Genomic DNA, 144,179 nt, shown 5'->3' with positions numbered 1-144,179 from the left:
GAGAATGTGGTGTACTTTATGTTGTATTACATTAAGTGGCATATAAAATAAGACTGTATTATTGTTGGTGATGCCAAGTTTGAGCACTTAATTAATATGGTAAGAGTCAGATCTTTCCATTGTAATAGTTTTGTTTTATCCTTACAATTAGAAAGTTAACTGGCTATGCGTGACTGTGTCATTCTTAATTAACATTTCATGTAATGGTTTTAGTAGATTTGATAGCCATTAATGCAATCAATAATTTCATTATAGAGTTGTAAAACAATGAATATTCTTTCCAATTATATAATTTTCTCTGTTTATTAGTTGGTATTTTTCTATAAGAGTTTTCTTTCATCAACTAGAACACTACAATTACTCTTTAAAAAATGGATACTTATCACTTTCATTTATTTACCAATTTTTACAATAAAATTTTTATATAATTGTCACCTCCAATGGTGATTTGGCCTGTGGAAGCTCCACCTGACGTATCCCTATTAGTCTTGGAACTCTTGCTTTCTAACATAAAAAAGTCCCAGGATAACCTGGTTATTTCACAAGCCAAGACCTAGAATCAACCATTTCACCAAACCATTCTGATTCTTTAACTAGGAAATTATATTAGAAACAAAAATCTGGGCATTAAGTTACTTGTTGTTACTGGGAAGATACTCTTTTAGGCACCTTAAGTAAACAGAGCTAGGAAATATAAACATATATTTAAAAAATTATGAGTTCTAGACTTTTCTTTTTGGCCAAGGTAGATTAATAAGGAGCAGATTAACCCTCCTGTTTGAACCAACCAAAAACCATGTTGAACAATCTGTATGAAATAATTTTCAAGACACTGGATATGAGGCAACAAAGGACAGGTTTCTCCAAGAAATGGGAAACAAGCAAGATGAGTCCTGTGGTTATCAAAGTTCTGTTCTTAAGAGAGTTTCCAGGCCCCTGTCCAAGAAGTGGGAGCCAAATCAGAGTCCTGGGGACTCTCCAAGTTGGGGAGAAGCTGATGATCCAGAAAGAATAAGGCAACTAGAGTTTTTCGATCAGATTCTGGGAGAGAAAAGGACTTCACAGAAGGGAAACTTTGGAAACAGAGGCTTTTTCTCAAGTATACAGCTGAAGGCAGGTATGTAAGTTAACGACCGGAGACTAAGGAAGTTCCACCCAAAGGATTAAAGATAACAGTGCCTAGCACATGGACAGGGCTGGAGGTAGTGTCTATTCCACCAGCCAGACTGGATAACCTCATACTGCATGGGTAATGGAATAGGGCACCCAGAAGGAACTCATCTCAGTGCTAGAGAGGAATTAGCCCTTGAATGAGCAATTCTCCAATCCCATCTGAAGGAAAACCCAAAAATCTCAAATTCTTTCCATGTAACTTAAGTACATCCCAGAATAAACTTCAAGGCTATTTATCAGAATACAAAAATTTCTAGCACCCAACAGGTTAAAATTCAGGATGTTTGAAATCTAAACAACAGCAATAGATGCCAGACATGCAAACCAAGAAAATATGACTTCTAATGAGGAAAAACTTCAATCAACCAAAAATAACCCAAAATAGACATAGATATTAAAATTACCAAGTAAGAACATTAAAACAGTTATTATAACTACATTCCATATATCCAAAAAGTTAAGTAGAGATGTGGAAGGCATAATATAAACAAAAAACAAACTTTTGAAAATGCAAACTATAATGTCTGAGATAAAAAATTCACTAGATGGGATTAAGAGCAGATTAGACATCACAAAAGAAAAATTAGCAAAATTGAAGACAAAACAATAGAAAGCCTCCAAAATAAAATACAAAGGAAAAATAATTTTAAAAATTAAATGGCCATCAGTGCACTGTGAGACAACTAATATCTGTAATTGGAGTCTTTAAAGGAGAAGTGGGTCACAGAAAGAATATTTGAAAAAATAATGGACAATTTTTTTTTCAAATTCAATGAATAGTATAGATCTACAGATCTTATAATATTAAAAAAAAAAAAACCTTAGAACAAGAGTCATGGTGAAAATGATACCAACACACATCATAATCCAATTGCTCAAAAACAGCAATGAAGAGAAAAATATAAAAGTATCCAAAGAACAATGACACATTACAAATATAGGAACAAAGGTAAGGATGGTTACAGATTTCTTATCAGAAAAAATGCAAGTGAGAAGGCAGTGGAGAAACATCTTTAAAGTACTGAAAGAAAAAACTGTCAACCTAGAATTCTACATGAAGTGAAATTGTTCTTCAGAAATGAAGGAAATTGCTTCAAAAAAGAAAGAGATCCTTAGACAAACAAAAGCTGAAACAATGCATCACTAGAAGACCTACACTACAAGAAATGTTAAAGGAGTTCCTTCAGGTAAAAAGAAAATGACACCAGATGAAAATATGTACCTACTTGAAGGAATGAAGAGCACTGGAAGTGGTAGCTATGTGGATAAATGTATAAGAATCTTTTTCTTATTTATTTAAACATCCTTAAAATATCACTTTAATTTCAAATAAAAATAATGACAATGTAGTGTAGAATTTATAAAATCTATAAAAAACAAAATGTATTACAACAATGTCAGCAGAGGAGAAAGAGTACACTATCGTAATGTTGTTACAATATATATGAAGTAATATAACGTCACTTAAAGGTTGATTTTGGTAAGTTAAACATGCACACTATAAACCCCAAAGCAACTATTAAAATTAAAGAAAATTATAGTTAATAAGCCAAGAGAGAAGATAAAATAAAATCAATAAAAATATTAAATTAATCCAAAAGAAGTCAGAAAGAGAGGAAAAAGAACAAATAATGGACAAGATGGAAAACAAATAGCAGTGACTCAGTAAAAACCCTTAGCTTTATACAGTTTCTGCTTTGCCCTCACCACTCAGTCTCCAAATAAATCTCTAGCTTCTAAAATGTCTGTCTTCCAAAGCCTATTCCTGCACACTTTCCAAGTCCTTTCCTTTTGACTCCCAAGTATCCAAGGTTTTGACTCACTGGATCTTCTGATTTGTTTTTAGTATTTCCCACTCACAATGAGTCCATCTTCTTTTGGGGTGGATCTTAATTGACGTTAACTGTGTTCCACCACTGTAAGGAATCCACTACATTATCTTATCTTCTGCTCAGTCCCTGACTGGCTCTCAGCTCCATTGTGAGCTCTGTAACCTAGTCTACTAATCTTGGGCGTTTATTTTTCTATTTACATGTTAATTGGATTTTGCATCTTCTCTATTTTCTTATTATGTGGTAGGCATGGTTGATATTATTTTCTTTCTTTTTTTGAATTCCATTTTTTTGAATGTATATATAGGTTCAATTTTAGCCATCCACCATTATCTACAGGAATCCTTCCTGTCTTCCTTCTCACTTTCCATTTATTCTTTCATAATATGTAAGGTGGCTTCTGACTCTACTACCATTTTCTTACCAAGATAAGCAGTGCCCTTGTTGCAGACTTTAATGGGCAATGTCTCAATCCTCACCCTACTTGATGTGTCTGTGCTTTTAGTTATTTTTTGCTATTCCTCACTTCTTGAAACACTTTCTTTCTTTAGATTCTTTGATATCTAAAGAGTTCCTGGTTTTTCTTCTATTTGGCTGCTTCTTGATCTTTGTGAACTATTTTTCTTTTATCTGCCTCTATCTAATTCAGGGTCCTGTCCAAACTCCTAACCTCTTCCACTCTAAATATGCTTCTTTCCTTTCATAACTTAACTTTTCATCTCTATGCTAAGGATTCTCAAAATATGTTTCTAAACCAAGATCTCAAGCTCCAACCTCAAACTATATTTAACCGCCTATTGAACACTTCTATTTCATGTTCCAAGGACACCCCAAACTTGTCATATTGCAAACTAAATTCATTACTATATAAGCCTTCACTCTTTCAATCCTACTCCTTTCAAACAGTGATATCAGTGATTTACCGCCAACCACACAATTATCCAAACCTAAAACCTGGTGATCATTCCTGCTTCTTCCCCTACTCCCTTCCTCAATGTCCTCATGATTCTCTCTCCTGGGTATCTGATGACTCTGTCCATTTATTATTATACAATTACTATTATCACTACCTTATCTCAAGTCTTTATCATCTCTCATCTGGATTATTTCACAGCCTTCTATCTTCTTGCGAACAATCATCTTCCCCTTCCTATCAATTACTCATAGTGCAATCAGTAAATTTTCTAAACTCTAACTCAATCATGCTCTCAACCCTTTACAATTTTAAAGACTCAATATGCCTTCAGGATAAAGTCCAAATCTTTAACATGCCTTACAAAGTCAATAATATAGCTCCTCTCTACTAATTCAGTCTTCTATCTCACTGCTCTTCCACATTACACTCTATGTTTCAGTCATGATGAATTTTGTGCAACATTTACAAACAACTTTAGAACTTTGCTCATACTGCTTCTCCCTTTTCACATAGCTAACGCCTGATGACCTTTCATGTCTCATCTGAAATCTTCCTTCCTCTTTGAAACTCTCTCTGATCCCCTTAGTGTTATTTCCTTTTGATCTCATCCTCTTGTAGACCTTTTCATACTGTAGTTGTAACTTGGTTACAGGTCTGTATTCTCTATTAGACAATGAACTATTTGAAAGGAGAGACATCTTCATCAACTTATGAAGTCTACTTATGAATCTCATCTTACAGCACAGCCTGGCATGTAACAAGTACTCAATGAATAGCTGTTAAATGAATAAATAAATACAAATGAATGACTCATACTTAAATGTTTTTTCCCAAGTGCTAAGTTTATCTATTCATAACTGTCTTCATAAAATTTTAAAGTGTACACATTATTCTCATGTGGGCATGATTCTAAGACTTGTAAAACTCACAATGTCAATAAATTTGAAGTTATATTTATTATTTTAAATTGAAAGCTTTTCAAAACCCTTGAAGTAGCAAATGCATATTATTTCCAAATGAAAGTGGAACTTTTCTAGCTTTTACTTTGTAGATGATAATAATAGGTTAAACTTATTGAGCACTAACTGTGTCAATCAGTGAGAGGGCTTTATCTGTATTAAGTTATGGAATCCCTAAAATTACCCAATGAAATTGCTATCTCCTATAAAATTCCATTTTATAGGAGATAAACTGAGGCAAAATTAGGCTTAGTAACTTTCCCAAAGTTGCACAGCCAGTAAGCAGAGCTGGGATTTGAACCCAGGTTGTCTAAGCTGCAGAATGCTACTAATCACTATGCTTCATTGTCCCTCGGTCATCTTTGAGAGCCTTTGAAAGTGAATGCTCTTGCTACTCTTTGGTTTATCTCTCAATCTTTACTATGCTTACATATGTAAACGTGAAATGTGCTCCATTTAGACTCTACAAAACCAACTCAAAATTAACTTTATCCTTTGAAACGAAAAGCATAAATGTTAATATACCTATTTTTATTATAAAGTTGAGCATCCTCCCTGTATGTGCACTTTTCTTCATAACTTGAGAAAGCATGTATATAGCACTAAATTTCCCTCCTAAGTCTCAGGATGAACTACATAATTTGCAGGGCCCAGTGCAAAATTAAAATGCAAGGCCTTTGTTCAAAAATTATTAAGAATTTCAAGGCATCAACAGCAGAGCATTAAACCAAGCGTGGGTCCCTTCTAAACACAAGGCGCTTTGCAGCTGCCCAGGAAGCACACCCAGGAAACCAGCCCTGCTGAGTCTCCTTCCTAAGAGGCACCGGACAACCACTGCAGTTGACACTCACTTGAGAACAATGCTGCACAGCTTTTCTGTATGTAAAACTAAGAGTTTCATCCTCAACTTCAAATGACACCTTTAAATTGTTTAAGATAGCAGTATCACAGCACAGAACTTTTGTAATCAAAAAAGAAATCTAGCATATATAAAGTATCTATGTATTTTACCAACCATAAGACCAACTTCTTTACAACTCTGTGCAATAGAAATGTGTCCTTATTTTACAGATGAATAAACAGACTGAAAGATATTAAGTAACTTCCATAAAGCCACTCAGCTAGCAAGTTGAGGAGCTACTAGTTAAGACCAGCGCCACCTGCCTCCAAAGACCAGGGTTTTTCCATTATGCCATGCTGCTGCTTCTGTAGCAATGGGAAAGAGTGCAATCAGTCATGCACTAATACATTGAATTATGAGACATTTAGTTTTTGCCCTAAGCAAATAATAGTTTATTCTTGTCTTCTCTATATGTCTCTCCTGTTAATCCCAGATTCCTCAAAAACAGGCATGTATGCACAAGACCATATATAATTTTCAAAAAGAACAAGACTATCTTCTGAGGGTTGGTGAGATCCCTACTGGGAGTGCTGTCATGGTCACTCTCAAATATCAGGAGCATATGCAGTCTATTAGGAATTACAAGGCCAGCTGTTGTTTTATATCATTAGACTTTTGCAACCAACTGGGAAAAATCTACTTCTGCCAAGAGGCAAGCCTCCAGGCTCTGCAACAAATATCAATTCCAATTTGGTTGAAGTTGTGCAGGGTTATTTTTTTCTGTCTCTCTCATAATTCCAGAAGTGATTCTCTGCACATTGGTTGGAGCTCAACCTGAAGTATGTCACATTTTCCATCTAGATTGAAGAAGATTCACATTTATTCATGCCCTCTAAAACAGAGCTGGGAAATATATTTTCCATCTAGATTGAAGATGTGCATTAACTTATGCTCTTTAAACCAGAGCAAGGGCATAAAACTTGCGTAGGACTTTGAGCTAAGAACAGCGCATGATTTGCAGAACCAATCATCTTGCCTTGGACAAGAAAAAAAAAAGAATTATAATTTGATATTCTCTCTTGTAAACAGTTATATTTTCCAGTCAAGATTATTAGCCATCTAGCAATTCACAAGTGGTTCTCCTTGGCAAAATTTGATTTTGAGTTTGACAGCAACTCTGATGATTTCATAGCATTTTAGAATCATGAGGTGTTAGCATGGGAAGGGACCTTAGAGATCACATAATCAAATGCCTCATTTTATAGATGAGGACACTGATGTTCAGAGATGTTTCAAGGTGGCTGGAGTCATAAAGCCAGTATACAGGCTGGCCCTGGAAATCCAAGCTCCTGATCCCAGGCTCGTTCTCTTTCCTCATTTTCCATTCCCCCAAGGCTGCCTTGTTTTACTTAGTTGACATGTCAAAGTCCATTTGTTCTTACTCTGCAGGCAGTTTCCAGTTCAGCAGGGAAATTCTTTGCTTTAGGAACACTTAAATGAATCAAATTTTATTGAGCACATACTTACTGAGTTTAAAAAAATATTCAACACAGAACTCAGCATGGTGGCTTGTGCATAGGGAACATTCAATCATTCTTCCATTCATTTATTCAGTCCACAAATGTAGGCTGAGCATGAAAAAAGAAAACATAATTGGTCCTTATGAGTGTGGAATTCATGGTCCATTTCTACTAAGATAAATAAGACATGATCTCTGCCCTAAAGGAGCTTACAACCCAGTAAGACAGATAGATAAGCACTTTAAATTATTTAACAATTTATATATGCATATAAATATATGCACACACACATATATAAGTTTATATTTGAACTTTGGCAAAAGGTTATATTGAATATATGGCATGTGAAATCAAATAATGTTACCAATGGAATCATTATTTGATCAATTCCATTGTGAGGAACAATACCACAGTCTGAAGGAAGAACATAAACAAAGGCACAGAAGCATGAAGAATCATGCTATATTCTGGGATCTTGGAGGAGGATAGGATGCACAGCAGGTGAGCAGGGTGTGGAGGTGGAAAAGCAAATTACTTCAGACCCTGGAGGCTACTAAACATTAGGCAAAGGAATATAGACTTCACCATGTAAACAATCAGAATATTAAGGTAAGGGAAATGAGATGATCCAACTCGTGCATTTGGGGATAGTGTAAAAGTTGTACTGGAAAAGCAAGAGAACAGAAACAATCAGTAAATAATTACAAATTTATCTCTATCCAGTGTAAATTAAATAATCCTATTTAATCATGTTTGATCATGTCACTTTCTCCTTTAGGATCTTAAAATAGCTCCCTATTGTTAATCTATGAAATCTAAACTATTCAGCCCTTCACCAAATACTTGCCCCACACTCTGTAGGCATGCACAGAAACAAATGTAATAGAATGTTCATGTTTTTACACTGGAGTATTGTTTCCAAGACACTTCCTGATACATTGTTCCATTTGATCCTCACAATTGTCCTCTAAAGTAGACAGAGAAAGGAAAATATCTTCATTTTATAGATGATAAATTAGAGGATCAGAAAGATTAAGATCAATTTACTGCGGGACTTTTCAACATGTTATTCTAGTCCTCAACTTCTCTAAGATTCTACATATAGTAAATAGCAATGACCTCTCAGGTCCTTGATCTCTCTTCTAATGATCTTGTTCTACCTGACCTTAGCCACATCCTCCCATGGACTGTCCCTAGATTTTGTCACTACTAATTACTTCGATATCTCCAATTTTATTCATTCTAGTTCTATTTTTTCTACTCACTCCCTTTGACAAACTCAATAATCTTTCACCCTCACCGTAATTATTAGCCCTACCACTTTCTCACTGGACCTCATTCCTTTTGAGATTTGTATTCCTTTCCCTTGCACAGTTTAAATCCTATAGCTAATCATTATAATCACTCTGTTGTATATACTCTCAACAACTTTTTCCTTTCTCCCTTTGTCAGAGCCATAGCCCGTAACTCCAACTCCCCATGTATTCCATGCCTACACTCATGCAGCTTAACTTGGCTGGAAAAAAACCCCACATAGCCATGTTGTCTGGTAACTTCATGAATACAAACCTCACGTGGACCTTAATGCTGCCAGGAAATCAAGCAACTAACCTAGTCCATTTACTCTCTGTTTTAGATGACTACTTAGCACCTTCTCTGTGCTCAAATATCCAACAGCTCCTTCCATATCCCCACTTTCAGCTGATGACCTTGCTTCCTATTTTACTGAGGAAATTGAAGAGATCAGAAGAGAATTTTTAGACTACTGTCATCACATCAAGCTTCCTTTCAGCATATGCAGGCACAATCTGCCTTCCTGTCTGTTTTTAAACATAAACTCTCTCCAGGATCCTACCTAAAGGCAATTTATTCATTTGCATAGAGCAGATCCCATACCCTCTCACATGTTTAAGGACATTACTCTAGGACTTCTCCCCTCTCCTACAATATCAAATTTTCCCTTTGCACTGGAAAATTTTTTTTCTACTTTTTTTTTGTTTTAATAGATTTAGGTGATACATGTATTTTCTTGTTACAACGATGAATTGTATAAGGCTGAAGTCAGGGCTTTTAGTGTACCTGTTATCAGAATAGTGTACATTGTACTCAATAGGTAGATTTTTATCCCTCATTCCCTCCAAGCCTCCACATTTCTTAGTTTTCAATGTCCATTACATCATTTTATGGCCTTATAAACTCCTCATTTAGCTCCCACTTGTAGCAAAAACATGTGGTATTTGTTTTTCCATTCCTGAGATACTTCATTTAGGATAATGGTCTCCAGTTCCATCCAAATTGCTATAAAAGGCATTATTTCATTATTTTTATGGCTGAGTAGTATTTCATGGTATATATGTGTGTGTGCACACATATGTATGTATGTGTGTGTGTATATATATACATACACATACACACACATACCCCATGGTGATGTATACACATTTTCTTTATTCTATTCTTCAGTTGATTGGGGCTTAGATTGATTCCATATCTTTGCAATTGTGAATTGTGCTGCAATAAACATTTTGGTGCAGGTATCTTTTTGGGGTAGATACACAGTAATGGGATTGCTGGATTGAATGATCGGTCTACTTTTAGTTTTTTGAGGAATCTCCATACTGTTTTTCATAGAGATTGTACTGGTTTAAATTTCCACCAACAGTGTATATGTGTACACTTTTCACCCCAGCCATGCCAACAACTGCTGTTTTTTGCCTTTCTAGTAATGGCCATTCTGACAGGGTAAGATGGTATCTCATTATGGTTTTAATTTGCATTTTCCTGATAATTAGTAGCACTTAGCATATTTTCATATGTTTGTTGGCCATCTGTCTTCTTTTGAAAAAACATTCTGTTCATGTTTCACCCACCTTTTGATGAGGTTATTTGTTTTGTTGGTTTTTTAACTGATTTGTTTGACTTCTTTGTAGATTCTGGACATTAGTCCTGTGTTGGCTGTATAGTTTGCAAATATTATCTCCCATTCTGTGGGTTGTCTATTCACTCTTGATTATTTCCTTTGCTAGGCAGAAACATTTTGGTTTAATTAAGTCCTATTTATTTATTTTTCTTATTGCCATATATGCTTTTGGGGTCTTAGTCATAAATTATTTCCCTAGGCCAATGTCCAGAAGAGTTTTTCCGATGTTTTCTTCTAGAATTTTTATGGTTTCAGGTCTTATATTTAAGTCTTTAATCCATCTTGAGTTACTTTTTGTATATAGTTAAAGATAAGGATCCAGTTTCATTCTTCTGCATGTGGCTACCCAATGTTCCAAGCACTGTTTATTGAATAGGCTTCCCTTCCCCAGTGTACATTTCTGTCTGATTTGTAGAAAATAAGTTTATTGTAGCTATATGGTCTAATTTCTGGGTTCTCTATTCTGTTCCATTTGTCTATGTCCCTACCTTTACACCAGTACTATGTTGTCTTGGTTACTATAGCCTTGTAGTATAATTTGAAGTCAGGTAATGTGATGCCTCCAGATTTGTTCTTTTTGTTTAGAATAGCTTTAGCCATTTGGGCTCTTTTGTGGTTCCATATAAGTTTAGGATTGTTTTTCCTAGGTCTGTGCAAAATGACATTGATATTTTTATGGGAATTGCATAGAATCTATAAGTCACTTTGGGCAGTATGAACATTTTAAAAATGTTAATTTTTCTAATCCATGATCATGGGATATTTTTTCATTTGTTTATGTGATCTATGATTTTTTCCTCAGTATTTTGTAGTTCTTCTTGTTTAGATCTTTCACCTCCTCAGTTAAGGATATTACTAGGTATTTTTTTGTAGCTATTGTAAATGATAAATTGAGTTCTGGATTTGATTCTCAGCTTGACTGTTATTAGCATACAGAAATGTTACTAGTTTGTGTACATTAATTTTGTAACCTGAGACTTTACAGAATTTATTTATCAATTCTAGGAGTTTTTTTTGTGGAGTTTTCAGGGTTTTCTAGATATAAGATCATACCATTAGCAAACCGGGATAGTTAGACCTTCTATTGTCTGATTTGGATAGCATTTATTTCTTTCTCTTTCCTGATTCCTCTGGCTAGGACTTATAGTACTATGTTGAACAGAAATGGTGACAATGGGCACCTTGTCTTGCTCCAATTCTTAAGGTGAATGCTTTCAACTTTTCTCCATTCACTACAATGTTGCTGTGAGTTTGTCTTATGTGGCTTTTATAATTTTCAGGTATGTTCCTTCTATGCCTAGTTTTTTGAGGGCTTTTATCATGAAGGGTGTTAGATTTTATCATATGCTTCTTCCACATCTATTGAGAGGATCATATGGTTTTTGTTTTTAATTCTGTTTATGTGGTAGTCCACATTTATTGATTTGCATATCTTAAACCACCCTTTCATCCCTGGAATTTAACCCACTTGATCATGATGAATTATCTTTTTGCTGTGCTATTGGACTCAGTTTGCTGGTATTTTCTTGAGGACTTTTGCATCTATGTTCATGAGGGATATTGGTCCATAGTTTTCTTTCATTGTTGTTTCTTTTCCTGGCTTTGATATCAGAGTTATATTGGCTTCATAGAATGAGTTAGGGAGGATTCCTTCCTTCTTGATATTATAGAAGAGTTTCAATATCATCATGCAGTTCTTCTTTGTATATCTGGTAGAATTTGACTAGGCCTGGTGTGGTTTTTTTTTTTGTTTGTTTTGTTTTTTGGTGTGGGGAGAATTTTTATTACTGTTTCAATCTCATTACTCATTATTGGTCTGTTCAGGATTTCTATTTCTTCCTGGTTAAAGTTTGGGAGGTTATGTGTTTCCAAAAATTTATCCTCTTCCTCTAGATTTTCTAGTTTGTGTGTGTAGAGGTTTTCATAGTAATCTCAGATGATATTTTGTATTTCTGCAGTATCATTTGTAATGTCTCCTTTTTCATTTCTCATTGAGCTTATTTGAATCCTTTCTCTTCTCTTTCTGGTTAGCCTGGCTTGTAATCTATCAATTTTGGTTATCTTTTCAAAGAATCATCTTTTTGCTTCTCTGTTCCCTTGTATTTTTTTTTTTTTTTTTTTTTTTTTGGTTTTCATTTCATTTAGTTCTGCTCTCATCTTTGTTATTTATATTCTTCTGCTAGCTTTGGGTTTAGTTTTTTCTTCTTTTTTTAGTTCTTGAGGTGTGACATTAGGTTGTTAATTTGTGATCTTTCTGTCTTTTTGATGTACGCATTTAAGGCTATGAACTTCCCTCTTAGCACTGCTTTTGTTACATCCCAGAAATTTTGAAAGCTTGTGTCACATTTGTTATTTAATTTGAAAAACTTTTTGATTTCCATCTTGATTTCTTCATAGACCCATGGATTGTTAAGCAATCAGTTGTTTAATTTCCATTTATTTGTGTAGTTTTGAGAGTCCCTCTTGGAAATGATTTTTAGTTTTAATTCACTGTGTTCTGAGATACACGATATGATTTCAATTTTTCTAAATTTGCTGAGACTTGTTCTGTGGTCTATCATATGATCTATCTTGGAAAATGACCCAAGTGATGATGATGAGAAGAATGTATATTCTGTAGTTTCGGGGTAGAATATTCTGTAAATGTCTGTTTGGTCCATTTGTTGTAGAGTCTCATTTAAGTCCAGTGTTTCTTTATTGTTTTTCTGCCTCAGTGATCTATCTAGTTCTGTCAGTGGAGTGCTAAAGTCCGTGGCTATTATGATGTTGCTGTTTATTTCTTTACCTAGATCTAGTAGAATTTGTTTTATGAACCTGGTGACTCCTGTGTTAGGTGTATATATATTTAGGATTGTTATATCTTCTTGTGCAGTTGATCCCTTTATCATTATAATGACCATCTTTGTCTTCTTCTTCTTTTTCTTTTTTACCATTGTTGTTTTAAAGTCTATTTTATCTGATATGAGAATAGCTACTCCTGTTTGCTTTTGGTTTCCATTTACATGGACATTTTGTTTCTACTCCTTTACCTTGAGTCTTTGAGAATCTTTGAAAGTTAACTGGGTTTCTTGGAGATAGCATATATTTAGATTGTGTTTTTTAATCTATTCTTATCTTTTATTTATTTATTTATTTTATTTCAGCTTATTATGGGGGTACAAAAGTTCGGGTTATGTACATTGCCCATGCCCCCCCATCACCCCGAGTCAGAGCTTTATTCATATCATTTAAGTGGAGCATTAAGACCATTTACATTTAATGTTGGTATTGATATGTGAGATACTGTTCTGTTCATCATATTGATTGTTGCCTGGTTGCTTTGTTTTCTTCATTTTGTTACTGTTTTATAAGAGCTATGAGCTTTAATTTTGGGATGTTTTTACACTGGTGGATATCAACTGTTTGGGTATCAACTGTTCTGTTCTACGTCTAGAGCACTTTTAAGCATTTCTCATAGGGCAGGTCTATTGTTGACAAATTCCCTTAGTGTTTGCTTCTCTCAGAAAGACTCTATTTCTCCTTCATTTATGAAAGTTAGTTTTGTAGGATACAAAATTTTTGGCTTGGAGTTATTCTGTTTAAGAAAACTAAAAATGAGTCCCCAATCCCTTCTGGCTTATAAAGTTTCTGCTGAGAAGTCTGCCATTACTCTGATAGGTTTTTCTTTGTTAAGATACTTGACACTTTCATCTCACAGCTTGTAGTATTTTATCCTTTACTCTGGCTTGGGCAAGACCAATGACTGTGTGCCTTGGTGATGTCCTATGTGCCTTGAATTTTCCAGGTGTTCAATGACCTTTTTGTATCTGGATGTCTAAATATCTACAAATACCAGGTAAGTTTTGTCCAACATTCTCTCAAATAGATTTCCATGCTTTTTGCTTTTTCTTCTTCTACCTTGGGTATACCTGTGATTCTTATATTTGTTCATTTTACATAGTCCCATATATCTCAGAGAGATTGTTCATTCTTCTTGATTCTTTTTTCTTCATTTTTGACTGACTGGTATAATTTGAAAGCCTTGTCTTCCAGCTCTGAAATTCTTTCTTCTGTTTGGTCTAGCCTATTGTCAAAACTTTCCACTGTATTTTGACATTCCCTAAATGACTCTCTCATTTCTAGAAGTTCTGTTATTTTTTTTCTTATATTATATTATCTATTCCTTTAGTAAATTTTTCATTCATGTCCTGATTTTTTTTTTTTTTGCTTCTTTGTGTTGGTTTTCAACTTTATCATCAATTCCTTTGATCTTACTTGTGATCTATTCTCTGAATTCCATATCTAACATTTCAACAATTTCCTTTTCGCTGAAGTCTATTGCTGGAGAGCTAGCATGATCCTTTAGGGGTATTAAAACAGCTTGTTTTTTCATGTTGCCTGAATTTTTATGGTGGTTCCTTCTCATCTGGAACTTCTTCTCTCAGCTCAAAACAGATAGCTTTGTGGCACATCTGGTCTCCTCTGCTGGGAACTTTGTTGTTCAGTAAAGAGAGGAAGAGGCTGCTGGCTGATGTGCTTGAGTTCTCCAGAAGATTGGCCAGGCAGGAGAGGGGCCTTTAACTGTCAGCCTTTAACACCATGCTCTCCCGCATCTCCCTGTTCTCCTGCAGTTGCCACAGGTGGGTGGGGCACAGTGAACGTGCAGAGGGCAGGTAGCATGCAGAGGCCTGGGTGTTCACTCTGCCTAGGTCTAGCAGCAGCTGTGGCAATGGCAGTGATGGTGTGAGGATTCACCCTGCCTAGGTTTGTTGGTGGAAGTGCTACCCAGGCAGTGGCATTGGGAGCTGGGGCCAGGTCCTGTAGCAGCTGTGGCTGGGCAGGGTCACCCACATGGTAGCAGCAAATGCCAGGTCCATGCCTTCTCTGCCTGTCCTTCAGTGGTGGTGGGGGACACAGCACATGCCCATGTTGTGGCACAAGAGCACATGGCCTTCCTGCTCCTTCCCTGGCCTGGCAGGTGCAATGAGGAGGCAGCAACAGATTTGACCATCTGGTAGATGTAGTGCTCTGGGTCTGGGACCTAAAAATGGTGCCAGCTGCAGTGCCCAGGTTTTGGGAAGCAGTAGGACCTTACTGTGCCTTCTCTCTGGAGTAATTCTGCTGCACAGTCTCCAGTTAGCTTCCTGTATCAGACTTGAATGCTGCTGTGGTGGAGGGCCTCTCCTACAGGTCCTACTTCAATGTCTGAGGGTAAATGCAGAGCCCCAGGGTTCTCTCCTGTGCCCCTTCCTCACATGCAGACACCTTCTCCAGGTACTTACAATCTTGTCAAGCGGGTCACCCCACTTCCCTCTCCTTCACTTTGGGTGCCTCCTGTTGCCTCTCTGCTGATTCCGATGCTCTCTCCTAGATGATCTACCTGAAGGTCAATCTACTTGCCACTTTTGATCCTCTCTGTGAGGATGACATGTACAGCCTGCTTCAGTCTGCTGTCTTGGCCCCTCCCTCTGTACTGGAAAATTCTAATCAACATAGAAATATCTTGCTATTTTTTCTATCTTAAGATGAAAAACAAAAACATTTTTTCACCCACCAGTTCTAAGCCCATTTCTTTCCTTCCCTCTGCAGCAAAGAGCTTTCTATAGTTGTAGTTTCCTATTACTCTCATTTCTTAAACTCATTTTAATTAAGCTATTACCTCTGCTCTAATAAAACTACTCTTGATAAACTCACCAACATCCTCCCTATTGCTAAGGTCAATTCTCAGGTCTCACCTTACTTGAACTATCAGCAACAATTTATACTGTTGATCACTTCTTGACATATTTTCTTCATTTAGCTTCCAGAACTTCAACTTTCTTGTTTTTCTCCTATTAGTACTGCTTCTCAACTTCCTTTTGTTGATTTCTTCTGGTCTCCTTTCCTCTCACTGTTGCAGTATTCCAGAGCTGAGTCTTTGCTCCTTTTTTCTTTCTCTGTCTGTACTTGCTTCCTTGGTGATCCCACCAGTTGCATGCCTTTAAATACAATTTGTTTGCCAATGACTTCCACTTTTAGTATTTTTAGCCAAGAACTCTTTCCCAGACTGAAGATTTGTGTGTCTATTCACCTACCTGACATCCCTATTTGATTGTCTACTTAACCATCCCAAACTCAATTTGTCCCACACTAAACTCCTGATCTTCTTTGTTGCTCTCTCCAAACCTGCTCCTTTGATAGTATTACATAGTTCTGTTAATGGAAATTCCATCCTTCCATTTGCTCAGGCCAAAACTTTTGAATTATTCTTGAATCTTCTCACATTCTACATCCAATCTATCAGGAATTCTATTTATCCCTACCTTCAAAATCTCTCCAGAATCCAACCACTATTCATCACATCTACTACCACCCTAGTCTGAGCCACCATGATCTCTAGCCTGGCTTACTAAATCTCTTAAAAGATTTCCCTGTTCCTATTCTTGCCATTCAACGATCTATTCAAGTAGTTTTCATCTGGAGAAATTTCATGCCCCCCAAAGGACATTTGGTAATATCTGTAGACATTTTTGATTGTCACAACTGGGGGAGGTGGTGCTATTGGCATCTGGTAGGTAGAGGTCAGGGATGCTATAAACAATCTACAATGCACAGGACATCCCCCAAAGCAAAGATTTATCTGATATAAAATGTCAATAGTGCTGAGGTTGAGAAACCTTGATCTCTCATCATCACAGCTGCTAGAGTGATCTTTTTAAAAAACCAAGTTAATTCTGGGCACTACACTGTTAAAAACTCTTCAAAGGTTCTCTTCCACTCAGAGTAAAACAACACTCCTACAATGGGGTCCTATATGACCTGGCTGCACATTAGCATTCTGACATCATGTTCTACCAGATAAACCATGATGGCCAAAGTATCCCTCACAAGAATGGAGTTAAGGTAATGCAAGAGATTCTTCTAGACTAGAAAAGATTTTTCAGCCTCAACAGGATTGGCATTTGGGGCCAGATAATTCTCTGTGCATTGTGAGATGTTTGGCAGCATCTCTGGCCTCTAGAGGCTGGTAGCAGTTCCCCCAATTGTGACAATAAAAACGTCTCCAGACTTTGCCAAAAATTTTCTGGGGGGCAAAATAGCTCTCAACTAAGACCATCCTGGAGGAAGTTGGAAGAAAGGTGAATTATTAAAATGTAGTTTGGGAAAGGCTAAGGAAATACATACAGGCAGTTGTCTTTGTTGCCATTCTAGAACTTTATTTTTAAGAAATGAGCACAATGTAATAATGGTATACATTCCCTTAGCAACATAGTTCTTGGGTACTTTTTCAGAATGTTCTATTTCCACTGTACCATTCACATCCTATGGGGCTATTTGCCTGGAATCATCTTCCTACCATTGATCTTATCTACCTTTTAGACTCTACTCAAATATCTACTCTTTGTATCAATATCATTCCTTCATCAATTCCACAGACAGCAATCGAATGCCTTATCCTTGTCCACCCCATTCTAGTCACTCCATCCTAGGTTTTTCAAAGAAGTTTCATCCTGGCTCTTTTGGTACTTACCTGTCTGTTTTTAAATTATGCTGTATAGACCTTCCTTTAGAGCAAGATTTGTTTCTAATTAATCTTATGTCCTGATAATAGTAACAAGAGTAATAATTCCTAATATGAGTATGACACTTCATAATTTTCAAAGAAGTCCCATATGGTCTGTCTTACTTTATTCTTACAACTTTGTGAAATATATATATATATATATATTTAGAATTTGAGGTCTAAAGAATTTTAGAGACTCACTTGATAACATAAAACTAATCAACTGTGGTTCTGGATCTAGAACATAGAACATTTGACTCTTTCCAATGTTAAAAAATAAAATAACAATAGTTTTAAAGGTCATGAAATTTGGTGATTACAAAGTCTTCAAGAGTATATTTAGTTCATGGAGCAAGATGAGTAATAAACCAGCTTTGGAAGTTTGTAGTATATCTTCATAGTAATGAAATGAGAGGAGAAAGATAACATGAGAATTATGTTAGTAAAATGGAGGAAGAAAAGATTAGGTTGGGGGGGGCTGTGATGGCGGAATGGTGGTGACCTCCTGGATTCATGCTCCTGGAGAGGAAGGCATGGATCTCGACCTACCACAACGCTAGGGGACCACTCCCCTACAAGAACAGCCATGTGAATCCATGGAGAATCAACGTGGGACACACAGAGCAAGAAAAGTCTGAGGTGAACGGGAAATAGGATAGCGAAATTCTGGAGAGTGCGGGATGGACAATAGACAGCGAAGTGCGGGACGGCTGCACCCGCCTCACCATGGAGTGGGGCTGGGACAGCCTCTTAAGAAAGCAGCTTGTTCTCCCCCCTGACCTCCACACCCACTTAATTAGAGACCTGCCTGAAGCCGGTGCAGAATCACCGCGGGAGACGTGGGGCTCTGCGGACAGGAGACATTCTCGGGAAACAGCTTAGACCCTGGGGGATCTCAGCCAAGACCACGATTGGCGAGGAGGGCCGGAGCTGCGCTAAGGCGAAAAGCAGCAAAGGGTCACCGAACCACAGATTTTTTTGTATTTCTTTGCTTTTTTTTGGCGGTTCCCTAGCCAGGGAGCCCCGGTGGGCATCTATGCTCGCCACGCCCCTGCCTTTGGTGCTTGCGGACCCGGAACGTTAACCCCCAGTGCTGGTGATCTGCGGGCGCACAGTCACCATCTTGAAGTCCACAGCGTAGATGTTGCGGAGCCATAGGGCGCTGAGCAGCTCCCTGGGCGGCTCGCTCCACTAGTCCGTGAACCCAGCCAAGAGTGCGGGCTTTGCATAAACTCTGTAGACAGGAGACATTATCGGGAGACAGCTTGGACCCTGGGGGATCTCAGCTGAGTCCTCGCTTAGCGAGGAGGGACGGAGCTGCACTAAGGCAAAAAGCAGCATAGGAGCGTCGAACCACGGATTTATTTATTTATTTATTTATTTTCTCCTTTGCTTTGCTTTGCGCTTTTTTGTGTGTGTGTGTGTGTGTGGCCTTCTAGCTGGGGAGCCACGGTGGGCTTCAGAGCTCACCAGGCCCCTGGCTCTGGTGCCTGCCGGACCCTGAACAGTCAACCCCAGCATTGGCGATCTGCGGGCATGCGGTCACCATCTTGGGGCCCACAGCCTAGCTGCTGCGGAGCCATATGGTGCCGGATGGCTCCCTTAGCAGCTCCCTCCCCTGGTCCATGGACCCTCTACAGGGGCGCCGCCCTTGTGTAAACACTGAGTACTTCTCCAGACACGAAAGTGTGGACCCTGGTCCATGGGGACATTGGGCCAGGGCAGACTTTTGCCCGTGGGAGCTGCAGCAGCTGGGGTGCTGAGCGAGCAAGGGCACTGCCCACTCCCCGTAGCCAGTGTCTTTCCTGTGGAAAGAGACAGAAACCACCCCTATAGAGGAAGAACCAAAGGAAAAAAAAAAAAAAAAAAACCCAAACAAAAACAGAGAGAATTTCTGCCTGCAACTAGTGTGGATCCTGCCTGCTTACTGAAAGACCACAACACAGTGACTTAACTCACCAAAGCAATCTTAGGTCACTCCAATCCTCTAGGGCTGGACTCATGAGAAGCAGCCCCCCAATTGAGGTAGAAAAAACTCTAAACAATACACAACAGTCCCCCCCTCTTGACAAAGGAAACAACATACCTAGATTGCTTCACAGCCTAAGAAGAGAGTACAAAGTGTGCTGTTAACCAGACTAAAACTGTAAGAAAAGATCTAACGATAGATCTAGATGGGAAGTGCCCAGTGAAAAAACACGGGGAGTGCAAAGAATCAAATGGAAATCTCACCCCCAAAGAGAAATACTAGCTCTCAACCAATTGACACAAACCAGACTCAAAATACCAACATGTTACAGGAAGAATTTCAATTATGGATTATAAACAAGCTGAATAATATACAAGAAACAATGGATAACCAACACAAAGAAACCACACACAAAAAAAAAATACAGGATTTGGAGGAAAAAATCACTGAAGAAATTGAAATGTTGAAGAAAAACCAAACTGAACTCCTAGAAATGAAGAATTTATTCAGAGAGCTACAAAACACTGTGGAAAATCTCAAGAGCAGGGTAGATCAAACAGAGGAAAGAATCTCAGAGATTGAAGATAACTCTTTCCAGTTAAATAAGTCAGTCACAGAGATAGAACAAAGAAATAAGAGAAATGATCAGAGTCTTCAAGAAATGTGAGATTATGTCAAAAAACCTAACATGAGAGTTATCGGCATTCCTGAGGGTGAAGAAGATAATAAGCAGGGTTGGATAAGCTATTTGAAGACATAATTGAGGAAAATTTTCCAGGCCTTGCTAAAGCTCTAGATATACAGGTTCAAGAAGCTCAAGGGACCCCTGGGAGATTCATAACAAATAGGAAAACACCACACCACGTAGTCATAAGGCTGACCAAAATATCCACTAAAGAGTCCCTTCTTTGAGCTGTAAGGAGAAAGAAACAAGTAACATACAAAGGAAAGCCCATTAGAATTATGCCAGATTTCTCAACTGAAACCTTACAAGCAAGAAGAGGTTGAGGCCCCATTCGCACTCTTCTGAAACAGAATAATGCCCAGCCTAGAATCTTGTACCCAGCTAAGCTAAGTTTTCTATATGAAGCAGAAATTAAGACATTCTCAGATAAACAATGACTGAGGGAATTCGCCAAGACAAGACCAGCCCTCCAAGAAGTACTAAAAAGAGAGTTGCACAAGGACTAGCACAAGAAAGACCCATGAATGTAAAACTACTCAAGAGCTAAAGATCAAATTCCAGCTACCACAATGGCTCAAGAGAGAAAACATAGCAGTGAAGTTCTACCCAACAAGCTGAACAGAAATCTGTCCCACTTATCAGTTCTCTCAATAAATGTGAATGGCTTGAAATCCCCACTCAAGAGACATACACTGACCCAATGGATAAAAAAACACAAACCAAGTATCTGCTGTCTTCAGGAAACTCACCTAACCTGCAAAGATGCACTTAGACTGAAAATAAAAGGATGGAAATTGATATTTCAAGCAAATGGGAGCCAAAAGAAAGCCGGTGTTGCAGTCTTAATTTCCAATAACTTAGTTTTTAAACGAACAAAAGTAATAAAAGACAAAGATGGTTACTATATACTGGTGAAAGGCACAATTCAACAAGAAGACATGACTATACTTAATATATATGCACCCAACTTAGGTGAACCCAGATTCATAAAGCAAACCCTACTTGATCTGAACCAAATGATAGATAACAATACTGTCATAGCTGGAGACTTTAACACCCCACTGACAGTACAGGAGAGATCCTCCAAACAGAAAATAAACAAAGACATAATGGACTTAAATAGAATGCTAGAACAAATGGGCCTGACTGACATCTACAGGACATTGTACCCAAAGTCGACAGAATATACATTCTTCTCATCAGCTCACGGGACATTCTCTAAGATTGACCATATCCTAGGCCATAAAGCATGTCTTAAAAAATTTAAAAAAATAGAAATTATACCATGCATCTTCTCAGATCACAGTGGAATAAAAGTAATAATGAACCCAAACAGAAACCCTCATTCCTACTCAAAGTCATGGAAGCTAAACAACTTTCTCCTGAATAATTATTCTATAAAGGAAGAAATCAAGATGGAAATCAAAAGTTTCTTTGAATTAAATGACAATGGAGATACAACTTATCAAAATCTATGGGACACAGCTAAAGCAGTCCTTAGAGGAAAAGTCATATCCATAAATGCCTATATCAAAAAGACAGAAAACTTGCAAATAGACAACCTAATGAATAGACTCAAAGAGCTGGAGAAAGAAGAACAGACCAACCCCAAACCCAGAAGAAGGCGAGAAATTACTAAGATCAAATGGGAATTAAATGAAAAGGACAATAAAGAAACCATAAGGGAAATTAATAAAACAAAAAGTTGGTTCTTTGAAAAGATAAACAAAATAGACACACCTCTGGCTAGACTAACCAAGAGCAGAAAAGAAAAATCTCTAATAAACTCCTTAGGAACATGAAAGGAAAAATCACAACCAATGCCACAGAGATCATCTATGAATTCTACAAGAATCTTTATACACACAAACTGGAAAATGTGGAGGAAATGGACAAATTTTTAGAAACACATAGCCTTCCCAGGCTCAACCAGGAAGAAATAGAGTTCCTGAATAGACCAATATCAAGAACTGAAATCAAAACAGCAATAAAAAACCTTCCCAAAAACAAAAGCCCTGGTCCAGATGGGTTCACACACGAATTTTACCATACCTACAAACAAGAACTGGTGCCCATCCTACATAAACTATTCTCCAATATTGAGAAGGATGGAATTCTCCCCAACACGTTTTACCAAGCCAATATAACATTGATACCAAAACCTGGAAAGGATGCAACAAAAATAGAGAACTACAGACCAATTTCTCTCATGAATACAGATGCAAAAATTCTCAATAAAATACTAGCAAATCGAATCCAAGTACTTATCAAAAAAATAATCCATCACGACCAAGTGGTCTTCATCCCAGAGATGCAGGGGTGGTTCAACATACGTAAATCTATAAATGTAATTCACCACATAAATAGAAGCAAAAATAAAAACCATATGATCCTCTCAATAGATGCAGAAAAAGCATTTGACAAAATTCAACACCCTTTTATGATAAAAACGCTTAACAAAATAGGCATAGATGGAACCTACCTAAAAATGATACAAGCCATATATGACAAACCCACAGCCAACATCATACTGAATGGGGAAAAACTGAAAGCATTCCCACTTAGAACTGGAACCAGACAGGGCTGCCCACTGTCCCCATTACTTTTCAACATAGTATTGGAAGTCCTTGCAAGAGCTATCAGGCAAGAGAGCAGAATCAAGGGAGTCCAAATAGGGAAAGAAGAGATCAAACTCTCACTCTTTGCTGATGATATGATGTTATATCTGGAAAACCCAAAGGATTCAACCAATAGACTCCTGGAATTGATTAACGAATACAGCAAAGTCTCAGGTTACAAAATCAATATACACAAATCATAGGCATTCATATATGCCAATAACAGTCAATCAGAGAGCCAAATTAAAGACTCAATACCCTTGAAAATAGCAACAAAGAAAATAAAATATCTAGGAATATATCTAACTAAAGAGGTAAAGGACCTCTATAGGGAAAACTATGAAACACTGAGGAAGGAAATAGCAGAACTTGTAAATAGGTGGAAAACCATACCATGCTCGTGGATCAGAAGAATCAACATTGTTAAAATGTCTATATTACCCAAAGTGATCTACAGATTCAATGCAATCCCTATTAAATTACCAACATCATTTTTCACAGATGTAGAGAAAATAATTATACACTTTGTATGGAATCAGAGAAGACCCCATATAACAAAAGCAATTTTAAGCAATAAAAACAAAATGGGAGGTATTAATTTGCCAGACTTCAAACTATACTACAAGGCTGTGGTTCTTAAAACTGCCTGGTATTGGCACAAGTGCAGGGACACGGACCAGTGGAACACAACAGAAAATCCAAATATAAAACCATCCTTATATAGGCACCTAATCTTTGACAAAGCAGACAAAAAATACTCTGGGGACAATAATCCCTATTCAATAAATGGTGCTGGGAAAATTGGATAGCCACATGTAGAAGACTAAAACAGGGTACACAGCTTTCACCTCTCACAAAAATCAAATCACGGTGGATAACAGACTTAAACCTTAGGTGTGAAACGATTAGAATTCTAGAAGAAAATGTAGGAAAGACTCTTACAGACATTGGCCTAGGCAAAGAATTTATGAAGAAGACCCCTAAGGCAATCACAGCAACAACAAAAATCAATGAATGGGGCATGATTAAATTAAAAAGCTTCTGCACAGCCAAAGAAACAGTCACGAGAATAAACAGACCACCTACAGAATGGGAAAAAATTTTCGCATACTACACTTCAGATAAAGGACTGATAACAAGAATCTATTTAGAACTCAGGAAAATCAGCAAGAAAAAATCAAACAACCCTATCAAAAAGTGGGCAAATGACATGAATAGAAATTTCTCAAAAGAAGATATAAGAATGGCTAACAAACATATGAAAAAATGCTCAACATCCCTAATCATCAGAGAAATGCAAATCAAAACCACAATGAGATATCACTTAACTCCAGTGAGAATGGCCTTTATCAAAAAGTCCCAAAACAACACATGTTGGCGTGGATGCGGAGAAACAGGGACACTCAAACACTGCTGGTGGGACTGCAAACTAGTGCAACCCCTGTGGAATGGATTATGGAAATATCTTAAACAGATTCAAGTAGACCTACCATTTGATCTAGCAATCCCATTATTGGGCATCTACCCAAAGGAACAAAGGTCATTCCATAACAAAGACACATGTACCCTAATGTTTACAGCAGCACAATTCACAATTGCAAAGATGTGGAAACAACCCAAAAGCCCATCAATTCATGTATGGATTAGTAAACTGTGGTATATGTATACCATGAAGTATTACTCAGCTATAAGAAATAACGGAGATACGACATCTCTATGGTTCTCCTGGAGAGAGTTGGAACCCATTCTATTAAGTGAAGTATCCCAAGAATGGAAAAACAAGCATCACATGTACTCACCAGGAAATTGGTTTCCCTGATCATCACCTAAATTCACATCTGGGAATGATACCAATCGGATATCAGACTGAGGTGCGGGGTGGGGGGAGGGGAGGGGTGTATGTTTACATGATGAGTGCGTTGCGCACCATCTGGGGAGTGGTCATGCTTGAAGGTGCTGACTCCAGGAGGGGGGTGATACAAGGAGGGGATGGGTATATACCTACATGATGAGTGCAATGCGCACTGTCTGGAGAATGGACACGCCTGGAGCTTTGACTTGGGGGGACAGGCGGTACATGGGCAATGCATGTAATCTGAACTTTTGTATCCCCCATAATAAGCTGAAATTTAAAAAAAAAAAACTAAAATAAACTAAAATAAAATAAATTGCTTCTGGGCAACATAAAACATTAAAAAAAACAAAAACAAAACAAAACAAACAAGTAAACAAACAAAAAAACAAAACACTGTATGTCTACAAAGCACTAAGCACAGTGACTGGCATATAATAAATTTTCAATAAATGTTGACTTTAGCTATGAAAAAAAAGATAAGATTAGGTTGGAGAAGTTGCAGGTCAAGAGAATATTTTGTAAGTCATAAAGCTATGAGAATGTTGATATATGTAGTAGTAGAGATTAAGGAGACAGGCTAGAAAAATGGTGTAAACACAATATAAGGAGTATTTTCCTGAAGAGGTGACAGAAGAGAAGTTTAGAAGAAAGGACCAAGAGGTATAAAAAGAGATAATTTTATTGTAATAGTTCTTTTTAATTGCATTTTTTGAAAAGATACTACATTCACAGATTTCAAAATGAAAAATGCAAGCAGGTGTTTTGCAGGTACAACTTATATTCAAATATTCAACAACACATGTTGATTAAGTATCTGCTATATATTAGGCACTATTCACCCATGAACTTATCTTCCTTGCAATGACGCTTTGAGGTAGTTATTTTGATCCCCATTTTGCAGATTAGTAAACTGAATACCATAAGTAATTTTCCTAAAGTTATACAGTTAACCCTGGAAGAGCGAGAGTGTGGAAACTCGGATCTGTGTCTTACCTGCTCTTTCCACCATCCTAGCCTGCCCTGCAGACATGAAAGACATAGCTCTGTCTTCCAGGAATTTAGCACCTTTTGGGCAAGAAAGACAAATAGTCTGGACAATTACACAGAGTGTTGTGAGTTTCCTATCTGCCTTAAGAAACATTAGAGAAAGCTTCACAAAATACAATCATTTAAAATACTTCTTTGAAACATTTAAGAAACTATTCCTAATATTCAGCACATTTTCTATTTTTAACTGTTCCTATTTTTATGAAATTCCCACAATGCCTTGGAGAAAGGCACTACAGGGGAGAAAATTGGTTTTAGACATTTTATAATCTTAGTGCAGTTCTTTGCAGAGCCACAATGTGGTATTGTTGTGCAATGAAAATAACTGCTGCTTTCTCATTAGTCTGGACTTTTCCTCTACTGGTTCTGATCTGAGGACTATCTTTTCTGAATCTTTCCCTGCCAATTCCATAATAAGTGCTTATATTTCCCCCTGATGTGGGGCTTTTTAAGGGTCCACATTCTCAAATTTCTCCAGAAGCTAGGGAAATGGACAGACAAATATGTTTGTTCAGAAAAAGCCATTAGGGCACATTTGCCCATGGCATTGCTACAAGGAAGAGGGACAATTTTATATTTGTTGGCTGGCCACCTTTTACCTCAGCCCCACATGGGATAGCAAAGCCTGAGCCCCCAGGGTCCCTTAGGGAGAGACGCCATGGCCTGTGCAGGGGACAGCACCGCTTGCACACACCAGCCCGAGCTCTTAGATGCTCTCTAGCTCTTCCATTGTGAGAGCAGCATGAAAGCACGTGAGAACTTAGGTCTCACCTTACAGCTCCTTAACAGAGAAGGAGCTCTGGGAGAGGGCAGTCCAGGAGAAGGAGCACGCTGCGCTTTGGAATGTGCATCAGAAGTCCTGGAATATCCTTGGAAACCTTTGGAAAATTTCAGGCCTCAAATTTCCTGTGTCCTTAAAAGATGATGTTGGCTTTCTCTACATCCCAATCATCATCATTAATGTTTATTAAACTTTTATTGATTTTTTTTTACTATTTTGCTGTTACATCTGGACACCCTAAAGGACAGTTCCTCAGACTCCATCTATGATTGTATTCAAAGAGAGGAAACAACTCAAATGTAAACGTGCAATAAGGCAAATAATAATAATACTTAACATATTTGCAATGCTTAGGAGTTTTCAGAGTACTATCCCGTACATTCTCTCACTTATCTTCACAGCAACTCTGTAAGGCAAGTACTGGTCATTATAAACCAGGAATCCGAGAGGCTAAATGACTTTCCTCAAATCACCAAATGACTGAGGCCAAGTGGAACTCGGGCCTCTGATTCTCAGCATATTGCGTTTCCACTGTACCTCAGCTACCCAAGCTAAGTGGCAGACTTTTACAACAAAATGCACACCCAATAAATGGAGTTTGGGATAAAGGCAAGGACAAGAGCATAACAAAGGGTGGGAAATTGGGAAAACAGAACTTTTATGAGGTGAGTGATGGTTTAATAATCAAAATGTAGACCATGCTTTGAACTCTCTTTAGGCAGAATTCTTATAAAATAACTTGGTAGGGCAGCCAGAAAGTTGATTCCACAGCTGGAAAAAAAAAAAAAAAAAAAAAAAAAAAAACCCTCTCATCAGCTAATGTTTGTCATGATGTCTTTCATTTGGAAATGTGCTTTGCACATGTGAATGCCTAATAAATGCTAGTTGATAATGACAATGAGGACTGATGAACTGAAATCACCTTTGGCACCAAACTTGTCAGCTTTCACATGAGCAGCATATGAGGGAGAACGCTGCGTCCCATTAACAGCTTGCTCAGCATTTGGGTCTGCAATAGCAACTTTTTGAACCAACTGGGTGGAGGTACAAGGGCTGATAACACGAGGCTATATACACACAATGCCAATCATTCCAATGAAAACTGAAAAATTCAGTCAATCATCTGGGGATTTATCCACATGACACAAAACATCTGGATGACTGAGTGTTTCCACTTTTCACTAGGATGGTGCCATGTAAATTCTTACAACTACTCTTAGAGACCGGTAATGCTCCAAGGTAAATAAACTTTTACATAGCATGGCACATTTGGGACCACAAGAGTATATTTCATTCAGTGACTCCCTTAGTAAATATGTTTGCAAGAGGGAGTACTATGTGTCACCACTCTTTCAGTACAACAGCCCAAACATGCACGAAGCATTCACAGTCTAGTGGAGGAAGACAGTTATTACAATGCAAGGTAACAAAGGCTATCATAGAGGCATAAATGAAGTGCCAAGAAAATGCAAAACAGAAATAAACTATTTCTGCCTAAGAGAGTTTGCAAAGCTTTGAGGATAAAGTGGCATTTGAACGTCTCACTTGAACAGAGTAGGCATGGGTGTTCTAAGTGAAAATGAAAGTCAGAGGGAGTGACATATGCAAAGACAAAGAGACACTCATAAACACTTTTTAGAGAAAAGGAGGAATTGGGGGAATGGTAGAACATAGAGAATATTGGCAGTATATATCCAAGGTCCTATGTGCTGGAGGGTAAAGCTTTAGCCTTCCTCCGCTGCAGGACTGGCTCATGTAGAGCCAACCCTCTCACCCTTTGCAGACTACAATTTGGTCTCTTGGGAGCCAGAATTCCCTGCCCACGTGGTCCCTAAACCCACTTAAGGGCCTGCACAAGTTTTCCCCAGGGCCTACCCTCCTAAAGGTGGATCCTGCTGCTGATGTGAGCACCCCTACACTGAGGTAGGCAGCTATTTCACGTTGTGTGGACAAGCTTGAGTGTGTAAGCTGGAGTCCACATGATGAGTATGAGGCCCCTCACCCTGCAGGCTGGAGCTGGATGTAAGAAGAGAAGGTGAGCAGGCTGCAAGCCAGCTATCCCCCAGCCCACCATGCTCCAGAGTGGAACTCTCAGGAATCCAAGAATTCTAAATTCAATCCTAGCCTGCCTGATGGCCGTAAAGGTAGGATAATCAACATAGGATAGTGCAATGTATTTTATTTAACAGTTCGTTATCTTGCTTTATAACTTTAAAATATATAAATATGTGGTATTTGAGCCTCCATGGATACTCGTGACCTGAGTTTGGTACGTGTTAGGGACAGTTCTATATTTGGGGAGTCTGGTCAAAGATGAAGCTGGAGAGAGGGGTTGGGACTATGTGACATGCTTAGCAGAGACATTCTAAAAATAGATGGGAAAGCTGTTAAATGACCCAAATCCTTCCCTTTCACATCTTCTCCAACCACTCCTGCCCTCAGAGATGTCTTTCTTTCCTAAACTACTATTATAATTATTACCTACAGCAGAATAAGTTAGCTCTTATTTATAGAATATCTAATTTCTTAATGAATATCAATCTTATCTCCCCAACCTGACTATAAGTCCAATATTGTCTAATAAATATCGGATATTTCCTTTGTATCTTCCATGGATGTCTTGCATAGTTTCAGAGTGGTGGTTTTTCTAATGACTACTTAATGGTTCATTGTAAAGAAGCTGGTGATGAAAAACAAATGTTAGCATCACAACCGAGCCATGTTCTTACGCAATCCTTTTATTTCCTTTACCCCTCCAGAACTGGCTATATCATTTGCAAGATCTGGCAGAAAAGGAATCTTTTATTAAAAAATAATTAAGAATTTCAGGAATTGATGGCAGGGCATTGAACCAAGCATGGGACCCTTCTGAGTGCAGGGGCCTGTGTCCTTGTCTAGGTCTGCTTCCCTTTACTCACTAAAGACAAGATGACTTTCCTTCAGGCTTTGTGAGTAAACTCATTGAAAATGGCCTTTATAGGTCTTCCCAAAGTGTGGTCCAGAAGTTGATGAGATGATTTTCGATGGTACACAGATGGACATTTGTTGAGTGTCATGGTTATGTACAAACATGTTATGATATATGTAATAGCTATGTAAATGTGCCTTAGAGAAATATAATTTGCACATCAATCAATAATTTCATGTTTATTATTGTTTTGGACATGGCTAAGTTAAAAAATAGGCCAAATTAGAGAAAAATATTAAGCAAATAAGTGTACAGGTGGTATGCAGATGTTGCAGAAAGTATAAAATGGTACTTCAATGACTCAAGTTTGGAAACAGTGAAAAAACTCATTGGTTAAGGTGTCCTAATGACGGTAAGTATTTGGTAGCCATCTTGGGCCACACCCAACCTCTGGTTTTCTGTTCCTGGTGATGCTTTTTTTGTGTTTTCCCATTAGGCTGCTAAAAGATTTTCTGGTATTTGACAAAGAAAGGACACTGAATCTGGAGCCTACTTGGAGGTAGTCAGCAACAACTTTCCAGATGTCAAAGTCCATCAGCCGTTTGCCATGCCCTTTCTGATCCTATTTTATAGACAGGGAAGAAGATTCTTCACTATGGGAAGAATATGCACCTGGAACTGGCCACAAAGCCATCTCTACCAATTTCCCAGTCAGCCGTAAGGTACTTCCAACACCATTTGGTTTTTTTTTTTTTTTTTTTTTGCACGAAAATGAGGTTTATTGAGGAGAGAAAGAGGGGATTCCACAGCAAGAGCAAGATATAAGTTTACAGAGTGAGAGCAAGATACATTCACCACATACGACAAACAGACCCCTTGTTGCAACAAAGAAAGGTCTCCAACGTTCCTTACACTCTTTATTCATTATTGTGGCTATCTAACATATGTTTGTTTAATAAATAATATTTGTTATTTATTATTAACCCCAGTTATTATCCTTCCTAAATTTATACATGGCACACAAAATTTAGCAAAGATTACTTGAGATAATTGCCTGAATTTATACTCCAGAGTACATGAAAAGGCACAAAGTAGAATTCCTAACCTTATTTGATCTTATCAACAATGCAGTAAGTATTAGTATTTTCATACTGTCGATGAGTCCAGGAGGCCAGTGGCATGCACAAGGCCTGCAGAGGTCGAGTCTCTGAAGCAGGGCTTATTTCTAGCTCTTCCAATTTCCGAGTTCAGAATGTTTCACCATTCCTTGCTTGGGCACTTAACACCTGGGGCCCAGTATTTCATTCTAGAATGATGTTTCTTCCTAAATTCACCTAGGACTAGTATTCCAAATTCTGAAATGTGTTGATCTTAGGGATTTGGGGAGCAAGGAATCATAATTTCTGAAAATTCTCAGAAATTCCAAAAGTCATAAGTTATTCTTAAAGTATTTCTAATATTCTTTTCATTCTTATGAGTTAAGATATTTGTTTAAATGATTAACATTATTTAAATAACATAACATTCGGATCATCTAACAAGGTTAACAGCAGAATACAAAATCACACATCAATATTACTGACTTAACATATTTTGCTTCCAAAACACATTATTCTAGAAATACTAAAATTCATAGAATTTGCATAAAATATTCCACATGATTAAACTTACTAATATTAATTTCACTTATAAAGAATGACTCACCATTAGCACACAGGGCCATGAGCCCACATTTATATCATGGGAGCAGCTACCATCAAGACTGATTAGACTGCAATCACTTCTCTCTTATGTGCTCCTGCCCTGGCACAAAATACCAACCTCAAACTTCCACTCCAAATGTTGCCATTTCCTGAGACTCCTTTGACTCAGTAACTTCTCTATGTTGTTTATTAAGTTTAATTCTCTCAGAAGATAGCACCTTACACATTTTCTCAATTTTTCAGCTGATTTTTCTTGGGATTCAAAATTTAGAAAAGCATATCAATGTAAAAAAAATGCTGGACAGAAATACCCACATGGGAACACCACCTAAGACAGGCAGCAACCTCGGAGCCTGAGTATTTGGGTGGAGCAGTTAGGTCGAATTATTTGTGTTCCAAGAAAGAGAAGGGCAACAACTTAGTAAGGTTTTTAACAGCATTTCCTCCGTTTTGAAATAAGGAGCCATTTAAACCTTATATTAGGTAATAAGTATTCTACATGGAGTTAAAATCCACTATCTTCCCAGGAAGAACTATTATTTAGGAGTTAATTGCTAGTTGCTTGTTTAGTCTTTCTGTGGCCGTCAGATTAATGCCGAGTGGGGGCCTCATAAACAAGAAGCTTCCTAGCATGTCCTCTCCAGACCAAACGGACATGTGTTTCCCATTTAAACATTTCATTGCCCCAACTGAAAACAAATCAGCTGTGTCTTTGGGATATTAAGGGGAGAAGGTTGGGATTTATTCCTGGACAAGCTTGAGGAAAACATTACCCTAATGGATGAAGTATGTTTGTACTAAAGACTTCTTAAAAGTGTTAAATTGGTCTTTCCCAACTTGATCTCTTCCTTGAAAAGAGAGAAAATGAAGAAAATTTCACTGGTATTGGCCTAGCATGGTCCTTAAATGAGGAGTAATGGGTAAGCCTTGCTTGGGTTTAGATAAGCATCAAAAGAGGTAGTCACTGTCTCTAGGGATGATTCATGCACCTTCAACAATGTGGTCTAGAAGTCCCATTCTCTCCTGGCCATGTTCAGCAATAGAAACCAACTTCCTGTTTTCTTGAGCCAAATTCCCCTCTTCAATTCAACTTTTCCCAGGAAGGTTCTCACTGATTTCTCAATGCTCAATGTGGTCAGCAAGAAAATTGGTCCTGAAAAAAATATTTGACTTTTTACGCATAAAATAATGGTGTCTTTAAGATTTCAAGCCCACTGTGGAGGAATTTTGGCTTATTTTATCAATATGTTTTGTACTCTGATGAAGCACAGAAAAGAAGAAAATAGATTATTATTCTTGGCAAACCTGGGATATGTTTGGTTTAGCAATTGGACAAGTTTTAGAGTTTCAGCTGGGCAGCACAACATGAAGCCACTTTCAAAACTGTATGTCAAGTTCTCAAGCAAAATTAGGAAAATTCATCATCAATAATGGTTTTATTCAGAAATCTATTTAATATGTGATAGAACTATCCAGCAAGCAGAACATATAGGTTTTTCTTTTTTTCTTAAGTTTTATTTTACCATAAGAATGTTTAGAAACTCAAAGAAACTCGAGCGTTGGCAAGATCCACAGTGAACCCAAAGAGCAGCGCTGTGTTAGCCAACTGGAAGCAGGCATCTTGCTTGTGTTGGTCCCATGCCACTCAGGCATTGAAAATATATAAGAATAGTATAAAGGAGAGTTTAAAAATTATCCTCTTATATAAATCTGATTGAAATTTAGAATGAAATGTAGAAGTCACTTTTTCATCGCTCAAACTGGTGAGCCTTCATCTGGAGAGAGTCTGATATACAATTATTCTTATTTTAGGCTTGCCTCTAGAATTCACCAGACATGTGACTCTTAGCAGGAAAAATTTAAGCAGAATCAATAGGGGTCAGTCTGTGGTTTTTAGCTAAATTATCTTCTGGTTTTCATATTCTATGGTATGATGTCTATCTTTCTTAATTTTAATTTTTGTTTAGACTCTAGGTTTTCCTTATAATTGTCATTCTGTGACATAGAGCGAGACCATATTTGATAGGACAATTCACATTCTTGTGGAACGTAAGCATATTATCTCATATTGGAAAATCATATTCAGTTTGTATTTTGGTACCAACATTATTGTCCTTCAATAAGAGACCATGACAAATTTCAGGAAATTCATTTGAATATATAGATATATTATTCACCAAGTATAAATATCATTAAATATAATAATTAACATTATAATAATGATAATCAGTGTTTGTTCGCAGACCCTAGTCAATGTTCTTTAGGCCTTGAAGACAATTCTGAATATATGATATTCTCTGAAGTCATAGTGGGAATTTTGTTTTTGGTGTGGATGACCAGTTAATTAAATTAATCAACATATAGCAAGAGTTTGCTCCTTACTTTGCAGCTCAAGCCATAACAACTTCTGTTCCTAGATCCTACTTCTTACAACCCAAACCCTTCAGTAGAGCGGTGTTCATGGAGCTTCTGTTTCTACTACTATGTATTTCATTGGTCTGTCTCCTACTTTTCTTGGATTTCTATAATCATACTATTTTTAATCAACCTTATTGAGGCACAATTTACATATAATAAAATGCACATATTTTATGAGTACAGTAATGATATTGACAAGTGGATACAGTCATTTAGCCACCAACCCAATCAATAAAGGGAACAATTCCATCAGCTCAGAAAGATCCATTATGACCCTTGCAGTCAATCTTCCCACTCCCAGTCTCAGGCAACCCACTGAACTTCTTTCTATTCTTATAGATTAGATTTGTCCTTTCTAGAGTCTCATATAATGGAATCAAACATGTACTCTTTTGTCTCTATCTTCTTACACTCAACATAATGTTTTTGAAATTTATCCATATCATTGCTGAATCAGTAGTTTGTTCCTTTTCATTGCCAAGAAGTACTTTCTACCTTTTATGAATATACCATTAATGCTTACTCATCCACCTACTGTGGGCATTTACATTGTTTCCATTTGGGGCCATATGAATAAAACTACTATAAACATTTGTGTATAAGTCTTTTTTTATTTATATAGGCAACTATTTTCATTTCTCTTTAATAAATACTTAGGAATGGGATTTCTCAGTCCTATGGTAACTGTATTTGCAGCTAGATAAGAAACTGGCAAACTGCTCTCCAACGGAGTACATAATTTTTCATTTCCACCAGCAAAGGTATAAGGTTTCTAGTTGCTTCACATCCTCACTAATAGTTGGCATGTGAATCTCTTTAATTTTAGCCATTCTAGTGGATTTGCAAGGGAAATTAGAATATGAAGGACATTGCTTCAGGAAGGTTTTCTTTCTTCTGGAATTAGGAGCCCACTAACCCATCATCTAATATATATTTAAAATGAAGACCATCTTGAAATGAATCCTGTGATTCAAGTGCATTAACTATTTTTTCAAGGCTTATGTCACTTGAAATTTTGATAAGCATAGAAATTTTTACCTTTCTACAAGTAATTGATTAAAATATTCAGTAAAATTGTACCTAAAACTGAGTTCTGAAGTATGCTAATGAATAAATGTAATCTTTGAATATAGTTATGTAGCCAAACTTTCTATCCATTTGTGCCATATCATCATCTATCTCACATTTCTCTACTTTTTTTCTGTTGAGAAATGAGAAACTAACTCAAAATTCTCTTGGACATTTTCAACTTTCTGCCTACAAGCCTGAGGATAAAACCATCCAGTAGCAGAACACAGAAGCCCTGCCATATAAGTTTCTTAATTTTTTAAAGGCCTCCAAAAATGAAGATAAAGTTTTTTAGAATCTCCTAATCTGTATTTTGCTAATTCCTTCAATTTAAAGGACAATAATTGACATATCTTATCTTCTTGTGTTCGTATCCTCTTTTTGTCCTTTTTCTCAAAAAGCATCCACTCAATAGTTTTCTAGGAAGCAAAATCAAATACAACTTAACAAAATTCAGTAGGGGGCTTGAATTGACCAAAAAAAAAAAAAAAAAAGAAAGAAAGAAAAGAAAAAACAAACAAACACAGACATTGCTTCATTAAATCAAGATGAATTCACTTTTCTAAGAGATTGTTAAGGAAGTTAGTGCTGTTAGAATACAAAGCACATTGTCTAGGACAGATGAAAGGGCAACTTTCCACACCCTAAACTTCTGCATAGTTATAGTTTATAACATCTAAGTGACTGAGGGTCACATCAGCCTTCAGGAAGCCCAGCTGCTGTACCCCTAAGACTATCATATATAAAACCAGATCAGGCCTTAACATAGGCTAATCTGAATATATTCACAAGACTATCAAATGTACTGTGAAACAATATACTATATGATTACGAGGTGTTGTTCGGTATAGTACATTCAGACAATGCCCTCAGTCTCTGTAACCAATATGAGCCCAGTCCAGGTACATTCCTGAATGCGATACAATGGGATAAGGATAAGGGTCGATTGCTCTGAGGTCTCCAGAAGCCAGGTCAACAAGACCTTAGACTGGCTGTAGGTATGTTATATAATATTTGTAATTCTGTCTATTTTTGTTTTACAAATTTCAAGGCTATGTCACTAAGTGTCGTTAGGTATTATCTAATATTGTTATAGCTTCATGTTGATTTCCCCTTATCACTAATAGTGGTCTTTGCATTAAAGTCTATATTATCTGTCATTAATATGGGTACACTAGGTTTCTTTTGCCGCTAAAGAGAAAAAAGAAATTCTTCAGAAGTCTCCACAGTTACTGTTCTGTAGACTTTCCATTGCGCTTGGGAAAGGGGCTTGTAAACTTCTTAGTGCCATATTTGTACCTACAGAACAAAACCCAAAATGCTCAATTTAAGAGTAGCTAAACAGAATCAGTTTATCATTACCTCTTGTATTAACCTGGATGGAAATGGAGACCGTTCTTCTAAGTGAAATATCGCAAGAATGGAAAAACAAACAGCACATGTACTCAAACAACACTTATGTGCACATATGGAACTAAAACTCATCAGAAATCAAGCAGGTTGGGCAGGGAGGAGAGGATGAGTAAATTCACACCTAACAGGTACAATCCGGGTGCTGGGCACACTTACAACTTTGACGCAAACTGTACAAAAACAATTTATGTAACCAAAACTTTAATACCCCCATAACACTTTGAAATAAAATTAAAAAAAAAAAAACCAATAGCTAAGCAACAGGGAAAATATCTTGAATATACTTCTTGGAAAAGCAGGGCAGTCATACATTCCATCCACTCCCTCTTTCTTTCCTGCATTTTTCTTCCTTCTGGCATGCTACACTTCCTTCATCTTTGAATGTCTTCTGCTGTAATGCCCCTAGAGAGCCTGGGCCTGACCTACAGCCCAGGACACTTGCCACTGGTAGTATGGAAGGAAAAGGGAACCTAGAGGATGATATGGGTGCTGTATTAATGCTTTACTAACATTGCCTCATTTAATCCCCCACCAATCTCTGATTCAGGTATCATTTTACAAAAGAATAAAAAAAAATCTCAGGGGATAAGTAACTTACCCAAGATTACACTGAAAATAAGTAATCAAGCAGGGACTGGAACCAAGGTCCACATTTTTCCATTACATCATGTTATGCCCTGAAATTCCCCTCTGCAGAGTTCCAGTTAGTGTTTGCTGTTCTGCAGCAGGACTCCAATACTCTACACACATAATTCTTTTTTGCCCTAATCCCATGCACCAGAACTGTGTCCTAGTCCTTTCTCACCAAACAGTCGTTGTAAGGGCTAGTCATCATCTCAAGGCATGGCATGAGCCTTCCCCTCTTTTGCAGCAGAGATGATGGGAGGTTCCTGGAAACTGTGCAGTGAAGGCAGGAATAACTCTCTGCTGGTGGAAATTTAGGCACAGTAGTCAACTGAGGGAGATATTTTTGGTAGAAATCTTTTGGAGACATTGACTGTTCTATGCCTAAAAGCTTGATTAGGGAAGTTGAGTTATACCTAAAAAATTTTTTTTAATTCTTCTTAAAAATGTATTATAATATCCCCTCTCTCTGCCTGGCTAGAGCAAAGACAAAGATTACACAAACACACCCACCCCAATCCTGCATCTCCTTCTGCCAAGGTTGTAAGATATATGTGCCCATTCTTTTTTTCTGCATTTAACAAATTTTCAAATATAACAAGCACAGAAAAGTGCAGAGATTAATATCATAAGCATGCTTTACTTACTATACAGCTTTTTTCAAGTTTTAATATTTTGTCATATTTGCTCCTCATACACTTTTAAGAGAATAAAATATTTCAATTATATTTGAACAACCCAGTATACCTGTTCCAATTCTATTTCCTGCCGCTTTGTCCAGAAGTTGCTTTTACTGAAATTTTCTAAAATAATTCAGAATTGTTCTGAAATTATTTCTCATGCCCATGTATTTTTTTTGGTATTTTTACTATATACATATGTGTTTACAAACAATATACGATTACAGTGTGCATTTTTAAGCTTTATATAAAGTGTCATACATCTTTCTGCAACATGCTCTGCAACATGTCCTTAAAAGTTGTTTATGAGTGGATAAGTATAGCTGCAGCTCATTCATTTTTTGTTTCTGAATAGTATTCCATTGTATGAACATGTCACAGTTTGTTTATTCTCCCATTGATGGACATTTCATTTGTTTCCAATATTTTGTTATTGCAAACCATGCTGCAATGAATATTTCTGTTCATGTCTTCCTGTGTAACATACGTGAGTTTCTCTAGCTGTCTAGGATTGCTAGCCTTATTTTACCTCTGCTTCACTGAGTGACACTAAGCAAATAAATATGTGACTCTAAGAAATAGTTTTCAGATGCCTTCAATTTGTCAATGACCTCGCTATCTTCCACTTAGGAATGCTGATTTTTTTACAACTAGAATAACATTCTGAGATATTTTCCAGGAGAGCTAGAATATCAGGCATTAATTTCTTGAAGGTGTTATTTAGTGTATTCATTTACTACAACATTCAATTTACTTTATTAGGTTATAATCCAAAGGGTACATAGTTATGTATTATATCTTCAAATGTTCAATGTTGGAGAAGAATTTCTCCTGGTTGTTGAGAACTATAAGTCTATGAGTTACAGCAGGGGCCTTAAAATAGTGGTGGTGTGGAAGGAAGAAGGGAAGGAAGGAAGGAAGAAAGGAAGGAAGGAAGGAAGGGAGGGGAAGGGGAGGGGAGGGAAGGGGAAGAGAAGAAAGGAAAAGAAGGAAGGAAGGGAGGGAGGGAGGGAAGGAAGGAAGGAGGGAAGGGAAGAAGGAAGGAAGAAAGTATACGAAGGAAGAGTGGGAAGGAGGGATAGAAGAGAGAGGAATGGGGAAGGAGGTGTATTAGTTGGGTTGGGCTAAACTGTAGTAACAAACAGACCTTGTCCTATAATGGTTCAACAGACTAAAACTTTATTTCTCTGTCATGTAACACTCCAGGATGGTTCCAGGTCAACAAGGGTGGCAGCTTTTCTTCATGCAGTCACTGTTCTGGGTCCCAGGCTCACTGTTGCTTTACCGTCTTTAAAATGTGGCTCCTAAAGTTGATCAGAGGTTGTCATCTCAGTCAGTCAGATGGAAAAAAGGGCACGGAAGAGTGCAAAGGAGAGATCTGAACCAGGATTGAAACTGTCAAATAACACTTCTGCTCACATTCCATTGGCTAAAATTTAGTCACAAGACCACATCTAACTAAGAAATTCTGGGAAATGAAATATACCTGTGTGTCCAGAAGGAAGAGTAAATGAACTTCACTAAAATGGAATTCTTTTTTCCACAGGGAAGAGAAAAGGAGTTGGCGTAGTTTTAATTGAAGTATTTGGAGCAAATGTTTGCCAGCATTATTGAGAAGCAAAAATTAGTAACAATTGAGCTAGAAAACAATTTACAATTCAAAAGTGCTCTCTTTTCTTCCTTTCTCTGATAGATCTGTGCTATTTTTTTACTGCCTACTTTTCATTCCCTCTTCTGTCTTTGGATAGCAACAGATCTCCACTACTCAATCCACACAGTTTTGGTGAAGATGCCTCCTGGGTGCTCCAAAAAGTAGAATTGGGCCCAGGCACAGTGGCTTAAGCCTATAATCCTACCACTCTGGGAGGCCAAGGTGGGAAGATTGCTTGAGCTCAGGAGTTCAAGACCAGCCTGAGCAAGAGCAAGGTCCGGTCTTTACTAAAAATAAAAAAAAATTAGCCAGGGGTAGTGGCATGCGCCAGTAGTCACAGCTACTGTGTGGGAGCTGTGGCAGGAGGATAGCTTGAGCCCAGGAGTGTGAGGTTGCAGTGAGCTAAGATGACTCCACTGCACTCTAGCCCAGGCAACAGAGCAAGACTTTGTCTAAAAAAAAAAAAAAAAAAAAAAAGCAGAGTTGGAGGTAATGGATAATGGCTGACATGTAGGAAGTTTACTTGGAAAATGATTCCACAAAGCAGGAATCAGGGCCTGAGGGAACGCTATAGGTAAAAAGGATGCATTATCAATGTAGTCACCACTGCTCTGGGGACTGATGCTCAATAATTGCATGCCCCTAGATGAAAGTAGGGAGCATTTATTTATTAGCTCAATTAAGTTCTGTCTCCATGGCTGGTGGAAATACCTGCAGACCAGGTCCTGCAGCAGTGACTGGGCTACAAGTGGGAACAAGAGGAGTTTCATTGGCTCCCAAGTGGTGTCTGATACGGCAGGCAACCCTGGTTGGGCTACTCGCTCACCTCCACCTTCAGGGCACAGTGATTGGGTCATGAGAGTGCTCACACCAAGCCAGGACAATAGAATCCTCACTCAGGATTTTTATAATAGCAGCTTGCTTCCAAGATTCTTCTTCCAGAGCTGAAAGGATGTAAGTCTGCATCTTTCAGGAGCCACTGTCCCTACTACATGGAGAAACTTGCCTGCAGAGTAGGAGATAGACAGATCCTGGTGCCATCAAGTCTTATTTCCAGTACCTGAGGTTCTCAGAATTTCCCTGATTCTTACAGATCTTCCTTTCATCCTGTAACCACATCCCATCCATCTAATAAATCCTCTGACTAAACCATCTTAACCTAATTTGGTTGGGTTTCCACCACTTGCAACTGAAATACCTGAACTGAAACACGGAAATTGACAGGTGAAAGTGGAGTGTTACTAATTACAGGCCTTCAAATCTAGAACTAGATGACCTGCTGTAGTTTGAAAAGCCTGGAGGATCTCAACCCAAGGCCAGTTCTCCAATGCTCCCCAGGCTCAGATTGAGGGTCAGAATTTGCTGAATTGCAAAAGCATTTCACCCTTTTCAAGCAAAGGCAAGAAATTTGAAACACAGTGGAAAGAATTGAGGCTTGAGAGGAGCTGGAGAAATGCATGGAGGTCTCCCTTCCCAGCCCCTTCCCAGCCCCTTCCCAAACCTCTCCTAAGGTCCTCGTCCCCGAGGCCTGTTATAATGTAATAGTCCCCACCCCCACCTACGTTAAGTCACAATCTTCTGGAATGCTGCCTGAGGACGGGGCAGATTAGCACTGCCCAAAACTCTTGCATTATTCCGTCCAAAGCAGATTAGAGAGAAGTCTTTAAATTGAGGTCTTAGGGATGAGCAGATCTGAGTCCTGTCAAGAAAAAAAAAAATGCGGAGCTGGGATGGGTTCAGATTTAAGAATTATAACTCAACAATATTTTTGGCATTGGTTTCTGATTATGAAATCTCCAGAAATTGAATCCAAAGCCAGCCAAGCCAGGTCTTGAAGGAGGTATAGGTCATTCATCCACTGGGGTGTTAGAGCAGCGAGGCTCTCAGCGGAGCCCTCTCCCAGGCCTGGCCAAGGCGGGGGCAAAAGTTAAAGTCAACGGACTTGGGCACAGCCAGATAGACTGGCCAAGGAAGCCACTTTATTGTCAAGGAATTGAGTCCTCAGTGTTCCTGGTGTCATATGCTACAGCAAAGTAAACACTATTTACAACTTCCCTTTTGTTTTTCCCTAAATGAAAGTTTTGTTGTTGTTAGCCTCTTCTTCACACCCATTAGGGATGGTTAAAATGCTAATGTAGCTATAGATTGCAGGATCATAAGAAACCACCTACAGACATGACTGAAACATACATGTGCTGCAAAGTACCTGGATAAGTGCTTTAGGGAGCTTTGGCTTCGTGTTGGGCAAAGGCGTTATGACTAGGAAGAAAGAAGTGCGCGTGCTGGGGAGCCGTGCATGGAATGTGCTGGATCTGTGTTGCTTTTATCAGTCCCAATATGTCTTCCCTTCTGATGATAGCACTCCCTCCTCTTGTAGGAGGCTGCCTCCGCTCACAACCATTTCCCCCGGTGCCTGTGTATCTGCGGATCCAAGTACGCCACGTGAAGCGGTCTGGCCAATCAGAGGACCCCACCTCCCTGACCCCCGTGCTGATTCAGAAAGCCACGTCACCTGAGCCAGGCCAGTCTTCCCCTGGATTGTTCTACTTAGAACCAGCTTGGAAGATTCTTTCCCTTCTCAAGAATGTGAATCTAAAGCTGCCAGTAGCTGTGTTTTCTGTCTGCTGAAAGGCTGAATAGTTGGAAAGAATAAAGATGAGAGAAAAAATAAGAGGCAAAGAACAAATGGAAAAAGAGAATCCTGGAATGAGGAGGCCTTGTCAAATCTGGTGCCCAGGACAAGAGTACAAAGGAAAGTCTGCATATTTGTGTCCATATATTAATGCTATAAATCAAGCTAATAAACTGTTAAACAAATTATGTTCTGCTCTCCTACTTTGACAGATATACCTTCATAATGACCTGAAAAGCCACATTTGCTGTTAGAATTCTTAGACTCTTGGAGTTCCTTTCCGGAATGTGGCAGTGGTGGAGGAGAAGGTTGGAGCCTAGCCGGCAACCTGTGGCCTGCCTGCTTCTCTTTTTACCCCAGCCCCCTCCTGCACCCACAATGGACACGTGCCTATGTGTGTGGCAACTGTAGCATGCACATCCCAGGTCTATCTGCATGCCCCCACCTCCCAAAACAATGGCCTCTTGGGCCATCCCTCAATAGTACGAACCAAGAGAAGCTTGTGCGGCCACTGAAAGTGGGCTTGGAATAACTTGTTTTGTCAATTCCAAATCTCAAATGCTTGGAGTATGGTCTAGAACAGGGGGTGCAGGCTCCAGGTGGGCACATGCAGGTGGCCCCATAGACTCTTTGCTCAGGGGAGGGGCATAGTCAGAGGAGTGTAGGTGGGGCTCAGGGAAGAGTATACAGGCCTTACCTGGTCCAAGAGTATGACTGCATGTTTGTGTCCCATGCGAATTCATATGGTGAAATCCTAACCCCCAATAGGATGGTATTAGGAGGCAGGGTCTTTGGGAGGTAATTAGGTTTCAATGAGGTCATAAGGATAGAGCTCCCATGATAGGATTGGTATCATGATAAGAAGAGAAAGAAGCTAGAGCTCACTTTTTTTGCCATGTGAGTCTACAAGAAAATGACCATCCCAGGAAGTGGGCCCTCACCCAACACTGAGTCTGCTGGCATCCTGATCTGGGACTTCCCAGCCATCAGAACTGTGAGAAATAAATGACTGTTGTTTAATCCACCCAGCCTGTGGTATATGGTTGTAGCAGCCCAAACTTATAAAGACAGGGTATGGGCCTTATTCCAGAGTCTAGGATACCTGGAGCTGCCCTGGCTCTGGCAGTAAGTCTCTGGGCTGGGTGAGCTATTTTTCAAATAAAGCCTCTTTATAATTTTAACTAGTTCGATAGGTTTTTGCTACATGCCACTGCAAGAATCCTTATTAAATCTTATAATGCCAAGCCAGTGGTTCCTTTTTTTTAAAAGCACTTATTCTTACCATAACTTGTTAAATCAACCTTCTTTCTCCAGCACTCTAGTAAAGTGTGCTCTTGAAAGTCACTAAACCAATGGCCTTTCCTCCATCCCCAATTAGCTGGTCTTCTCTATAGCACTTGAGCATATTAAACATTCCCTTCTTACTGAAAACCTCTTTTAATTCTGAAATAATAAACAAAGCTTCATTCTCCTCCTATTTCTCAAACAGTTTCTTTTAAATTGACTTCCGTAGCCATCTCCCCAACTGTAGATGTTCTGCAAAGTCCAATCTTCCTCTCTGGCTGAAACTACTTCCAAAAGCCGTCTAGCAGGAATCATTATTTGAGTGACAATGGCACTTTCTCATCTAGATAAACCCATTCATTCTTGTCCCCCAAAGTGTCACCTCCTTAAAGATAAACCTGAAACTTCTATCTCCATCATTGATCTTGGTACCGAGTTCTATTTTCATGTCTTCACTTACTGGTTGTTTGCATTTGGGTTTTGAGCTTTATTCAGAGATTTAAAACTGCAATTACTTTCTCCTGTAACTTATTCTCTCCCATTTTTGTTGTTTTTTGTCAGTTTTGTCAACAATTCATTCTCCTAGTCCCGAGGTTTTAAACCAGTATTATGTTTGACTCCATCCTCTTTTTCCTGCCATGAAGTCCTATTGATTCTTTCCTTACAAGATGTTTGCTGTTCATCTTTTGTGTTTTGCTCCCCTCGCAGCAATGTCTGTCTGATCTGCTTCCAGTTCTTGTTCTGCTCTAGTTTACCTTCATTCTTTTACTGGAATAATTCTGCTAAAGTCACTTTTTTTTTTTTTTTTGCATAGCATTTTTTTTCTGCTCAGAAACCTTCAATGGATCTCTTTGGCCTGAGGAAAAGTCCAAACTTCTTTGTCTGATGTGCAAAACCCTGCAAGATTAAGCCTCAACTTCAATCTCCAGTACTTTCTTCCACTCTGCTTTAAAATAAACTCTCCATCTCATCCAGGCTCACCAAGCCACAGTTTCCTGAGCATAGATTCCCCATTGCTGTATTCCCGCCTTCATGCCTTCTCTACTCCCCCATCTGAGGAGCCACCACCCCCTCTTCACCTGTACACATCCTTGCTGATGAAACTCAAATCCCAGTTCCTCTAAAAAACCCTTCTCCCACTTCAGCTCACAGTGTGAGCTGACTCACACTTCTGGCCTCCTTCTGCCTGTTCTATTTGCTTGATACTTATTAATTTATTGTCGCATAAATTTTTTCATGCTAGAGTTGTCTTTTAAACCAGATTTTAATTAGTATGAAAACAGAAACTGTGCCTGGGTTTTCTATTCTCCCCATTACCACACCCCTACTCTATGCACAATGGGTGCCTAAAAAAAATTATTTTGCTACTTCTTTATTCCAAAATAAACAGCTGTGCTTTATATAATGTCTTTTTTTCCATACAGCATCTGGTATTATGGGTGCTAAACATATTGGTGAAAAAAATGTTAAACTCTCATAAAAGTTCTATTCTGCAGTTACTCATTATACTAATAAATGTCTCCTCTTCCTCCTACTATTGTCTTTGTTTTTGAGGAACAATACATTATTTTCCTGTTTTATAGAAAGTAATATCATGCCCTGATAAAAGTTTTCTTGTTTACAAACCCTTCTTAGCTTTATTCTTCTTCATGTAATCTCAGATCCTAGCAGAGCTGTGTTTTTGAAGTTCAAAGAGAAAAAATCAGCAGGCTCAATGTATATAACAACAGACATAGTAGTATTCTTCTTTCTTTTTATTGAAAAGGAATCATTTCTATTCTAGCGCAAACAATGTATATTTTACATCATAAAGCAAGATATAATTTACATATTACATTTCTTATGAGATCTTTATATCCTAAATGACATTCCCTTTTTTGTTAAGTCACCTCTTCTGGTTTAGCTTAACCTGCCAAGTACCCTACAAATCAGCATCATGATTGGGGAGAGACTGAGGACACAGATGGTTCATACTCATTCATCTGTATCTGGGTATAATGATGGTGAGGAACAGGAGTCTTGAAGTTTGTGGCCCTGAGGCCCTCCGCTGACAACTGGCTTAAGAGCCAGAAGGCTACTCCTTCAGATCACATGTCAAACTTGTATTTTTAAAAAATCAATAATAAATGAACAAAACTGAGTGCTTGTACTACATGTATACTTCTCGATCAAGTGCTTAGATAATAGATGCTTATGGCGTTGGTTCACCAGCAATGGAGGTTTCCTTGGCTGACCAGCAGTGGTTACTCTATGGTATTGCCAGACATCACTTGGCCAAGGCATTGGACAAAATCACCCAGTTTCATCCACCCTTTTGGTTTATGAGTTCAGTCTTTTCTATTCGCCACTGGAAATGGATGTCTGGATGAACATTTCTAATAGGGTTATTTTACATGTCCCTTCATCGCTCTACTCACTCTCCTAAGGGTTCCCCCTTCTTGATAAAACCTTTTCGTGTATGATTTCTGTTCCTTGCCTATAACCCAAATCCTCTGTTAGCCTGTCTCCCCACACTCCAAACCCCTAAAGTTCACCAATTTCTTGGATTGCAACCACTTCACAAATCAAAGAATGTTTCAGTCTGTTAGGATATACTGTGCCTTCAAAACTTGATAATCCACAGCAACTGGTGTGACAAAAGAATGAATGGAGGGACTCTTTAGTAAGCAAGTAATGTGTGTTCAGCCAGCCTACAAGAACCATTCACTAAGAAATGTTTTAATAGTGGGTTAAAAGAAAAGGAAATCAGTTGGTAAAAGCAAAATGCATAAAATGGGCTTCCTTCCTATTACTGAAAGAAGTACAAAATCAACATTTGAAATACATTTTCAGACTGGTGGCTGTTAGACTGAAATAATATCACCATTAGCTCAATCTGATATGCTAAGGGAAATACAAATGTGTGCTAAAAGTGCATCTTACACCCAAAAGCTTGCCTGTCACTCACAGTACAAAGTTGGCATATTTGGCCAAAATCAATCTAAAGTTTATTAATCATTCATAACTAAAAATTATGAGAACAAAGCTGGTCAGGATGAGAATATAAGTTAAAAATATGTCTGTTCCGTGTGTCTTAAATTATTCTTTTGGTCAAATGATGTGATTTTTGAGAGATCTGAAAATATAAACCTATTTCTCATTTCCAAGTACAAGGTTATAAGTATGTACAGCAAGACAGCATTTCCTTACTGGAAAACAAGACTTCCAGGTACCATATCATTCCATTAACATTGTACACTTGTATAGTCCCTTTCCTACCATGGCTACAAAGTGCTGGACATACAGAGAATACAAGAAAGAATGAAGGAGCAAATGAATAGAGCCTCACAACACCCCTGTGAGGTAGGTAAGTATTGTTAAACCCATTTCATGAATGGGTAAACTGAGGCACAGCATGGTAACATGGTTTGGTCAAGTCCACCTGGCAAGTTACAAAAGCATGGCTGGGAACAAAGAGAAAGAAACAAAGAAGGATCAGTCCTGACTCCCAGCCTTAGGCACTAAATATATTTCAAAATATTAAAAATAAAAATAGCCCACAATTGCCTTTTAAATTTTGGAATTTAGACAAACCTTTAAGTATTCCGCTTAAACATATGTCTTTCAGATTCCTGTTGACTAAAGAGGGGGTGAATGACTGAATGGTCTTCCCTCCTCTCTAAGTGCACTTCCCGTGATAGATCAAATGTATCAGTTCAGGCTCCAAACTCAAGGACATTTTTACAGCCTCAGAAACTATTAGAAAATAGTTTCTAATTCAGTTAAAGCACTACTGTGAAAATGAGACCTGTTCTCAAACAGCTGCCCTATCGATTGCTCTGTGGCTTTAAGGAGAATTTTGTATAGAAAAAGAAAAGCAGCAAGATCCCTTATTAATAAGTCTTATCACTGTAGAGATAAGAAGAGTGGTGATGGTGTGAAATTTGCTTTCTGTAGTGTTTGAGAAATTGCAAACTCAAGCTTGCAATATTATATACATATAAAATATATAAATACATAAAGTATATATATAAGTGTACATCTGACTACCCTTAAGGCACCAGAGAGATGTAGGCATGCCTTTTACAACTCAGTCTTTGTGTTTCTAGAGAAATTTCTCTCCCCTCTCTCAAATGAAAAATATTTCTTCTACCAAATAGCTGTGACAGCAAATCACTCAAAGACAACAAATATCTTTAAGATTGTTTGGGTGAGGTGAGGGGTGGTGACGCTGGTGATAGTATAATCTATAGTTTAGAGCTTAAAGCCAGAGCTTAGATCTTGAGCTTAGAGCTTAGAATTAGCCAGACACAGCCAATTACATTGGATCACACAGGCCAGTGACCAGATGTTGTACACAATTTTTTTTTCCAGTAGCTGATGGAAAAACCTTACCATGACCAACAGAGATGGAGACAATGAGAAAGGGAATTTTGTCTGGCCGGCACGGATTCTTCAGAAAGACTTTGGCTTTTCAAAAGCTCCTAGAGCTTCTATAGAGAAAACTAGAACAAGGACAGGATAAGGCACTGTGGTTTAAACAGGTCAAGAAGGAGACTAGGGGAAATCATTCTGGAGATATATATATATATATATATATATATATATATATAAAATATAGTTTCTTTGGCTGCTGTAGTTTTATTAAAAACCTCATACAATCATGGGGGTGGGTGGGCTGAACCTAGCTGAAGAAGCTTGGAGTATATTAAGCAAAGCATGTATAGAAAGAAAAACAAAATAAACACACAGAAACAAGTGGTGGTGATATCCCAGAGGGAGGAGGAACATTTGTTAACTAATTTTCATTTTGCTCCTCTCCTGCTTTTCTCTGCCATGGTCCCAATATTTTAGTTCTGGATTTTGTTTTTGTTTGTTTTTTACTTTTTTTTCCCCCCAGCAGATGAAGAAATGACAGAGCAGGATAGGTGTCTTATGGTTTTTGATTTCTTCTTAGGCCTGTTTAATAACTTTTTTCCTCAGTTGACTGTTGGCACCTGGTTCCTCTGTAAACTATATTCCTTGGCTTTCAGTCTCAGGTTGGCAATGCTGTTGGCCATGTTGATGCCCTGTGCAGGGCTATTGTTGGCACATGTGGCAGAATAAGTAGCCATGGTGCTGTAGGGACAAAGGAGAGAGCAGGGAGAATAACAGGCATTAGTTTCACAAAGCTGTAAGAGTCCATGCCCCAGATGGATGTACTCTCGGGATGGGGGCAAGCGGGCGCAGGTGGGTTGGACCAGATGACCTCTAGGGTCCCTCGGTGCCCCAGCTTTCCATTAGTGTAAGGCACTTGGAAAGGAGCGGCCGTGTTTTGATGGGCACAGGGAAGTGGTGTGGAGTGAGCCAAGGGGAGGGACAAGTGTTGACTGTGTGGATACAGTGAGTAATGACTTATTTCTGGGTTGTGAGAAGAAAGTGGCTCAAATTGAATAGCAGGTGTTTCATCAGCTGACTAATTAAAACAGTATTTAATTTCTTTTCCTCCCTCCCTCCCCAGCCTGTGGGAGTGGTGAGGAAGAGAAGCAGGCATTTGAAAATAAACTAAGGGGGCTTTTGCTTCTTCACCCTAGGTAGCTGACCTTAATTCTAACATATTTTAGATAATCAATAAATATCATGGTAAATAATGTGCCTTGAAGAACCAAACAAACCAAGATAACTTCTCTGCCATTTTTTTTTATTTACTGGTTGATAGCACCAAGCATTGTCAAGTCAAGAGGTTCCTAATCCTATTAGCCTTGATTTTATAACCTTTCCTCAAAGGTACTTAAGTAGTACACACTGCTTTTTGGGTCAGTTATTTTGGAAATGTTTAAATCTCCTAGATAAACTATAAAAATCTCCAGTTTCAGCATTCCTGACCTCAGAGGTAACTGTTTCTCACTGTCTTTATTGCTGAGAAAAAACTGAAGTTGTTTTTCATTGTCAGAGATTGTAATTAAGACCCAGAAACACTCTGAGGCAGAAATTTGTCGTTGGTAGGTTTCTGGTAATTGCACTCATGCACCTCTTTTAAAGAAAAAAGAAACAATTTCACAGACTCAGATGCAAAATCACCCTTTACTTTATACTAAGCAGTTAAAAGGGTACTCATTTTAATTAAATGAAAATGTTTCTAGTTGTTTCTAAGATTAGCAAAATCCCTTTTAACTGAGGGCTGGAATGGATAGACTTATAAATGGAATGACATGTGCTTTCTCTGTTGGTTGTTGCCTGCATTCCAATTGAATTTTGTCAGCCACACAGGAGTTGGTGGTTCTGGGGATCAAGTGACAAGATCAGAAAGAGAGAAAACTAAAGCTGCTCTACAAATAGAGAATATATCGTTGACGCTTATTTGGGACACCACATAGCCAAGACTCATCACAACCTATTTCAGCTCCGTTACTGGCAAGCAACTCAAGAAAATTAAGTTAAAGAAATGTAATTAGTCCTAGATCACTAGGTCTTTCCAGAAATACACATCTTTAATTTAAAATCCTTATAGCTCTTGTATATGTGTATGGGTGAGTGGGAGTGTGTGTGTGTGTGTGTGTGTGTGCGTGGCACAAGGAGAAAGACTCCAGAAGGATTACAAAATAATCCTACTTTCTTCTATTTCATTTTTCCCAGCTTCACTCTTACTCATCATTTCTGGGTAAATGATCTTAACCCTCTAGACAAGGTTAGGTTCTTTTGTAGCACCCCATAATTTGCTTTTAGCACTTAATTCAATTTTAACCAATAATTTGCCTAGGATCTCTCGCTGTCCTCAACTGTAAGTGCCATAGGTCATATGTCACATCTGCCTTGTTCACAACTGTGCCCTCAGGTAGAGCTGACAGCATACCTGGTACATGTTCACTAATAGAGCATTCAAAGAATAAAATGTTCAATGAATAGACAAAAAAACTGATAAATATCTAGATATAGTATAATTAAAATGATTTATGCTCAGTGTCATTGACCTCTGACCCCAATCATCCTGCTGTTATAATTTCTTAAAAAAACTTACCCATACCCTTTTATTCTTAGGAACTAGTTCTTACTGTTAATTGTGCTATCTTAATAGAAAGAACAAAATCAAGAAGACATGAAAAAAGCAGGGGCTGATGATTGTATTCTTGTATCCATCAAAAATATCTTTTCACACTAAAAAATGGAACAAATATTCAGTTTAGACTTATATAATAGACTATGCACAGTTGAGACTTACAGACTATTACTTCTACCACTGCCTACCAAGGGACAGAGGCAGAAGAGTACCCAGTTAAGGTAGGTTTAAATTAGAAATGAGATAAATGACCAGAACAACCAATTAAAATGGGACAAGATTTTTTTTAGAATGTACCAAGAAATGTCATTTATTTTCAAAACCCATATACATATCATATTTAGTTCCTCTATGAATTACATGCTTCCATTCAGACCCCTACCCAAAATGTACGCAAACCTGTAAAACCTATACTTAATCTAGGATATACCAAGGATCCAAAGCTCTAAGTAGCTAAGAAAAGAGATTATTGGGTTTGGGAAATGTACCTAAATCATAGATTATTTTAAAATCTACCCAATCAACCTTTGTCAGTCAGGTTTCTATGAGAGAATTAAGCCCTAAAGATGATACATAGTTAGCACCATTTTAAACACACAGGAGAGAAGCTGGAATTGTAAATCATCTGTATTATTTGTTAAGTACTGAGAATAACATTGAATGGCTTCTGAAAACAGAAGGATGAAACTTCGTAAGAGCACATAAAAAAATTCTCTGATGACAAATTATAGATTGTCATGGAGTATTGTGCTCTTAAGTACTTGGCCTAATTTTCTGAGGGATATGTTTTTCATCTTTTGAGACTCTGGACAAGCAAAGTCCTATTTAATAGAAATTTGCTGCCTCTTTGATAATCAAAGATGTGTTCCATTTCCTTAGTAGACAAAGGGAATCAGAACCTTGAGGAGAATTATTTTAGTTTACTGAAGATGCTGTTACTGTTTTCCAGAAATGTCTACTGTAGTAGTGATTGCAGGTTTGTCTATTGTATAACCATTTTTGCTGTAGTCACTTGAGTCTACCAAAATTATCATCTGATATTCTAGTCTGGACACTTAGCATGATAACTAAGTCCTCTCAGAAGTACTGAGTTTCTCTCCCTAATGCAGACGAGACAGTAATATCCCAAATGAGATGAATGTTGATCCACTTAATAACAACATAAAAACAAATTAATGGGAATTAGGATCATACATTGCACAGGAGATTGGATAGTCACTGGGACATTTTTCACTTAAATGGCAGACTGTGTTTCCACAGCAGAGAGAGTGCCCTTGTCCTATTATATCATGGTGCTGTTATAAGAACATCATTGTACTAGCAAGTCTGCAACAATGTATCATAGGTATCCCTCAAGTTAGGGAGGCGTGAGTGTAAAAAAACAGTTAATTTTAATGAGTGAACTTTGCTATGCTCTAGGAGCTTGACAGGTGATAATACTTTTACTTGATAAATGTTTAGAAAAGTTATAAACTTTCAAAAATTGATCTAACTTATTCTAGCACCCCATAGCCATAAGAAGTAGGATAACAGAACAGAAGCCATCTTAATTCACAGACTCTTAACAAATGTTTAGAATATAGAATCCTACAAATAAGAATTCCAGTGATATTTTGTGCACATACTAAAGAATTACGAGTCTGTGTTCCCTTCAGTAGTTTGACATGGGTCTGGTCTCTCAACTTGAGTTAAAAGTACCGTATAGACGAAAGTGAGCAGTCCTTTGATACACCAGTGACAAGTGAGACTTGTCACAGTTCTTGGTACAGAATTAATGAGCGGGTACTTTAGGGGTAGCTTAGATGCGCTTTAAAAATGGCATTAGAAGTAAGATGGAGAGAATCTGCCTCCCAAAGTGACAACAGGAGCAAGAGAGCTTTGGGTGGCTGTCAGTCTGAAAGACTGTTCGTGACCACCTGCTGTCCATGTCATGGACACTCCTAAAGCTCTGTTTTAGGGAAAGAAAGAGAACCCTGAAGTGTTTTCTCACAAGCCCACAACCGATGAGGGTAATTAGCTGTTTTCAACCTGTTTATAGGGCAATTCAGAACATGTAAAATGACCACTCCTTCCTACACAGAATTAATCTTACTGGTATAAATAGGTGAGATTGAAATTAAATGATTTGTTGTACCTTAAGCACATGACAATAACCAACAGCCTGCTTAACAACAACCGGAGATCCTGCCTGTTCTTGCCTTCTAATGAAAACCATTTGTTCCTGTAAGCAGGGTGCAGACATGAGCTGAGTCCTGGAACTGAGTTTATAAGGTTTGACTAAAGCAGCATTTTTATTTGGTTTTGATAAAGTTCTTTGTATCTGTGACCAAAAAGCAACATTGCTGAATAAAGCGCATCGAGAAATTAGAGATTAAAAAGAAACGCTTGAATCCCATCTGTCAATTCAGCACGTCTGAGCTGGGACTTCATTTAAGTCAGCTTGAAATGTTTCCATCTCCTTATTTGGAAATTCCTAGCAGATGCAGCTCAGCCACAGACAATAGAATGCTGACCACCAGCAGGGTTAGAGTATTGTTTTCACTGGAGACAAACCATTTTGATCACTTCAACCTTCCCGGAAAGAGGTGGTTGTGAGAAAAAAAAGTATTAAAATATCTGTCAAACATTGAGGAAGTACAGGAAATAGTATTCTTTAAAGCTAGGAAACTTATGGACAATTGTCCCTCTGTTTTCTAATCATCCGCAGTGTAAGTCCCACAAATCACATAACAATTGAGGATAGCTTGGGGGAAAAACAATACTCAACTTGATTTTCAACTCTAACTTTGTTTTCTACTTGGGTCTTTTGGGCAAATAATGACAAGCTATTTAAAATTTCACCCCAAAGACCAATCTGTCAGCTCTAGAAGTCTGTGAGTCTTCCTGAGACCTTAGTGTTTCACCAGCTCAGGGTTTTTTTCTCAAAGGCTTTCAAGACTTTGTGGTGCATAGAACTAGGAGACCATGTCTTTGGTTTGTTCTTTTGTCGGTATAAGAACAGAGGTATACTTGCTCCATTCAAGAAAATTTAATACCAGGGTGTTTTTTTTTTTTAATGAAATTTACTTTTAAAGAGAGTTCCCATAAATCCTTTTGGAAGTGCTCTTTTGCATTTTAAATAACCATTTCTAACTTCTGTTTTTGAAATTCAGATGTTCATTTTTTTTTTTAACATATATTTAGCTCTTAATGCAGACACACGTAGACCACATTTCTTGGTAAGCTTTCAGTTTGCACTACGTGTTCAGGGATCCTTCTGCTATTTTTAACTTTTCTTTCTAGAAATGTTTTAATATATAAAGCCTCTTGCATCTTTCCATTGTAGCAAGATTTTCTTGTATTTCCTTTCTGAAGTGCACATTGCTTATCTATAGGTTCCAAATACCCCTGTGAGAGCAGCAATAGGGAAACTATTGCTGGCTTAATTTTAGATACGTGGCTACATAAGAAATCAATGATCCAACTGGCCTGAAGAGCAACAGGAGCCAGGACAAGAACATAGTTCTTCTGACCCCTGCCCCATACCCTGCCATCACCTAAAGCCCCGCTGCTCAAGAGTGTGTACTGAGTATCAGCAGCATCAGTGTCACCTGGGAGCAAGTTAGAGATGCAGACTCTCAGGCCCGGCCTAGACTTAGCGAATCGGGGTCTGCATGGTAACACAATCCCAGGCCATCCCTGTGCACAGCAATCCTTGAAAAGCTCTGCTCTGGACTAGTACACGCTAGCCTTCAGTTTATGCTTTCTAATAGTATTCCCCACTCGAGGACCTTACTGCTTACATTTCTAGGACTGTGCCCCCCACTGGCTTCAACACACTTAATTCCCACTTACACCCTACCCCCAGAACACCACCCTCTTCCCCCTCTGACAAGTTACCTTTTCAGTGTCTTCCGTTAGAATCCGTTATGAAGCCCCTCGTGTAAACAACATCTTGGGAGGGACGAGGATCTATTTTTGAAAGTGTGAAAGGGAGAAATGAGCCAAATGCGTTCAGCAGATGTCAGGCAGCACCATGACCACGACAAAATGAGGGGAGGAGGAGGAGAAGGAGGAGGAGAGGGTGGGGGAGGGAGACTGTGGCCTCTCTTTCACTAGCTTTCTCTCAAGCCCAGCCCTCCCTCTGGAGGTGGCACTCCAGGCCAGCACTGCAGAGCCAGGCCACTATCTACCTCCCATAGGAAAGGGTGTTTCTGCAGAAAGGTTTCTTGGCTACTTTATTTCAGATAAAAAGTCCAGGACTTGGTTGATCTCTGCTACCCAAGAGGCAAAGCACTACGAGAGTAGTGAGTCTGAATAATTCTGGTGCTTTGTGCGCTTTCATTCTCAAGATTTGCCTAAGAAAAATAGTTCTGAGTTAAGCAATGGGGGTCTGTGTGCCAAAAAACCAAGCTTCCTTCAACTGGCTGCAGGTGCATTAAGACGGTACCTGCAGGGCGGCAGTGTCCATGTCCAGGAGTGCTTCTTCCCTCTAGTGACTGGGCTGCCTGCCTGGCAGCATCACCACTAAGGCGTTCAAGAGAATGAATGAGCTTATAACGTGCTATAATTAGAGTGAACTATATGTCCCAGTTTGCCAGGGACAATCTTGGTTTATACCTGTTGTGCTGCTATAATTATTAATAGCACTCCCCTTTCACTTTCAAGAAAGTCTCAGTTTGAACAATAAATTATACAGCCACCACTCTGGGTGTAAAAGACATCCAGAAAAATAATGTGTTGGCTATTTTTCAACTCGTAATTCTGACCATATGCAAATAACTGCTTTTGCACCTTGGTTTCTTCCTATCTTCTTCCAGGGGAGAGCTGTGGAAGTCAGCAAACTAGCCTCTCTGGAAAAACCGCTCACTGTCCCTGGGTTGTATGACCAAGCCACGTCTGTTAGCCCAGTGGGATGCCCACATACCCCAGAATGTGGACCCCAGCTGCAGGCATGTGTCACTAACATGAGACAGACCTTGAATCAGAAAGGGCTGTTTAGATAGTTTTCCAATCTTATACTTCTTACTACTTTCAAGAAAATGCAAGGTTTAATTTGAATGAAAATGTAGTCATGTGGCCTAATATGTTGGATAAAAACAGAGATCACAAGCACTAGTTCTAATTGTGCTTGCTGAAGAATTAAACTTGGGCAAATGTTCAGTTTCTTCTTTGTAACCAGAGCAAGGACAGAGCTATCACACAGGAGTGTTCCAGGAATTAACCAGGAGAAATGCCTTTTAATGAATGTCGCACGTGAGATAACTAACTTGATATAATATTACCAACAGGAGCAGAGAGTAAATTTTCCATAATACAAAATGTCTGTCATTTCCTTTGCTTTTTGTCACTTGTTTTTCTTTGATATTTCCTTTACAATAGTTATATTACCTACCAAGCTTCAAAGTGTGAAATCATAATATGTTTTGGTTCTAAATATAGCAGAAAAATCTCCGAGTAACAAAATAGCTTTTTGCCACTTTTAGAAATTAACCAAAATATAAACACTCCAGTCAACATTGGGTCAAAAAACATTATTATTGATTAAATTACCGCTTTAAACCATCACTTTTCTACTTATATCTGGAGATAAATTTATTCTTCAAACAAAATATGAACAATCAGATACTATGGTATTGTTTTAATTAATTAATTTTTACAAAGTCTGTATCTAAGAGAGAAATTATATAAAAGCATACCATGAAATGAGTAAAAAGTACTAGGTTATATGATTTTAAGTGAAAAGAGCAGAATACAAAATAATATGTGCACTAAGGCTACACCTATATAAAATATTGAACTCTAAATCACAAAAATGAATCAACTAGTTATGTCAAGATGGTAGAATTATGCGTGTTTTTGAAAATGTATCTAGTATTTCTACATAATCTTTTCAATTAAAATATTTCCAAAAAAACACACATAAATTGCCATGTTCATAATTTCAGTTAGATGCCCATCTACAAAACACACATGATGAAGACACTGAGGCCTGAACTTCCGCTAAGGTTCAGGTAATATAACGCTATGTTACTTCAGGAAGGGCTTCATCCCCTTTTGTGCAGAGTGCTGTGAGCCTCTCACTGTTAACACATTGACTACCACACTAGAAAAAAAATTTTTTCCTTGGAGCCACGGTGTTTTATTAAGAAAATAGAATAAAAACTTTGAAAACAAAATAATTCTTTATAATTTAATGAAAAATTTGTTATTTTTTATTGTTTTCTGTGAGTGAGTTATATGCAACACACAATCCACATTTTTAGAATTAAATTGTCAATATTAATTGTAACAATAAGACCATCAACAAGATAAAGAGATGTATGAGTTCTATAGTCTTCACAGGGCCCCAGGCCTTGTGAGTTAAACTAGCATGAGTTAAATACAACTCACATGGCAGTTAATGTGTTAAGGACCACGTGGCAGCCATCTGGATGGTTTATAGCTGGTGTGAAAAGTTCCTACGGAGGACTCAGGCAACAAAAGGAGCAATACATTCTAATTGCGACCAAATTCAAACCAGAGGTCTTAAACATCAGGCTTTGAACCACGCCTACTTCCCAAGACATTTTGAGGGTCTATGGACTACCAATATTCATGAGAAAAACAAAGCAGCCTTCCATTTATTTAAAATATTAAAGAATATGTGATATCATACTGGTCTTCAATATGTATTCTTAGTAAACCTTATGGGAGAGGAGTCTACAGTTTAAATAGGACACACAGATATAACTAATCTTTCAAAATCAGCAAGGCATACCATGTCTGAACGCAACAGAGCCCAGAATAGGACTTTCCTAGACATGAGGTCTCTAAATACTAAGACCAAAGTAATTCAGGCTAATTTCACAACAGCGAATATAAAAGAAATTTCCAAAATGCACTTGTGGTGTTTCTCTCAAGGAACTGATTTGGAACAGAAAGAACATTTATGTGAGGCTTTTTGCTTTAATTAGAGTGATCAACCTTCGAAAAACATTTACATTTCACAAATGTGCATTTCATGTCAGGAGTTCAACTTCAGCTGGAATATAATCTCCTATAACTCATTTAAAACCTCTCCTTAAACAAATAATTAACCTTAGTGACAAAAAGGTAAACAAAAGTGTAATAAATGAATTTGTGAATACTTCTTCCTCCACGGAAATCAGCCAGAGAGAACGTCTAGCCTTGATCTGGTTTCTGAGAGTACTTAGGTTTAGGTTCAAGAAAAGGCACTTAGACTAATCCAATGTGTTAGGTACTTGTGTCTCAGCTTCCCTCTGGCATATAACCTGTATTTTCTGAACAGTATAATAAATGGAGGTTAAAAGTCTCTCTATGAGATTAAAATAGTTCTCTGTCATTTGTTTCTTCAAAAATTTTCACCTTTTTTAATATAAAAGTTTAGTGTAAATTATATATTCTTTTATTTAAAAGAAACACACACACACACACACACACACACACACACACACTAACCCCCAAAGAAACCTTCAGACAAGTAGATAAGAATTAGCAATTGAATAGGAACTCGTTTGGGATCATAAGATATCACCGCCTACTAACAAAGAACTGTGGCCATGAAAGTGATCATAATGAACTTGGGTTTTCTTTCCTTCTCTCTCAGTTGTCTTTCTCTCTATCTTTCTCCTTTCTTCCTTCCTTCCTTTTTTTTTTTTTTAATTTGAAGTCAGTTTTACTGTGAAGTTTGCCTTCAATTCTACACTTGGAGCCTTACAAATCCCTACTTGAGCATAATAAAACAAATCTACCTTAAATTTGGAAAAGGGGTAAAGTTTTGTTCCAGAGTGATTGCAAGAGAGACACTGGGCACAGCTTAATGATCTTTTCTTTTAGATTCTTCCCCAGCTTTGAAACCTTTGCAAGAGTTCCTGAGTCCAAGAGGAGATTGCTGCTGGCCTGCCCCTCTCTCTTCTGCCCCAAACCCTGCTCCTGGGGCAACTAGTAATCTCCTGTGCAAATTTGGGGATGTCAGCAAGTTGAATGTCTCTGAAGAGGTTAACCCAGTAAGAAATGTCAGCCAGCTGCACGAGCAGCTATAAACGTGACCCACCGCTGAGAAACATGTGGAAGTGGAGCAAGGGACAGTGGGCCAGTCATTCACCTGTACGGAGAGGCTGTCCCCCAGGAGAGATAATCGGTGGGTCTTGGAGCAGGACGAGGTACGATGGGCTGCTCCACAGCAGTCACGTCTCCTGAGTAGGATTTGAGGAGGGAAGCGTTTTTATTGGCCAGCATGGCTCTCTCATTCCTGCGGAACTTGGCTCTTCGGTTCTGAAACCACACCTGGAAATTGTTAGGAGGAGAGAAGGGCATAAGGAAGGAGAGGAAAAACAAAGAAGAGGTTACATGAATACAATTCTGGTTGGTTTTATTATTGATATGTAATGCCTTCCCAAGGAAGATACAGGAAGGTGTAGGATTCTTTTTAGGTCAATAGAAATATGCCATAATCCTTCCCTGCTGAGCCATGTCTTAAGGGTTAAGGGTATTATTATGACAGACTGTGAAGTACTCCAGTAATCAAGCCTCCAGAGATGGAATCTGGGACTAATCTATCGGACAGCAAAATACAGGCTATAATCCCTGTTGTAATTGTAATCAAGAGAAGGAAGAAAAATTTCATTAGACTTCTGCCACAGATTCAATGACTTTGCTAAAAGTTTTTTTAAAAATTCTTCCAAATGTGAAAATTTTATCTGCTTTTGTAATGTTCACTAGATATTTAAAGAAAATTCCCCATCCCTCCAGAAGTAAATGCTCCAACAAGGATTTAAGAAGAAAATGATTTATTTGGAAGATGCAAGGAACACCATTAGGGGAGCAAGGAAGTAACAGAGACGAAAAAGCAGCCACTAAAGAGTGTGCTACTAAACCAGCTACCTCTGTGGTAGCTCAATCCTGCAGAAATGCTAAAGACTAAGACTAGCGTAGGATGCACGCTTCAGAGTTACCCCTCCAGAGGGGCAAAGGAGCTGGGTATTTATAACTGGTTCCTGTCAGTCAGTAGTTATGGAGGTTCTTGAATGCTGAGCAAAGACAGAGAAGTTTCTTGAGGTTCTAGAAACTTCTGGCAGAGAAAGACACATCCTAAAGGTTGGAAGTTGACTGAACTGCATTTAGTTGTAGGGTTCAAGGGATATGGGCGGTGCTGATAGCATCTCCTATAGCTAATTGTAAACCTATCATTTATTAAGTGCAACTAGAGCTAGGAACTTATATAGGCACATTACATATATCATTCCTAGTCATCATGACAATTCCACGTGTTAGGTTTTATTATTTCTATTATAGAGTTGAAGAAACAGATTCAATGTGATTAAATTCAGTCATGCACTGCATAACAGTGTTTCAGTCAACAACGGACCTCATATACAATGCTGGTCCCATAAGATTATAATACTGTATGTATACTGTACCTTTTCTGCATTTAGATATGTCTAAATACACAAATATTTACCACAGTATTACTATTGCCTACAGCATTCAGTACAGTAACATGCTGTGCAGGTTTGTAGCCTAGGAGCAATAGGCCACACCATACAGCCTAGGTGTGTAGTAGGCTATACCATCTAGGTTTGTGTAAGTACACTCTGTGATGTTCACACAATGAAACTGCCTAATGACACATTTCTCAGAATGGGTCTCCATCATTAAGTGATGCATGACTTTAATCTCTTGAAGTTCATACAAATAATAAATGGCTGAGTTTCTGAACTCAAGAACATCCATCTCATGATCATACAACTCTTCTAGACTGCAGTGGAGTTTTATTCATTCATTTACTCATTAAAGAAATCTTTATAAAGTGCCTGCTGTGGACCAGGCCCTATACTAAATGCTGAGGAGAGAAAGATGAGAAAGATTTATTCTCTACTTTTAAGCAGCTCACAATCTCTTAAAGGAGGATGTCAATTTGAAAAACTGCAAAACAAGTATATTAGGTGCAATTATAGCATCGTATAACAAGGTATGGCAGAAGGGAATTCTATGGTATGGAGTGAGCAAGTGGCACAGCGCGAGGGGGCAACATTCACATAGAACACCATGAGATCTGTACCCCAGAGGGTCGTGCAGATTGAAGGGCCTGGGTGGAAATCAGCAAAGGTGGAATCTGGACATCTCTTCCCTGGCTTCCCAGACTCCAGTCTGTTCTGTATCTAAGGTGCCCTTCACATTGCTATTAAAGTTATCAACTTAAATATTAAAATATTAATAATTATGTCCATGCCCTGCTTTATATTATGCACCGAACCTCCATTACTTACAGAATAAAATCAAAACTTCTTACCATAGAACAAAGGCTGTTCAGGGATTAGCTCTTTGTCCATCAATCCAGCCACATCTCACATCACTCTGACCTCATGCGCTGGCCCCCCATCATTCCAGCCTCTCCCCTGGTCTCAAGACTACCTGAAGACTCCCAGATGTGTCAGGCTATTTTCCACCTATATAGATTCACACTGGATGCTCTCTCCACCTACGTTATTCATCCACTCTTTGTTCTGGTGTCAAAGCTCATATATTTTTTTCAAGATTAGACTTTGACATTGAACATAAAAGTTGAACAAAGGTGGATAAAAAACACTGGCTACACTAATGGACACGCTTGAAGCTCTGACTCGAGGGGATGGGGGGTACATGGGCAATATATATAACCTGAACTTTTGTATCCCCATAATAAGCTGAAATAAAAAAAAAAAGAATTGCATATTATAAACTCTATTTTGCAAGTGTTTTTCTACTTCACAATATGTCTTGAAAATTTTTGCATATTACATGTAAAGACCTTTCTCATTCTTACTCGAATAAAACTTATTTAATCCCCCCCCAAAAGATTTATACTTGGATAATTATTTAATTTCTCTGTTCCTTTGTCCACCAATCAACTGAAGATAAAAATACCTACTTATAGAATAGTTATGAGCATTGACCCAGAATGGGTGCTTAATAAATATGTATTCTCTCCCTTTTCTCCCAGATTGAATCATTCCTTCCTCTGGTCTATCACTAATTCTTTTAATTTAGAAATCATCTTACAATATCATAACTGTATGGTTTGCACATCCATCTTCTCTGCCCCAGTCGAAACATTTTTACGGAGAGAATTATTGTCTTATTCATCTCCAGCAAACCAAACACAGGTCCAAGAGTACGTGAGGTGCTTGATAAATGTTTGAAGAAAAAAAGAAGAAAAAGGAGGAGGAAAAAGTGAATTTTGGCCGGGCGCGGTGGCTCACGCCTGTAATCCTAGCACTCTGGGAGGCCGAGGTGGGCGGATCGTTTGAGCTCAGGAGTTCGAGACCAGCCTGAGCAAGAGCGAGACCCCATCTCTACTAAAAATAGAAAGAAATTATATGGACAGCTAAAAATATATATAGAAAAAATTAGCCGGGCATGGTGGTGCATGCCTGTAGTCCCAGCTACTCGGGAGGCTGAGACAGGAGGATCGCTTGAGCTCAGGAGTTTGAGGTTGCTGTGAGCTAGGCTAACGCCACGGCACTCACTCTAGCCTGGGCAACAGAGTGAGACTCTGTCTCAAAAAAAAAAAACCAAAAAAAAAAAGTGAATTTTGTGAAGACAAATCAAATATGGCCTCCATCCAAGAGGACTTCTCAGTCTGGTGGGGCCCACATGCAACTCAATACAATACATGTCATGTTATGATAAATATCATATATATAAAGAAACCCAAAGTCAGACGGATTGCTTTAGACTGGGAAAGGGAAGGGCTTCGTGGAAAAAGAAAAAAGTCATGGAGGGAGAATTCTGTCCTACTCACTTAGGAGATGTTCATAGCTCCGAAAGTCATTAGAGCATAGTAAGATGGGAAAGGAGGAAGAAAGAAGTAGTTTCAACATATAAGAAATTTCCCTGTTGTAAAAGGGGCAAGATAGTCCCCAACCCCCAAGTTGTTCTTTTGCATTTTTTTTTTAATTTCCACCATTGCCTTATCTAGATTTCCTTCTTTAAAATTCAGATCACTATAGCAAAAGTGGTATTTTAGGGGACTGTGGGTTACTGGTCTAAAATTGTTCATTATACCACTGCAGGCTGAAGTTGGGGCATAAAAGATATGGGGGGGTTTAGGAGAGAAGAAGGGATTTCAGAACATGGTTAGAGAGCTGTGGTAAGCGGCATGGGGGAAGAGGGTATGAGGAGGCATGCTTCATAGTTCTGCACTGAATGGCAAGATGGAGAGAGCAAGGCTGAGATTTGTCCCCATGGATCAGTCTCAACCCAGCCCTGAGGGATTGCCAACCAGTCGCCAGGGCACTGTCACTCACACTGCCCCATAACCCATCCTCGGGGGCCCCACAGGCCCATACCACTTCCTACTTTTGTCACTCACATTTTTCTTTTTGTCTCTTGGGTAGTATTTTTAGGTGAAGTCCGTATTTCCCAATGGAGAAAACTCTTTCCTGCTTTCTCTTCAGGCTGAAGGGACCTTTGGGACTTTCGCATCAACTCAACAAGTGCCTCTCCCAGTGTACTACTGTGCCTTGTGGAATAGACACAGTCCCCACCCTAGGCAAGGCCCTGGGGTCTAGCTCAAGTCCCCATCAGTCAGGAAGACTATCACTTGCAGAAAGAAATCCTTCACACTCAGACTGAATGCAGATATGCAAACAATAGTTTATTCGGGAAGACAAGACAGATTTGACCCACCCTCTTTATCAAAGAGCAGCTTGACACTGGCAATATGGAAGACAACACAATCTCTCAGCAAAGATAGCAAAGCACTACTCGAAAAAGCATTTAGCCAGTAGACTCTCATTTGTTCAAAGTCTTTCATAGTGATTAAAAGCATGAACTCTGGATCTACGAGTCTGCATTCAGTCCTATTTCAGCCACTTCCTAGGTGTGTGAAGACTTTAACCTCCCTGAACCTCAGTTACCTCATCGGCAAGATGAAGCATATGCTATCCACATCATTGAATTGGTGGGAGGATAAAATAGATTAGTTATGTAAAGAACATTATTTGGCATATAAGGCTCAAGTAGCAACAGTTATTACATTATCATTATTATTATTACTGTTAATCTCAGGTCTATTGTTTTCTAGAGTCTGGCTTGCAGTTGATGTGCTATGGCATTAATGTTAGGAAGAACTGCTATTCCTTCATTACCCCCTTACCCTTTTTCACTTCACAGAGACACTGTGGGGACAAATAAAATTATCCACTTAAGTGTGCTCTTAACTCGATTCCTAAGTATTCACTTCCCACTCCACCAGTGTTCATGGTTATACGTGCTTATACCAAGTTTCTTGAAGGTTTGCATGTTCTCAAAGGCTGGGGAGGAAAGCTGATCTGGGGGACAGAGTTCATCTTTTTCTCCGTCCTTGAGCTCAAATGGAAGGCTGGGGGTGCAGAGTCAGATGCTTAGAAGGACGATGCATGTAACATGCACGATGTAACATGCATGATTTTGGAAGGGTCAGAAACTATGGGGAGGAGCGGAACCTGCAGCAAGGAATATTCTGCCCTACTTACAAGCATTCAATTTGATTTTTAAAAATACTATGCTGCCCAAAGAAACGCAGCTAGAAACTGGATGGATTCTGTCCTTGTGCTGACCATTTGTAACTCTTTTAAGTACCGATTCCAGTCTGAAACCTAAAACTTGTGTTTTTAAACAGTGCCGGCCTCCCACAGCTTGTTACCTGCACTCTGGCCTCCGTGAGGTTCACCCGGCGGGCAAGGTCTTCTCGCACAAAAGCATCGGGGTAGTGTGTCCTCTCAAAGACGCGCTCCAAAGCCTGCAGCTGGCTGCTGTTAAAGGTTGTCCTGTTCCTCCGCTGCTTTCTCTTCTTCTTTTCCTCTGAGTTCAGCTGATCATCTAATATAGAAGAAATTGATGAGAAAGAGCCAAATTCACTTTAGGAATCCTAGTTAATACTTGTCTTTATGGTATATTTATAGTGAGGTGTTGCTTCATTTGCTCACATTCTTATCAAAGTACTGTAGGCAAATGCCACTTTGCATGTGCAGATGAGGGCGCTGGTGCTCGCAAGTTCGTATGCCAAGAATCCCTGGCAATTCTCATGCTTGGTTGCTGCTTCTAAATCTGGGACCAGACCTGAACCGTCAGAGAGACATTGCTTGCGTGCTCCTTGAAGCCTGTTTTATCAAAGAAGGCTAAAGGAAAATCTCAATCCTGCCCGTGTTTTCTGGACTTCTCTAGAGATGGGAGAAGAAAAGTAGATTTTTTTGTACTTTATTTGGTCTTAGACAATATTATGTTCATTCATACGGTTTCACAATCAAGTAGACCAACTAGCTCCTGGTTCCCTCCCCCCAGCATATACATATGAATCTAGAGTTACTGAAAAGAAATCATGTTTAAACCAAATTAAAGGGATTTCTGCTTTACCATGCATTCTCCTTGAAGCAGCAAGTAATTCCCAACAGTGTTCACTCAAGCCTCCATTCTGTTGCTAAGGCAGGCTTCAGGGGCCTCTGCCTAGATCAGGGCTAGTGCTGCAACACTATCAACCCAAGCTAACATAGCCACAGACTCACTCCCTGAGAACCCAAGAATGAGAACAGTACTGAAAGATCCCTGCAAGAGTTTCACTCAAACTGAGTTCTAGGGCTCTGAGATTTTAGGGACCTTTGGAGAATTACAACTCTAAGTTTTTACCTGTCAATATCCGCCTTGGTTTTCTCTGAGTTTGCCCCCTTGGCAAGCTAATCATCCAGCCCACCCAGAGGAGTCAGAGAGTCCTACACTCCTGTCCTCCATCCCCTATCCAGCCCAGCCAGGAGTGATGGATGTGTGATTCCTAGGAGAATACCAGCTGTGCTAACACCTCCATCAACCATCACCCTGCTGCCTGAGCTGCTGCAGGGCTGTGCACCTCTCAGACTTGCAGATTTCCAAGGCCCGAGTCACATGCTCAGTCTGATGAACTGGACTTACATTTCCTATAGCTTCTCCCCAGAGCGGCTCAGCCCAGAGAAAATTATGATGAGTTAGAGTGAGGATGGAGAAAGGAGAGCTTGGCCACTTGCTCCATATTTAACAGAAAGGAGCTCTCAGTTGTTTTTTTTTTTTTTTATAATGCATAAAGTCTCTTGGTCCTCTCTGATTATAAACACACAACACACTCAACTACTAGTAGGAATCATGATATTCCAAGAATAATGACACCTACCTTAGCTATATTATTCTTATTATAAATTGAAGGCATGGTCTAGATTGTGTTGGATTCAAAGAGTAGCTCAAATCTAGGAGCTCCCAGCCCAGATATCTCAGTTCCTGATAACTAGGCATCTACGTTTTTTTGCTTAGAGACTCCTTCTTCATCAATGCTGCCTCACCAGGAATATCCTGGGAGCTTAGAATAGAGACTGCTCATTTCCTCTTGATAATTAAAGCAACCAGATATAGTAAAGTTCTTTTTGAACTTGTTTCCAAGGAAAACATGAAACTTCTCTTGTGCTTAGAAGAACTGTTTCTGTAGAAAAGAAAAAAATCATTTGATCTCAACCAGATTCCTCCAGTCAAGAAGCTACTGACAACCATTCTCTCTGCTTCATAGTTGTGTTCAATGGTTTTTCACATTGGTGGTGTCTTAACTAGGACCCTAAGTTAAGTGCTTTGCTGGGCACTTCTGTGACACTCTCAGTAAGAATGTTAGATCAGCTGCATCTTGAAAATGGAACCAAATTAATCATGATTTAGGTGCTCTATCAAGGCCTAGAATATTCCAATCAATCCCACTATTTAACTAGTAGCAAAATTAGTTTACAATTATATCAACACTAGAGTTCATACACTTAGGATCAAATATCTTTTAGTAATTTTCTTGCACTTGGATTCTCCTTTCCATTTAAATATTTGGAAGAAATGTTCCGATTTTTTTCCCCCAGTTCTTTTGTCTACAGCATTGCACCTCAGGTCTCTCTAGGTCATCTAGGCCTTTGTGACAGCGTCGTGACCTGAATTCCATGCCCCCATTCCACAGAAGTCTGCAAAAAAAATCCTGAGACCAATTAGACAGACCCTAGGCTATTATATTTAGTCATATGAAGGAAATCCCTTGTTAAGCCAATCCCATGATTTGTTTGCTTCCCTCAAAGAAATTTCTTTCTCAGGTATAACCACAAATTCTTAATCTTTTATGCTGTTTTGTAAGTCTATGTCTCCTTGTGCTGCCAAACTATGATCAAGACCAAGAATATTTTATGTTTGGCTCTTAGTATTACAACCTGCTACATAATCTCAGCAGTTCTTTGAAATCTTCCACCGTTCATTCAAATCCCACTGACTGTCCACCGTAAACCACCAAGTCTCCTGACATGGGAGTAAGGGAAATGTGGAATTATAGTTTATGACAAGGAATAAATAGCTATGATGACCTGAAACAATTCCAGCAAAAGTTTCCCCATGAATGTTCTTGTTGTTTTTAACAAATGAAAACACCAGCCCAGCTCATGTTGAAGGTGAGAAAAGACACGCAAATAACAGGGGTCCAGGGAGTCTGGATCTGGCAAATGTCCTTCAAAGTGCGAGTATAATAGAAAGAGACGATGAGTGGGCAACAGAGGCAGCTCAAGCAGCAGCCTTTCGGCTCGTCTGTCTTTGCTCACTAATCACAAACTGTAGCTCCCTGTTTTCCCCCAAGAACACAGAAGAACAGGACCCAGCACAGTATCTTCAGCAGCACAAAAGGAAGCATAAACATTGTAGAGGTTTACAAATGCAGGGTATCTGAACGACCTGTGATAAACTCGTTTATCAGATTCTGAGCTCTGGTTGAATATAGGGGAGATAAAGCAGTGTCTTTTTAACATTACAAGAGGATCGTCTTTCTTGTAAAAACAACTGCAGTGAAGATTGATTTTGAAATATGCTGTCCAAGGATCCTGATATCCGATCAGGCATTAATAGGCATCTTGTTCTTTGAAATTCTGAAGTGGGTGGGATTCATCAAGCTGCAGAATGACCACAGGAGACATGGATGCATTTTTATCAAAATCATGTTTCAAATTCAAGGTGTTTTTGGATTTTATAAATGTATTGATGATTGAGTAAACTGCATATATTTGCAGGTACTGGCACTCTTTTAGCATTAATAAAAACAAGCAAAATGACCCATGAACAGGTGTAGTCTTGCTTGGAATCATGAGTCAAAATATTGGCACCTAAAAAATCCAAGAAATTGTCTAATCCAACCCTCTTATTTTACTTATGAATTAAATGAGACCTTATATAAGAACAGTGTGACTTGACCAAAATCACAATGGAAGCTTGGGACTCCTAGCCATAGCTACAAGCCAGGACTCCTAATTCCATTCTACTCTTAAGTGCAAATGACAATATATACACCATGCAAGAGAGAAACAAAGCATCAGAGACATAAGTGTTTCCCTCCACCCAGGGAAGATATTTATGGGAAAGAAATATTTTTTCATACTAGCTATTATAAAGAGGGTCTGAGAAAGAGGGTCGATGTGTATCACATGTTGTCATTCCTACCAGAGTAGGATTAAAAAATGCAACCATTCACATCTAGAATAGCTATTCTGACCCAGGTGTTCTTGCATTCTCCTTTTCAATGGCCTCCATAAGTCCTTGCTTCATCAGTTAAACATGTTCAGGGGTATTTTAACATAGTAACACACACCTATCTTCTGTCTTCTCCCACAACCGTATTGGCATTTCTCCTTCATTTCAGGGGACATTTCAAAATTTCTTTGTTTCCTAAGACATATCTCAAATCTTACCTCCTCTATAAAACTTTGCTGATGGCTCTAATCCATATTGATCCCCCATTCTCTAAATTCCTATACATATTAGTATATTATTAAATACTTTTTAAAACTTATGGTTCAATTCTTTCTATGTAATTATTTTGTCACCTTAATGCATTCAGGGATTTCCATAGAAAAAAGATAGAGTCCCTTGATAAAATAAATGACAATAAAAGTTGAAAGAGTTAGAGTGGTGGTATGGTATAAAAGCAGTCCCAGAATATTAGAACCTCACTGATTCATCCAAAGTTTTAAAGGGTCGAGTAATTGTTGAATTCCATTTATTGTTTTTAACAGTGCATAGCAAATAATTAGGCTAACACTATCTTTTGTCTCTGGGTATTTTTACCTGAGAGGAAAAAAAAAAAAACTTTTATCATACTTCTCTTTCAGATAGGTTAGTCATCATATTTAGAGAAGGGAAAAGTTTTGTGGTCTGATTCCTTTGTAAATGTAGGAATTAGTCATTCATTTTTATCCCTTGCTAGAAATGCAGCTCCAGGATAAAGGAATGATTTGAACAAACAGGAACACACATGAGCAAGAGATTCTAAAGAGAATGGTGTTTCCGATGGATCAGGATCTTAGACTACATATGAAGCATTTCTCAAGGAAAGAAGGCCATAAGCCCAAGGTAGGATACCCACTGTGCGTTCAAATTAGAGTTAAAGAGAACAGTAGCCATGCCCCTGGCTCTATGGTGCAATTCATTGTGAACTCCTCATGTGGCTGCCAAAGTTGCACTAGAGGGAGGGTAGAGAAGAAGCATGAAGTGCCATCCTCACACAAGGGGACCGGCAGCATGGGTGATCTCTAGTCACTTAGTCCCTGCCATTAACTCCAAAGTCCCTGACCCTCTTCAGCTCTGCACCCTGTGGGAGGAACCTTGGAGATCCCAAATCAATGGTCAGCCAAATGTAATTTAAAGGTACAGTAAAAACATATTTTAGGAATAAAATCTGAAGAAAAATGTGTTTCCTATGCCTCGGTCATATCCACTTGGGAAAAAATCTGATGCAAGAAGATAAAATGCCAGCTTCAGTAGCAGCAACCAACTACCACATCAAAGCCCGTCATCTGCCTTTTGGTTGAAAGCATGGCAGGCAAGCGGATCTAAAGTGCAGCCCACTGATCATTTTATGGGCATTGAAGAATGTTTTCAAAGGAACTTATATTGCACAACAGCTACTTACTTTAATGGGATTTGTGTGGTTCAGGCCCTGTAACCTTTGGAAAATTGAAAGGAAGTATAATTGCAAAAGCCACTAAAAACTGTTTAGCTTTTATTGCAAGGCCTATGAAAAGCAGCGAAATACAGCTGTGGCCTTCATTTGAGTTTCTTTGGTTACATTGAGCTGTAACTGAAATTAAGACAGCATCCTTGTAATATGTGCCCTGATGCCTGGCACACGGGTCACTTCCCTGGAAAGACTGTTGCAACACAGACCGAGCTGAGTGCATCACGATGACCAAAGCCAAGTGTAGCAGCACACCCACACCTTCTCAACAGCATAGTCCTTCAACGGTCTCCCACCATGGGAGCCCAGCAACTGTCAAGAGTGACCAGGTCTCTGCTGATACAAAGCCCAACTGTGCAGCCATTGTTCCCTTCAAGGTGCATTATCACCTTATAGCTGTCAGACCCTGAACTTTGTATGGTAGTCTTAGAGTTGTGTGTTTTTTCCTTTACTGTGGCCTTGGCACAGACTTGGTTTATTTTTGGTCAAGTATCAGTCTACACCTTAGAAAACAGCATTAACCACCTGGAATGTAATTTGGGGAATGATATATGTTCTTTGGAGGATAAAATGCTCTAAAGAGTGTGAAATACCATTATTTTGAATGATTTTGATCAAAAAGATGAGCCAGTGCCTCTGTGTAAAGTTACAGTGGTTCTGTATAGACACAGCTCGAAGTTTAACTCTCTCAGTGTAACCAAGCCTCCTGTGAAACAGAAAACACTAAAGAAGATGAGGAACTGTGATGTGATTTGCACTGCTTTTGACTTCTTCATCTTATGTATTTCCTTTCACCTCTCTAGGACAAATACATTTCTATAGAGCCAAAAATGTTAACACAATCCAGATCACTTTATCTGCGTTAACTCTCTTGAGACATTTTTCCTAAAGGATTTCTGATCAGAACTCCTGAGGACATTCAACACAAAGCAAGACTTCTCGTGAAGTCTGATACTGGGATTCTACTTTCTTCTGAAGCTATGTTGATGATTTCCCCCATTTTCATATGACTATGAGTCTGTTTTAGACTATAACTTTAGAGCACAATGTTTGTGTTTGTATTTAACTGAAGCTCTTATCAATGCTTGGTAAATACAAATTAATGATCAGACATGAAATAGTTGTACATTAGAATTCTTATTGTAGGAAGTGAATTATTGAACAGAGTACCTTCTCATTAATAAAGACATAAAATTCTGGCTTCAGATATGTAAGCTACCTCCAATTTCTCTATAGATGAGTCACTAATTTACTCATTTTACTTAATTCATTGAAGGATGCCAAAAAAAGTGGAAAATAGAATCATTTTTTATAAGACCCAACTAACTGTAATTGGGGAGGGAATGAAATTAAGTGGAGTACAAAGTAAATCAGCTTAGAAATCAGAACAACCTGTGTTCTCCCACACACCCTGCCACTGACCAGTTGTGTAGTCTTAGACAAGATGCTTCACTTCTCTGAGCCTCAGTTTTCAAAACAATAAAATTAGAATAAGACTAACTACACCCCAGGGTCACCTGAGGATTTAATAAGTGCATCAAAGGCACATTGTCTGGCATGTAGTAGGCATTTGGTAAATGGTGCTGCTACCACAGCTGCTGCAATTTCTCTTTGGAGATGGGCTAGTCAAAACCATTGCTGCTGTTACTTGTTTCTTCTGCTCACTGTATTTAGCTATTCGGTAAGATTTCTATCACAGAATAACTGGAAAGAAAGTAAGAAAGCCATTCAAATATGTTGATATGGCATAGTCAGTTTTGATGGAGAGCATACCTGAGAGCTAGGAAGCTGGAAAAATGAATAAAAGCTTTAAAAATCAGCAAGAACTAAGATATGATGGTAGAATCAAAATTGCACAAGAAAATTATGCATAGATGCTTGTCCCAAAAGTTCTATTTGGGACACTTTTCTGCTGTTAGTCAATTCCTGGCTTTATAACAAGCCGGTTTTCCTTCCTAAATTCACAGTTTGAAAAGAAACAAAGCAAGTGGATTCTAGCACTCGGACAGGTAAGCAATTGGTACCTGTAACAAGTAATCACGTTAGAAATTAGTTTAAGGAAAAAGACACAGGGGGGATAAAAGAAGGCCAAGAGCTAAAGACAGGCTATGAAAATTCAATTATTTCCCAGCATTTGCTTTGGGTTAACTTATTTGGTAGCCATATGTCTAAAAAAACAAAAGTTGGTTCATATTACTCAATATTTATTCAGCGACTTTTTATTTTTTAATGTCTGAGCACTTTGGTAAATTCCAAAAGGATAAAAAGAAACCAAGGAAGGCAAAGTTCTGGGAAAAGAGTGAGTTCTGACTGAGATTTTAAAAGCTTTCTAAACGTGCAATGTTCCAGGTGTGTGGTCCCCTTGGAAGGGCCTGGTATTTGACTAGGAATTTGACTAGGATTACAAACAGAGCTCTGGGTGAGGCATAGCTCCTGCCTCCTTCTGCTGAAGTTTTCCCCTTTGTAGTGAGACTGTTGTCACTTTGTTAAAGACACAACATCAATCTTGACATTACCAGTAGAAACTGGTATCTTCATGTGAGGCAACCACCACATGTCATTTTTTTAATGATTCCTTTGTGGGGAGGGGTTAGAATTTTTAATGTTCTAAAGAAAAATCTGGTGAAAACAGGTTTTTTAAAAAAACACTACTGGAAGCAGACAGCAATGAAGGAGATGTACGTAATGAATGAGTAAGCTCGGCTCTTGGAAGGACAGGAGTAATGGAACAGGCTTCTCTGCTTGGATACAAAGATAATTCCCAGACATTTGAACTCTTGAGAATATAAGCATGACTTGTATTTTCTTATAATTTTTTATCTTCAGTTAAAAAGACAAGATGCCTATAGCAGAGAAAGCCACAAGGAATAGAGAATTAGCTTCTCATCAAGGCAACAGTTAGAACCAGAACCGAAGGCAATTCTGTAACACTATGTAGAGTAAATGAGGAGGTCTGAAGAGAAAATTAAAGTCCCTCTCAGTTGTTACTCTGGTCCTGGATACCAAATTAACACATTGACTGCCACATACACACACACAAAAAAGTTTCTTTGGGGCCACTGTGTTTTATTATGAAAATAGAATAAAAACCTTGGAAAAAAAGATCCTTTCTAATTTGATGAAAAATTTGTTATTTCTTATTGTTTTCTGTGCTTGGGTTATATGCAATTAAATTGTCAATATTAATTGTAACAATAAGAACATCAACAGGTAGGATTTTCAGGAACCAACTGCAGCAGGGTTTTGCTGCCTGGAGGCCACCCATCTCGTAACGTGTCTGCTACAGTATGGCAGCGTGAGTTGCTTTTGTACCGCGTGGCTCCCAAGGTAAAGAGATGTGTGAGTTATACATGCTTCATGAGGCCATGGGCTCAAAACTAGTATGAGTTAAATACAACTCACATGGCAGTTGATGAGTTAATCAAAAGATGGAAACATTCTAAAATGGTCAACACAAAAGCTTGATATTTTTAAATACTGTTAAGGCAAAACCAAATTATCTTTATAGAACAGAAATTAAAATTTCTTTAAAGGACAAGAAAAGCCAAAGCACAAATAGTGGCTTAAAGCTTGACATTTTTCTTGAGGAAAATACCCCTCTGTAACATGTCAGGATTTCAGTTTTCTTATCTGTAAGATGGGTTGTTGTCTTAGTCAGCTCAGGCTGCCATAACAAAATACCATAGGCTGGGTGGCTTAAACAACAGAAATGTATTTCTCACAGCTTTGGAGGCTGGAAGTCTCAGGATCTGGGTGCTGGCCTATCAGGTACTTGGTGAGGGCCCCTTGCCTGGCCTGACACAGCTGCCTTCTTACTGTATCTTCACAAGGCAGAGGAGAGAGAGAGAGAGAGAGAGAGAGAGCGAGCGCGCGCATGCGTGCTTTCTGGTCTCATCTTTTTTTTTTTTTTTTTTTGAGACAGAGTCTTACTCTGTTGCCCGGGCTAGAGTGAGTGCCCTGGCGTCAGCCTAGCTCACAGCAACCTCAAACTCCTGGGCTCAAGCGATCCTTCTGCCTCAGCCTCCCGAGTAGCTGGGACTACAGGTATGCGCCACCATGCCTGGCTAATTTTTTCTATATATGTATATTTTTTAGCTGTCCAAATCATTTCTTTCTATTTTTAGTAGAGACGGGATCTCACTCTTGCTCAGGCTGGTCTTGAACTCTTGACCTCGAGCAATCCTCCTGCCTTGGCCTCCCAGAGTGCTAGGATTACAGGCGTGAGCCACCGTGCCCAGCCTGGTCTCTTCTTATAAGGCCACTAATTCCATCATGAGAACCCACCCTCGTGACCCCATCTAAACCTCCAAAGGCCTCATCTTTGTATAGTATCACATTGGGGATTATGAATTTTTAAATATGAATTTGGTGGGGATACAAATATTCAGTTCATGACAATACCTTTAAGATACAAATGATAAATGTATTTTTAAATGATATAATTTGTCATAGCCAGTTACATCCATTTCCTTATATTTTGCTTTAAAATGTGTTATATATTAAGTATTATGGAGAAATTGTAGAAATGGCTTTGGATTGGGAACGAGGAGGCTGGGATTCTAATTCAGGGAAGTTACTGACTGAGTCTGTGATGATAGCCTGCAGTGTCTTAACGGGAATAATTATTTAGGTTGGACTACGTTACTAAGACCACTTTCAAATCCAGCATTGTGGGGTTATAAGATTGTTTTTACATTTCCAATACCTAGCCCAAAAGAAAGCTTTCAATAATTATTTGTTTAAGGTGGTAATTGAATTATGTCCTTTTGGTGGTGGATGGGGGAAGGGGTGTTTTTTTTGTTTTTTTTTTTTTAAGAAAAACCTAGGCTGCATTGTATATATCAGGTGAGAGCTGTACCATGATTACCAGGCTTGGGGAAAGCTTAGGTGATTGACATATGCCTCCATGCCCAAAGCACTCTACAGATAGAATGCTCCAGATTGAAACCAATGTGAATCTTTAGAAGAAATTAGTTCCCTTATAGCCCCAGTCTAGAGAAAGAAGAAACCTAACAGGTTTCTAAGACACAGTTATTCTATCCTCTAAATTTGCTAAAAGGACATAAGAATAACTACATACTTCTCTTTCCTCCACCATCCTTGACCTTCTGACCACGGGTTGGTTGGGTGGCATTAGCCTTGCCACAAACACTGTCTATATCGACCACTTTAGGCTAATTCCAAAATTGGTGCCATGGACAATGGTCACACTCAAACTATCACCTTATTCATTCATTTGACTAAACATCTATTAAGTACCTACTATGTGCCAGGCAAGGAGATGCTCTGAGTACAGAGACATGTTAATATGTAGTCTGCTCTTCTAGAGACTTTATAAGAGATTTGGGGAAAGAAGTCACAAACACTTGAAAAGTAAAGCAACAGTAGAGAAAAATATTCCAGCAGACTCGGTGGCCGTCAGAGCTAGCAATGGACTAGAAAGGAGTACAGAGATACTGAAGTGTGTGCTAGGTCAGAAAACACAGCATGAGCTTCTCTCTGTCATACTTGAAGTTCAGTGTCCTTTTCTCAGATAACCTATTACTTGTCACTCCATTCACATCACGCTAGTTGCACTGCTGATGGTGATAAAATCATTTCCTTGTCTTTCATTTATATTCTTCTTTGATTTTGTCTTTCTTTGCCTAATGCACATCCTAGGCCTTACCCCTATCCACTGACCTTTTATACTGATGGTTTCTTCTCCTCTTCCAAGTCACAGCACCCCTTCCAGCTGTTTGCAGGGACCTTCTCTGATCAACAACCAGAAGTAGCCTTCTCATTACTCTCCATCCAGCATCTTAAGGACTATAACACTTACAACAATCTGTAATTATTATATATGTTGATTGTTTCACACTAGCATATAACTTTATGAGAATGCATTTTGTCTGACTTAACTGTGCTATTCTAGTGTCTGGCATTAGTGCCTGGCACATTTTAGGCACTTTTCTTATAATAACTGAATGAACAGGTTGAACTGTGTTTGATGAAAATGTCTTTGCTGTACACTCTGGTCAATTCACACAAAGCTACCAAACCTTACAGCTCTTTCAGAGATCAGTTTCTGTAACAAGGTCTTAACACACAAATTTTTCTGTGATAAAAGCTTACTGCATCTCTGTAAGGCATGTAAGTTCAAGAACCAATTGTTATCCAGGTCTTTCATGTACTTTCATGTACTGATTATCATGAGGATAATCAGCAATTATCCTCAATTAGAATGTAAACTTTTAAGGCAGGTGAACAAAGGTTGTAGAACAGAGTCCTATACTTCCTGGTAGCACTCAATAAATGTTTGGTTTTGATCATGATGACACATATGGAATTATTGACCATCTTGCTCCCGGCAAAGACAAAGGAAGTCTCAAAGACATGACCTGGTACAGTTATCTCTATGTTCTAAAATGCATATGTTTAGCTTTAGGTTGTATTTTCTTCTATGTAGTCATTTCTAGTCACTGTGTTTTCTGTTTCCTTTCACTGGCAAAGGAGCTTGGGCAAAAGCCTGGCTAATTCACTCTCCAACATACAAGAACATCACTGCCTGTCAGCCACACCTAAACCTTAATTATATGGTGATTTCCTCTCCAGGGATATGTAACTGTTTTAACAAGTAAGGAAGCTGATGCACTAAGGTCATATGAGGAAAAAAAAAAGTTAAGTTTAAGCAAAACAGGCCGGGTGCGGTGGCTCACGCCTGTAATCCTAGCACTCTGGGAGGCCGAGGCGGGTGGATCGCTCAAGGTCAGGAGTTCGAGACCAGCCTGAGCAAGAGCGAGACCCCATCTCTACTAAAAAAAAAAAAAAAATAGAAAGAAATTATCTGGCCAACTAAAATATATATAGAAAAAATTAGCCGGGCATGGTGGCACATGCCTGTAGTCCCAGCTACTCGGGAGGCTGAGGCAGTAGGATTGCTTAAGCCCAGGAGTTTGAGGTTGCTGTGAGCTAGGCTGACGCCACGGCACTCACTCTAGCCAGGGCAACAAAGCGACACTCTGTCTCAAAAAAAAAAAAAAAAAGTTTAAGCAAAACACCCAAAAATTCATGTGGAATAATCTTATTCCATTGAATCATGTCCCCTGTTGTTGAGCAGCCCTAATGAAGTCCTTGTTAAAAGGTGATTCTGTCTGCCTGGAGTGGAAACCTGTGAGTAATCTATGTGTCACTGTGACTCATGTCATGGTCACCACTTCCAAATCTTCGTCATCTGAAAGTTGGCAAGAAGAGCTCATACTGTTCAACTCATAACAGGAAGAAGCCAAGATGGAGGGAAGACCTAATAAAAAGGTTTATAGATTAAAAATAAAACGATAATTAGAAAAAGGAGGATAACCAAGGCTAAGGACGATGACTCCTTAGTCAACACGTGGGTCATTCTCTTCCTTAGCATCTGTTTCCAATGTGCCTTCAACAACAATTACAAACATTCTTTCTCCCATATCCTTGGATCTTTTTTCAAATTTCTCCAATTTTAAAATTTTCCCAACTTACAAATAAATTACTGCTAAGAAAGGACTTTGATAGTAACACACTAAACCGAGAGCAAAAACAAATGGGATAGCATAGTGTTTGATTTCACTACAAGACCATTCCCCAACCACTGATAACACTTTCATTTGCCAGCTTTCTTATTTCTTCTCTACTCTTCTGCAATTCTGATTAATGCGACACACGGTTTAATGATGCTGTTAAATTAATCAGAAGTCAGAACCTTTAAAATAAAGTATCTTAGGAATAAACTTGAAAATTTAATGAACTCAAGCAACTCTACAGAAAACATATACTGATTGAGTAGACAAGAGAAAGGATTTTGGAAAATCAGATTTCCAAACCTGGCGTTTGCCACAAATTAGTTAAAGAAAGTGTGTGCATGGTAACTGATTTGGCCAAAAGTGAGGACATCCTAATCTGCATTTAAAATTTTTTATCCAGCCAAAGAGAGAGTTATACAAAAGGAAATATTTCCCTTTCTTGCTATTTAGCTGTGTTCTGCAGACCCCTGCTGGCCTCCTTCACTTTGTTCTGTTTGGTTACTTCTATACTAGGATTTTCTAGCAGTAGTGGTCACACCTCCCTAGATAACATCGTTAAACTTCTTCCCTTACTACATCTGTTGGTTTGAGGGGGCAGATCCTTGGCTAGAAGGATTGTTAAGCTTTTCTTTCCTGGACACTTCCAGTTTTAGGACCAGTCCCAGTCATCCCAAGGCCAAGTGGCACTGAGCGTTCTTGGCCACTCAGCCTACATAGTCACCAAATGATACCAGTATAGGTAACTTCTTGGCCTGAGAGAGCCCATTTTTTAAATATCAAAGCTTATCTCTAAGTAGTCATAGCCATAGACCAGATTTACACAATAGTAATTTTATGCCCTTTTCTACGTTTTCAGCAATCCAATATTGGTAAACATTTTTGTAGAAATTTATGACAAGACAACTTTATATAATGGGGTAGAGAGGAACTCCAGTGGATTAGAAGTCAACCAGAGTTCTCACTCTCTGCCTGGCCCTAGAAAGGCATGTGATCTTAAGAATGTAACTTTGCCAATCCGGTTTCTATTTCTATTGCTGTCAAAAAATGGCATGGTATTATATTGTTTTTAATAACTCTTTCTGATTTAAATTACAAATTCCTCTTCTACTACTTGACCAATAGATAAATCTGTGCCCTCAAATAGGTACATAGTAAAGAATAATATATTGATTTACTAATCATCTCCAATTTTAGAATCTACAAATTTAATGATGGATTAACTATATATTGTGTAATTCCATAGATACACATTTCTGTGTTCACATCTGCAATATGTTTAATGCTTTAAATAACATTAGTGATGATCTTTGCAGATACCAGGGTTATTTCAACAATGCATGAATGCTTATTTTCTTTTAGATAATTTTTAGGTTTTTTTTCTTTCTTTCATTCTTTTTTTTAGAGACGGGGTGTCACTCTGTTGCCCAGTCTGGAGTGCAGTGGCACAATCCTTGAATGAACTCCTGGGCTCAGGTGCTCTCCCCTGCCTCAGACTCCCAAAGTGCTGGGATTACAGGTGTGAGCCACTGCACCCAGCCTCTTTTATATAATTTTTAAAGGACATATTCAGGTGTAGTAGGTATTCAAACATTCAACAAGAGAACAAAGATGAAAAACTATTTTATAAAGCTCTAGAGTTCTAAAATAATCTAACATTTAAGGGTGGGGGTATAATTTCTTATAAAGCGTGTGTGTGTGTGTGCGCACACATGTGCATGCCTACATGAGCGGATGTGTGTCTTAGCTCAGAGAGTCCTGAGTTAAACTGAACAAAGGTGCCATAAATGTGAGAACTAGAAACAAACACAATTGTCCAGGGTGGAAAGGCCCCACCCATTGCGCTGTAAAAGATTTGTTTGTGTGGGTGCTCTGCATAGCCCACCAGAACTGCAGGGACCTGTCGTTACCTAGGCCAGTACGAACCATATCTGGTAACTCACTTTGAATATTCATTTCTGCTAGGAGCTCCCAGACAATGGCTCACACGATATTACTGCCAGCTGGACTCAGCTGTAAACAAAAAACTATATATTTTAAATAGATACTTCAGATGTTTAAAATTTAAATAAACCAAGACAGAGTATGTAAGGTTCCAAGTGAAGTCCATTGCCAAGTTATGCTGGTTGGCACAACCAAGAACTACATAAATGGGGTCTTCAATTGCTGTATAATGCAAACATGGGGAATGGGGAGGGAAGGAAAGTGTCAAGAAGAAAGGAATGAGGTGCAGTAGAGACGAATCAGTGAGGGTGTCCTTCCATTAAAGCGTGGGAGTACACATTGAGACTGTCCCACCAGGACCCATGTAATATGTGTGCCTTTGGAACCATTTGTAGTGTATGTTTCAAAGTCCAGACCAAAGCCACTAGGTAAGTTTTATGAGTCCCTCTAGAAAAGCAGTTTCTTGTCAGGGCTGGAAAAATAATGGCACAAAGCATCCAGTAACAACAGAAGCTAGGCCTGCTAGTTAGATTCCAAGCTGATGCCTCTTCCAAAAGGAGAGGATCCAGAAACACAATTTATTCTCCAGACTGAGTGTGAAAGTCTAATATTTAAAATTAGGAAAAGTCTGGTGTATAGTCTATTATACACAGGGTGCACATCTGTTGGGGAAAATCTGTTTACCATTTTTTTTTTTTGTTCCAACAAAGACTATCATGAAGTTGAGTTTCTCCAAGATCATCATTTGTGGGGGCTAAGGACAGGAGACAGGAAGATGTATGTCACTGGCTTTCCAAAGTATATCTTGCTTCTCAAGCTTCCTTTCAGAACATAGTGCAGCTGAGAAGGCAAGTTTGCATATAGTCCCATACAATGACTGCAATGACCAATGGCCAGTAAATCAATTACATTTTGTGTACTCTACTTAACCTATGGATATGATGAATATTTGAAGCATGTTTTTTGTGGTCTCAAGCCAAAAAGTTAACCACAGCCTAGAAATTTTTGAACCTCAGAAAATAACTAAAAATCTATATTTCCACTTTATTCTCAGTGCAGTTGCAAAGAACAGAATTCTGTGAAAGAGAGACAATGTAATCGTGTTCATAACTTCTGAGAGTTGACAGGCTGCATTTATGCAGGCCTTTCTTCCAAAGATCATAAAACACCTCACATATGTTATTTCATTTGTATTCCAAATGTCTTTATGATATAACAAAAGTACACAATATAATTTTAACAAAAAATGCATTAATTAATATATTTTAGCAAAAACTAAGCAAAGTCACATTTATCTAATTTAATATACAGGGGATATCAATGTTTAGTTGTATTTCAGAATTTAAAAATGGTCAGTGTACAAGTTGATTATTTTTACCTTTAATTAAAAATTTTATTTTCATTTTGCTTTCCCCAGCTGCTCTAAGCCATATTAATTATTCTTTTTTCTTAACTCTGAGATAGTGCTTGATTCCCACAATTTAGCATATGGATGTATATGTTTATATTGTCTCATTTGTTTTCTATGTATTTTAGGCTCAACCAGTTACTCAGAGGGCAGGGCTCATGTGGATTGGAAATGACATTATCTAGAAGGCAGAGCCCTGAGAACTAGACCTGTCACTCACTGTTTTCAGCAGACTCACTCACTCTCCCTGATCTCCAGTTTTGTACCCAACAAATAAGAAAAACCCAAAAAGTCCTAAATGTCTTAAAGGGTCATTGTAAGGTTCAAATAAGATGATTTTTCTAAAAACACTACTCATATAAAACATTATTATTATAAACTCTGTGAGAGTAGAGACAATATTTTGTACTTTTCTATACTTTCTAGGATCTAATGTGATGTTGAGACAATATGATTTCCCAAGTAAGCACTTAATAAATATTTCTTAACAACAACTATTGAGTACTTGCTATTTGCAAAGAATCATTGCTAAGTGCTTTACATGGGCAAATTCATATTTCACTACCCTAGGAATAATATTATTATTATCTCTAAATTGCAGATGAAGAAACCAAGGCTTAGAGAGTTAAGCATCCCGGCCAGGGGCACACAGCTGACACCTGGTTGTTTGGCTACAGAGTCCCAGTTCTGAAATGTTTTACTCTACTTGACATTCATAGAACCAATGATCTTGAACGAATTCAGAGGTTATAAAATTTCCTTGCTAAAATTTCCTTCCTAAAAACTATTAAGTATAATAGAAGAATTTTTAAAAAGTGGATAGGATTTATGAAAGTATGTTGGGTATAGTTTTAACCCAGAAATTGAAATAAATAAATAGACCAACTTCTTGATATGACTGGGTTGCAATGATAAGATTTTTGTAAGAGGTGTTTTCTTCAGAGAAATGCTCTGAGCATTTCATTTGGCTTTGTGAATTGAAGTTCCAGCCTGCAAGATATTTCTATTCTTCTTCTAATCAACTGGTTATAAATCCTTCTCAGAATCGTGGGAGCATAAATCTGATTATGTGCAAAGCCAATGGGAACAAGATAATTGCATGGATCTCCTACCCATCCATTACACTCAACATCATAAATCACTGAACTGCCACAACCTCAGCTTTCTGGAATCCCCAAGTTGTTTGAAATACTCTGCTATTGCCATTTATGGGAGAGCCATATTATACTGTCTTTGCCTTAAGTGCTATAAAAATAAAATTTAAAAAAGTGTTTACCCTTCAGAGGGTGCTCATAGATACAACAATGGAAAAAACAACAAAACTAATCAAACTGTGATATCTTCTTGCATGAACGTGGGCAAAGGCCTCAATCTAAGGAACTGTTAGCCCCACACTTAAAAAGTTAAGTAGTTCTCTTTTTAGCCCTTTTGTGATAGAAATTACATTTGTCAACAGAAATGTGGATTTGCTTCTCCCTCACACACACCCATAGTACTGTACTGCCAACTCCATAGGGAGGAGTCTGACAATTCCACTTTTTAAAAGTTCTTCCAAGTGGAGAGTAGAATTGGAAGGGTAGGAGGTAGGGAGAGCTGGTTAATGGCTACAAAATTACAGCTAGATAGAAGAAATAAGTTCTCATGCTCTACAGAGCTGTAGGATAACTATATTTAATAATAACTTATGGTATATTTTCAGATAACTAGAAAAGAGGATCTTGAATGTTCCCAACACAAAGAAATGTTGTTTGAGGTGATAGATATGCTAATTACCCTGATTTGATCATTTCACATTTTATACATTATACCCCATGAATATGAACAATTATTATATTTCAATTAATAATAATAATAAAGAAAATCTAATTTCTGTCTGACTCTCGAACATTTGCAAAACTTGTGGTTGGAGCATTCTCCCTGTTGCAGTAATCCTTTTGAATAAAATCTCTTTTTACCTAAAAAAAAAGTTCTTCTACTTCTTAATAGTTTTTAGGAAGGAAATTTTATAACCTCTGAATTTATACTCCTTCAACAAAACAAGCAAAGCAATTGGCCTGAGTAGAGATGAAATGATCAGATGCCCACACATTAAACTGAGTTCATGTCCAAGGCTTAAATGAGCCTTTAAGCCATGGAATTCAAATTAAGTTGCAATGACAAAATGCTATTTAGAAGAGGTAAGTAAAATAATGGAGGATATATACTGTAAAGTTGTGATAAAAAGCAAGGATCAACTAACTGTACCTTAATAGATGAGATAATAGATAAGAAAAGAGTCACAAAAAAAGAGAACTTAATCGCACTAGATTTTCAAGGAAAACTTACACATTTTGACCAGTGGAAAAGGACTATTTGTAATGGACAGAGAAGGGTGATAAAAGGCAGTATTACTCATTCCTAATAGTGGATTTTTACCTCATTTATTTCTCACAACAGCCCTTTGAAGAACTGTGTCAGTGTCCTAATTTTAGAGGTTCAGAAAAGTAGACTTCTCAAGAATGCAGTGCTGGTAAGTGATACGATCATGATTTTCCTGTGTTGCCTTAGCTGAGCATTTGGGAGGTTGGAGAACAGAAGAAAGATGAAGCTGCAGTGGAGGACCTTTTACAACATGCCAAGGCTTTTGGACTTTGTCCTCTTGTGCAGGGAAGTCAGTGATGGGTTTTCAGTAGGGGAGTGGGTGACAGAAGAAGTTTTGGTTTTGGGATAGCATCCTGGTAGCTGCATGGAGCTTGCTTTTGGCTGGGCATGAGATAGACATTGATGCTTTATAGATTCAGAAAGGCAGTTCTAATAATATGGCTTGTCCTGCTACTTTTAATGGTTATGATATTCAAGGCCTCTCTGATGCCTAAACTTCCATCATAATATCTCTATCACCTCCCACTTTCTTCCCTGTATAGGTCTGTTTTTAACTCTCCTGATCATCTTTCTTTTAATCTATGAAGTATATGTATATTCAATTTACTAAAGAAGCAAAGCACAAATTCAGGACACAAGGGCATGTGATTTTTATAATATATTAAAGAGCTCTGAAGGACTTTCCAAACTGTCTAAATGTATATCCTAAATGTCCCTCCACCCCCTATATTAGAACCTGTAGTAACACAATTCTAGCTAGCTACAAGTGCCTTCACCATCCAACATTTCATCTGAGACTAGCTGAACTTCTGGATTCCCAGAAATTTTCACTAGAGGCAACTTGATTCATAAAAAATAACTTCCAAAAGCATGAAATCAGATATGAAAATTCATTTGCTTAAAAATTGGCAAGAGGATATTTTTAAGTTGCTAACTCCATCTGTATATTTAATATGAGTATATTTTCTCTGTTGATTGTTTCCTTAGCTATGTAGAAGCTTCTTAATTTAATCAAGTCCATTTATTTTTTGTTGTTGCTGTGATTGCCCTTGGGGTCTTCTTGATAAATTCTTTGCCTAGAAAAATATTGAGAAGAGTTTTTCCTACATTTTTTTCTAGAATTCTTATGATTTCATGTCTTAGATTTAACTCTGTTATCCATTTTGAATTAATTTTTGTGAATGGTAAGAGATATGGATCCTGTTTCAATCTTCTACATGTGGCTATCCAATTTTCCCAGCACCATTTATTGAATAGGGACTCTTTTCCCAAGTGACTATTGCTGTCTACTTTGTCAAAGATCAGATGGCAATATGTGGATGGTTTTATATTTGAGTTCTCTGTTCTGTTCCATTGGTCTATGTCTCTATTTTTGAGCCAGTACTATGCTATTTGGGTTACTATAGCCTTGTAGTATAGCTTAAAGTATGGTAAAGTGATGCCTCCAGATTTGTTCCTTTTGCTTAAGGTTGCTTTGGCTATTCAGGCTCTTTTCTGGTTCCAAATGAAGCATAGAATTATTTTTTTCTAGATCTGTGAAAAATGGCATTGGTATTTTGATGGGAATTGCACTGAATCTGTAAATCATTTTGGGTAGTATGGACATTTTAACAATGTTGATATGCCAATCCATGAGCATGACATGTTTTTTCATTTGTTTACATCATCTGCAATTTCCTTCCTCAGTGATTCATAGTTGTCTTTGTAGTGATCTTTCACCTCCTTGGTTAAATATATTCCTAGATATTTTACTTTCTTTGCAGCTATTGTGAAAAATATCGAGTCTTTGATTTTATTCTCAGCTTAACTGTTGTTTGTTTATAGGAATGCTACTGATTTGTGTACATTGATATTATAGACTGAGACTTTGCTGAATTTATTTATCAATTCCAGGAGTCTCTTCATGGAATCTTTGGGGTTTTCTAGATATAAAATCATATCATCAGCAAAGAGTTTTAGTTTGACCTCTTTTCCCATTTGGACACCCTTAATTTCCTTCTCCTGCCTGACTGCTCTGGCTAAGACTTCCAGTACTATGTTGAATAGAACTGGTGACAGTGGGCATCCTTGTCTTGTTCCAGTTCTGAGAGGGAATGCTTTCAACTATTCCTCATTCAGTAAAATATTGGCTGTCGGTTTGTCATATATGGCTTCTATAATTTTGAGTTATGTTCCATCTATGCCTATTTTGTTAAGAGTTGTTATCATAAAAGGGTACTGAATTTTGTCTAATGCTTTTTCTGCATCTACTGAGATGATAATATGATCTTTGTTTTTGCTTCTGTTTAAATGAACCACATTTATGGATTTACATATGTTGAACCATCCTTGCATCCCTGGAGTGAAGCCCGCTTGGTCATAGTGAATTATTTTTTGATGTGCTGCAGAATTCGGTTTGCTAAAATTTTATTGAGGATTTTTATATCTATATTCATAAGAAATATTGATCAAATAGACAACCTGCAGAATGGGAGAAAATATTCATATGCTATACATCCAATAAAGGGCTGATAACCAGAATCTACAAAGAACTCAACCAAATCAGTAAGAAAAAAATCAAGCAACCACATTAAAAATTAGGCAAAAGACATGAACAAAAGTTTTTCAAAAGGAGACAGACTAATGGCCAATAAACATATGAAAAAATGCTTAACGTAACTAATCATCAAAGAAATGCAAATTAAAACCACAATGAGATATCACCTAACCCCAGTGAGAATGGCTTTTATCAAAAAGTCCCAAAACAATAGATGATCTCATGAATGAAGAAAGAAAGGAACACATACACTCTTGGTGGGACTGCAAACTAATGCAACCTCTATGGAAAATAGTATGGAGATTTCTCAAAGAACTAAAAGTAGACCTACTATTTGATCCAGCAATTGCACTACTGGGCATTTACCCAAAGAAAAGAAAGTCATTTTATCAAAAAGATACTTGCACTAGAATGTTTATTGCAGCATAATTCACAATCACAAAGATGTGGAATTAACCCAAGTGTCTATCAAATTGTGAGTGGATTAATAAAATGTTATATATGTACACTATGGAGTACTACTCAGCCATAAATTAAATGAATTAGTACCTTCCGCAACAATCTAGATGGAACTGGAGACCATCCTCCTAAGTGAAGTATTGCAAGAATGGAAAAACTAACATATGTACTCACTATTAAATTGGAACTAACTGATCAGCACTCATGTGCACAGATGGAAGTGAAACTCAATGGAAATCATGCAGGTGGGAGGGAGGAGGATGGGAAATGTGAAATCATACCTAACAGGTACAAGGTACACTATCTGGGTGATGGACACACTTACAACTTTGACTCAAGCAGCACAAAAGCAATCCCTGTAACAAAAACATTTGTACCCCCATAATCTTCTGAAATTTAAAAAAAGAAAAAAAAATGCTATCCACCTTTAAAAAATATGAGTATATCCACATATATGAAAACCCTAGTTGTACATTGAATGAAAATCCACATGTACATTGAAACACACTGGTGTTTCTCGGCATATTTTTGTGAGGCTTTGTTTTATTTTTAAAGGCAGTGATCTCAGTCTAGATCCAAGCAAGACATTCTCCTTCCTAGCCCACAGGAAGCCTATTCCTCTTCTTTTTGCCGTCCTCCAGCCCCATTTACTCTTTCCCTTCAGTCTTGAGGTGGACAGAATCTTGGGGAACTTCTTCCCCGATCCCGCTGCCCATAACAGAGTTTTCTGTGACCGGATTAGAGAGTCACCTTCTTGCCATTTAGCTGGAGGAGCTGTGCACAAACCAGAGCTCCAGAATGGAACAAAGAAAGAAGTGAGACACATTTAAAAACTCAATTCTCACTTCAGGGAACCAAACATTATGCCTCTGAGAGGATTTTGTAAAAGAATCAAAATAAAAAGTAAAAAAAAAGATAAAAATAAAACCTTATTAATGTTTGCTGGAGAAACAGAAAAGTCTGTTCCACAAGAAAAGTCCTTTCTGTACTGAAATTGGCAGCCGGATGGCCTGAGCATTTATCTCCTGCATAGAAAATGCTCTGTCAGGCAAGCTGTGACTAACAATAAGCTGAAAAACACACCACAGACTTCCACTGTATTTTATTTGGCAGAGTGGAATTATTCCTCAGCACAAAGTATTTGCAACTGGCATCAGTTAAACAAGAAATTACAACCTTTAAAAGCTCTATTTATCATTAGTTGCAAAAGTGCAGACTTCACCGTCAATTACTCTGACAAAGGATTACAGACTATCAACACCGTACACAGGATAACAACAGTCTTGGTGGCCAAAGGGCCTCGCTGAAGGGAGGATTAGAAAGTTAATAGCCAGGAGCCTCTTCTCCAGAGACTCCCTCAACCCTTGCTCACCCACCCCCTGCCCCTTTACGGGCTGACTCTCCCATCTCCAGCACTCTGTCTCCCTTCACCTCATCTAACAGAGGCTGGGACACCAGCAGGCTTTCAGCAGAAGGACGCGATACTTGTGCAACAGTCATTTCTTATGAATCATTGGCCAAAGCAAGTCAGCAGTGACTTTACTCCAATTCTGCTCTGAAGGTGTTCTATGGAGGAAAACGAAAATGACAAGATTGGTTTCTGAAAGCTAAAGAAATAATCTGGTGTTATTCCTCTGAGCTGTTTCAAGAGGCAATGTGGTCAGAAAAAAATAGTGGATTTTAATAAGCAAAAAGTCTCTACTGTGATTCTCAAATAACCTCCAAAACCCTGAATGGTGCCTATGTATTCTTGGAAGAAGCCTTTTTGCATTGCACTGAGGCATTAGCCCATCTTTAAATGATTTCATTTCTTAGGGACAGAAAAACAAAGAGATGCTTTGTTTTCCAGTCTTTAAATTACAAAAAGAAAATTCCCTCAAGTGGTTATATTATGGTAAGAAATCTCTCTTAAGAAACATACATAGGTATATATCCTTATTTAGCCTTGATTTTCCAAAGAAGTACAAGGTAATTAACAACGTTTCTCACATCTTGTTGCCAATTAAGTTAGTTTAAATGGTCCTGGAGTTTCTTTCAGAGGCACAAAGCTTATAGATTAATATTATTCTCTTCAATATTTTTGTTTCTATTGGCTACATTTGTCTCAGTTTACAACATTAATAATTCATGAGAATGAAGTAAAATAACATAATATATTTAAACCACTTACATATGGTTTGGCACATAGTGTTCAATGAATGATGACGATGATCTTGGAGATGATGTTGATAAAGATGATAGGGATGGAGGAGTAATATGTGACATTAAAAGTTATGTTATATAAAGGCTTTTTTAGATATGAAGGCTTTTTAATGGTACAAAAGAACATAGTGATTGATAAAGATATTTTAAGGAACTCAGTTACACATATGGTATATTCTTAATTATATAAAACAATATTCAGCAAAATGACTAGAAGAAAATTAATCAAAATGTTCAAAGTGTTCACCTTTGAGGGATGCAGTAATAGACATTTTTTTCCTTATCTTCCTTTCTTCTCTAATTTTCCATGAGTTTATGTTACATTTATTATCAGAAGAAAATAGAAAAGGTCAATACAGGCAAGGAAAACAATCAAAACAAAAATATTGCACTTGGAGATGATTATGAATTTATAAACCTTTACACATGCAATATTATAACCCTTCGAGGGTGACCATCGTTCTCACTTTACAATAAAGTAACTGAAGTTCAAAGAGATTAAGCGGTTTGCCCAGTGGAAATTAGTTCCATGGCACAGCCCAGACGAAGACATGGCTTATCTCCCTTCCAGGCCCCCATTTCTCCTGGCTGCCTCCTGCCTGGAGAGCGTGTGCCTGCATGTTCACATTCCGTATCTTTCCCAGTTAATGTGTGTTTAAGAAGTGTGTCTATTCATGCATAAGGCCCCTAATCTCTCCAGATTAGAGAATGTTCCTTCACATTTGGTCTGCTAGGTTCATAAAAACTATCACAGGGCTATCACTTGTAGATGACCTCCTCCAAAAATCACAGGAGTTTGGATAGCTTTATTTAGCTCTATTAAGTTCAAAGACTGTGCCAGGCAGATTCTTAGTCCAAAAAATAATCTCCTTTTATTGGTGCTCTAAATTAACTCATGGAGGAGTGCGCCGAGCTAAATTAAAGCTTTCATACAGCAAGGCCCCGGGATTTTTACTGAGTGGTAAACGTTTTCTCTCTCTGTGAGAACTTTACTATTTCCTTCCTCTAAGAGAGGCTGTGCTTAAAGGCAAAGAAAGTAGCTCAAAGCAGATCTGCGAGAATTCATTTTATTTGACAAAGACTCTTAGTGTAAGCCCCCAGTGTGGAACCTTTAAAATTTTATAGGTTTTCCTAGCTTATAAAGTAATTTGCATGTAAATAAAGGGATATTAATCTCTAGCACAAATGGCAAAATGTGTTCTTTGCCCTTTTTTAACTGGAAAATTGGATTCGTAAGAGTCATTGAGTGAAGTATTTTTACTTAAAAATGACTTCAAATAGCTTGACAAATCCTAACCACATCCCTTCTGGGCCGCTGGCTGCACCTTATGTTATCTTTTCATAACTATTGGAATACTGTGGTACATTCCTCTCTGACAACTGCACATTAGGGAATAGGCAATGGAGACAGAAAATATGATATTAAGATTCAGGGTTGCCTCTTTTTCTCTAAGAGACATGTCACTGCTGGTCATGGCTGACAATGCATTTACCACTGTTCCTGCAGAGTGAGGATAACACGCACTGGGTTTTCAAATAGCCATAGACAAGCATGCCTGGCTTGGCTTACTGCCATATGGCCCTGGGACTTTTCATGTGTCACTCTCCTTTTCTCCTTCCTACCTTGCAGGTTGAATGAGTGACCAGCACAGGTGTGAGGCACATGTTGATCCTCTCTCTCTCTCTCTTTCTGTACTGGTCTTTGGTCATGCCCACCACTATAGATAGAGGAAACCAAAGTGCCAACCAAAGCCTTCATGTTGAAGTCCAAAGAAAAACACGCTTCTATATTATTTCTCCACACTGGACATCCAGAAGATCCCAGAAAAAAATCATCCTAGATTGCTCCTAAGCATGTGCTATGATTTCAGCTAAGCTTTCAGCAAATGTCCCAGAGAATATAGGGGTAAAAAAAATATACCCAGGAAAAGAAGTGCAAAGAGGAAATAGGAATCAGGATATTTGGGGGAAAAGATGCAAGTTTATACTTATCACACAAAGAAATGTGTGTGAGAGAGTATGCGCACACTCAGACCGCTTAGAGATTTCTCATTGACTGGAGAAGTGAGTTTGAGCTAATAGGAAATATAATTGACAGGAAGTTTGTATGTTCAAGAACTCAAAGCTGGAAGTATAGAGGATTTTGGTTCTGACTCTGAAGCAGAAAATGGTCTCTTCTCTCTAACTGTGGTTGATGATGTCACATATTCCCAGCAGAACAGAGTGACCTTTCCACCCCAGGACACTTACTCCTTCCACCAAGCATATGAACAGACAGATGACACTAGCATCAAATATGGTCCGTAAAGTTTTTGGTAAAAAGAGGAAAAAAACCAACTGATTGAACATTTATGCATGACATATTTATACAGCATCCTGAGTGGCCACAACCATAACGCAGCTATGGGAAAGCCATTGGTGGAACATAATGGGCATTAAGCAGGGACTCGGGCTCCAGTCCTAGTTATGCAACTAGCTGGGTGATCTTGTGCAAATCGCTTCAGTTTCTTCATTTTGCCAGTAAGAGGTTTGGAAGGACATCCTCTCTAGCTCCCTTTAGCTCTAATAGTCCATGGGCTACACTTACTGTATTTAGTCAGACTAATGTCAGAAATCTTGCAAATCAGGCCTCCAAAGATATCGAGGGAAACCATTCCTACTGGGGAGAGAGAATCTTCCATTGCAAGTTCTTGCAACTCCAAATAAGGTCAGATTGCCTCAGCATCTCTCCCAATGCATCGGATTGTTAGTCTCTGCCAGTTTCCTAACTTATTAGGTGAAGAGGCTGAATCACAAATTACAAGAACTGATGCCTTCAGCCTCCTCTTAATTCCTAAGTCTACAGTTACTCTAACAACAACAACAAAAAAATTGTTAGATGTTATCATCCTTTTAATTTTTATCTATAGGAAAACTTCAAGCCCAGCTGTTACTCATTAGACTCCAGTGGCTGAAAGCATTTGGTTACCACGAGAGAAGAAAAAAAAAATTGGTACAGTTTTATTTACAATCTGCTTTCATTGTAAAATAGTAGAAGTCCTGAATCAATAAAAAGTTGTGCTTGGTACTAAAAACATAAATACGCTTTCTTAAAACAGCTGTAAATACTGTGGGCACATTTCCCAGATTTTTAGGACTATTCCAATTCTGTCTCTTTTCCCCATAAGTATGCTCATACTTCTCAACCCCTGTGACTAGCTTTTGAACCAGAAAATGCAATTATATAAGGAATATGCCTCTCCTAAATGGGTACATAGATTATGCATGCACATATGCAGAATTTTCACATATGTTTTATAAAAATAACATCCACCCTACAAAGGCAACAGCACACTCCCCATCTGTAAAAATCTTTAAACAAGGCTGGGTTTTGTCTACCAGAAATACCAGAGGAGGAAGTTCTGCTCTCCAAATAGATTTGGTTTGATCACTTGTGAGCTCTGAATTTCAACTCTGAATTCAAAGATTCTGTAAGTGACTATTTTTTCCTAAATTCATTTTAAAAATTGATCCAACCTTTCTACTGTGTTTCATGCATTGGCAGGTACTATAAAAAAACACAAGTGAGAAACTGAAAGCTTATGGTGCTGAAATTTGGATATATTTGTACCTGGAGTTTGGACACACTTGCACCTGGAAACCAAAGTACATGGTAATAAAGCCCTTTGTGGCAGCAACTTTCCTCCAAGAAAACTGCACAGCACTTTAGAAAACTAAAACTCTATTTGCCTCATGGAATCTTTGTGTGGTTAACAATAGTATCCCCATTTCTCACAGCCAGAAAACATGAAAATTAAGAATCAAATATGTATAAATAAGATGGAATTATTGCCATCTGAGTTTTATGATAGGCAGACTCATTGCCTTGCCACTACACTCTATCTTCCCCCATTAGATCAGATTTCTCAGAGAATAAATTTCATTTGATATTCCATCTCATCTTATAAATTTAGTCAAGATCTGAGCTTCTTATCTTTTTGATCCAATTTCCAAAGAAATTTCAAGTAATAAATTGCCACATCAACCCCATTACCCACCTTCCATCATACAATTCATAGTATCAAACTTCTTATTCCTAAAAGTTTTCCTTTTAAGAGCCTGGCTGAGCACGTTTTACCAAACAACACATATTTTGAAATTATTTACAACAGTGATTGTTGAGTTCAGTCAGGGGTAGGGGATAGGGAGAGTGGAGGATCACAGCCTAGCACGAAAGTCAACTGTTGTTGTTTCCTGGTACCCTGCATAAGAAAGGCAGTGCTGCCATATCAAATATCCTGTTTCCTGAAAGCCTGCCTCTGAGATTGGTATGTGCAGGAAATTACATCATAGTAGAATTCAGTCACACTGACCCCAAGTACACCCATAGTCCAGCATTTGCCCTCTGACCCCACCACCCTAATCACATTTGCATGCTGTCTCCACTCTTTATAGTACATTTAGAACCTTTCTACAGCATATTCTATTTTGCGAGTCATTTATCAATGCTAATTCATTGCTTCTTGCCCTCATTTCTTTGAGGTAGAGCCCTGTGATTAGTAGTAATAACAAAACCATGGTATTTGGCTTTTCTATAGCTTCTGTCTCCTGAGAACTCTACAAATATTCACAGCACACATGGCAGTCTCCTGGAATGGCTTAGGTCACAGAAGGACCAGGGAAAAATGCTATGACTAGCCTAAGTAGAATAAATTGAAGGTTGGGTTGGAACTGAATCAAGATGCTGTTGTTAACATGCCTGACTATTTAGGAAAAGTTCCAGGATCACTTAATGATGAAAAGCAAAAAGGCTGTCAGAATTTGTCTGGAATATATATAGGATTAGGCCAGGTCCTAAAATTTCCCAAGGTACCCAGGGGTCAAGAGCTTTCTGCAAAAGGTAAGCCTTTTTGATGATATAAAAATTCCAAAAGTGTCAGTTACAAGAAAAATGTAAGAGAGGGGTGTGTGTGTGTGTGTGTGTGTGTGTGTATGCACATGTCTGAGAGAGAGAGAGTGTGTGTGTGTGTGTTAAGGATTTTCGTGGTTTTTTTTTCACTTTTTTGATTTATTGTCATGAAGGTTTTCTACAGGACCTATTTCAATCCTTGATACTTGTTGTAGATTATCACTTCTTATCTTGAAAAAAAAAAAAAAAGATTTTACAACTGGGAAAGACCTGATTCTTAAATACTAATAGAACTCTAGTGGCCTGAAATAAAAAAGCTTTAAATTTTTATCATATACACTCAACAACTTAATAATAAGGTGAGGTGATCCTTTAACTACATTCTAGAAAGTTAGCTACATTCTAAAATATAATTCAATAGTGAATCAAGGAAGGATATCCCAACAGGATTACCAATCCCATTTATTGGATTTTTTAGGCTCGTCTCTTGAGTGAAACCCTTCAAATTAAGAACTTAATCAAAAGTGTTGAAACTATGGAAAATAAGAAATTGTATTCTTAACCTATAAGGATTTATGTCAGTTATTAAGAAAGAATTCCTGATCCTGGACAATTGTTAATATAAATGAATATTTTTTCTTAGAAATGTAAATCTGAATAGATCCTGCTCCAATTTTGGACTGCCAAGATGAAAACAACTTCTGTTTTATGTAATTTTTTCCTTCTCATGGCATCACTTTCCACTTCATATTATATTAATATTTATTTGTGTGTATATCTAAAGAGTCTAGATTCTAGACTCACATATGACCTCTTAAGTTTCTTAAAGGACAAGGAGCTTTGTATTCCTCAGCATGCTTAACACAGTGCCAAGTACACAATAATTGTATATAAAATATTTCTTGAGTAAATGTTGTAATAAGGCAGGCTTAGAGAGCCTGCCTCCCCTACTCCAACAGAAGGTTGCACAGTTCCCTGAAACTCCATTGACCACCCAGAGCACAGGGTTAATATTTTCCTACTTTACATTAATCCTTGGGACTATGCTCCTTTATTTTATTTATTTTCAAAATTATCATCACAACACACAAGAGTAGGGGAGAAAGAAGGGAGGGGACGAGGGGAAAAATGAAAGGGGAGGGAAAAATGAAGGGAGAGAGGGAGGAAAGAATGGAATTGAAGAAAAGAATTAACATAAAAATATACCTGAAATAAAAACAAGAAATACAAAAAATAATAAAAAGAAGGAAGGGAGGGAGAGAGGAAGGGAAGAAAGAAGGAAGGAAGGTGTGGGGAGGGTGGGAAGGAAATAAATATCTTCTCAGTGATGTCAGAATCCATTTGAGTGGCAACTCTATAAGAGCAAGCTGGTTCTCATTATTTATATAAGTTTGACCCAGTTAAATCCATCAACAGTCTCTAAAAGATATTACTCTATATTTCACTCCTAGGTTGTCTAATAAATATTTTTTAATCCAATCTGCTTGCTGGCACCCAACTTACCTGCTTTATATCATTTATTCATTCAACAAATCCTTTTTTTTTTTTTTTTTTTTTGTGTAACCCTCAAGATAAAGCCTGGGGTGACCCTACTCATATAGGAGGAACACAACTTTATTGGTAATTTTGACCATTTAACTTGTCCTTGCTTGCCTCCATTTCAACAAATCCTTTGAGCAACAATTTTCCAGGTCTGTGACTGGCATTGGAAAACCAGTGATGAATAAACTAGAACCCTCACTTGAAAGGCTTACCCTACTCTCTTTACAGCCTCCTGAAACTCAAATTCATACTATTATCCATCCCCAAATTTTGTAAAGCACCTTTTCACTACATTATTCTCTCTAGGCCCTTTTTGTCTGCCTAGACAAAACCATTAGTACCTTCTCTCTTCAATGAAGCGTTTTCTAACAGACTACATCTATCAAGTCTTGCATTTCCTTATTCTGAAGCCTGTGGTAGTGCCTGCGACAGGCTAACTTGAGGTTATTTCTAGTCTCTTACATTTTCTTAAATTTCTACCCCTCTCAGTAGCCTCTAAATTTCATTTTATTCAAGTTATTCCTGTTGTCACACTTCCAGGGCCTCTCTGGCCCATAATCCATGTCCATATATTTAATCTACCCTGACCCAATAAAAATATTTGAATGCTTAAAGTCCAATTTTATTATAATTACACAAATTATAATATATTTTAATATTATTACATGTTATATAACATTATATGTTATACATATATCATATTATATATATCACACAAATTCTCATATATGTGAGGAAGTGAGGAAGTTGAATATTACCAAATGTGTATTTTCTCACATTTCCAAATTCAAAAACTGAGCTAGTAATGTTAACCTCTGATTGTGCTTATGAGCATGACTATAAATGCTAAGACCCAACCAACTTTTCTCATATATACCACATACACTTAAACTGTTCATGGTGGAAGATTGACTATTACAGTAATTTCCCTTCTCCAATTTAGTCTAGGTGATGAACATCTACTCATCTATCACTATTTGGCTCAAAGTCAATGGGTAAGTTTTTCTTTGCCCACTGGACTGACAACTCCATCCTTTGTGACCCTTTTATGTCCTGCCTTGATCCTGACTCCATCTAGAACCCATAACACGTGGCTGATTTAGGGTTCACAGTCTGCCTCTGCTAAACTATGAGCTCCTAGGGCTAGAGGCTAGACCTTATCTGACACAGTATTCCTAGTGCTTATGACAGTGCATGGGACATTGTAGGTGCTCAGTAAATGTTGGATGAATGGGAGGGAGGAGAGAAACAAGGACCTTATATATAATGGAATGCTAATCAAAATGGCTAGCAAGGACTGGAGACCTAGCAGCTCCTAAATTTTCCAAATAATACACCACATGGAATCTGGTGAGAAAAGTACTTCATACAGATGAGGAATGCGAATCTAGTCTTTCTCAGCCAAAATGTAACCAAATCTTCACAAAGTTTTCTTTTTTAAATTTGTCTGTCTGCCTCTCAAACACATACACACACACACAGACACCACACACTGAGTGTGAAATCTGATCACTTTCCTCTCCAGATATCCACATCTTCCCTATTTAGCTATGACATAATCCAACCTCTGTGCCCCATGCACCCCACACCTCACCCCATATCGCCACCTGGTGCCCAAAAGTAAGAAAAATATCTAAGAAAGGAAAATGATTTTTTAAGCTGATAAATATCAGGACCCTGGAACCATATTCTTTTCCACTCACATTTTTACAAAAAGTATGAATACTCTCAATCTCTTCAGCCCCATGTATTGCTTCCCCCCATGGATTCTGTGTTTGAAAACTTTTTCTACTAAACAAACTATATTTTATTATTTGCAATAAGTAAACTAAAAAGTGTCAGTCTATGATACCATTTAGCCTGTGACAACCAGGAATATCATTCATTCATTGATTCACTCAGCTCCTTGATGAGTCCCTGCTGTGTTCTAAGAACTGTACAAGGCTCCACGGAGTCACATTAAGTTAATATTAAGCCAGTCAAAAACATCTTGAAGTTTTCTTGACTGTAGAGAGTAAACATACATTTTCATTAGGCTTTTTAAAATAACTTTAAAAAAGTCTTCTATTACTGTCCCCAAGAAGTTGGGGAATCTGAGATTGGGAACCAATGTGTTAGGAGAAGATATATGCTGATGGGTTAAGTACAACCTCATGTCAGTGATAATTCCTGAAGAAAAAGTCTCAAATATCTCCTCTTAGCTAAGATTATCTTTCATCTGGTTTTAAATGCGCTACCAGTTACTAATGTATATTGATGACATTTTATTGTCACAGAACTAAGAACCAAAAGATGCATAGCTAAAGAATAATACGGACTTTACTTGAACTTGAGTCAGCACAAAATCATCAAATAAGTTTCAGTGAGGAAATTAGCAAGTATATAGCTAAGGTATAGGAAGCAAAAAATAACAAGTCATCAAAGATTCTTAGTAAACAATTCTCAGAAAAAAGACAAAGTCTTCAAGTTCTACAATAAAATGGGGGCAGGGATAAGTAAAACATAGTTAATTTTTCATAAATTAAATATACTCATTTATTTTATTTTGAGAGTACAGTCATTTCATTATTTTGGCATTATAATGTCCTTTCTTTTATAAAATGATATAGTCTGCAAATGGTAAGAGGTTTATTTAAATGTCCTTACTTTGCTAAATAAGTAAGGGTTTTAACTTTTTTAAAAATAAAATTTTACTGGCAAATAAATGTCTAAAGTTTGGATAATCCTGAGCACTAATTTGAAATCAAGTTTTAAGAAAAATTAAAATTTGGAAGCCATTGAAACATATCTAACGTAATGCTATCTTTAAGAACAAATTTTTTAAATTCAATTGCTTTTTCAAATAGATTGGTTAAATAAAAACAATTTTTAACAAAAAGTTTAAAAATCAGATACCTTAATTTTCTGCCCCAGTACAGCCTAATTCCAGAAATATATATTAACACTATGTAACATTACATTTTTTTAACCCACGTTGTACTTTGAGTGTTAGTGTTTCCTTAAGTTCTTATTTTACACTGCTTTCTTGGCCCAAAGTCAATAGGGAGCTCTAGGATTTATTTTATCTCTCTCAAGATCTCTAGAATAATCGAAAAATAATAACAATAACAGCAGTTTTTTGAGAAGTATGACGATGAATTTAGAGGTCACACAGGAAGTAAATGGGTGTATAGTCTAGCTGCTTTGACTTCTAAATTAAAGAAAGCTATACATTGCTTCTCCATCAAAATATTCTTTATGCTTAGCTATTTCTCTTTCCCACTCCTTCTCTTTCTTTTTCCCCTTTCTCTTGCCACAGAGCTTTTTGGATTGAGTAGAAAGAAGTATTTGGTCACTTGCTCTTTGACCCCCGAGTCTCCTGAGACTGTATATTCATTTTGAGAATGAGTCCCTTTAGTTACCTAAAGTGTCCTCAGACTAAATTGTTTCCAGATGTTTACAAATATTTCAAGGAAATATCCACACGGTTTTTATGGCCGAGTGACAAAGGACTCCACAGTGTCTGTTCAATTGTCAGATAAGGACTGAGTGTGTATTATAAAATAACTTCCATTTGGCAAGGATGGAAGCCACGTTCAATACATTATCTCACTTAATGCTCACAAAAACCCTGTAAGGGAGGTATTATAATCCTCATTTTGGACAAGAAGAAGTGAGGCTCAGAAAGTGATTCCAACAGAACAAATAAGTGTTGGGAAAAGGAATCCACCCCAAGTCCATGTCCTTAGCCAGCGTGCTCTGCTGCTCTCTCAAAGCAAAGCTCCTCCAGTCAGGGTAAGGCAGGAAAGAAAAGACAAAATTCACAAAAGTTATGGGGCATCCCGAGACATTGCCTGCATGAGGCTAGAGAAGGAGGTTTGTAGACCAAGAGAGTTCTTGTTTCGTTTCAACAAGTATCTCAAATATGCTTTCAACAGACTATAAATGTGCAATACCGAATTTTCTTATTGTTTAAAAACCAGTTTTCACATATGGAATTTTGAAATTTGCCTATTTAGTGTTTATATTATTCTGCACTCACAATATTCAATATTCTAACTTGTAAAAAAAAAAAGAGGGAGAGAGGGAGAACTCTTAAATGGTCAAGGTGACCTTTTTTTGAAAAGCTCTTATTATCATAGAAATCATGCTTTTTGTTTAATCTTGTGGTTCTCTGAAAAAAATTAGTAAGAAAACTTAAAGGACTTGCATTTAGGGTGGAGTGGGGAAATGTCCAGCCAATTCTTAGTTTATTCTAAGCAAGAGAAGCAAGGCATAACCATTTATAAAGCACCCAACAAATATTAGCTCCATTCCCGAAAACAAAAGATAGTTAAAAAGCCTTTGGTATTTATGCTTGGAAAACATTACATAGTTCCTTCTTTTTCATTTACTCAGAGGAGAATACATATCCAACAAGTTTTGCCTGCGTTTGGTTTCCAAATGATTTTGAATTCTCAAAGTGTAGACTCACTGATAATGAAGAAACTCTGGAGTGTGCAAGCTAGAGAGAGGTGCCAACTGTAGATTTTAAAAGATCTACCCAGTGGGAAATCCATATGCAGGCAATTAAGAGGTGACTCTGTTTGTTCTGGAAACGTCTCTCATGGAAATTGACTGCACAAGCCCGCTGCCTGTCTCCTACCAATGGTAAATGTCATCTATTCACGCCACCCCTCCCTCTGTTCTCATCAAACAGCCACCCCCCTAAGGCTAGAATTTGAATCAGTGTCAGAACTGCTGGCCTTGGAAGGTCACATTTTCTTCAGACCCACTCCCCAAGGCTCTAAAGAACTCCCAGACTTTTGACCTTGCTGAAAACCATGGGATTATTGGAACAAAAAATTCTCTTCCCCACTTCTCTTCCTTCTCTTCTGCTTCCCCCGTCTCTTGTGCTCCTTCTAAAGAAAAGCTGGCTTAGAAAACACTCTCACCCTCTTAGGTTTTTGGTCCTCTGAGCCAGCATTTTTTTCTGAGCTGCCATTCTCCACTCACCAGACCATATTTTTTAAAAATATCTGGAACACAAACAGCAACTTGTTTATTTGTACCCTTAACTAAAAAGCTACCAGGACTTTTTTAATGTAAGGTTTCAAATCATTTTTAAGTGAGTTTAATGTTGGTGAAAGGTGCTGGATTGACAGGCTTGGAAGCAGAGGGTCCCTATTTTTAACTGTAGCAGAGTGAAGCAATGTTGACTACTGCCAAGGAAACTCACAGCCTCACACTTCAGCCCTGCAAGGGTTCTTGTGGGATTTGACAGGTACACATCCAATTGAATTTGCTTGTTTAGTGTTCATATTGCTCTTTACTCACAATATTCTGACTTGTTAAAAAAAAAATTCTACTATGCTCAAGTCCCACTCAAATGCTGCCTCCTCTCTGAAGCCTTTCCTGATATATCCCTACTGGACAGGAAAAATCTCTAGCAATTTGTCTTCCTTTTACTACACTAGAGCTTTACAGTAGTGTTCATCCAACCTTAAACCGTATATATCCTTTCCTCCACATCATGCCTTCTCAAGATCCTATGATTTAAAAAAAAATCAAGTGGACATTACCATTCCTATTTTACAAATAGGTAATAGAAGCCAAAAGTGGCATACATAGGCAGAAACAAAGGCAGGATTGAAATACAGATTTTCTGACTTCAAATTCCAAATTCTTCCAGTCTCCATCTATCAGAATGAATAATTTTTAAACTTTAAGTTCAAGCCCTTTAATTCTCAATCATCTTTCCTCTAAATGTGTCTTGCAGATGGCGAACAAATGCCCTGGCTTTGTGTCAGCCTTCTGAGGACTGCTGAGTTGTTCCCTAGTCAGCTGCTAGTCCAGACTTGAATCACCCTTTAACATGACTTCCCAAGCCTCAGGCGACTCTGACTGGCCTTACCCACCTCTCAGGGTCCCCAGTGTCCTCCTGCATTAGAAGATGAGCAGGGCTGGTGGGCCCAGCCACAACTGGTGTAAACTGGCTTATCCTGACCCAGTTTTCTCGGTTCCTTTTTTCAGATCATTAGTGAAGACATTCATGAAAGCTCAGAAGAAGAGATAAGCCTCAAATAACCTCAAATAAGCCCTGGTCTAAAGCCAATATTTCAGCCTCAGGAAAATATTGATTAAATGTCCCATGCTAAGAAATTAATAAAGTGGTAAAGTCTAAATTGTCATTTGGAAGCCAGATGACTGTCTCCGTGTTCCGAGCTTCAGTTTACATGAAGTCTAGTCTTTCTTTTCTAATATTGAACTTCTCTGCATGGCCTGCTTAATCAATTGCATAATTATAGGCTTATGCCAGCTATAGTTTACACTTTGCCAAATTATTTAAAAAATCATGAAGTGTTGGAAGGTTCAGGATACTGAGGAAGAAGAGACAATGAGGCATTTCTTAACTTTCTATCATTGTGCTACATGTTGCAGGATGCTTAGAGTATCTGAGATTCAAAATCTTTAAAAGCAATAAGTATCTGTACAAATAGTGTATTCTGACAGTTTTCCAACTGGTGGTTTCTAACAGGTGTAAAATCCCTCCACTCACCCCAGTCTGGAATCACTTCAGGGTCATAGAAAGTTCCATCTGTAAAGAACTACAAGGTAAGATCTGATCAAGCCTGTGATACCAAATGTCTGTCCTGGAAAAGAGAGGGCAAACCTGAGATAGAATAAAAGACAGGAAGGAGCTGGAGTTGCTGTTGAAATTTTAAGCTGGGGCCCCCTGGGAGCTTGAGGTACCACTGAGTAATATGGAAAAGAGAAGTGAGTTTGAAGCATCAATGAATGATTTCAGGAGTGGACATGTTAAAATTATGCTGAATGTGAGCTCTATGAGGCACAGTATTGGATCCATCTCACCAATTGGATGATTGGTTCTTTTGGCAAGAGGCCATGCCACCCACTTCTTTAATATCCTCCAAAGTGCTTGGCATGGTGCTGAGCACAGTAATATTTGTTAGCTGAATAACTGGTGGTAGATAGAATTTTCTAATTTCAGCTCAGTTGAACTAGGAGTGGTATTTCATTGTTTGGAGAAAAGGCCCAGTTGATTCTGACCTCTGGCCCCATTAATGCATGCACACTCCAAACGGGGTGCTCAGACCCAGGAAACACAACTCCTGAGGACATTTCAGGTACACAAGTCTTTGCTTATCTGAATTGCAGTCTTTAGCAATGCTGCCTTCTGATGTTTTACCAAATTACAAAGAGGCTGCTTCTGCAGAATTTTAAACAGAACCCTTCCTTTCTGGGAAAATTACAGGCAGTACCTGAATTATAGGTTTTAACTTTTCAAATAACGAACTCAAGAAGAAATTGCTCCCATTTCACACCCTGTTGAATACAACCACTCCCTCTCTTCTGTCAGCTGCTTCCAGAAGGCCCACCATGGAAAGGCCTGAAAGTTTGAGGGGAAACCTGGGTAAAGAAACAGAGAAAAGATGAGGCTAAGAAAAGCAAGCATCTGGGTCAGTCCTCCAGGCCAGGCTGTACTTCCTTGTTGACAATGTCCCCTCTTTTCCTTTTTTTACTTACTAAACTCAGCTGGCTCCCTTCAGCCTCCTGAGGCCCTATGGGAATCACACTCTTGGGGCCCACCACCACTGTGCAGATCCTCATCCATATGGCCGGTTCAGGACACGTTCATCTCTCATCTGGGCTGTTGCAATAACCTCCTAACTGCTTCTCCTTCCTCCTCTAACATCCATTCTCCATACAGCAGTCAGGTTGTCATTTTAAAGACATGGCTTCTCATGCTATCACACTTAGAATACAAGCACAATTCCTCACTGTGACCTACAAGTCCCTATCACAAGCCCCTACATTCTTCTCTGACTTCATCTTCTCTCTCAAACTCCTATCTTTTGGTCACATAGACTTTCTTTCTGTTTTTCGGACACCAAGCTTGTTCCTGCCTCAGGGCCTTTGCACCTGCTATTCCTTCCTTCTGCCTGGAAGACTGTTCATCCTGCTCTCTGCAAGATTAGCTTTCCTTCTTTTCATTCATATCCCTGCTCAAATAAGCTTGTTTCATTTACTTTATAGAACTTATCATTAATCATGGTTGAATTTTTTATCTAGGTGTTTGTTCATTTACTTATTCATTGCCTCCTTTTTCCAGGAGAATGTAAGCTTTATGAGAAAAAAACTATTTGTCTGTTTTATTCACTGCTATATCCCTAGCACCTAAAATAGTGACTCACACACAGTAGGTACTCAAGACATATTGGTCCAACATATGACAAAACAAGTGAGAGAAAGAGATAGTAGAATAATTGGAGTCTGTTCTGGAAACATAACAGACTTAAACCTAGGACTGACAAATCCCAGCAGACAGGGGCATAGGGTGCCTGGGGTTTATTGTTTGCCCAGATGATAATAATTCAGTACAATTATTTCCCACTGTTCTAGGTGTGAATCTTCCTCACAGGAAACTCTAGAGAAGAGGGGTGAGTTTGATCGAGACACCAAAACCTCACTGCATTCTTCAAGGCACCATGCAATGTGACAATGCTGTGAAGGGTGACGAGAGAGCACACAAGAGGAGCATCTAATTCAGACATGAGTGGTCATGGGAAAGAGGGTTTCAAAAAGGCTGCCTGGAGATTATATTCATCGAGTTCTAAATTTTGCCTAGCACTGGAGCTATACAAGTAAAGAAGTAAGGGCTTCCCTTTCCTCCTCATTATTGAGACTCCAAGATGCAACACTCTGGCTGCTTCCATCAACACTGCAGTTCAACTATGTCATACATTTACTAGTCTTTTGGAGGCTTCCTCGGAACCTAATCACCACTTAGAACATTGCACTGGGACCAGTGAATTTCTCGTTCCAAACAGCCAAATTAGAAAGAAACAACTGTCTGAGTCTTTTAAATAAAATTCTATTAACTTTTAAGAAACCTCATTTCCATAGCAGCAGAGAACATAACCAGAAATTTTGGACCTGCCAATTTTTTTTTCAGTATTTTACAATCCAGCATTAGACCTGATGCAAATTAGGAGCTTGATTCCACCTGTGAGGTAAGGTAGATCTATATACAGGTGGATTTATATAAGTACATAAAACTAAATCAAAATTATATATGGTTTAATCTTCAATTGGCTTTTCAAGAAGATACGTCGATTATTCCCATTTCATGGGATTAGAGCTCAGAAGGGCTGGGTGGCAGGTTTAAGGTCACACTGTCGGCAGGGCCAGGGTCAAAATCAGCTCCTCACCCTCGGGAAAGCTCTCTGGCTCATTCCAGTTTCTTCTCAAGTGCTGTCTTCTGACTCCTTCATTTCAGTTCACTGAGCCTCGTAATTAACCTCAATTTTGCTGTTTAACTGACATTGATCTAGTGCCATCAAGGGGTTTACTTTGCAAAGATATCATTTTTTGAAGGATTATTTGCATGTTTTAATTTGTAACCCCAATACGGTCTGGTGCCACAGTCACAGGAGCTCTGTGTTCACTGAATAAATGCCACCAAAAAGCCATTCAACTCAACCACCTCCTTCCAATTTTCTAGCCACTGGAGGATAAGTGAAAGGATAATGGAGTACGGTGGACCAGAGAGGTCAAGAAAAGTTATGGTTTTCATCAATAACTAACTGTGAGGTTTCAGGCAACTTGTTAATGCCTACTCTGAGTCACAAAGCCCTACTTGTAAATTGAGGGTGGCAATATCTATACTCAGCATTACTGTGAAAATTTAAACACAGTGAGCATAAATCACCCACCACTGTACCTGGTCCGTGATGGTACTCAGTGAGTCTGCATTTCTTTCCTTTAGCTCCATCTCCCATTGAGAGACCCCAAAGGCACTAGTTAAGTGGAATCATTTCCGCACCGTAGGGCCAAACACAGAGAAATATGGAGATAAATCCAAAGACTCCTTGCTCACTTTATGTTTTCATTGATACATTTTACATCCCCAAGGGTTAATGGGAATAGAATCACATTTTACAGTCACATTATAGAAGTCAGTCTCACAAGGGGAATTATTTTTTCATGGAAGCATTATGCTTGCTACTCAGAAAACTGTATTTTATTTAAAACAGGAAGCCCAGCTGTCTTTGGTAACTGTTCCCCCAAAAGGAAAACTCATTGAGAAGGTGAGTCGGCCAGGATAACTTTAAGGACAATCACAACCAAGACCTGCATCTGCAAGGCCTGAAATATGGGATGTGATGATACTTGGTGAATTACTTCTGACGTACTTAATTGTGCAACAACAAGATTTGCAGGAGCATAACCACATAGTTCCCCTGGGTATGCTGCCAGTATGCGCCACAAATGATTAAATATAAAATAAACGAGAGCTAACTGTGAATTATGAAGTTGTAATTCCACCAAGGGGTTCCAGTGATGTCATAAACCACTAGAGCAGAGTTCTTGTCATCAAAGGATCCCAGGTGGGCTTAGAGGCCTGTAACCCTGTAGTGGCCTCTGCTACAGACGTGGCTCCAGGAAAGCCTTTCACCTCCCGGTTTTGCCCCTTCACATCTCTGCTCCAGCCCTCTTTCCTGTTCTCTTTCTTCCAGCCTTCCAAAATCGTACTCATCCAGCTTTTCCAAATGTTGTTCCTTTTAATTAGTTCATGGTCTATCATTTCAGACAGATAGCAAATACACCCTTTGGACAACAATCTATGATTATGTGTACTCCATTAGAAAAACAAAGCCTGATTTTTAATAGAAAATCCATTTATAACAAGAGTCCTGGAACATACCTTAAAAGGGGATGTTTGAGATACAACTTTAGTATGTGCCAGGCCCAGTACTCCACTAGTGGAATAAATGCCATTGTCTTTAAAAAGGGTACATTTAGAAAAGTTACGCTGAAATTTCGAATTCAAACTTCTCACAAGTCAACATCTTTAAAAAGTTTAAATTAGACTTGGCTTTATCAAACCATATAAAAGATAAGTAAACAAAATGATAAAATATTAGAAAAAATGTGCATCTGAAAGTAAGGAAGGACTTTGGAAGAAGAAAAGACACAAAATACTATAGTTTAACTTCCTAAATATGGCGTGCTTTCATCCGAAAACATACTTAAGACTAAAATTAAATTGCAAATATTGCTATCTGTGTGATAGATTGCCACTTCTTTGACACATGCTTTTTCTTCTAGAATAAGCGCTGAGATGACAATCACCTAAAATTAATCTTAATATTTACAACTACAATGTGTCAATATATAATACAAATTAAAATTTAAAAAAATTAAATTATTCTTACTTAGCACTTTTACATGCCCCAATAGTTGCCTCAAACTGTTTTTCATGGTTATATGTGAAGTGTTTAGAACAATGCCAGGTGCCTAATAAGTGCTGTGTGTGTGCTCTTTATTTCTCACTTGTTTTTTCATATATTGATTTATTTAGTGACTGATTGTTAAGCACCTATAATATGAAAAGCACCATGATAAGTGCTCTGAGGTTTAACATGTCTGCCTCTCTGCCCTTGTCTTCAAAACTGTATGCACCCGGTTAAAGAGGTAAGACAGACACTTAGAGAGAGCAAAGTAACAATGAAACACACAAGGTGCAATTGCTGTCACAAGGAAAACATTATTCAATACCAATTACTATGGGAGAAAGTGGTCTAGATCAGCATTTTCAAACTTTGCAGTATATAAAAATCATCTGGGATATTTAAAATGCCTGTGTTTTGGAGATTCTGATTCACTGGGTATGGGTGGGGCCCTGGAATCTGCATTTTAAGACACTTTGGTTCATTCTGATGCAAGTGAACCAGGCATCACACTGAAGATATACATGACTAGAGTGTAAGAAGGTTAGAGAAAGAACCAGATGTCTTGTTGTTTCTCTTTATCCCTTTTCTCTAAATCACTAGACTGCCTTATGGGAGAGAGAGTAAGAGAAGAAAGAAAGGGCCAAAGGAAAGTCTTCCTAGATGAGAAAGGACTCCATGCTCTTCAAAGGACAACAGTGACCCAGAGTTATCTACATCCCTAATTAGAAATGGCACATGATATGGTAAAGCAGAGACAGCATTTTCAGCAAACACACACAAACACTTTTCCGTATGTCAGCACGCCTAGTCCCAACAGAGCTGTGCTCCTAATCTTTGCCTAACAAACCCTTAGCACATTTAGGGGGTGACTGGTCTCTCTCTCTCTCTTTGTATAAGGCACACACAGTAAGCTGATTCCCTAGGCCACGAGCACACTAGCCTTGCAATATATTGTTGTCAAAGTGCCTCACCCATGGTGACTGGCTTTTCCCACATGTACCACAACTGTTAGACACGCTGATCTATTACCCAAGAATGCCAGGGAGATTTAATTGTTAATTGCTTGGCAAGAAAACAAAGAGTCCTGGATGCTTCATAATATAGAAATGTAGTCTGTATGTCTTCCAGGCTTATCAGATTTCAAAGTGATATGTATGAAAACAGGTCACATATTAAACTGAGGACAGAATGTTTATCTTACTCAACTGGTTAGGAAATCTAAGTTGGCAAAAGAATGGCAACTTTATGTATAATTACAGTTAACATGGTGAGTATTATTCATGTACAAAAAATTAAGTAAACCTCACAGAAATCTTAGTGGAGTAGTAAGGTAGTGCTGTTAGAAGCATTATACTACTGAGAGAATTTAACTTGGTTAGTCTCCTGCAAATTTACTGGCTATGTCAGGTCTGGGATAAGAAGTCTTAATACTTTGTGTCCTAAGAATATGTCATATAGTTTCCATAAAATTCAGAAGCTAAATCGAAGAAAGGGATTTGTCTTCTCCAGTCCCTATAAAGTCTGCAGTGATGGATGAAGCAAGTGGGAATATGAAAGGTTGGTGACATCAGAAAATGTTAAAGATCTGTGTTACTGTTTCATGCTGAAGAGAAGAAGGGGAGCCTGAAGGGGAGGACCATAATCAGGAACCTCTGAGCCAAACTCCTAACTCTGCCAAGCACTCATAGTGTGGCCTTATAAGCGTCAGTACAAGTTATGCGGCATCAGTTTCTAACTAGATGAAAAAACAGATGTCTACTTAGTCCCTCAATAAGTGAGTTGCTGTAAGAGTGTGACTTTTGAAGTATAGGAATATTCTAATTTCAGTGGAATTAAATAGCCTCTAACATTGGTTGGGAAACCACACTGAATATATACCCACGCCTGGCATAAGCGATGCTTGTCGGAGATGTGGAAGTGGAGAACAGGAAAAGGGCAAGCATTTATTTGGGTGTCTTCAACAGGAAGGGTCCTGGGCACTTCACATTATCTCATTATTCCAAACAACAAACTTGTGGCATAGATATTAATGTACCAGTTCTACAAATGAGGAAATTGAGACCCAGAGATTTGTCTGAAATCAATAGACAAGTAAATGGTAGAAACATAATTTAACACAGAATTTTTGGAATCCAAAGTAAAACATATGAAAACTCCTAATATCCCTAAATCTAAATTTAAGATTTTTTCACTTTTTGAGGACTTGCTGTAAATCTAATGAGATACATTCTTAGTTTTTGATCATTACCTGACAATTTAATTTGGAAAATTCTCCATTTGCTCTTTTATGGTATGATAATGCATATACATTTAGCCCTTTAGTTCACAAATATTTTCACAAACACAATCTCTTTTTGGCTTGCCACATTTCCATGAAGAAATAGGCACAGCAGTAACATGCTAGTTTATAATGACGACTATGAGCCAGAAGAATTTCAAAAGATCTGGGCCTCACAGCGATGAGTTATGAAGTGGCATGCTAAACACCTCATTTCTAACTCAGTATTGTTGCACGAGACAATAATGCATCTAAAAGAATTTGGTTGACAGCAAAGTTGGTGGGATATGATGAAAAAAATTAAAATGGGATCAGACGAGCAAGATTCAAGTCATTTCATAGTAGCCCCCTAAAATCCTCCAAGCCATAGCTTTCTTATTTGTAAAATGAAAATAATTATGCTAGCCCTATCTACTTCTTAAAATTGGCTTTATAGAATGTACTAGCATTTGCATATGTTCTTAAGTTTCTCAAGCAGTTTTATATTTTATCTCACTTTGTCTTTCATATTATTGTTATTAATTCTTTATGACAAAGTAAGTCATCAAGTCATACAAGTAATCAAGGAAAAGTGTTAAATAAACCAGTAGTTTGAGTATATTAATTCAGTTGAAATGATTGTACTTCAAGGCCTTCCTGGCTTTCAAGTTACCCATGAATCTCCAAACCAAAAATTCCAAAACAGTACAGAAAAACAGATATTTCACCACCCTGAGAAAGGAGAATGTTGAGGTAAAGAAAAAAGAGAGAGAGAGAGAAGATACAAATTTTAATAGCAGTCCATATATCCTGAGTCAAAATGATCACACTCAGAAAAATTTCTTCCCTGAGGGAAGCTAAGAACAGACTGTAACAGTCAAATGTGCAGTAATATTATTTTCTATTTCTCTTGTCAGAAGGGATCAGTCTTTGAAATATGTCTAGCAAAACTGCAGATTTCAGTTCTGTGATTAATGAACTAAATTACATTTTATTTCTTAAATGTGTGGAGGATTCATCCTGTGGTCTTCCCCCGATCTTGAGGATTAGAGCTGCTGAACAGCACATCTGGTTATAAGTAAAGAGCTCTCTGGGTGTTCTTTTTCTTTCCTCCCCTAGAAACAGGCAATGTGGGAAACTGCAGAAACTTTTATTAGGCAAGTGTGGTTTTTAGTCCTCAGAAATGGTGTTTACTCTCTCTGCTCCCCCTTTCTCATGAGGAGACGGATTATGAAGATATATCTAATTCATAATCTTAAATTTTTGTTCTGTATGATTTTATATCACTTGTTAATACTTTCCCTAAATAAGATATTAGTATTCGTCAGGCAAATGTTTTAACATCAGTTTGCCTGGGAATGATTTTTAAATGGACTTCATAATAATAATTTATATTTTCCCTGTAATTATCACTTTAAATAAAAACTGGGGTGCTGTAGACATTCATGGATAAATGCATTATCTTTGATTTTTTTTATAAGTGCTTCTTCCTCTGTCAAAACACACTACCGTGTCCTGGAATATGTCACTATTTTACCTCCAGCTCTATAAGGTATAAAGAAATCAAATACAATTTTCCTTTTTTTTTTTTTTTTTACAAAAGCATGTATGAGCCTTAAGACATTTAATAAAAGGAAATTCCAGACCCAGGGATCCACAGTAATAGAAAATTTTCAGTCCTCCACAATATTTTTCTCCCACTAATTTTGTGAGCTCTTCCTTACCAAACCATGTAAAAACTAATTTGGGGGGCAGTAGTTCTCTAATTGTGGTCTAGGAATGTCCTTTAGGTATTATGCAGGCTTTTCCAATTTCAAAAGGAGACATGTGCTCATGTCTAGGGTAGGTTCCCAGTTAGAGGAAGCAGAAAAGAAAAAGAAACGGTTTGCTCTGAAGGACTTTACTGCTGAAAATATACCCACTGGAACTTAAGAAAGCTAAGACTTGACTGATGCCACAGCTCTCATAAGCCTTGGGGAACTTTTGTTTATTGGTTACATGTTTGCTTGGTTTAATTTTTCTGATGAGAGCAAATGGGTTAAATGCTTATGTATTTTATTCATTTGAGGGAAACACGGTCTTTGAAAACGGGATTAAAAATTCCTCCACTGATTAAAGAAAAATTAATAATCAAGTATGTTAATATAAGATGATCCAAAATTGTGTAAAAAGTTTAAAAGAAAATATTTTAACATTAAAATATTAACCATATCTACCTCACAGTGGTAAAATATTGGTGACTTGATGCTCCCATTTGAATTTTTAATGTAAAATAAGACATTTTCTAAAATGAGCATGTATTGCACTTTTGTACTCTTGTAATTTAAGAAAAGGCTTGCAGCTAGAGATTGTAAAAACAATAGAACCACATTATACCAGAAAAACCTATTTAATTTATTTGCTTACTGCAGTTGTGCTATACACTGTGGAATACACGCTTCCCCCAAAAGTCTCTAATCTTAAAAAAAATTCTCTAAATTAACAATCATAAATATTTAGAAAATAATTGAGCACTATTTGTAGAGGCACTGATTATTTCTAGAGTAAGCATTGAAAAGAGAGATTTGTGTGGTCTGGAACGAAGCAATCACAGAAGGTCTTGCAAGAAGGTATGATGGGAGCAGAACCTTGGAAGACAGTAAGATGGATTTGCAAAAAGAGGCACGGAGCAAGGACATTTCAGATCAGAAGTCCGAGAAGCAGAAATGAGACCAGAGCATGTGAAGTGAGACTAGAGCACATGGGGATATATACTAATATACTAGGGAACAGTAGGGAAATAGTTCCAATCTGTACTTGTGCATGTGATCAGGCAGGTTGCTGGAGCAGGGATGGGAATATAGACTATCGAGAGTGATTTAAAAAAATACAAGATAAACAATCCAGTCTTGATGTAGAAAAGAATGAAAAGTGATTGTGAATTCTAAAGAAAGGGAAAGCCATAATTTTTCTAAATGTATTTATAGAAAAATATGCTAGCATTTATCATTGAATCATTAAACAAATATTCTTTAGGGATCTATTATCTATACTCTTCATCACCTAACACATTAAGAACAAGCATGGATGCAGGGAGACCCAGCAGATTAGGAAGGTGGTACAGCAGTACAGGTGAGCTAGGATAGAGATTTAAAAAGTAGATGTATCCAAGTGATTTTAGAAGGTAAACTTGCTGGGATTTAAAGCTGGGTAAAACAGAGGTGTAAAGGAAGGAGAGTCAAGGATAGTCCCAAATGTCTGCGTTTTGTATGCATATGAGAATACCTCCTAGGCAAAGAGTCAAAAACAGGAGAAGGAGGGTAAAGTGCCTAGTACACTGGCTCGATTAGAAAAGTGTTCAACTAAAGATGGGGAGCTCATTCCATCAATTAATACATATTAAATGAACACAGGCAACAGTTTGGCAGCTGTCCCAGTAGCATACAATTGCTGGAATCCAGACCAGTATTTAGGGAAGTAGCAGTGGTAAGAAACTGGAAAGGAAAGTGCATAATTATTTAATGTTACCTCCCAGTCTGGATTAATGGTAATACAGGAAAATGCCCAGGCATAAAGGTTTAGATTCAGTGACTATTTCCATTGTAACTTTCAACTTCATGTATTTATGAGCTACCTGAAAAGGAAACAGAATGATAACCAGTCTCCCAAACCTCAGTCCCCAAGAAGTCAATAACTGGGCTATTATAAAATGAATTAGCAGAGAAGAAAAAAATACATGAAGGTATCCTGAACATTACATATTAATTGAGCTCAACAGCCCTCTCTTTTTCTGGAGAGCCTAGAAAACAGTATTTAGGAGTCCTCTGTGGCCTCTAGGTCCCAGTTTTTTTTCTGCAGCACACAGATACTCAACAGACTCTTGGAGCAGAGGGAGTGCAACGAAGAAAAATGATAGCAGACAAGGGCAGGAGGCTGGGACACTGACTCCCTCCCCACCCTCCAGGTCCAGGCCAAATCTACCAAGCCCTTTACAGACTAGCACTAAATTTGTGTGGAAAACGCAATGGAAACTTGAGAAAATGTGGTTCTGTATGTACACTTGGAATGCTGGCTAGGTCTTATACTTTGCCCATAATCAAGCTGATTGAACTTAGCACATCCTGGCTCAAATTTTGATTGAGTTGGGCCCCTTAGCCTTTAAGTTGTATATCTGAATCCTCTTTGAAAAGATTTGGCCTCGCCATATATATTTAAAATACTAGGAGAGCACCCCTCTGTTTTTATGCTTATTTATAACTATGCCACCTTCCAGCACTGTGAGGTCCTTGAAAATAGAACGATATGACTGATGATGAGAAATTAAGTGAATGGGGTGAATGTTCTTATTCTCAGACAAACATTTGTGGGAAAGCAATTTCCCTTACAGTTCTGGCCTTGTGCTTCTGTTTCTAGTGAACGGCCCAGTTCAGATGATCTTGGAAGGTATGCACTAACCATAATCTATGGTAAGAAGACAAAATATTCATTCTGCCAGTTTATTGCTCCCACTATTGCCTTGTCTTGTTGACCTCAATGTCAGGGTATGGTAAGAATCGAAGTAGAAAATTCCAAAATTTACACAAGGGTTAAGAATTTATCCTCATGTGTCCTCTGAGTCTTTTTAAACTCTTGTCCAAAAAGAGAGGATCACTGGAGACCAGAAGTCAGATTTAGGGATTGGAAATGGCTTTGGGAAGGCAAGTTGCAGGCACACACAAGACCCGGGGCAATTATTGTTCTTCCTTTGGGAAAAAGAAGGTTACTATGATCCCAGGGCCTATGGTGCCAGATTTTCTCCTCTATCTTAAGCCTCTGGATACTATGAGAGTTTCTGTGGCAATTTTGCAGCATCTCGCTATTAATCTCAATATTAATCAGTCAGGTCCCCATCTCTCAAACCTGCCTCTGTTTCTTGAAACACCTTGAGCTCATATGCAGAAAAGTCCACACACCTCCACGGGATAAGCCCTCTCCTTCCCCATGGAACACAGGCACCAGTCTGTAGCACCCACCAAGTCCAGAATCTTCTGGTCCCACTCCCCTCCTGCCCCTTCCTGCTCACCCTAGAATCCTGACCACTCTCATTTCAATGGAGGAGTGCGCCTACATAGCATCTACATGTTTCCATTAAAATGCATAGGTGTAGCTTATATTCACATAATCCCTGAAGTGTCTTCACGCTCTTATTTCCCAGATTTTGCTACTTGTGTTCAGGCCTCTCTGTCTCTCCTGCTCAAGCCCCAAGATTTTTTAAGGCAGAATAGGTCCCAGCCCCGGCCAGGGAGAAATGCGCCCCCTTTCTGCGGGAGAAGGCAAAGAGGAGCGCTCATGGCTGGACTCGCCGTCTTTCCAAGGCTTGCTAAGCTTTGCAGGGCTTCCCTGCAACGCGAAGGAAAAAGGCAAAGGTAGAATGGGAGTGTTTGCATCTTTGCGCAGGCAGGGACCAGAACATTAAAGGGTTCTGTTTTGAAGGTTAACATTCTTCATTGAATTAATTCTTTCTCAACCTAGTCTACCCGCTCATTCCCCCCAAAAGGTGAGATCCAAAAAGAGCCTGCTATTCAAACCCCTGTGTGAGTTCCATTCCTGCAGCTGAGTTTCGACATATTCTTTCCTTCTCGCTGGTTAAGAAAATTTCACGTCACTTGAAAATAACTGCATGAGAGCAAATAAAATAGTAATAGAACCTGTCCTTGTCGCTTCTCATAACTTGGATCTTGAGGATTCAAATTAGTACACGTATTTCAAATTTATTCCTTATTCGGAGCTCAAGCTGAGGGAATCAATAATGGTAAAAATAAGCCCCAGAGTTCTTGGGAATTAGCTTCCTCACTATGCAGTGCAGCAAAGGAGCCGGGACATCCAGCACCAGATGAATATATTCTGATCATAATTCAGACCCTTATTCCTAAATTTGAGAACTGCGGAGACAGCAGGATCCAGCAGGATTGTCTTCAAATTCTTCTAAGTCACTTGTGCAAGTGATTGATTTCTTCTGCCATGTTTTCTTTATTTTCTTTCGTAAAATTTCCTTAACCAACCATCATTCGTGCCTTTATTCCCCTCCCCTACGCTAAAGTGGTTATTGCCCCTGTAATCGTCTTCCCAGATATTTTTTCCATCAAGAAAAGTGGTCCTAGGGCAAGTGAAATATAGTACATTTTAAAAGTCTCAAACCTAAAATCAATAGCCCATGCTTTTCTCTATGAGTACTTCCTTGAAGCTGCCGCACTAAATTCGACAAATGACAATTCCAGGATCTACTAATACTCCGACCCCTGTGGAGATGTCTTAACGCAAGAATTTCCACGCATAGAAAACTAACCTGCTGACCCCAAAACATCGATGGCTGTTCCTTCTCAGCTTTCTCCCAATGTATCCTTCGAATTTATTGATTTAATAAGAAGCAGCATTTGGAGAAAAGGGGGACTGTGGTAGTTTCTTGGTATTATTATTACTGTTTGAGATTGTTAGTTTTTGGGTGTTGTCAGTCTGCTCACCAAACTATTTGATTTTACAAATTTTTGTGGATACATACTAATGCTGTTGACATATGCATCCCTTTTATATTGTTGAAGGGGGGGTTACTGTAGACCAAAACATTAGGAGTGGTGCTCAGGCCAGGCTGCATCAAAGTAAAACACAGAACTCAACAAAGAGCACCCAATCAGAACTACCTGTGCATTCACAGGTAGTTCTGTAGTTGTTTGGACACGAAGTGGCCACAGGGAATTGGCCCCTTATTCAAATATTTCTTATGAATTTCTAATTCTTGCTCCAAAGAATACTCCCAGAGTCCAGTTGATTAAACTTGCAAAGTCTTGGATAGAGGATGCTGAGCCCCCACATTTTACTTTTCTTTGAGAGGGTACTCTTACACCCCCAAAGTCTTCCACTATCTGCAAAAAATAATAAGCAAAACGCAAGCCTTATCTCCTCTACAAACACACTCCCGATTTCAAAAGTCGTTGTTCACATGGCTTCTGCTGACTCCATTTCTTCTAAAGGGTAAAAAATAAATACATATTCCCAGAGCGGTTGAAAGGGGACCCTGCCAGGGGCTGGAAGTACGCAGAGGTCTCAGCGCACCACAGGCGCGCACAGACTTTTGCAACAATTGTGTACCCGCGCCCCTGGTGCTTCGGCCCACTACGAGGGTTCTCCAGGAGCTAGGGGGCTGCTTGAGTGGTGTGCTAGGCTGACGGAGGAAGAGCGTCCGGTAAACAGAGTATAGGAGAGGAATTATAAAAGAAACACACCTATTAAAATAAAAATCAAATTAGTCTAAGGATCCTGGTAGTTGAAAATCTACAGCTGTCATTTGGAGGAAAAGCGTCCTGGAGGTGGCTGCTTGGCGGGGAGCGGCATTCAAAGCTCGAATCAGAGCGGATCTGGGTTGGTGGAATAGTAAAGCATCACTGCTTCTGAATGGGCTTTTTTCGCAGGGGGCGTGAAGAAGGTGACATCTTGTTGGTTTGGGGATGATTTATTCACCCGTGATGTAAAATCTAAAATGACGCCCCTGGGAAGAAGGAGGAACTATAGGGATTCGTGTGATCCAAGGCTGCCCGCCTGACGCCCTGGCGCTCTGACCTGAGCGCACCGGGTAAAGTCGCTCAGCTAAAACGCGAGACTGCGCGGTGTCTAACGCGTGGGAGAGGAGCTCCGAGTCTGCGAAACGGTTTCATCTGCAAAATGAACGGTGGGGGGAGTGATTATCCGTCTTCCAGAACTGGGGATCTGGAGCTCCAGTGAGTTGGCAGCCTGGGCCTCAGACTTCACTGGCCTATCTCCCCACGCTTCGAACTGGAAATCATCCTTCACCCCAAAGTGAATGGGAGTCACTAGACTGTCAATTTCTCCAAAATTTTAAGAGGAAGAGGCCATCCCGGCCCCTGCCCCTGCCTGTAAAAATAAACAACAGGATTCACCACCTCTTCTCTGGCCTTGACATTCTGCTTAGGGGACTCGGTGACCTCCCTGGATCCTGAATTTCACCTCCCCCTCTAAAAATAAAAATTTCCAGGCTACCCTTAAAACGATATATTTTATTGGCTTCCTTCTTGAATCGAGATAATTGAGGCCCAAATTCAGAGTGCCAGCAACGGCTCCAGGGTCCCAGGGTGGTGCTGCATAAGAAAATTTCTGGCGCAACGCTGAGACTCTAGGGCAATTGATACTATTTTGATGAGCATTCCAACTGGGGAGCGCCCTAAAAAATGTTCGCGTCCTCCTGGGCGTTTTTTCTGGCGAAGAGGGGTTGGTGGCGCTGGGCCGGGGAGAGCGTGGCTGGTGGATTGGGCGGGCAATTCCTTTGTGCCGCGTTTACACCTCTCCCTTTGTGACAAATCGATTTCCCGCGCCGCTGTTCTGCATTTGCATCCCGCCGCGGGCCCGGGGCCCAGCTGCTCGGGACGCACACTTAGCACTGGCTTGTGAGTGCGTGCGTGTGCGCGCGCGTGTCTAATTGACTTTCCGTCTACCTTTTTATGACTACATGTGTTTCCAACAAAAGGTCTTATTAGGACAATCTGGTTTCACTAATTTAGAGTTTGGGAACGTGGAAGGCAGGCGCTTTTTTTTTTTTTTTTTAAGAGTTTGCAGAAGTTCAGATTAAGAAATGACAGCGGGATGCTCTGTCCTAGGAATGGTTCTGCCTATTTTTATGACCTGTTCCTCTTTCCTCTCCCAGGCTAGCACCGTTCTATCACCACCCCCATTCACACTCCACACTCCCTCATTAGCCACTGGATTCCTAACAGTATTAAAGAAACGTTTCTTTAAACACGTAAGGTGCTTGAACTCAGAAGTTTGAGAAATTTGTTAGGCTAGAAGAAGCAGTAAAAGGGGAAAGAAATCTTTCAATAGAGAGAAAAGTGAAGTGAATATCAACTAAGAGGGGAAACAATTGCTGATGGGGTAAAGGGGGGGGGGGTCAGCAGAAACCTTCACTTTGGAAAATACCTAGCTCCTCTTTGCTACATTTGGCCCAGGTTGTAATTCGAAATTCTGCAAAATTAAGAATCTAATATTGAAGGTGTAAGTGGAATTTGTTTTGCTGATTTTGGCTGAAAAGAAAATTTAGAAAGGAGAAGGATAAGGACTATTTCTATATAGCTAAAAGAGTCAAAGGCATTTTTTCAACATTTCTCATCTTTCCAAAGGAGATAATCGTTTCCCACTCGAGCAGACTGCCATCCCGCTGCAAGAAGCGCTGGACTCCTGGTGCCACCACTCAGTCGCTTGCAGGCCCAGAGTCGGTTCTAGCCCTCATCTGCCCAAGACTCTCCTCTCCCCTGCTTCCCAGTCTGATCCTCACTGTCCACCGCAGGCTGAAGGCAGCGCTGCCCCTTAGGTCCTGACTTCCAAGGAGCTCACAAGAGCTTCCTGGGCAACTCTTGGTGAGAACTAAGAACTAAAGATGAGGGTCTTCCCGGACGCTTGCTTTCACCCAGTTATCACACCGTCCCATTCTCATCCTGGAATTGTTAGAAGAATAAGCCCCCTGGCCGCGGGCTCTCATCTCTCTGGGAGGCAAGGCCTGGTGTGTGTGGGTGTTTCTGAGCTACTTTCCCAACTCCAGGTGCCGGTCACCCCATCATCTCGTTCTGCATTCTGCGACCTCCTTCTGAGCTATCCGTTGATCATCTTTCCGCGGTGCATCTTCACCCTGGCTGGCCTTCAAGCCTCAGTTTCCTTTTGGGGGTTCTCGCCCCACAAGGCCTTTCTACTTATATCTCTAAGATGGGCTTGAGTATCACACGGGCGGGTTCCTGGTCTTGTCTCCCTCTCCCAGGAAACAGCATCCACCCGAAACCCTGTCCTCACGTGTCCCAGCGGATGCCACGTGCGCGACACAGCCCAGCAGCGCCAGGCCCAGGTCCCACAGGAGCCATTCCCGAGTCCGGCACGGCCTCCAAATCTGCTCAGGGGCGCTCTAAGGCCGGGACGAAACCCAAGCTCCCTTCTTGTGGCGTCCACTGGGAGCCAAACAACAGGTATCATCTGCATCCCTCCAGCCCTGAAGTTTCCGACGCTTACTGCTGCCTCCGGCTTGGGTCCGGGGCTGGCTGAGGCCGCCGGCCTTGGCCCTGCTTTTCTCATCCCTCTGCCTCCTCAGGGAGTGAAGCAACACTGTCAGGTCTCTCTCCTGCCCCACCCCGCTCTACGCAGAAGTTACTTTGCAGCCCTATTTTCTGTTGTGGGTCCAGCCTCTAGTTCTCCAAATAGTGATAAATGTTTCGATTAATAATTAGCCGTGGCGAAACAGAAACGGCTGATTGTGCAGAATGGGTGAAACTGTGGTCCCGAATACTATTCTCTCTACTTTTTGTATGTTTTACGTTTTCCCTAGTAATAGTTTAAAAATAATCACAGTACCTCGCAGTGCATTTTGTTAGAGCTAAAAGTGCCTACGCAAACATTTAACTCCTGTACAACCTCCCAAGGACCAAAACCCAAGCAGAACGTCTCTGCCTCTGCGCCTAGCTCTGACCCGGACTTGGGGACACCTACTCTTTATTCCTCAGAGTTGGCCGCCCTTCTCTAGTGAAAGGCTAGGCCAGACCTCCTCATCCAGCCCCCGTTTCCCTCTGCTAGTGCGTAGGTTGGATCGGTCTTTTGCCGATTTGGGCTAAAAACACTGAGGGGTGCCCAGGCCTGAATTAAGGAAGCAGAGAGAAGGGCGGACGCCCAGAACACGACAGAGGCTTTCCTTTCGGATCGCTCCAGCTGGGCCCGCCGAGCTCCCATCACTGTGCTCAGGCCTTGGTTCCAGTTGTTTCTGAATGCGTTTGCTTTGTATGTCTAACTTTTGAGTCTCATATGGACAACGTTTTGTGAAAATCATAGGCTCTTGGTGCCCCCCCCCCCGCCCCCTTCCAATTCAAGGAAGAAATGGTAATCAGCAAATTATGGCATGGAAAGCGATCAGACTCATTTTAGAACTTCTAGCTAAGTTCAGACTTTGCCAACCTCGAGGAGAAGAGGGAATATCTGTGTGTATCCTGCCCCATGTCACCTGGTGTGAGCCAGGTGACAGGTCTGTCACAGACTGGGGAACGTAGGGATACACTTGCAGTCAGGTTTGAAGGCACGGTTAATAACTCGAGGCAAGATTTTCGTGGGGCGCGAAATCTGTCGTTGAGGAGGAAGGGAGACAGCGTGGACTTTTGTGGAGGTTTAGGGGCCAATAGTGAGAGCTCCTCAAATGTGACATCGGCCTCGATATTGAAGCCTGCGCTTCCGGGATGCAACTTTGTGCGGGATCATGCGGGGGCAAGATCTCGGGTTTCACCCCTAGAAGACATTCCTTTCTCTTGGTCTGAATTTGCCGAAATCGACCAGGGCTTTTGATTCTGCTGGGGTCTCAAGCCCATTTGCGGTGGAGGCGACAGCAGGGGGCAGAGAGCAGCTCTGGCAGCTCGGGCTGGGCGTACCCTCGAGGCCTCCGGGGCACGCTGGACTTTTGGTGCCTGCACGGAGTGTGCAGCCGGAGCAGCGCCGGTCCTGCTCTCTGTGCGCGCCGCCCTCTCCCCAGCCGACACGCGCTTCCCGAGAAAAGCCCTCCGTACCCGACTCAGCATCATTAACCCGCCGCTTTCTCAAACAGGGCTAGCTCCCCGAGTTTGCGCCCTACCAGGACCTTTTCCCAGCCGGGCCTGGTCGCCCCGCCTGCCAAATGATCAGGCATTCGCTCTCGCCGGGGACCGAAACGGAGTCCGAGCCGGGTATCGGTAAGCTAGAGTCTGCAGTGGGCAGTTTCTGCTCCCAACCGCAGGGCCTCGGAGCCTCTCGGCTCTGCGTTCGTCCAGGCCCTCCTTTTCTTACTCTTTTCCCCTCTCTGTGACCAGCCCTTCCTTCGGCGACTGCCGCCACCTCTCCTACTCCCCGCGACCTTCTTCCCTGGCCCTGGTCGAGTTCCCGCCGCCCTGCACCGGTCCCCACCCTCTGTCCTGGGCACACACCCGCGGGCATGCACCCCTCACTCACTGTCCTGCTGTGGGGTGTCACTGCCGCTAGTGAGTCCCGGCGACTCCAGCAGGCTCCGGCCCGCTTCGCCCACGCTCTCGTCCGCCTGTGCCGCCACCATGTCCCCGGCTTCCTCCAGGTCTAGCAGGTGACTGACGGAGAAGTTCTTTTTCGCCTGCAGGGTGTCGAGGTTGCCGGGGCTGTCCAAGCGGCCGCCCAGCGCCGGTTGCCGCTCCAGAACGTGCCCGTAGCTGGAGGTCATGGTCTCCCCCTCCGATCCCACCCACCCCCCTCTTCCCGCTCGAATCAACACCAAACGCTGTGGGCGCGAGGGGGGAGAGAAGCCGAGTGGGGAAGAAAGAGGGGGGAGTGGAGAGAGAGAGAGAGAGAGAGAGAGAGAAAGAAAGGGAGGGAGGAAGAGGGAGGGAAGGAGAGGAAGGCCAAAAAAAAAAAAAAAAGTGGAAAGGAGGGCGGGGGACCCCCTTCTGCAGAGCAAAGCGTTCTGCACCAGCCGCCTTCCACAGCCTTGGTTGCTTTCCTGAGGCCAAGTCCGGCGCGGTCCAAAGAGATAATCCACACCAAAAAATAAAATTAAAAAGTCAGCCTATGTTCAACGCAGGAGAAAAAAAAAATCCCTTCCAACTCTCCAAAAGCGTCCACACGCACACACTAAAAATAATAATAAGGGAGAGAGAGGAAAGGGGAGGCCAGCAGGGCGGGGGAGTTAGGCAAACAGAAGAAGAGAGAAGAAGGGGTGGGAGAGAAGAATCAAAGTGGGTTTTTTTTAAAGGTTAAAAAAGTTATTCCCAGGCAAGAGTTCAAGCACCAACAGAAGAAGGCTTGTTCCAGCTTTAAAACATCTTCAAGAAAACGTGTTCCCCCCTCTCTGCACTCCTGTGGATTCTCAGGAGTGACTAAAGTTTCAGGAGGAGAGGGTGATGTCTTGCAGATGTATTAGAGAGCAGGATTCTCACTTTACTTTTCGTAAGGAGTAAAAAAAAATTAAAAAATAAAAAAATAGAGCTTCAAGAGTCCAAAGGAGGGTGGTGGCGGGTTCCCCCCTTTCCCTTCTCTCTCTCCCCCTCTTCTTGCTGAGCTCCTTTTTCCTTCTCAGTTGGATCAAGAAGCTCTCTGGCACTTCAAAAGGCACAAACTGGCATGCAGAGGAGGCTTTGTAGGGAATACAAGAAAATTGGAGACCCCTGGGAGGGCAGATCTCGACTTAATAGGAGCCTGTAATTACGTGGCAAAGCCTTTGTGCCGTGCCTGACGTTTTACAGACCCCCTTTCTCCATCACAATCTCCTTCTTCCTCCTTTCCCGCGGACCAAAAAAACAGTCTGATTAAGAAAACCCCCTTTGCCAACATCAGAGCTAGAGAGAAAGGGAGAGGGAGGGAGCAAGAGAAGGAGAGAGGGAGGAGGGAGAAAAAGAGGGAGGGAAGAGAGCAAGAGAGCCCCTTTGGATTTTTAAAGTAAAGGTCTAATTATCATTCCCGTGCAATAGTATCAAGGGGAGAAAAGACAAACTGAAGCCCACAGTCACTTCAAACGGGCTGATTATTTTGCTTCGGCATTAACTCCTCCAGATTTGTTTAAGATCCTGTTGTAAAATCTCATTTGCATGTTTTGATAACAGCTGCGGGGAAACTTGTTGGAAAAAATCCACAGCTATCACAATCAAATTTTCTTCTCCTTCTGCTTACTCCCCCACCCCTTTAACGTTTCCTGCTGTTCGAACAGTTTTGGGGAGAGTGGAGGGAGCGTCTGCGAGAGAACGAACGAGAGAGAAAGCATATTAAGGCTACGTTTGGCTCTGTAGAGACAGCCTAATAAATAATGTAATAAAATAACAAGAGGGATAATAATGGGAGGCTTCTCCCGCGGATTAAGGGCAGGTTGGGGATCTAGAAAGCACCGAATCCATTCGAGGCTTTCCCCTCTTTTAGGAAGCTCCAGGCTAAGGCAATAGAAAATTTACATATTTATTAAGCTGGAGGAAAGGACTTGAGTATATCATAATCGTCCCCCACTCCCACCCTGCCAATTAGTAACCTCTACGGTGCAGCCAAGGTCGTTTGCCCCGGCGACAACGCTACACCCGGAGAGTCCCGCTGCCCGGATTCTGAGCAGACACCAGCACTCGTAGAGGGAGCGCAGGGGGAGGCTTATAAGCGGAGCCGCCTTCTGGATCCAGCCTGGGTGCGGTGGGGGAAGGACAGAGGGAGCGGAGGACCCCACCTAAGTCTACGGATAAAGTTCTGTCGTCTGTCTGCTGAGCCCTAACTTGACAGGGGACAGGGAGGTGCTGAGCGGTTTTTTTCATGACCTGTTGGAATCCGGTAACAGCTTTAATAGTCTCATTAGAAATGAGTTACTATATGACGAGTAAGTAAAATATTAAGTGCTTATTTGTGGCGTTTTATGTTCTTTAAACACACACGCGCGCACGCACACACACATACATACGTACTCCCTCATGCTCTTGATTGTTAGACTTTCTTTTTTTCCTCTCTCTTATAGCCGAGAGGCTCGACTGCAGAGAAAGAAGGGTCCGTGTGTGTGTAAATGGTTTCTGGGCTCCAAACGGCCATAGTTAGCCCAGAACTTCCAGCCCTGATCTGGGAAAAGAACATTTGATGCCATCAAAGGGCTGCAGATTGAAACCAGATGTGCTCGCCTCGGTTCTTTCCATGCATTTAATTAAGGAGCCGGGATGGAGGAGACTTTTTCATCATTAGTCCACCCACTTCCCCCTCCTCTTTCCACCCCTTCGTCCTCCTCGGCCTCCCCCTGGGCCGCTGGAACCTCCGACCGGGAGCTCAGAGTCCCGCCAGCGCCGGTCGCGCTCCGTCTCGCCGGCGGTGCACGCTCTAAGCAGTAAACATCTGTCCGCGCCCAGCCAGGGCGAGCCGGGCGCGCGTGGGGGGCGGGCGCGCACCGGGTGGGCAGCTCAGAGCGCGAGCGTGTATGGGGGGTGCCTTCCGTCGGAATTTCCAGCTCCTCTGCCTCCGAGAGCCTAAGCTGAGCGCCGCGCGTGCTCTTGCCATCTGCTGGAGTGGACGCGACTTCATCGCGCAGAGGCTTCCACCCTGCGTCCTGCTCGACGTGCCTAGGTGAAAGGCCCGCGGGGCCGTTTCTCCCCTCCCTACCCCGTCGCAGCTGTTTGTCCCTTCAGCGCATCAGCCTTCCCGAAACCTCCCCAGAACTGAAACAGCTCCTCGCCACTCCCTCCTTTCTCATTCCCCATTCTCATTTACTCAGTTGTGTTCTTAACGTTGCTTTTTGTCCCCGACACAGACCGCATTAGTCTTTGTGACAAAGGTCTGAATAGGGATTTGGGGGCTTCTGGCATCCCGGAGACAAGCCATTTCCCCTGAAGATCCAGCTACCTCGGTCAGCTGGAGGGAGCTCTCCCTTCGGAGAAAGTTGCCTAGTCCCGGTGACCCGTCAGCATGGTTGGTGACCAAGGAGTAGCGACAGGGAAGACAGTGCACATGCACGGGCTTCTGGAATCATGGTCAGACCTCTCCACTTAAATTCGGCCGTGTTCTCCAGGGGGATCAGGCGCTTCTTGAAAATCACCCACTTGTCATTCGTGTTAATACCAACCAATCCTACCAGTACCAACTAGGATGTTAACGGTGCCAACAAAACCCCCGACACATTTGCTAAACATTTATCGACTAAATACATATATAAAAGGTATATATTATACATATATAATATAAGTTTCTATGTGCAATCCAAATGTCTCTCGGACTAAGCTCGAATACTGGCTGACTGTGCCAACTTGTCCCGCCTCGGCAGCGCCGCTGTAGCCGCCGCCCTGGAGGCCTGAGGCCCAGGAGCCGGGTTCTAGGAATGAGGGTTGGAGGTTGAAGACTGTGTGTCACGGAGTGTCCTCCAAGTTCTTGTAACTAGAACTCAGGGGCAGAGTACCAGGGTGCTCAGGGAAAGGGAGGAGCCGGCGTCGCCATCCCTGATGAGGGCCAGGCAGGCAGCTGGCCCTCTCCCGCGGTCCTGGCGCGGTTTCATCGGAATCCCACGGATGTCCCGGGAGCTCAGAAAGGCTTGAGGAACTCTTCACCACTCGAGGAGGCAGCTCTTTGCCGGGAAATCCTGTAGGCCTGAGCTGCAGGGACCAAGCCCTGGCGTCCTCCCGCCCCAACATCATCCTGGGCCATGTTGGGGGAGTCCCCTAGGAAGCAAATCATTCAGGCAAACGCCCTACAGAATTTTTTTTTTTTCTTGTTTAGGTCTTGTGGGTTTTCTTTTCCCTGTTTTGCCTATTAACAATTACAAATGGATTGGATCCACACTCTGATTATGTTTACACACAACATTTGTAATTTGTTGAGAGTCTGGATTGTAATTTTAAAACATCAGGATACCCCTATGGGAAAATTTAAGACAGAGCAGAGAGCGCGTTCACCCCCTAAACGACAAAAGGCAAAAAGCATGCTCAGGCTGGAGAAGGTGCTCCCAGAACCCTCGGAGCCAGCGCCGATGCTCTACCCAAGGCACCCAGAGGCGGACTGGAGCTCCTTCCCATGCACAAAGGGTCCCTGAGCCTAGCTTGTTCTCCGAGTCCAGGTTCCAGGGCCTGTTCACTAGATAGGTGGAGCAAGGGGTAATCTGGTAGACTAAAGTTCTCTGGCTCAGGTTGCAGGAACCAGGAGGGCCAAACACCTCGAAAATTCAAGAGAGACCATCTGGCAGAAAGATGTCAGGAGAGGAGACTTGAAGAAGCTGAGGCTGAGAACACACACTCATCTCCCAAGCAGGCTGCAGGCTCAGTCTGGGAACTTAGAAGGCCCCAGAGGAGAACAGCCTGCTGTTGCCCCTGTAGTTCCTTAATCACTACTTTGCTTTCCCCATGTCACTTTGGGGAAGGGGGTGGAAAAAGAGCATTTCCAACTTAAAATCTCTGAACATATGTAGGCCTTTCCTTGGCTTTAGCTTAGATTTTCATCCATCAATCAGTATTTATTAACGTTCGAAGCCCTGGATGATGTAACTAACCAGAACCCTCTTCCTTATGACCCTTCCAGCATCTGAGAGTGGCTTTCCAACCATTCTTTCTGCCCTACTCCCTTTAAAATAACTCTTATTTTTGGATTACTCCCCTAGCAAGTGGGAGCAAAGCTGGGTCTAGCAAGGAAACATGCCAAGAGATCAGACCAAGGTATGAAGGAGATTTGATTCCCAGCCATGTGCCCTTGGGTGGTCCTATTAATAGCTAGGTTTGGTATTGATTACTGTCCAGGGTTTCCCCGGCACTGGAAGCTGGCAGAACGCTGCCTCATCTGGCTAGCAGAATGTCCCCCACTCTAAGCAATATCCCCTCTAAGGTGGAAGCCAGAAGTTGCACTCCCTGACATGCTAATAAGCTGACATGATAATTACACATGACGGGTCACAGGTTCCATGACACATGAATAAGACAATGCCACCCTCATGCAAATAACATGCCGTGAGGGTAGAAATTCTTTCCTGCTCATGGTTGACAATCTAGTATATATTCATTAACAATGATACAGGGAGAAAGAGTGAAATGCAAGATGGATTCTGCAGGGTTCCCTTATTTAATGGTTTTGGAAGGAGACTTTATGCCAAAACTTTGCCCTTCTAATTCTGGTTCTTGAAATCATAAGTGGCATTTCAGGAGCATTTCTTCTATGCATGGATGAATGCTTTCCACCCACCTCCACCTCCATCCAATATCTCCACTGACTTAATTTGAAATATTGCAATAATCAAAGGAAGTAGGGATAAAAACACATTTCAAGTAGTGAGCTGGTACAGGATCTACTCTTTATAGGCTGGGGGCCCCAACATATTCAGTGCAGACCTAGTATAGTTTCTCATAGGCCCATCTGCTCCTCAGAGCACTGGACACTAACTTTACTTACACCACTGAGGTCTTTAGCTAAAGACACCAGTGACCTTTGCATTCTCGAATACAGTAAGTATTCCTCAGGCCTTATTTTGTTAAATGCTTTTGCTGTGATTGATAGTGCTGAGCATCCTCCTTTTGAATTTTTTTCTCCTGGTCCTCTGTTTTCTCTGATAACTTCTTTTGGTCTTCATAGAGTATTCCTTTTCCTCCACTCACTCCTTACATATTGATATGCTCCAGAGTTCTGTCCTTAATTCTCACTGTCCTTCACAATAACTAGGTTGTTCTTAGAGCAACTCATGTGTTATATCTTAGTCTGTTTCATGGCTTAGTCTGTTTTGTGTTGCTATAAAAGGATACCTAATATTGGGTAATTTATAAAGAAAAGAGGTTTTTTTTTTAGCTCAGGGTTTTGCAGTTCAATGGCACGGCCTTGGCTGCTTGCTAGGGTTTTCATGCAGTATCACAACATGGCAGAGAAGTTCAAAGGGGACACAGACTCATGCAAAGAGAGGGAAACCTAAGGGACATCTAGTTTTTGTAACACCCTATTTTATCGGGAACTAATCCATTCCCACCAGAACTAATCCAGCCTTGTGAGTGCAGGCACTGAGCCATTCTTGAGGGATCCACCCCATAACACAAACCACAGCAATTAACTACCAGTTTATGGTCAATGAGTCTAAAATGTAAAACTTAGCTCATCAACCTACTCAGTATCACATTGGGCAAGCTGGGCAAGTTACCTCTTTTAGCTTCAGTTACCTACTTTTCAAATAAGGCTAATCATAGCACTCACTACATATATTTGTAAGAATTAAATGAGAATGCATGCAATCCATTTACTACAGTTTTAGTGCATAGTAAGTCCTGAAACAAACAAACAAAAAGAGATCGCTATCTCTTTGCTGCATATGCACATTCATTGAAGACACTTAAACTTAGAGCATCCCAAACTGAACTTACTATCTTCTTCCCATACTTCCTCTCTTTCTGCAGGAAGAAACCTAGAAGTTATCCCAAATTTCTCCATCTCTGACACCACCTTCAGCTTATTCAGTTAATCACTAAGGTCTGCCTATTTTATTTAGCTAACATTGATTCTGTTATAAAAGAGTCAATAAGTGCTTGTGAAACGGGAATGGAAGATTAAGTAATACTGGAACAGGTGCATAGGCAACGCTACATGTGAGCATGTAGGTACGATGTTATAGTGTGGTCATATTATATAAACATAACAACAATTAGTAGTCAAAGTGCCTTGCCAAATGCCTTCAGGCCAAATATGAGTGTACAGCTGCCATACCTTCTCTGTCCTGAGAAACCCAAGTCTTATTCACCAGGCAGATTCAGGTGTACCACAAATGAATGTTGTGAGGATTAAGAAAAAATAAAACAAAGAGAAAGTGCCTTACCATAGTCAATATTTAATAAATGTTAGTTCTCTTCCTCTGCTCTTTCCCTTATGCCCAGATTCTTCTGCACCGTACAAGTTCTTCTGGGTTGCACAGAATCACAGGAGGCTCAATTTTTGCTATCTCCCTATTTTAGAAAAATCCTTTAATGATAGGCATATGTGTGTAACTAAGGTGCTTAAAACTGGGAATGGTTCTAGGCAAGCAGCAGCACACAGAGCTGCCAGGAAAACCACTGCTTCTTTCTCAATCCTTTGCAGGAAGAGCTCATGCCTGGTGGATTTTTTGTGTCTCAGTCTGAGAATTCAAGAACCTGCATGCTCACTGAATTCTTGGCCCTGCATAAGACATCTAAGCTGAGTTTCCAGGCTGGGTTGGTGTTTCTGAAAGCTTCCCAACCTTTGGTACTTGGAGCTCTGTTTCTAGGCCAGGCAGAAGTGAGGTGGCATCTTACAGGACAGGTACAAAATGCTTGGGATTCAGTTTGGCTGATTTGAAACCCATAAGGTCCTTCAGCTGACTTTGGTGCTTATTTATAGCACACCCAGTGGGTGTGCCACTTTGGATAACCTTCCTTGGCTTGATGCTCCCATGAATCTGGAGCCAGGCACAGCCTACTTCTCCATCTGCTCTCCTCCCCTGAATCCTCCTATAAATCTCTAATGTTCTAAACAGGCTTCTCTTTTTTTTTCCTCCCAGTTTTCTCCTTTCCTATAATGCTAGCTGATAGATAAACATCCAAGGTTAGGTATGTATTTTACCCTCCTTTTTTTCTGTTTTTATTCTGTTAAACACACCCATATCTATTAAATACCTTATTTCAAGTTTTGTTGTACAGTAAATAGTGGTAACAAAATTTCACAGACTTTTTTTTTCTTGCCTGTCTCAAAGCGAAGCTCTGAGATAATGTATATGTGAAGAGCTTAATGTAAAAGGCATGGCTGTATATAGACTTGGTTGCAGTTGTCATTATCTCCAGTTGTCATCTTTTCCTGACATTCTTGTCCCATGTTTCATCACCACAGATAAGAAGGAAGGATTTACATAGCAGAATTGAGAAACCTAATTTTTAAAAAGTTTGAAATAATGTGCTATTTCAACATTTTGCAGATCATACACCTATTACTTCTACACTTTGTGAAGTCACTATTCACTTCTTTTATACAATATATACTTTTGCCGTTTGTGAGCCTGGTGCCTAGCTCGGCATATAAAGTACCAGAACCACCTCTTCCCAACACACACACTGAAAAAACAAAACAAAACAAAATAAAACCCAAAACTTCCTTTTCTATTTATCCTTTTATCCTTTCCTCTTCCCAGACTTGTTCTTTTGAGTGCGTTCTGCTCCTTTAAGCCAGAAGTCTGAATTATTTCCTTCAAATTTTGAAGAGTGAGATTTTGTGATCACTGTAATATTCATTACTGTTGGGTATCTCAGTCTCCATTAAAAACGATTACACTGGATCTCAGATATCTACATTTATATTCTATTTTGGACCAAATGACATAAAGTAGGAGTTCACCACTAATCTTTACCCATTATCAGATTATCTATTATATCCCACTTTGAGCCTAATATGAGGGAAAGACTAGAGGCTTTAGAGGCCTTAAAGGTTTATTCTTTGCTTCTGTCTCTTAAAAGCAACTTTGAGCAAGTTATTTAGCTCCTCTGAGCCTCAGAAGCTTACAGTACTTCTGAAAAAAATGTAAAATAACAAGTAAGATTTAACATAGTGCCTTGCAAATAGTAAATAATGAAAGTTATTTCAGAATTTCCACTTTTGGCTATGATGTAGTAGCTTATAGCAGACAAGCAATGCTTCTTTGAAAAGCAACAAGAAAACCTGAAATATTTATATCCTCTTCACTCAAAATATCAGAGAGCTACCAAAGCAGCCAAGACTTGAACAACCATATTCCAGAGAAAGACACTCTGAGGTAAACCAAACTTTTTAAATTCCTCCTTTGATCCTTGGGTTATCTGCATTGCTTTGGGTTAGAACAAGAGATTTAAAAAGAAGAAAGTGCTTGTTAAGAAAAAGAGAGTCCAGCAGAGATTTATACCATTGTATGGCCTTGTAGGAAGAGAAATTGGAGTTTGGGATTGTTGAGATTTTATAGAGAAGGGAAGCTGAGGCAAATGAGACCAACATTCACATCAGTCTGCCCCTCAAGGTATTTCCCAATTAAGCTGCACAAGGCAAAGGCTAAGAAGCAGAGCACAGAGTAGATAAAAGGCAAATCTGAGATTTTGGAAACTTGGTAGTGCCAAGAAGACCAAAATTAAAATTCATAATCTACCAAAGAGGAGAATACATAAGAAACACTTCAGGCTCTCTGTTAAAAGTCCTAGAAAGCTGCACCCTAAAAATACAAATTATACACAGACTGAGCCTTGTAAAGACCGAGTTCAGTCTCATATTGGATTGAGCTGATCTGCCTCTTTCTTGCCTTTAAAGATAGGTTGAATCCTCTCTGGAGGAATATAGTATCCAGAGTCACTATAATTTCATACAAAATGTCGGGCATTTGATTAAAATGACAAAACAACAACAACAAAATGCACACACACACACACATACACACACACACAAACAAATCATGCACATTTAAAAAAACAAGACCAAAGGAAACAATACATAACAGCAATAGGTGGCCCAGATTTTGGAGGTAGAAGAATGGACTTAACAATAGCTATTATTAATATAATCAAAGTAATAAGTGATAAGAAATTTCACCAGAAAAAGTGTAACTATAAGAATCAAATGACATTTCTACAGCTAAAAAGCACAAAAACTGAACTTAAGAACTAAATAGATGGGTTCAATTTGATATTTGACACAGCTCAAGAGAGAATTAGTGACCTGGAAAATAAATAAGTCAGAAGAAAATATTCAAACTGAAGCATGGAGAGCAAAAATAATGGGAAATACAGAAAAAGGCAGAAGAGACATATGAGACATTTATGATAAGGTATAGACACATAGATAAGCTCTAACATCCGTGTAATTTGAATTTTAGAAGAAGAAGAAATAGAGAAGAGGGGCAAATTTAAAGAAATTGGATTGGATTAAAATTTGTACAAAGATGATAAAAGGCATCAAGTCACTATAAACAAGAATCTTAATGAATACAAAGAAGAGAAAATGATACCTAAACATATCATAGTAAGATTGGTGAGATGCAAACAAACAAAATACAAACAAAAACAAGAAAAACTTTTAGAAGAGCTGGAGGAATAAGATATATCGCCTTCAAAATAGCAAACATAAGACTTTGGGTTGACTGCTCAATTGAAACAACAAAAGCCAGAGACAATAGGATGCCATCTTCAAAATGCTAAGGAAAAATAACTGCCCTCCTGAAATTCTATAACTAGTGAGAATACCTTTGTTAAAACAAAATGAACATAGTTCTAGGCAAAGTAAAATGACATAATTTGGTGTCAGCAAACTTACACTAAATACAGTTTCTAAACGAGTCTATACAGAAATTTAGTGAGGGATAAAATGAAAAATAAATGGCAAATATCTAGTTAACTCTGAATGAATATTCACTATAAAAATAATAATAATATCTTATGGTCTAACCACACCAATTAACAGACAAGAGACATCATGCTTCTCTAGGTTGCTATAAGGGACACTCCTTAAATATAAAGAAAAAGAAAAGTTGAAAGCAAACAAATGAAAAGGACTTTTTGAGTAAACATTAGCAAAAAGATATTAGTATCAGACAAGATAAGCTTAAAAGAAGCATTTTTAGAGATGAAGAAGGATATTTAATAAGAACAAATGAAATGAATGTTACAGAAAAACGTAATGATTTAAACCTATTAACATATCATCCGTAAATGTAGCTTCCAAAAATAAATTTCAGAAATTTGAAGAACCAAGAGCAGAAATATACATAATTACAATCATAGTGGAGATTTAGTATGTTTTTCTCTATAACAGACAGAAAAAGAAAACAAAAAAATTATTATAAACAGAGGAGATCTGAAAAGTATTTGGCCTAATTGACATATATAGAACACTGGAGACAATAATGATAGATTATGTATTCTTTTCTAAGCACATATGTAACATTGACCAAAATGTTAACAACTATATGTGCTATGGTTTAAATGTTTGTCCCCATTAAAACTCATGTTGAAACTTAATCCTCAATGTAACTATAGTATTAAGAGGTGGGGACTTTAAAAGGTGATTGGGTCATGAAGGATCTGCCCCTGTGAATGGATTAATCCATTCATGTATTAATGGATTAATAGGTTATTGAGAGAATGGGTTAGTTAGGAGGCTGTTATAAAAGCCAGTTTGGCACCTCTCACTAGCCCCCACACCATGTGATGCCCTGAGCCACCTTGGCCTCTGCAGGGAGTCCCCACCAATAAGAAGGCTCTCACCCAATTTGGCCCCTAGACCTTGGACTTCCCAACCTCCAGAATTGTAAGAAATAAACTTATTTTCTTGGTAAATTACCCAGTCTCAGGTATTCAGTTATAGCGACAGAAAACAAACTAAGACAGAAAATATTTAGAGCCATTAAACAAGTTTTGAAATTATTCAAAGTATTAAAATTAGTCAATTAAGTGATCAAGCTAGAATTTAAGTAGAATTAAGCTATAAATCAATAAAGAGATAACCAGAATTTCGGAATGCTTGGAAATTAAGCTAGTCTATTCCATAAACCATTGATTAAAGGAAGAAATTAAAATGGAAATTAGAAACATTTTAGGCTAAATGGCAATGAAAATCCTACACATCCAACATATAGAATGCAGCTAAGAGTATTCTTAATAAGAATTTTATAGTATTAGGGTATATTAGGGGAAAAAAAGACTAAAAACTTGTGATCCAAGCATCTATTTCAAAAAACATTAAAAAAACCTGTAGATGAAACACTGAGAAAGAAGAAGGAAACAATAAAGATAAGAGTTGAAATTAATAAAATAGAAAATGAAGGTACAATGGAGAAAATCCACAAAGCTAAAAGCAGATACTATGAATAGACCAAGAAAATCAATACTTTTTTTGCAAGTCTGAGAAAGAATAAAAGAGAAAAATAACAAATTATCAATATTGAGATTTTTAGACAGGGGGCATCAATACAGATCTCTAAATATGAAATAAATCTTAGTAGAGAAATTATGAATATTTTTATGCCACTAAATTTGTAAGTTTGGAAGAAATGGACAGAGTCCTAGGAAAAAAATGCAACTTATCAAAATTAACACAAGAACAACTGGAAAATATGAGCAAATTTATATCTTTTAAAGAAATTGAATGTGTAATCCTCCTTGCTAAGAGATCTTCAAGCTCAGATGGCATCAAGGTTCAATTCTTCAAATAATTTAAAGAAGAAATAATAGCTGTTATTAAACCCTTCTGAAGAATAAAGAAAGAAGGAACACTTCTCAACTTGTTTTTTGAGGCTAGCATAATTCTGACAACAAAACCAAAATGGGACATTACAACAAAAGAAAATGACAGATAAAGAAAAGTTACAGGTCAATCTTCATAATTAAACACATAAAATAGTTATATAAAGTATTAGTAAATCAAATCAAGTGATATACAAAAAAGCATAATACTTCACAATCAAGTTGAGCTTATTCCAGGAATGCAAGGTTGGTTTAATATTCAAAAATCAATCAATGTGACTCACCACTTTAATGGAAAAAAGTTGTATGTTTATCTCAAATGATGAAGAAAAAGCATTTGATAAAATTCCACATTCATAGTTTTAAAAAAGCCTTTAAAAATTAGGAATAAAAAGCAATTTCCTCAATTTCACAAATAGCATTTATGAAAAACTTACTGAAACATAATACTTGCTACTGGTAATATATTCAAAGTTTCCCCTCAAGATTCAGAATGAGACAAGCATGCCTACTAATGCCTTCTATTCAACATTATTTGAAGGTCCTTGGCAATACAAGAAAGAAAATTTTTTTTAAATATTATAAAAGAAGAAATAAAGCTCTTCTTTATGTGAAAATAATGCAGTGACATATCTAGTCTAAAGCCACAGTAAGATACCACCATACATTCACAAAAATGGTTAAATTAAATACACAATGCTTTTAGGAATTTAGAACAATTAGAACACTACTCTTGTGCATTGGGACACTCATACACTGCTGAAAAATTGGTACAACCAAGTCAGACTCTTTATACTTCTGTGGGGAATGCAGCTTTGGAAGAGTGGCAGCATCTACTAAAGTCAAATATATGCTATAACACTGATAGCCTGTTCTTAAGTAATTATCCAAAAGATGTGTATCCATACAGGCACCCCAAGAAATATATACATATATATATATATACACACACACACACACATACATACATAAATTATAATAATACTGTACTACTTGTAACAGACCCAAACCATGGATAACTCAAATATTCAACATCAGTATTATGAATAAAAAAATTTTGGTATATTTATATAATTGAATACCATCTGCTGGTACATGCAACAACATGGATAAATCTCAAGGATAATATTGACTGAAAAATTCCAGACACAAAGAGTACAGTTCTCAAAGATAATGTTGGCTGAAAAATGCCAGACACAAAGAGTATAGTTGGTACCTTTCATTTATTTAAGAAAACAAATTTGTTTCCTTCCGTATATCACTTCCCAAGCTGAAAACATCCCATATTACATGTATCACAGAAACTATAACTCAGGCAAGAAATCGGAGGTCCAGTTTTTGCCATCCATCTACCATTTATTCGCCACAGAAGATTTCTATAAGGATGAGTAGAAGCATGTGAATAAAATGCTTAAAGCAGCATGTTAGTTGGTCTAACATGCATCAAATATTTTCACAAATTACCTTCTAATATTTAGCAGGATTTTTAACTATGCTTTTGCATGTCCAGTGATATACTAAGTATATAGCATTGCACACAGACATATGAAACATATAAGACCGAGATAGTTTTCTCCCAGCTATCCAGTTTTTACACTGGCCTAACTTTTATAACCAAGGAATTGTAGTAATAGTAATAATTGCTACAATTCAATGAATATTTACTATGTGTCAAACACCGTGGTAGGTGTTTTATATACATTATATCATTTAGTCTACACAATAACCCCAGAAGGTAGGTTTTACTATTCCCTTTCACAGATAACAAAACTAAAGTAATTTCCCCAGAGGTCACCCAGCCATGAGTAGAACCTAATTCTCTCTGATGATCAGGTGTGCTCTTATCCACCTCGCTTGATGGTGTTTCATGCTGGTATGCATTAATGATTTAAAGAAATACCAATTCAGTGGTATGAAACTATTATATAAATGCAAGATTTAGAATAAATTTGGTCCCAAGAATCCCTGTTTCCCTTGACTTTATTCTCACTTGACCCTCTTGAGTCACTTTGCACTACAGTGGCAATTGAAAAGATAGGAATATCATGAACAAGAGAACATCGATAGCTTTGCTTATCTTATCAAAGGTTCCATATCCCAGAATGAGGTTAATATTGAATGTTTTAGAATGTGTCTAGTCTTTGGTTTCTTCTCCTGGGGCTGGAGGAAAGCGGGAGGTTATACAGTCAGCATTCAGACTTACTGTTTTTCTGAGTAAAACAATGGAAAAGAAGGAATTACAGAATGAATACTTAGCCACCCCATAAATCATAGAATGCTTGTTCTAAGATTATTTTTTCTCTTTATCTTTAAACCCACCCCATTTTTGAAAAGTATTAGTTCTTTGTTTGCAATGAAAACTCCTTTGCCACGTCATGTTGGCATGCATATTGTCATCAGCATCAGCTTGCAGGAACCAGCCTCCTGTTCTTGGACAGAAGGGAAGACTTGTTATCATGATTTTGCCTTTATGATTGCGTTGGTGAAATATGTCTTTTCTGGAGATAACAGCTTCAACTGAGAAATTAGTCTGTACTTACACAAGTTGAAGAGTTTTAGCTACTGCACCCTGCTATAGTGAGAGGACTAATAAAAACCTTGAACCCATTACTCATATATGAGAACAAAGGGAGCTTTATTGAAGATCAAATAAAAAATATAAATACTGAGTCAAGCAGCCCATGAAATGAAGATTCCAACATTCTTTGTTGCTCATACTGCTTTTAATGGCATTTGAGATTGCAGGTCAAATAGAATTCAACACAATGACCTTCATAAGTCTTGATTTGTCTGTATTTGTTGATTCTAACTATTCGCATCTTCACCGAGAATTTTTTCTCAACAAGATGTCTTTCTTCATTGCATTTTTCATGTCTGTTTATCTCGAAGCCTAACCAGCAGAATGTGTATTTTTAAAACAATCCGTAAGGCCATTCAGCATTAGATACATGTTCATTCACTCATTCAACATGTGTTGTATGCTTACTACCTCTGACGATTAAAAAAAAAAAAATCACATCTGTCCAGAGTATGGTTACTGTCTAAGAGGAGAGAAAAACAAACTGATATTTGTAAAATCATTTATATGGGAGGGCTGATAATTGAACACTCTATTTCTTAAATCTTAAAAAAAGTGTAATCTCTTTAATTTCTATAACTGATCCTATTCTCCCAGCCCTTTATCCAGCAAGGCCAAAGGGAAAGCTTGGTATCCCAGACTCTTGGGGATTGAATAGTCTCTCAAAGATAACTTAGTCTCTTTTGGGATGTTAATGTTGAGTCTTTTAGCTTGCTTTCCCTTCTAGCTTTCCTCTAGGGTGTCATCTTAGTACAGCGGGTCCTGGAATAATGTTGCTTCATTCAACATCATTTCATTACAATGTTGGTGAAGAAAAAAGTTGATTCCTGACCACAGTCACCGTCTGTATGGAGTCTGCATATTTTCTCCGAGTCTGCGTGGGTTTTCTCTGGGTACTCTGGTTCCCTCCCACATCCCAAAGGTGTGCATGTTAGGTGAATGGGTGTGTCTAAACTATCCCAGTCTGAGTGAGTGCGAGTGTATGTGTGAGTGCCCAGCCACCTACAACCATGAACTGGAATAAGTGAGTTGGAAAGTGAATGAATGAATGAATACAAATTATTTTCAAGTAGAAATTCATAAACTCTACGATAATCATACAAATACACCACAATAAATGATGAGGTATAAAAACGCTCAGTGAACCTGTCACATTTGTCATTGTTTGTTTTTGAACTTCACAGTGGTAGGAGGTGCTCTTTACAATTTTTGCTTTGCAAACATTATTCCTTAATTTAACCCACCATCATCATGACCAACAGCACTTGCTTAATTCACCAAAACATGAGTAAATAATTATCTTACTTGCTTGTATTAATTTTTCTTAAAAATGTATGTATAACTCACATTTATTTCAATGTTTAAAATTAAAAGTACTTTGGTCTTTTTTTTTTTAGAAGTTTGGTAATGTTTTTGTGACCAGAAATATGCTGGGGGAACTTAATTCTTGTTTAGATCAATTAGCCTGTGGTAAAATTGGTTTTTGTTATACATTGTTTCACTTAAAGTCACATTTTTCAAGAACCTATTGGCATCGTTAAGTGAGGGTTTACTGTATATGGGGGAGTCTCAAGTGTCAGAGTCTGGGAAGAGGATGTCTCAGGTCTATGAATAAAAGTCTGTGCTGACTTTGAGGTCCTCTGGGACAAGGTGTTTGGCTGGGACCAATTCCTAGGCTCCCTTTTGCAGGTATTATCAATGAAGGTGTGCTTTTTTCATTTGGTTGGTAAGGCCACATTAGTCTTCCCTGGCTCACCAAGCTCCACGTGGACTCTATTCCACATCGCACACTTCTCTCAGTTTCAGCCAACTGAGCTCAGCCTTCCAGCACTAGGATCCTTGCTTAGGTCCCCTCACCCCTTGCCACAGCAATCTCATTCAGGTCCAATGGCTCAAGGCAACTGTCTTACCCCCAACCCCATCTGCACCCTGAGGCATGCAAACCTCTGGATCCCTTCCATACACTGAAAGAGATGAGGGAGTCTCTCAAGGTCTATCATAGGCCTTATAAATAAGCCAAGCCTTTCTACCATTTTATTTTGATACAGGATTATGTTGTGGGAGCCTCTTTTCAGAGTTCAAAATAGGAAGCAGAGGGGAAAGCTCTTGGAGTTAGTCAAAGATGGGGGGAGGGGGTCCCTGTGGGGAGCATGAGGGATGGAGTCTGACCATTTACCTCCTTCTACCTTTTTTGTCTTTTCTTTCTCATCATCTATTAGGCCAGAAGGGAGGAGAAAAGTATTTCTCCTTTTCCTGTATGGAAATGACTTAAGTCTATGAATTTTCCCTACCCACAAGAACTTGATACTGAGGTCAGCCTCTTCTAGTTCTTGATATATTAAAGGGAGTTAAAAAAAATAGAAATTTATTTACTTTCTCTACAATGCTTGGCTTCTAAGAATATTGTCATAAAAATGACGCAAAAGTCCCATTTTTGGTAGTCAGAAGTTGAGTATCAACTACTTTCTTTCTTTTTCTTTTTCATTCCTATTTACCATCTTCAGGCAAATGAGTATTTCTGGAATACTAGAGAGTCACATGTATGGAAATATAAAAGAACGGTATACATTTTGATATTTATTATATCTTATGATATATTTTTTAACTCCTGCTTGAACAGAAGGATATTTTATGATACATCATTGTATCTTATGACATTTAAAATATATCATATATTTATAGTTTTATAATACATTATATGCTATTATATAATGATTTAAAATATATTATCCCCATTTTAAATGCATATTCTACAATGGAAACACCAAGAAGGAACTATAAATGTATAAAGAACCAGAGAGAGGATTAATTAGATTGCTATAATTGGCTCCCCTCTGGGAAACTGGAGCAAGAGATGCAATCAAGTTTCTTCCTGTTCTGATATCTTAGGAGTTCCAGTGATAAAGCACGAGCTTTGCAAGCACAATGTCTAAACTGTAGAGTCTGTTTCAATAAGCCATTCAGACTAAAGGAAAACTATAATGCAATTTATTAGTTAATGAGTCTGTCTTTGGATGCTATAGGACAAAGTTGCTTTATCATCCCTAAAGTCAATAGAAATCAAATATTATTACTAACATTGGATACTTTGGAATATATTGGGGAGCACAAAGAAAAATGGCCTAGGGAAGGAGAGTTAAAGATTAGTATTCCAGGTAGACCGTAGTGATCATTCAGTCACTAGGACCCTGCAAAACTCACCCCTTGCCCAGCTGACACTATTCTCTTTTTTCTGATATAAGCAGCAACTCAGTTCTGTTAATCTGTTTGTTGCTTTAAAAAGTTTGACTAATAAAGTTGGATGGTGAAACATTGTTACATTAATGAAGTCAGGTGATAAGTCTTAATTCTCTTTGATGCTCATAACACTTTGAGAATGGAAGAAAGTGGCAATATTGCTGGAACTTATGGAAACTGTGTAGGTAGACAATAAGCAGCACGATGTTATATATTTTGAGTTTGGTTGCCTCCATATTTCAGGTGAGAGTGAACTAACTTGTTAATGAGTGTGTAGAATTCTCTTAATAGGAGGAGATAAGTCTTAGACTGTAAAGAATATTCCATTGGCTTCTGTGATTGGTTGACTAAAGGAAAGTTAAAATGGTTGTGGTTATCACAGTCAGGTGCCATTTATTACCATAGTTTATGGCAAAAAGAAAGCCACAGAAATCAGAAATAAAACAGGCCTTATCTGACAATAAGCCAGTAAAGTTAGAAATTACTTTTTTTAAAAGTATGAACAGGCTGGGTGCGGTGGTTCACACTTGTTTTCCCAGCACTTTGGGAGGCTAAAGTGGGAAGATCATTTAGCCTGAAATTTCAAGACCAGCTGGGCAACAAAGTGAGGCACTGTCTCTACAAAAAAAAATAAATAAATAAAAATAAAAAAATTAGCTTGGTGTGGTGGCACATGCCTGTAGTCCCAGCTACTTGGGAGGGTGAGGCAGGAGGATCCCTTGAGCCCAGGAGTTCGAGGCTGCAATAAGCCATGATGACACCACTGCACTCCAGCCTGACAACAGAGCGAGATCTTATTTCTAAAAAAAAAGAAAAAGTATGACCAACAAACTATAACTATTTAGCAATTAAAATTTAAAGTGTATAAAAGTATATGAGCCTAAATACAATTAAAACCAGAGTTATAAAATATTTAGAAAGTTATCTAGGCCTCTGGTATATGCGGCAGGCTGAGCAGACAACCCAGAACCAAGGGAAAGGAATTCCTAGAGTCAGAAGTGAGGCCTCAAAGAAGCCCCATGAAAATTAGCCTCCACTGTATTTTCTCCTGTTTGTTTGTTTTTTTAATATTCTCTTTGCCTTCAATGTTCTTAATTTCACTACTATTTGAATGAGTGTGGGCTTGTTTTATGCATGTACTCAGGATTTGGTGTGTTCCTTGTGATGTCTTTTTTCAATTCTTAGTATCGCTACCATAATTGTCTGTCCCCATTCTCTCTGTGTCCTTCCTGGAATTTTTTTTTAATGTATATTGGATTTGTGATTGCATCTTTCATGTCTCCTAACTTCCCTGTCATATAGTCTATCTCTTTATGTCTCTGTGTTATCTTTTGAATGACTTCTTCAGATCTATTTTCCAATTTATTAGTTCTCTCTTTAGCAGCATCTGGTCTATTGTTCAATCCATCTATTAAATTATTTTATTTCAATGACTACCTATATTAATTTTTATACTCTATTTTTGCCTAATGATATATATCACTTCTTTTATGTTTTAATACTTTGAATATATTTATTTAATCTCACATATATGAGAAGCTACATTTAGAACAAATCTATAGTCTTAAATGTTTTTATCCGTAAGCCAGGAAGAATGACATTTAATTGTATACAAGTAGCTAGAAAATCAAAATCACACAAAGCTAAAGAAGAGAGTTAAAAAATAAATCCAAGAATTAGTTTCATTGAAGGATAAAAAAATAGTGGTAAAACACTAATTGGCTTTATTTAAGGAAAAAAGAGAACAATAGAAAGGGGTTATAACCATTGATATGAAAGAAATGAAAAGAATTATGAGAATGTTTTCTATAATTCTATGTTAATAACCAGAAAATAAACAAGCAACATTTCAGAAAAATAAAATATATTAACTCTAGAAAAGACAGAAATATTTACCAAATCAAAATTCATGGGAGAAATTTAAAAATTATCACATAATCATTCCTTCAAAAGATAATGGAACCAAGTAATTTTATGGTTGTGTTTGTTCAGACATTCAAGGAACAGATCATTCTGGGCTATTTAAATTGTTCCAAAACATAGAGAAAGAGGGAATGTTTCCAATTATTTTTTATACAGCTAGCACAACCCTGATACCAAAGTCCTATTGAGAGATTACAAAAGCAAAGGACTCACCAATCTCCTAAACAAAATATTAACTAACCAACTTAAAATGTTTTTTTAAAAGATTAAGCCACCAGGTGTGGTGGCTTGCACCTGCAGTCTCAGGTGCTCAGGAGGCTGATGCAGGAAGATCCTTTGAGGCCACCAGTTCAAGACCAGCCTGGGCAACATAACAAGACCTTGTCTCAAAAAAATTTAAAAAAGCAAAAAATAAAAAGACTAAGCCATAATGACTAAGTAAAATATGTTCTAGGAAGAAATGGGTGGTTTGATATTAAAATATGTATTGCCATTATTCATTAAAGGAAAAGCATCAGAAGAGATATTTAGAAAGTATTTAATAAAATTCAGCATCAATTCTCAATAAAACTTTTATAAACAGGATTAGAGACTGACTTTTTAGCATGATAAAATGCATAGTTTAAAATGATTGAACAATATTATCCACCATAATGTAATCCTACAGAAATTCCCATTAAAGTTTACACCAATGAAAGGAGTCTATAATTGCAAAGATTATATAAGACTGTTGGGGACATGCCAGCTAACACAATTAGATAAGAAATTTACATAATAATTTAAAAATTCTGGAGAGAGAAATCAAATTTACCAAATGTTATGAAATAATATGATTGTTCACCTAGATAGCCTAAGAAAATCAACAGGGGAAAAAAATCCCTTAGAACTAATGAGTTCAATAATGTAGTCAGTTCCAAGTTAGATATTAAAAGTTCCATAGTTTTCCTAGATGTCAAATATAGTCAGAATATATAATGTCTTTTGCAGCAACATGGATGGAACTGGAGGCCATTGTCTTAAGTGAAATAACTCAAAAACAGAAAGTCAAATACTCCATATTCTCATTTATAAGTTGTAGCCAAATAATGAGTACACATGGACATAGTAGAATAATAGATATTGGAGACTTAGAAGGGTCAGAGGTGGGAGAGATGGGTGGGATGAGAAATTATCTAATGGATACTATGTATATTAATTAGGTGAGAGTTATGCAAAAAGCCCAGACTTCAACACCATGCAATATATCCATGTAACAAATCTGCACATGTACCCCCTAAATCTATAAAAATTTTTAAAAAATGGTTAAAAGGATAAATAATATTGAATAAAATACACTAATTGTAATGACAACAAAATGTCAAATACCTAATGACAAAATGAAAAAGAAATCTGTAAGGCTTACAAAAAGAAAACTACAAAGGTCTATTGAAAGACATAAAAGGAGATTTGTAAGCCAGGCATCTGTAGCCCTGGCTACTTGGGAGGCTGAGGCAGGAGGACCACTTGAGCCTTGCGTTAGAGTCCAGACTGGGAAACATAAAGAAATGCCATCTCTATTAAAAAAAATATTTGCCTTAAAGTGGTGAGACATAGCATGTACCCAAATGAAAATACTCAATATATTAGAAATGTCAATTAGGCCCAAATTATCAGTAAATTTAATGTAGTCCCAATAAAAGTTACTTTTTTTTTTTTGGCAATGAGACAAAATTGTTTTAGAGTTTAGCTAGAAGAAATGTATCCATTTTTCTAAAGGGTTGTCAGGCAAATTATATTAAAAGCACTAAAAAAATTTATATGCTTTGACATAATAATTCAGCCTTTAGGAATAAATCCCTGAAATATAATCAAACAAGAAGACAATGACATACACACAAGAATACTAATTCCAGCATTTTTTATAATGTAAAAGTGTAGAAAGAGCCAAATAATTCAATAATAGAATAGTGATTAAATAAATTATAAATATAATTAAATACTATGCAGGTATTAAAATAATGAAGCCATTGGAGAATATTGATTTGGAAAGATGTTCACAATGTAGGTGCTATATAAAAAAACAGACAAACATACTTATAAACTTTGTATAAGAATGACACTGGAAGAATGTACATATGTTGACATTTTTCATAATATAATTGTATAATTTCTTTTTTTTTTGAGACAGAGTCTTGCTCTGTTGCCCAGGCTAGAGTGCTGTGGCATCAGCCTAGCTCACAGCAACCTCAAACTCCTGGGCTCAAGCGATCCTTCTGCCTCAGCCTCCTGAGTAGCTGGGACTACAGGCATGCGCCACCATGCCCAGCTAATTTTTTCTATATATTTTTAGTTGCCCAGCTAATTTCTGTTTTTAGTAGAGACGGGATCTTGCTCTTGGTCAGGCTGGTCTCAAACTCCCGAGCTCAAATGGCCTCCTGGAGTGCTAGGATTACAGGTATGAGCCACCGCACCTGGCCAAATTGTATAATTTTTTTTTGTTTGGTGGTTATTTCTACCAAAATTACGTGACTTTCTTGTATTATAAACAACACATAAAAGTCCAAGCAAATAAAAAGGAATCATTCTATATCCAATAAGAAGCTAAGTCCCATAGATTCTCTTTCCATAATATTGTTTGCCTCAATCCTCTCTCCCCTGACTGACCACTGCAGTAATTTCCTAACTAGTTTCACTGTGGCCAATACTCTCTACTCTGCCTATGTGGATTTCCAAAAATGTACGTATGATCATAGTTGTCAATTTAGCATTATCCAGTGGTTCCTTAATGCCAATAAGAGAGAGGAAAAAAACCTTGGTTTGATGATGGCATGCATTTCCTTTCATTAATTCAATTAATGTTACCTCCTACATCCTCTTCACATGTCAGGGACTTAGCTCATGCCATTTACCTGTCCGTAATGGTCATCACACCTACTTTGCCTAAGATTTGCTTTTGCTCATTCTTCAGGTGTCAGTTTCAAAGTCACCTCTCACAAGAGCACTTCCTGGACTTTAAAGAATACTTCTGTCCTGCCTCATCTTTGTCCAAATCCCTATCTCAGCCCCTGCTTTCCTTTTCCTTATAAGCACTTATACTTTGTAATTATATTGTATTATTTACATAATAATTAAAAAAATCTGCCTCCATCACTATAAAGTAGTCTTCATGTGGGCATGGAATGAATGGATCTTGTTTACTATTCTAAGGAACTTGCTTAATGAATAAATATGTGAATGCAACCTCATTCTAAATGGATCTTGCTTCAGCTCTGTATAACTGTGTCAGACTGTTTCAGACTCTACTTTCACATTTTCAGGTTCCTCTGCCTGAAGCATTTGTCTTTCTCCTGAAAGCCTGGTGAGCAACTGGTCCTATTTCATGAACTTGACTCAAGCATTACTTCTTCTAGAAAATCTGGTACATTTGACCACTCTCATTTTGGGGCCCTGTTGAATCACAGTTCACCCTCTTGTCATAGAATCTATCACATTCTTTTGGTTTTATTAATTCCCATGTCTATTTCCCCCATTAGAATGTAAGTTCCTTCTGGGCAGGGATTGTTCTTATTCATCTCTCTTCTCCCCATTTTTAGCACAACCCACAGTTGGCCCTAGTGATCACTCAGAGTTAGTTGGATGAATTAGTAAATACGTTTCTCTGAAATGCTTCCTAGCACTTGTGATTGATAACTTCATTTTATGCCAAACAATTCGCATTAAAAATCACCACAAGATTATCTGATTTATAATAGGAAGAAAAGACAAGAGCTTTCTAGAGGAAACTTCAAATGATACCCTGCCTCTCTGTTACCAATGGGATTTGTTAAAATAACAGGCAAAGGGACATTCTCCATATATCACCTAGTTCTTCATCAATAACACCAATAACTATGAGAAATAAAATTTGAAAGAAAGGTAAAATTCATTGACATTGCCAACCTCAGCCAAGCACCATCCTGTGATGCAGCTGTGTGGCCATTTGAAAGGATTTTAAATGGACATGGTCTGGAATTCCCAAATCTTTTGTTTATATTGTATTCAATAAAACTGCACTGACTCAATCTCTGCTCACCACCTCTGAACTAGATGCACTCTTAGACTTGATGGGACCAAGCCTTGGGAAAGTGGCCTGTCCCTGTGGGACTAGAAATCTTTCTCTTTTGGTTTTGGGATCATCATTGCGCATTCTTTCTCCAGACCCACAGTAGTGAGGCTATTTCCTCGGCTTCATACTCACACAGTTATGCAAGGACAGCCCTCAGTGTGCAGACAAGAATAAAACAGCCATCACTGCAGGTGCAGAGATACTTTTATAATGAATTACTGCCTCCCTACTGGGAACCAGAAGGGACCTGCTGTGTTTGTCACTTTTTAGTTATTAGGCAATGTCTGAAGGCACCCAAGATTTCTATTCCACACTTACCCTTTTCTGGAACAGAAAGCAA

The 144,179-nt window shown here is 38.9% G+C and overlaps 1 protein-coding gene across 2 annotated transcripts; it reads right to left on the bottom strand.

Annotated features, from left to right (window-relative positions):
• Positions 1–44,734: 44,734 nt before the first annotated feature.
• On the bottom strand, positions 44,735–119,663 carry PRRX1 (paired related homeobox 1). 2 transcript variants are annotated; one of them, XM_069478329.1, is made up of 5 exons: positions 119,335–119,663; positions 63,683–63,858; positions 58,121–58,302; positions 53,914–53,985; positions 44,735–48,116 (listed from the first exon to the last, which is right to left on the bottom strand). In XM_069478329.1, the coding sequence occupies exons 1-4, from the start codon at positions 119,573–119,575 to the stop codon at positions 53,931–53,933; spliced, it is 654 nt and encodes a 217-aa protein (XP_069334430.1). In that variant the 5' UTR covers positions 119,576–119,663; the 3' UTR covers positions 44,735–48,116; positions 53,914–53,930. The 2 variants fall into 2 exon arrangements, with proteins under 2 accessions (XP_069334430.1, XP_069334429.1); XM_069478328.1 differs by lacking the exon at positions 53,914–53,985.
• Between the last annotated feature and the right edge of the window lie 24,516 nt (positions 119,664–144,179).

Source organism: Eulemur rufifrons, chromosome 8, assembly GCF_041146395.1.
Source record: "Eulemur rufifrons isolate Redbay chromosome 8, OSU_ERuf_1, whole genome shotgun sequence".
Lineage (NCBI taxonomy): Eukaryota > Metazoa > Chordata > Mammalia > Primates > Lemuridae > Eulemur > Eulemur rufifrons.
Note: the sequence above shows the minus strand (reverse complement) of the source record. Positions and strands in the feature narration are given on the sequence as shown.

Bases quoted from the DNA above. Each gene is read 5' to 3' on its own strand.
- PRRX1 (XM_069478328.1), bottom strand. From the start codon at position 119,575: ATGACCTCCAGCTACGGGCACGTTCTGGAGCGGCAACCGGCGCTGGGC. The intron at 63,859-119,334 runs GTGAGTGAGGGG...CTTCTATATTAG, and splicing joins TGACACCCCACAGCAGGACA to ATGATCAGCTGAACTCAGAG. The intron at 58,303-63,682 runs GTAACAAGCTGT...AACAATTTCCAG, and splicing joins TCACGGAGGCCAGAGTGCAG to GTGTGGTTTCAGAACCGAAG.